The sequence below is a fragment of the Neolamprologus multifasciatus genome, chromosome 7 (assembly GCF_963576455.1).
Source record: "Neolamprologus multifasciatus chromosome 7, fNeoMul1.2, whole genome shotgun sequence".
Classification (NCBI taxonomy): Eukaryota; Metazoa; Chordata; class Actinopteri; order Cichliformes; family Cichlidae; genus Neolamprologus; species Neolamprologus multifasciatus.
The window spans coordinates 16,128,135-16,272,313 of NC_140445.1; the positions used below are offsets into that span (position 1 = coordinate 16,128,135).

A 144,179-nucleotide genomic window follows, 5' to 3' on the forward strand; every position below is an offset into this window, starting at 1 on the left:
TGGCAGGAGGAGCAAAGAATCACTCTATGAAAAAGAGGCCATAAAAGGGGGCATATCAATCAGGACAGAAAAGAAAAATGAAAGCAAGTCTTACAGAATAACAGTATTATTTGACACCTTTTCTGCAAAACAGGGCAAGATGAAGAGATCTTCTTGTGGCTGATCTAACAAATAGTGGTCTTTTTGTTGAAAACACACCAATTCAAATCAGTTCAGCTTTATTTATATAGCACCACATCACAACAACAATTGCCATACATTGTAATGTCAAGACCGTATAATAATTGAGAGAATTATTAGATAACCCCCTGTGAGCAAGCACTTAGCAACAGTGGCAATTAAAAAGTCTCTTTTAACAGGAAGAGGCAAGTAACTGCAACAACAAGTTGGGGGTGATGGAAAAAGAAGAGATCAGAGGATAAACAAATGAATAAAATAAATAAACAAATGTAGACAATACTCTACAGGCCTATGCCCTGTTTCAGAAATTAAATAAAGCGGTTCCCAGATCTCATTTCTAAAGCACGACAGTGTAACCTTTTTCTTTACAGAGATTTTTTTTTTTAAATGACAACCTAATTAACTTATTTCAGTAGAATAGTGTACCAAATGTGTTTTTCAGTGGACAAATACCAGAATATGCCATATTTTAGGAAGTGATTTTTAAGGAACCATATGGAAGTTTGCAAATTTTTCATGAATTTTTTTGGGAGATCTCACAGAGTAAAAAGAGTCGATAAGAAGGACTAACACTCAATCAATATTTTCCTGAAACTTGTTAGAACTAAATAAGACAAATTTTTCATGAGATATTTTATAGTTTTGTTGGGTCTGTAAGAGTTCACAATCAGTCTCAAACTATAGTATGATATAGTCTGGCTCCGGAACAGAGGAAGCACTGAGACCACCAACATGAAGTCATTAACACGATGGTTTTGGAGGATTGCATGCTTTGGCTTTGGGGGTGACAGGGGAGTGATGGTACTAGTGGCAGGACTTGGACAACAGGATGTCCTGCTTGGCTGCTCAGCATGGAAATCAGAGCAGAGACACTGGCTGCACCTCTAGTCTTGTTCATCAGAATGAATCAGCAGGGCTTTGGCAAAATCAAATACTTCGCAACTCCTCTGTAAATTCCAAGGTTATATTAATACGGAGATTGGAAATAGAGAAACTATGTGAAACTACTGCATCTACATACTGTCATACTGACTATTTAACAGTAAAACCTAAAACACAATCAGTCACTACTTTGGCGTCACTTTTCTAAAATGTTAGATCTCATCCTAAAAGTGGCTTTTATGTTGATTATGTTGCTCCACTGGCACACAACACTGATTAAAGATGACGCAAACTTAAAAAAAAACTTGAAGTAAAACTTGAATTTAACACTTGGTAGGAAAAAGAATCGTCTCCACACTTACGTTTTCTCTAAAAGGTCTGCATGTTTTTGCGAATGGCCTAACAGACTATTAGGCTTGCTGGGAGCAACAACTCGCTGCTCTTTTAATAATTTAGATTTTCCTTGACTCCCTTTTTAAGAAGTATCTGATGTGCACGTATTAGCCCTGTATTCTTGGAAAGGTTTGCCCATTACTCCCATTCTCTGCATTCATACTAACGCAGCTTTCTCCTCAGCACTGATTTGGAATCTGTGTTTTCAAAATGCAAGTAATAAGTTATTGAGTTAAATGAGTTATTGTCGGGGAACAGCTGCCCTCTTGTTCATGCCCCATCCAGGGTCACTGCTACTGCCCTTTAGTAAATCTGTCAGGCCTTCTTTGACGCAGATCCGTTTCCTGTCAAAGTGAGATTTTTATTGTTCCAAGGGAGCAGGCTCCAGAATCTCACTCCCCCAGCCTTTTCCTGTTTCCTTTTGAAGAGGAAGTGCTGCTTTGCTTCTTTTTTTCATCTCTCCCCCCCCCCCCCCCCCCCCACATCTTCTCTGGGACAAATCTGGAACAGTAGCTACATGATTTTGCTTTTGTCAGCCAAGTCTTGATTTCAAAGAATGAAAGTTCCTTAAAAAAAAGAAAGGAAAAAAGAGGCACCCTCCCACTTTGTTACACAAGCCTTAATATACAAACACACACAGGCTAATGCGCTGACAAACAAGCCCACGCTGATTTTTGCATCTTATTCTAACGCGCCCCCTCTGAGCAATCAGCGCTGAAGGTGCATGCTCACCTGCGACCCCAAAGTCAAAGGTTCCCATGGTGCCTCAGCACGTAGGCTCTTTGTTATCGGAGAAAATAGTTCTTTGTATGCAGGGAGGGTCTGATTTAGTCAATATAAGCTCTTGAACAAACACTTAAAAAAGGGCCAAACATCCCCCACAGCAGCATCATTGCATAACAAAGCGAAACAAGCCAGAACACAAATACATATTTTTCAAAAATCAAGGCATTTATCATTAGTGCAGAAGGAAAGTTCCGGTTTCTGCCACTTAAAGCTCACCCTAAATGCACACACTGAAGTTGTCTGAGTGTGCACGCACACATCAATGCATGTGCAGCAGAGCAGCTCTGCACACTAAATCCTTCTCATCGGATTTGTCAAAGTTAAATTCAGTTTAAATGAGAAGGTTGAGGAGCCTGTTGCTGATACAATGTCAGCTGCAGCCACAGAAATGCACTTTGGTTCAAATCAGATTCCTATGAACACAGGCAGGAACACATCCAACATGCTCCAGGAGCCTTACAAGACTGAGCGCGGCGATTTAACCCAACAAATGAATGAGTTGTCACACGTCAGGCAAACAAACAAGGATTCAAAAAGTGAATCACAAGGAAGGAATTCTAAAGATGGGAATTCTAAAGTGAATTCATGCATCTGGAAAATGTCAGGAGAAGTTTGGGGTTTGCAGTTTATCAAACTGTTGGTCATTACTGTGGAGGTGGGAGTGAGACATATGTATAAGGGAGGTGATCAGAAAAGTCTTTTTTTTTCTTCTTAATATAATAATAGTGGTCTGACAGTGAGTTACAGGCTACCATTTGTCCCGCTGCACCGCACTGATCTACAATGAATGCATGCAAGCAGGGAAAAGAATCTACTTCCTTATCATGTAACAAGCTGCAATTTCACAGATTTGATCTGGCAGTGACCTTAAACAGTTGTAAACTTGACTCTACCCTCTAATGGAATAGTAGTAAGTGCTGTTGCACTGGGCCTAGTGCGAGCTTCACTTTTCTCTATATTTGCATAGGCAGCAGGAGGCCGTGAGGTGAGAAGACTGGAGGCACTTGCCTTAAAAAAAAACTAAAAATGTCACAATGGACGTGGTGGTGGGGGAGAAAAAAATGCTTCAAAATCAGATTCGCCAAGCGGTTTGAGCAGGATGGAGAGTGTTTGTGCAGGAGAGGGGGTTTTATCAGCGGCAAACACTCACAGGAATTCCGGTTTGGGATTGTCCATCCAATTCCTGCGTTCCACAGGAAGCTTTGCATAAAAAGCAAGTGAAATACGCCCAAAGACATTTCATTTGCCGCCAGTCGACTCAGAGGGAGCACCTCGAATCAAGCGCGAGGGTTTTTTAATTCGATGCACCAACGCTAGAAGCTCTTAAAAGAAACTGGCACCATGGAAATGTCTCGTTACCCGCCGCTCCAGCGGCGCGTGCTCATGGCCGCCGCTCAGCCTGCGCGCGCACACGCACCTGACGACCTCATACTGCAAGGGTAAGATTTGTGCCTATTTCAAAGGTCACATTCCGGCAGGTAGGACACTGCACTAACCCGTGTTTCAAAGTTAATGATAGTTTTCACATACTACAAACAGTGGGCTCGTTACTTTTCAGCTCACTCACAGGAGCACTTCAAAGAAGGGAAATTTGCAAGGCTAGCTAGATAAAACATTCAAATTCAGCATAGGCTAGCTGTACTGATAAGAGTTGCTTAGCAAAATTATCCATGTTGTTGATAAAAATCTATACAGGGTTAAAAGTGCCGTAAATCACAAGAGAGTGGTGTATTGATAACACAGAAGTCGTTTTGCGGATCTGTAGGATCACATAATTATATGTGTTATTGCACCGTGTGTGCTTAACTATCGTATAGAGTAAAACTTCAAATTGGTGGGTTTTGTTTTTCGTTTAAAATCACCAGAGTACATGCAAATACCGAATCACAGGCCTGTACAACTTACATACATTAAAAGAGTAATCTGGTAGATAGACCAGGTCCAACACCTTCTGACCTGGATGAAAAAATACGCTGTGTTTCATCAGTTTGGTGACTTTCTGAGCTCATTTCCATTAGTTGGGGGGGGGGGGGGGGTAGCCATTTGTTTTCATATAACAGGGTTGTAATGTTTAAAGTCTCAATAATAGGTTACATGATTTATAAGTATTGTTGATATAGATTTCCTTGGACTATTTTATTTTTTCAGCTTTAGCAGTTAATTAAAGGATGGGATTATTTTGTCCCTGCAACGAGCTGTTTGCGGAATGGGAAACAGCGTGATTCTTGCTTTGTGCAAAACAAAGAAAAAAATCTTTATTCCAACAAATGTATCGTTTCACAAAAGCAGTGGACGTATGTATGTGTGAGACAGAGCAGGAGGAGTGATCCCAGCACCCAAAATCTGCCTCCTTGTGATGGGTAAATTGCTTGAAGGGAGGGGCAGCGTGCCTCTCTCGGGTCTCTTTACCAACCAGTCGGCAGTCGATAGTTTATGAATGAAAAAGCTGAGTAGTCTACCTACTGACGTCACACACGAGTGAACCCCCCCCCCCCCCCCCCCCCCCCCCAGTGAAGGCAAGAGTGAGCTGCGGGACACCCAGCTGGAGGAGTGGGAGGAGGTCCTACCATCGCCCCCCATGCTCTCTGACAGTCCGAGCTCTAGGACAAACCTGAGTAGTGGCGGAGTTTTATCACTGGACTCTCCCCTCACTTGGCGGAATATAAGGAAACTAACTTTTATCAGACCTCCGGCTGTTTCTCTACTACCAGCAGTGTACGAGTGTGTGTGTGTGCTTTTTAATTTTTTTAAATTTTTTTGCGGGAGTCATCTTAGAGGAGCTGATTGTTTATTGCACGGTTTGTCATTATTCTTATGTATCCATGCGGGCGCCCGGGAGTTTGGCTCGTGTTTAATGGTGTGTCCGGCAGCCCGCTTGTTCTTTGATGTAGGACTCTTTGGTTTTTCTTTGTATTTATTTCCGATTCTCTCGTGAAACCATGCGTTTATCGTGACTCTGTGTGCGTGAGAATAGCGCGGAGGAGAGAGGGTCTCTTAGATTTTATGTACAGTGCCTGTAAAACAGCGCCCTCTCGCGGTGAATCTAAAAATGGTCCGATTGCTTTTTAATGTGTCAGTAGGCCAGGATTGATTATGTTTTGAAACACTTGCATGTGCATATACAAACATGGATTAAGTCTCTGGTGTTCCTGATGTACTTCCTGACACCCAAAAGACTTTAAAATAAAGCTGATAAAACTCCCATGTCCTAACCGACACTAACTTTTTGGACAAGTGTTTCCCCCTGTGGCGATCTTTCCCTGCCAGTGTAATGATGTTGAATCGTTAACACTTATCATCTTGAAAGTGGCTATCTACTGCACAGTGTCCTGCTCTCTGAAGTGATTTGTGAATGAATGCAGGGCTTTAGAAGTGCATGTCACATCTTCAGGCACAAAGCCAGCCAGAGATCAGAGAGACATGCAAACTGTCATCTGTGGCTTAGCGTCACCTCCAGGATAACTGAGGACTCTCCAGCAGGCTACGGTCCTGAAAACTGGTGATACCGCCTGGATGGATTTAATATGCTCTGAGAGATTTCCCAGGGGTTTAGTATCGGCTGTGTTAAAACATGCCTGTAGGCTTACATTAGGGCAGGAGCGGGTCCAAGCTGACTGTCATGCACTCTGACAGTCCTACTTGGGAAATGAGTGGCTCAGGCTTTCTTTTAATCCTCTACAGTATGTTATAATCTAATATGGTGTGAGGGTGGATGAACATATCTGTGAAATGAGAGTGCTCTGGCTTTTTTGTCTTTTACCCAGTGACCTCAGAGGCAGGGCAGGTGCAGGTCATCGATGCCTCTCTGTGTTCTTATTGGATGCATTCAAACATCTGCCCAGCAGCGAGATCTCCAATATCTTTCCAGAAGGCTTTTCTGTGTCATTGGGAATGTCAACTGGACATTTAGGGTTAGCGCAGAAATCCAAATGTACAGTGGGAGCAAATGATCTCTTTAGATGCATGTTAGGTCTTTATTGCTGTTTTCTCATTGCACCCTGTTTAATAACTTTTAGAAACATTCACTGAGGAAAAAACCCAACAGCAACAACTTTATTTGTGATATAAAATACAAATCAGGGATGTTAAAAGTTGAAAGTAAAAACTGAAAAGAGCTTTAAACGATCCATTTTGTAATTGAGATGTTTCCAGATGTAAAGTCTCTCATTTTTATTTGACACAATCGTGTGTCTCTGTTGCCCAGACCCATACTGCTCAGCTCAAGCTGCTCCCTGCCGTACAAATGTGACCACTTTCCAGTTTCAGCTAGTTTTTTTATTTGCTACTTAATGACTTCCGGGTTCAGTAATCTGCTGTTTCTCAGGCTTCCCCTTTACCTGTCCTCAGCGACCCCACTAATCATAAGTGACAGAGCTTCTCCAGACCCATTAACATTTTCTACACAGATTTAATGGGTGCTAATCCTTTTTTGAAAAGGAGTGTAGAGGCTCTGGTGTGGTCGCTTGTAGAAATCTGCTAATGCAGACATGACACAGCTGACACTGACACCAGAGTCCTTCCCTCTAGTGGTCCATGGCTTCAAAGGAAGTAGGATTTGCTCTGTGGCTGCAAAAGAATGAAATGTATTCCATTTAAGTTCCTTTATTTATCCCCTTGTTCGCATAATTATTTGTTCCGTTTTTTTGCTTTAACACATCCTCTCCCCATGCCCTCTCCTTATAGGTAGCTGGAGTGGTCCTCCTTGAAGGAAACGCATAGATATTCAGCGTGAGGAGACTTTGGATTCAATCCACATCCTTCCCCCCGTCACCCCTTCTTCATCCTCCTCTCCTCTTCCCTCCGACTGGCACAGAGAAGAGTCCAAGAGACCAGGCGAGGGAACGTGGGAAAGAGGAAGACGATGTACCAAATACTGCTGCTTTCCTCCTCCCTCTTCATCCTTCATGTGATGGCCACTCCCCAGTTCTTCGCTCACCACGGGTAATAGCTCACTTGATACTCTTCCTGTGTTTGTAATGGCCTGTCATTTAGTCAGTTGCTCTGTCCTGATTTCAGCTGCAGATCTCCCCTTTAGCTGTCATTCATACTGTGACATTCTCAGCCAATGTGAATGTATACAGATTGGTCAAATGACCTCAGTCTCTGTTCCAACTCTTAGATGCACATCAGTATGGGCAGGCTCATTTTGTCCTTTTCAGTTGATTTGTACACAGGCCAAAATTAACTGGAAGGTGAATGAAAGGTCAAGTGGCAACTTGGAGGTCGAAGATCAGCTCTTAACTCGGACACATTCAGGAGTGATTACATAGGTCATTCGGGAGCAGTTAGACTCCAATCTGGAGTTTTTCATGTGAATTGGGGACCACTTAGGGCTTAAATATCTCAAACTGTTTGAACTTGGGTCTGGAATGACTTAAAAGCTGTAAAAATGTCTCCATTTAAAAACCAGCTCAGATCTGGTGCAGCTGGAGCGCCTACAAATGTGCACTTCAGGTCAGTTTTTAACATCAAATCTCACGTCTGCCTTTCACAGGAGAAGGGTGTGCGGCAGAGACCTCGGTCACAGTGTTGTCACTACGACAGAGTCGTTCGTCCAGCCAGTGCACAAGCCCTACCTCACCCTGTGTCAGGGGCATCGCCTCTGCAGCACATACAAGTGAGACAAACTCTCTCAGCCCTCCATACACTGAATCAGCACAAAGACACAACAACTAAATCAGACATCTACAGCTTTTTGGGGGAGAAAAACCAGCCGAACTGCACGGTCAGTTTACATCGAGAGTCAGCCTTTATCTGAAGATGTTTAGTTTATTAAGGAGTAAACAGTGCTTGACATGTTTAGGAAGGGAAAGGGTTAGGAATACAATCATAAATAGATCTTGACTTCACACAAACACACACATATACACATACACGTGCATTTTTCACAGAACTGGGTCATGGTGGCACATATTTGGGTAGAATCTAAATATCGAATACTTTGTGTAACGACGGGAAATGAACTGCTTGCCCACAGAGACTGGTCGTGTTTATTTTGGACTCTATCTCCCTCCATACTTCTCTCTTTCCCTTTTTCTAGCTCTGACCCCCCCCCCCCCCCCCAACCCACCCCTACATTCTCCCCATTTTTTTCTCTTTAACTCCTCTTGCCACCAAAATGCAGCTTCACTTTAAAGTATTTGTAACTTGTGTGCTCATTATGTAGATGATTACAGCCCTAGAAAATAGTTCCTTGTTTTGTTTTAAGAAAGCACATCCCAAACTGGTTCCTTTAGCTTTCGGTTCATCACCCCCTGCAAGCTAAACATACCAAGCTCTCAGCAGGCTGCGGCAAAAGTTCTGATTTTCGATACGATCTCCAGCCCCTCTCTCATGTCTGACACACTCTTGGAAGTCAGTGGTCCGTGGTTCAGTATTCCACCAAATTACCATCCTCTCATCAGCATTCCTGCTGTGTGACAGATCATGGAAAAGGCCTCACAGGCTGAACCCCACACGCACACGCACAGACACACACACTTACAGATGAGAGTGATGACAGCATGAATAATTAGAAATGCCTAAATGCTGTGGGTGTCTGTACTTCGTCTCCGCAGGACTACGTACTTGGTGGCATACCGACAGGTGAACAGAGCAGCTTCTCCTTTGCATTTCTACCCAGATTGCTGCCCGGGCTGGAAGAGATTTTACTCTCACAACTGCAACCAAGGTATTTCAGTGGGATGTGATGAGTTTCAGGGTTGTTTACCTCATTTTCGTTCCCTGTGTAGCATCAAGCCTTAATAGAGAGTTTAGAAAAATGCCAATTTGTTTTCTTGTTGAGAGTTAGATAAAGAGCTCGATGCCACCTTTATATGTTTAAATGTAATATGAAGCTGTAGGCTACAGCTAGCTTAATGTAGCATAATAATTAGAATAATGAGGAAAGAGCTATATTAGCCCAGTTTAAAAAAAAATACTGGATCAGCAGAAATTCCAGGAAGTCAAAGGCCCTGTCCAAGCTCCAGTCTTGGAGGCAGTTAATATAAACAATGCAAATGACAAAACTGCAGTTCCTCAAATGTCCACTTTAGGCTTGCTTTTAAAACTCCACATAGATTCCCAAATTTAAATGTTCACATTTAGAGCAGAAATAAGCGTATTTACATCCCGCTACACTATTTATAACTGATTTCTTACTCTATTAGAAGTGTAAGGTTGGTAAGGCTTAAAGTTTGCATTATTTGGGGTGTGGCAACTTTTAGAGACAACTGTCATGGCTGCCTGCTAGGCTTCATCTCTGCATTTAAGCTCTTTAACTGCACAGCTCTGTGTTTATGCTGTTTTTGCCTTTTAGAGCATTTTATTGGATTTAAATAATAGCAAATAATATGGGAAGTCATTCTGTATGTTAAAAAGTCGCAGTTACCAACACAAATATAGAGTCGAGCAGATAGCTTGCTAGCAAGCTCTCTGCAGATGGAATGCAGCTACATTATTTTTGTACAATATTAACTGTGTTTTTTCTGAAGTTCTGAGGGGGTGTATTTTTTATTGTTTGTATTAATTTGCTTTGATTTATTATTTTGATTGCGATCTTTTTGTCTCTGTCTCAGCAAGAACATCTGTTTCATCTCAGTGAGAAAGTGAAACTGCATATTTCCTAGAACTTAGGTCACTTGTACAGATTAAAACAAACTACATTAAATGTGACAACAATTAAAATGTTAGAAAGCCAGGCTAGCATAAACCAACCCTTGCTAACTGTAATACCATGGATCCATATACAAGAGTGATCTCTTAACCAAATGATCGCTTCATAAATGTCTTTCACAGCTGTGTGCGGACAACCCTGTTTGAATGGCGGTACCTGTTTAAGACCCAACCAGTGTGCTTGTCCGTTAGGCTGGACGGGACACCAGTGCCAAACAGGTACATGTGCTCATACCATTTACCTGCAAAGCCACTCTCGGGTGTCTGCGTGTATATTCACAGTGGTCTTTCTTGCCTGTCAGATGTGGATGAGTGCAGTGAGCGGCAGCGGTGCACCCAGCAGTGCGTGAACACAGCTGGCAGCTATCGATGTGCATGCAGAGAGGGCTTCGCCCTTGCTGGAGACGGCCGTTCCTGTCAAAGCCTTCCTCCTCCATCTCCTCCTCCTGCCACTCCTACCTCCTCATCACAGAGCAGCCAGGCAACAGTGGGTGTGGGTCATCACACTGATGCAGGTAAATGAACAGGATTGGAGTGTGTCTAATTTTGTGTTACGCAGCAGCAAAGTGTCTGGACAGAAGAGAGGAACATGGCCAGCTTCGCGGTCCATTATTACTTTTGGTACGCGCTATGCCACTCTCAACTCGTACCGTGAGTAATAATGCACTGCGACTGGTGCCGACTCCAGACAGATGTCTTGCGGTCTGGCCCCGTGCGGCGAGACTGGGACCGATTGGGCTTTGATAATGACTCCTATGAGTCCTGTGAGCAAAGCAAACATCTGCCTCTAATAGAGCTCCCGTGCTAATACAGACATATTTTTATCCCACACACTCCATTAGCTCTCTTAAAAAAAGTTTAAATGTTATCTCCTACCAAGAAAAAGTCATTTTTTTCCCCGTGTGTGCTTACTGTATCTTAGCAACAACAGAAAAATACAACACCCCCCCTCCCTCTCCATGTCTAGAAATGTGGTCGTTGACCCGAGGATGTTCCTTTTAACTCCAATTCTGTGTCAACATTATTTGCTCTCTCAGAAATTTATGTAACATGAAAGTTTAAAGAAGACGTACCTCATCCTGATCTTTCAAACTTGGGGGATTTTTTTGTGAGTCACCACATTGTTAAAATCCAAAAGGAGAGAGCGTCTCCTGTACTTGCAGAAAAAGAAATATTTCTCTGTAAAGTGTGTGAGATTGCCAAATTTCTCAGGCTCTGCTCCAGACTCCCTTCTGTTTATCGAGTTTCACACTGAGCGAGTTTTCTCTGTTCAAAGGAAAGTGCTCGTCTCCGTGACTCGGCGTGATAGATCAGTGGAAGCATTGCTGAGTCTGTGAAAAGGACAGAAAAACACTCAGAGGAAAGGGAAATAAAAAGCCAATATGACAAATTTTTGTACTTTAAGAAAGCAATGTGTTCTGTGTCAGAGGCAAAAATAATTATTGCAATGTTTTTGTAAGACGTCTTTCCTCAGACAGTTTTCTGTTATTTGTGTTCATATGCACATATCAGAGTGATATTGCCAGGGGTGTTGGACTACATTTCTATGCTGCATTCTTTTCACCCTGTTCTTGGCCAACACTTGTGTTCTCATTCCAGCCACATCAACCCCGTCTGCTGGGGGCCATCGCCAGCTCCCCTCCCCTTTCTTCTCCTGAACCTCCACCTCTTCCTCACCCTGTTTCTCAACTTATTCTTGTCTCACTAATGGGCCACATCTGGCAGAGACTGAAGGCCTGCAGCAGACACATTCCCCTTCGAGTGGAGACAACCAGGCTTTTCCTCACAGTCAAATCACAGGAGGAATGAATGTTTGCCTGTATGTTTCTCATGATCTGTCTTTGAGCTTATGTACTGGCTTTTTGGGCCATTCCCCCCTCTGTGCCCTGCATTCCCCCTCTCTCTCAGCAGCCCTGCCGTCTTCTTCCTGGTTTATACTTTGGAGACATTGCAGTGCTCATGAATCATTCAAGGAGGGACTGAAGGGGGCTTCCTAGATGCTCCAAGGAATCCAATGCAATATATAGTCTGCATCATTCTCACGCATCATCACATCCATGCCCTTACCCCTCTCTCTGTTCTGCTCCTCATCAGTTTGTTTCTACAGATTCAGACTGAAGTCACCACGCTCTGATGAGTATGTCTGCATTTGTGTGGTTTTCTATAGATGGAAAGTTTGGCTTGGTGGAGAATGTGACAGAGGAGGTACAGAGCCTGAGGAACCGAGTTGAGCTCCTGGAAAAGGTACACAGAAAAACTCATGAACACGTGTTCAAACATATAAAAGCCACCTACTCTGATACCTCCCAGTCTGGCTCACCAGGAAAACCTCTGAGCCTTGTGTGTGATCTGACGTCTTAGCTGCTCTTTAATCCCCCAACCAAAGATTTTTAGATATGCCAGACCTGCACAGTGGCTTTTTAAAACTTTCACGAGTTTACTAAAATCCTTCTCATGTTAAACAATTATAAAGAGCAAATGGATGCATATAAAATAACCATGTGTAATGGTCCTCTTGTGGAGCATTTTTCTCTTTTCCCTAACTTCCTCTCATCTCTCTGTTAAGAAGCTGCAGTTGGTGCTGACGCCCTTCAGCAGCTTATTCCCACTGTCATTGGATGAGGGCCTGTCGGAGAAAACCACCTTGCTATCCCACTCTTTCCAGCAGCTAGATCGCATCGACTCCCTCAGCGAGCAGATCGGCTTTCTGGAGGAGCGCCTTGGCACATGTGAGTGACCACAGACTGACACTTTTTATTGTTCAAAAGTTAAAAGCCAGTATTTTGTTGAACTCCATGGGAACTTGGTTTCCTGGGAAAGTAGGATCTGTAACAAAAAAAAGTCAAATTAAAGACAAGAGGCCACACAAAATCTCAAATGTAATAGAATTCACAATCCAATCCATCAATATAATACAATCTTGTGCCTCTAATGTAATAACCTTTGATTATGATGTAATACAGTAAACTGTACAAGCTAAAAATGACACATTTGCTCTTAAAGTTTAACCTAATTTAGCACAGCTGAAGCTCATGGACAGCCATGTTAGACAAACTACGTTGCAGAAATGTTACTATAATTAATCACAAGTTGTGTATTGGTTATGCAGCAAATGCAGTTTATCCAACTATCATAAAAAAATACAAACAGTGGCTCTAAAGGAGTAACCAGGGGTTAAATTCAGTTTTAGTATATATCACCAAATCACAACAACAGTCACCAAAAGGTAAAAACGTAACAATGATACAGAGAAAATCTGCTGTGAGCAAGCACATGGAAAAAGTGGGAAGGAAAACCTCGCTTTTAACAGGAAGAAACCTCCAACAGAACCAGGAGCAGCAAGGAGCAGCTGTTTGCCACAGCTGGTTGGGAGGGAGACGGGATATAAAAGACAATAAGGAATTTTTGGAGAATGGTGTTCTGTTGAAGAGCTGCTGAAACAGCGTTAGCCGTGCGGCAGACATGCCGCTTTTTATTTAAACACTCCAGTCTCTGCTGTGCTCACTAAGAAACACTTTCTTGCTACTGTGCAGCCACACGAGCCCACATCCCATTCGGCTTAACAACCTGCGCCGTCATGCTGGTATTTTAAAGTAGATGAAGAATAAATAGCATACAAGATGAAGACAACCAAGTCTTCTATCGAATTTAACTTGTTTTTAACCAGAATACGTTCATCAACAGTGTAAATGTTGAATCATATAAACAAACTTTGATTGCATTTTAATAATAGCTACTTTGGGAATCCAAACACTTAAATAAAAGCATTTGAAACCAACCTATTTTCTATTCTTTGAAAAGGTCTTTTTTTAAGTATTGTTCTTTTAATGGAAATCCTGACGGATAGCGCCCAGTGCTTTCAATCATATTTCAAAATCCACAGTTATAAACATACCTGTGGTAAGTCTTTTCATCTTCTTCCCTGCAGGTTCATGTCAGGAGAATTAGCCTCTGAACAGGGCCACCATTGTTCCAGTAAAGTTACCGTCCACGCAAACCTGCCAGACTGGACGTGCCAAGACTGCTGGCATTTGCAGCAAAGAGATGGCAGACGTCAGAAAGCGCCTTGGTCCTCGTTATGCCGTGACGTAATCGCCTCGGAAATCATTTGAGATTTTTACTATTCCTGATAGATTCATTTACTTTTCTCATTGAATCACTGTCACGTTGTTGATTTTCTAACAGTACCTGTGGTAGGAGGCAGTTTCACTATTACACCACCCCAGGAACGTCTAAATTAAACTCCCCTGTTAGGGTCAGAGGTCAAACTTGCTACTTAGTTTCCATTTGTTTTTCACCAGTGCAGCTTTGTCCCAAAGTGACCTGGGGCATCTGTATTTATGTATTTAAATTATGATTACTTGTAGGTCTGTCTCAGTGCTCCAATAGACATTTATAACTAGTTTTGTAACATTTTGTAATAAAACTTCCTAATCAAAAACACGACTTACTGATTAATGTGTGCAGATATGCGAGCTTGTCTACAATGCTGATGGAAGAGTGCAATTACAAACCTGCTGACCTCATGTGTGTACAGGAAATACTGCAGTGGTAAAAGTATTCAGATACCAATCAAAGCACACCAAGAAAAATGGGATTTTGAAAAAATATATATCTACAGTCCACATTATGAGAAATGATGCTTTACAGTTTTGTACAATGATTGTTTTCTGTAGATAAATGGGATCATTGCTTTAGAATCAGAAAATCATTCTAGAAAAGTCATAATTCCCTAAAAGTACATCAATGCAATGTCTTTTCCCCCCTTTTTGCTCCATGAAATTAAAATGTTTTCGGTCTCAGAACACTTTTTGTGCATCACAGTGCAGCATGTCTGCAAACATGCAGTCAAATGTCGCAGAGTTAATGTGGAATATTAATATGAAGTAGCAGAAAGTGAAAATAGAAACAAAGTACCTCCAGGTCGTTATGCCCCAACTTTAAGGCGGAGCGTAGTTTGCTGCAACTGTACGAAGCTTATGTATGGATCTGGTCTGATGGTGTGCGGTGAACTTTGAGAACTTCTAGAAACAGCTGGAACAAACTAAGTTCTGTCGTGCCTCAGATTAAAGCCATTACTGCCGAGTCTCATACAGTAAGTACCTTTTCCACTGTTGATTTTAAAATGAGTCCCAGAGGAGGGCAAGACAGGCATTTCAGTACACGACCAATTAAGAAAAAACAAAAAGAATTTATTTGCTTAATGTTATGCAAGGCATTCACATTTACCCAGAATATGTGAAATCAAGAACACTACATTAAATATTAACCAGATACTTGTAATGGGCATCTATACCATGTGTGCATATGTACACACATACAATAAAGGGCCACACGTGCACGCACACACACACACACACACACACACACACACGGCTCTGCAGGATGTCAGCTCTGTTTCTCATATCCATCTAAATTACACTTTAATAGCTTTGGTGAGAACAAACTTTTTTTCGCCCACAAGAACTCAGCATGAAAAGTGCTTTAAGAATACTTTGAATATTTTCCAATATCTTACATATTAGTTTGTAAACAACGGCCCTATGGGGGGACAAAAGATTTAAAAAAAAAAAAAAAAAAAAAAAAAGGGAAGAAATTAAACAGGCAGGACTGTTGCAGAGCCTGTTAGCCAAAGCTAACAAATCACAATCTGTTGTACAAAACACCCCCAACACACACAATGAACGGAATAAATGGATAGCACGCTCCATTAAATAAATGTATATGGTATAGATCGTTTTTGGAAAGAAACCGATTTGGTAGAGTGCTTTTTGAACATTCAAAACACCTGCTGCAAAGGTAAAAACTGGTCTTAGACAGCCCCCACCCCCCCAAAAACAAAACGAATTTAATTTTTTTTTTTTTTAAGTCATAAAATAATAGGAATAATAATAATAATAATAATAGAGAACAGGTTGGTGAGTTATTCATAGTGATTAATAGTAAGGGCTAATGATCCAAACTGGCTTTGGAACTTGTCTGAAATCCGACTCTCACATGTCACCAAAGCAGGGCTCACTAAAAGTAAGTGCACTCAACTACGAACAGCAACGCACGTAGCAGGGCATACTACCAAAGTATCCATAAATCCATTCACATGAGCTCCTCAGGAGGTCAGTGCGCACAACAAGGTTAGACTAAGCCTAATGCCTTGTGCTCAGCCCAATAAATCACCTACATTTGATGCCAAGTACATGCAAGGCAACGTCACACTTTTATTAAAGAAAGCAAAAGTCATTTTTTTCAAAAATTGTAATTAGTAACAAACAACTGTCCTGAATGCTGTGGTACATTCTCAGATTGTGTTTGATGGGCAGAATTAAGGATTTTTGTGGCTGTACTCTGAGCGAAGAGAAACTAAGACCTGGGTGTAAACGAAAGCGGTTCAGTCAGTGGTCCGAAGACATTTTCAGTACAAATCATACAACAAATCCATATCGAGCAAAACTCACCCAACGATGCCAACAATCAAAATTCAGGCCACTTTTTCCTGTTTAAATAATCTAATAGTTTCCAGTGAGGTTAAATAATCAGAACATCATAACTAAATATAATAACTTATTCTCATAGGGTTAAAAAAACAAAAAAAAACAAAAACAGGGCTTCCCATCACACCCAATCAACATAACATATCTTCAGTCATTAGATCCTTGAGTTTGTTAGTACTTTGGGATTCCTTGATTTAATCCTAATAGATGAACAATACTAGAGATCTAAATCATCTCATAGGTTTCCTCCTCTTGTTTATGGCAAGAACTGCCTTAAATAATTTCAGTGGGTCACCAGTTAAGTAAACCATAAGGAGATAGTAATAAAACAAAACAAAAAAAACCCAACCAACCAAACAAAAATAAACCACCCCATGCACATTGGAAACCTCCCAAAACATCTTTGTCATGGCACAGCAGGTAGCTCGCACTTTGGAACAGTAGTAACGTTGAAACAGTTGGACATTGCACTTAAAGAATTCACTTCTTTTGACACTTTGTATATGAGTAGGAGCATAAAGGTGATCCTGAAAAAAACAAAACAACGACAACAAAGCAAGAGTGTGAAATTAGAGTTTGAGTTTAGAGCACTGCTGGAGGACACTTGCTGCTCAATGCTGCAGACCGGTTGCTTCAATTCATTTTTGGAGAGAGAGACAAACTGGAAGAATGTACAGGTATACACCAACATACGACACTGAGAACTGATCAGTTCACTTAAGTCCATAAATCCAGTACAGATGGGTGCTGTTGTTATACACGGTATCTTGCATTCCTTGCCTTCTGACATCATGAAACGTGTCATGGAGCTATTGGTCATTGGGTTGATGAGCCAATGTGGATACAGAGTTCAATCTAGAGCGACAGAGCTATAGAAAGTCGTGGGTGTCCTTTCCTTCCACACGCTCCACACTTTGTGGAGACCCGCACTCATTTTTGTCTTTGGGCAAAAGACTGGAATGCATATAGGGGAGAAACAGAAAAGAACTAAAAGCGAAGAAAGGAGATGGGGTACTTTGATTTTGTGTATGTCTGTTTAAGCATCCGAAGAGAACTAAAACCAAGGCAGCATGAGAGGAAAACATAAATATCTACTGACATTTATGATCAGAAACCCCCCCGCAAAGTTTATCTGCTGAACAGAAGGCAAAACGAACAAAAGCAGGTGAAGATAAAAGGCCAAAGAAAAGTAGAAAACAGCAATAAAGTAAGACAATAAGAAAGCTGAGATTTCCAAAGCAAGGATGAAAGGTGGACAGAGCCATCCAAAAGGCATGCATGAACAACACACACCCAGACCGTTCGGCTCGCCGTCCGTCACTCCGCTCACAAAGTGCAGAGCAGCTGCTGCTGCTGGGACAGTGAGGGTCAGGACTGACTGTGCTGTGTGCTCAGGCCAGAGGTGGACCGGACCAGGCGTCAACTAGACATGAAGAGCTTTCGTCACAAAAAGACTTGTGTCACATTGTTTCCTGGCCAGGCGGTGGGACAACCTGGGGCGGAGAGTGGGGGGGTCTCAGGGAGGGGTGGATCTCAGACATGGGGCTGAAAAAACAGGGGGCGGGTGGAAGATCAATGTTCAGTGCCTTACGGGCCCGTTGCTCCGGGTTATGGAGTCAGAGATGTCCAGGAAGGCAGTGCGCATCAGGTCAAAGGATTTGTCAGACAGGGATGACACATCGTCTGAAGTCATCCCCTTTGTCTCAATCTTTGGAAGGATCTTCAATCTGATGATTCCTGCAGGGGCAAAAAAAACCCAAAAACTTTAGAGTCAGGAGTCTCGGGGAACATCAAGCTGTTGTTTTCATGTTATTGTCATTTGACCCAACACAAAGTAAAAAGTTGAGGACAGTTACCTGATTTGAACTGCTTTTCTTTCCGTAGGTAGAAGTTGCTGTAGGAGGAGAAAACGACAGGTATGATGGGTACCTGGAAGAAGAAAAAAACAAAGGAAAAAATAAGAAAAGAGACAGAAAAGAAGCCCTAAAAGGAAATGCTTTCCAAACCAATCAAAAAAAGGCCAAAATGCCCGATTAAACCAGCAGCACATTTCTTCAAACACACACAAACTCAGCATGACACAAGCATTCTCCATCTCCTCCACTCCTGCTAATAGAGGCCGAGTTGCTGTCTCAAGGCCCCGAATGGCCCATCTGCAGGGCTGACTGAGCCAAACGCGGCTCCCCCTGGGGGCTGTCCTGTTTCCACTCAATCTGGCCGGCCGGGTACGAATGAAAAGGCTGGCCTAACTCAGCAGAAGCAAATGCAGAGAGAGAAACAGTCTCAAGTGTGTAAAAAAGAAGAAGAAAAAAGCCATCAGGGAAAGGTGAAACAGACTGTATTCAACACATTTCAAATGGAGTTACTCCAGCACTTCAAATGCAAACAACGTGCTTTTGTTAACATCCACTAAACACTGTCTGGAAAATGCGTTAGCAAGCGCTCTAAAGTGTAAGAACCTCTTACCAAAATATTAATGTGTTTTCTAACGAGGAGCAGCAGGACTTTATTTTTGCAGACTCTGGTGCACATCTGAACCCGACTGATATTGATCTTCAGCTGCAAGTTACAAAATCTGGGTTCACACATGCACACACCGTTGTAGCTTCATGGCTAGGTCTCATTCGAGAGTGTTTTTCTTTTTGCGTATGTGTAATTTATCCCACCTGTCTGACCCCGAGTGTTGCTATGAAAATATGAATTAACTGGAGAACAGAGACCTCCCACCTGCATGCACGCAGAGATAAAGCCCATAAATTTGCACAGCTGAGCTGCAGCCATTCTGAACTGGAGGTCATGTTCAATTATGATTTCATAATTTAGTCTTGCCCCACATAAGTCTGCTAGCTCCCCCACGTGTCTGGAATCAGCCCCCTCACTATTGGGAACCCTAAGCTGGCAGAAGCTTCCTGAAATACCAACAGAATCATCACAGCCTGTCAGGGTTAAGAGAATAAACAGGATGTTTACATGTATGGATGAAGCAAAAAGCTAGGAGAGCTCTAACACTCCCTCCCTCTACGTACAAGGTAAAATTTAAGACCTTTAAAGCAAATAAACAAACCTACTTGTGCCTGCACTGCCAGATGGAAAGCACCCTTTTTGAAGGGCAGCAGGTCGCCATTTTGGTTACGGGTTCCCTCTGGAAATACCCACAGACGAATCTGTGAAAGTCATAAGACAAGGTTGATTTAATCAGCTCACATTCTCCAACAAAGACTACAACAGAACCTTAAGATCAAGATGTTTCTTGTCTTAACTGGAGGCAGGTTACCTGGTCGTCCAACATGGTTTTGGCGGCATCAGCCATCACGCTTTTGGCATCGCTCGTCTTCTTGCGGTTGATGAAGACGATCCCGCCCAGCCAGCAAATGAGGCCCACTGTACCGGCATAGATCAGCTCCTTCTTAGCAATTGTGGTGCAGCGGTCTGGTAGGATCTCCATCAAGCCTGAGAGATAAAACAGGAGACTTAACCTTCAGGATCATGAAACTTTTAGAACCATCACAGCTACTGTATGTACGTAGTGGGGTTATTTTGGTTTTGGCAAAGAAACAACAGCTCATTTCCAAGATGTCTTTGTGCAGTGTATGAGAGACAACTCTAGTACAAACAGGGCTTGGCTGTACTTCCATGTAATACCACTTTGAACCACAAGATGGTGCAGTAAGTCCAATCTGCTGTGTCCAAAATGAGATATACCAGATGTTAGCTCAATACTTGTTCATGAGTTCATGATTCTATCACACTCACCTGACTTATTTTGGCAGCTAGAAGAACACAGAGACGGCAGTTTTTCAAAATTAAACATATTTCAAACATCCATAAAAAAATAAAAATGTAATGCTATACTACAACCTAGTGAAACGGTGACACCTTGTGGTGACAGTTTTTACAAAAACTACTTTTAAAATTAAAATATAAAAATAATAAATTAAAATAAAAAGTTAAAGACATTGCAGTTAAGCGCACAGCTTTCTACTAGCAACTGCTTTGTAGCTTCAAAGTCTGCTAATATGACAAGTTACAGAGAGTCAATAAGAACTTGTACTATAATAAATTGTCTTCCTTTCAGTCATTAAATAATACCCCAAATGCAATGCACTTATACCATAGAGACTTTAAAAATATGCCCTCTCAAAGCAGAGAGAATCCACCTCCACGAAGAGCTGGATATGAACCCTGATAAGTGGTCAGAATGGGATATTTGTAGCACTGCTACATGTCTGAAGTGGCGCTTTCTTAGAAGGGGATAACACCCAAACTGAAATCACATGTTTCTGCCTTTTGACTGGAGCTCATTCAGAGAAGGATCAGTGACCAGATGAACACATCCATGCTTTGGCCTATTTGTCTTATCTCTATAAGATGTTACTCTGAAAACAGCAGGTGAGCAGATGCGTTTAAACCGAGCTGAAAAAGCAGCTCAGAAAGGTGAAGACACTAATATAACATCTGCTCTAGGATCAGCATCTCCTAATGGCTGGGGTGAAGCAGTCGGCATGGCAACTTGGACGCCAAACAAACCGCATGCTGAGTTTTGTCAGTGCTAATTAGACGCCTAGCTCTCCTCCTGCTATCACTACCCTGGCCTTGAGCCTACCCTCATCACTCACCGGTGCTGAAAAACCCTCTCCCCCACACACTGATGGAGAGAAATCGTCCCTCAACACTCAGATTTAGAACAGGGAAGAATGAGATACTGTTAAAAGACATCTCAACTATCAACAATACAAGCTGAAGAAAATAAATAAAAGAGGAATCGAACCCTTTCTACAACATGCTTTTGTTTCCGACCAGTGTGTAGCTCAGACAGGGTTCTGTGAGGCCAACATTTTATTGATACAGTAAGTGATCAGTATGTAAAGAATGTTTAAAAACCCATACCAATGTAACAGGTTCTTTCTGTGGCTGTGCTTTGTATTATTCAGCTTGCTGAGAAGCAAACAGCACGTGATCCTGTATCAACAGAGGTTGTGAAAACTGTTCTGTTCTGACAAGCACTGTGTACCAACACATAGCTGGAATGCAGTAATCTAACAATTAGCCTAGTTTTAACATGCCTACTGGCTGTCTGACAAACCAGAAAAGGTGCCCGTTGCTTAAGTAGGTGGGAGTGTAAAGTGAGATAAACCTGGAAGGCCATAACATTTGGTTCCAGTAAGTTGTGAGTAGCCTGTGCAGACTTTCCCTTAATGAACTGAGCTATAAAGCTGTAGATGGTGGCACAGCTAAAGTCTTGCTCCACTGTTTGCTGGCTGATAAGAACTAAACGGTGACAGGATGAGACCAGATCACAGTCTGGCTCCATCACGGCTGCCGCAGACAATCCTGCAGTCTGATCACAAAGTGTTTTCGCATGGCATAACCCACAATGTAGCTGTTATTATTTACATATTCCCCAGTTCCTGTTTGCATACAAAGGAACAAGCGTTAAAATTGGAGTACGGCTCAGAAATAGTAGCTACTTAGATCCAGAAAAAAGGAATTGTTATGTATAACACAACACAGATGGCACAACACAGAAGAGCGACCTCCACAGGATAAGATTCAGCTGTCCATCTGCATCTTAAGGATAAAGGACACTCTTTCGAGGATGCCAATGTTCACATTTTGGACAGAGAGGACAGATGGTTTGAAAGAGGAGTGAAAGAAGCCATCTATGTCCACTGTGAGCGACCATCTTTGAACAGAGGCGGTGGTTTACGACACCAACTCTCTGCCATCTATAATCCAGTTTTGAGATCCCTTCCCAGACGCCTTAACGCCCACTCACACCCTGGGCCATCTGACCTCAGGAATTCGCATGATAAGGTGGGGCCAGGTTTCACAATGAAATCACCCGAAACTCTGGCTGATTGGGACCCACACCCAGTTCCACACCTTGGCTCAGGCGATTAGAGGATCATCAGGGGGTCCTTTTGTCCCTCTGTGGGGGGACACTCCCACTAGGGTTATATCTGGGACTCTCCACCATTTGACCTTAGAACTGAAGAAGCCTCTTGGATGAGAGGTGAAACGTCTTCAAGTAACTTAAAGAAGTCCAGACGCTTTTCTTTGCAAGCTCCTTTGACTACGATGACCTGGATGACTGAGAACCTTCACAGACATGTTATGTATAACCATCGTGACACAGAATAATGATAGTAGTATATGACTTTCAAAAGGAGAGACCAAGGATAAAGGTTGACACAAAAACAAGTTGCATCTGGTACTACATCTGCAGGAACTGAGCCAACTGCAAACATCTGTACCAGTTAGCTGGTTGCTTTTGTGCTTTCACACAGGCTTGAGTTTAGCTATCACTACATGCTGACCAGAATACAGGTGACATGAACTCTTCTGATATTCAAGATTCGTTCTTGTATTATTTAATATGTATATTTTGTGGTTTTGCCAGCGGTTTGCATGAAGATGCCAACTTGTCTGTAGATACCGGGGAATAGGGGTGGGTTTTTATTATCGATTTATCGATTAAAATCAATTCTGGCTTGGATAACGTAAAATCGATTCATTAAAATCCTGAATCGATTTTTTAATATAAATTTATTTTGCCCGAAATGCCAGAATCTCTGGTGAAATCTCACAAAATTTCAACAACCACCAAACAGCTAAGACAGTAAATGAGAGCAGGAACACGGATTCTGCACAAAGACTTAAACACACAGCGCGACCCGCAGATCAGAATCAGTTAGATGTTGCCTTTCTCACAGTCGGGCTGAAAGCCGACAGCTCGCTGATTCTGATCTGTCGGCGGTCCGCGCTTTGTGTTCACGCCCTTTATGCGCCGATTCTAAAGCTGTTAGTTTGATGTCTCTCCAAACAATATTGACCGAACCAGCAGCAAAAGAAGATCCAAACTACGCTTCACATAAACAACGTCATGAATTCACTCTTTTGCTTCTACCACGATGCACAGCTCTCTCCCTCTCTCTCTCTGTACTGTTTTCTGCATTATTCGCTTGCTTGTTACGCACAAGTCTACCGTTGTTTACAGCGCTGTCGGCCGACGTTTTTTTTTTCCGTTTTATATACTTCTGAATAGAAAACCTAATTTCTGCCGTTCAATACTGAACAAATTTAAACTTTTTAAAATTATACAAAACGCTTAGCCGTGTCTCTAATAAAACCGCTGTAACTTCAGAGGTAATGTTCATATGTTGATTAATGGTTTTCTTTCGTTTTTGATGTACTGCAGAATATTTTTATAAAATCCCAGGCCAGGAAAATCACCTTCATGTTTTTCTGTGTTTTATCCTCAGCTACTTTGACACAAAGGCATCTGCTGTGATGCTCACACCTTTGATAAAGTCTTGCGTGTGTCAGCTTCCTTTTTATAGATACAAAAATATGTAAATGTACTGATCTGAATTATAATATTTCTGACTGTCAAAATTTCCCAGATTCAAATCGGAGTGAATCGAATCGAATCGAATCGAATTAAATCGAATCGTGGATCGAATCGATTCGGGACCTTGTGAATCGGAATTGAATCGATTCTAGAAATCAGTGACGATACCCAGCCCTACCGGGGAACTAACCACAGACAGGTAGTAAAACTTGAAGAAGAGCGATAAACTGGAGCTGCAAAATGCCTCCAAAGTAAAAGTTGGGCCACTGAACACATTTCCAAAAGCACAACATTTTCCTATTTTCAGTTTGTGTTTACAATTCAAATTTTCTTAACTGCTTGGTGATTAGTTGGCAACTGTTTGCAGACAAGTTGGCATCTTCCATCTTACAAAATGTACAGGTGACGAGAGTAATCTGCTAGTGACCAGCGCAATCACAGTAATCCTATACCTCTTTGTGTTCAATTTCACCAAGACACAAAAGTGCCCTCCTTAAGCCAGTAGGCAAATACATTTTTAGCCCTATTGGGTCCCTGATTGGTCTCTCGGCCTGTGTGATTGGAGCAGACATTAAATTAGCCATCAGCCGATGAGGCTCGATATCAGCTTTTCCTTTCCTACTTTAGGTCATGAGGTAGAGATTTGTCACATGTATATTAAGGTGGGATTTAAAAATTCCCATGGTTGGAGCTTAACGGTACAATTCTTCCATCTGGGACTCATGCATCTACTGCAGAGGAATGCTGCTCCTCCAACTAAAATGTTCAGGACCGCATGCATCATATCTGGTATCAAGTTGCTCAGGATGAACTGGACTCACTGTAAAACAACTCTTCCCTGGTGAGGATTCTCTCTTTTTCCTACTCTTGGTTTGTTTTCTTGAGTCTGTAGGGCTTAAAAGCACAAAAACTACAGCTGAGACAAATCTGCCGTCCGCATGACTGCCTTGCTTTACTCCTCCTCTCAGATTAAAAGTCGGTGTATAGTGAGAAACAGACGAGACAGGCTGTCACTGCTAAACTTTCAACGCATGTTTCAATCTGATGTTTATAAATATTTATAAGTAGAGAGTTGAATGTGTTTCAAATAACCTTTAAGTGTGTCATCAAACAGGCCTACCTGATGACAGAGCAGTAAAGACATCCTGCATGGGTGCAAATGCCCCAAGCAGGATCCTAGCAATTCCCAGCAAGCTGGACCTTTACTGCACACCCTTCTCTTTATCCACATGTCTTTCTATCTGCTTCACCAATTATATTTTTTGCTAAAATGCCAAAAGAAATTGATTGTATGACTGTATTTGAAGGCATTTAAATCAATATCAAAAATGTCTGTCTTCAGAGAAGCACTAAAAGACTCACCCAAAACATCCAGGGAGCTCTGGTGGTTCGAGATGACGACATAGGGACCCTCGGTCTGCAGATGCTCCCAACCGCTCACTTCAAATCGAAGACCCAGCAAATACTTGACGTGTCGAACCATGAAACGGATGATCCTGAGAGAGGGAATGGTTAAATACAGTGAGTATGTACTGGTTACTTATGATGCCAGTGTATTGCATATTACTAACGAAAGCACTGTGAAAGGTAGAAACTAGGGCTGCACGATTTTGCATAAAATGAGAATCACGATTTTTTGGCTTAGAATTGAGATCACGATTCTCTCACGATTTTCTTTTCCAATATAAATATTTATTGCACTTATTAACTGCACATCAACTTCGTAACAGTTGAGACTGAACATAAAAACAATAAATAAACATAAAAACAACAAATGTCTCATGTTTTGTGGTTGCCGCAAAATGTTGTACTGCTTGAAATTCCGTCTCCACCGTTGCTCGACACTGCGTGTATAGAGCAGGTAGAGCAACAATAGAAAAATAGTTGCGGGTTTGTCTAGGGTGTTGATCATTTTCCTAAATCCCTCGTTTTGCACAATGTTGATGGGGGCCATATTTTTGGTCAGGTGATAAGTAATAGCCTCCGTAATTTCTTTGTGCCTGCGGAAGTTTGACGTGTATAGGGAAGCGCTTTATAAGGTTCCCGTTATTGATGTTTGGGTGGTTGACCGGGACGGATTTTCTCCTGTCACTTTCTGGTCATCCCTGACGTGCTCTCCGTTGTTTTTTCCCTGCCGATTTTAGCATCACACGGCACAGCTTCTGTATCACGTGGTATAAGGCTCCGCCCTTGTCATTTGTTGAGCAGGAAGAGTGAGCGCTTGTTTTCATGCAGATTACGTCCCGGATCAAAATGCGGTACAGTCGTGGTCGTCGTCTTTTAATTAATTAATTTTTTTAAAATCGTCATTTGGAAATGAGATCGCACATGAATATGAATCGAGATCGCGATTTTCTAACGATTAATCGTGCAGCCCTAGTAGAAACAAAAGCGGAATGTGTCAGGCAATATAATCACAACTATCTTTAAACACATAGGCTAAATTAATCATGTTCAACACCCCTTTAAGCATTGTTTCTTTTCCTGGTTGGGGAAATAATTACTTTCACCAAGTATAACGCTCCAGTAACCATTGAGAAAGAAATGTTCATCCACCTGCCTCATGACAAACATTACATAAAAGAACACACAGGCTTTGATTAGTCAAAGTAAATGCACATTTTTATTTATCTGAACATTTAATTTTTTTATCTCGTTGCAAGATAGTCACTATCTGTCTTACTCTGATAGGCAGGTAGTGAACAGTTCGTTTATCAGAGCTAGTCTGCTGACAACAACAAAAACAGCCGTCTTTTGACCTTACAATAACTTACAAAACTATAACTCAAAACTAAAACTCCAAGTATCAAAAAAAGTAATCTGTTTGCAGTTAGGGTTAAAAGAAAAAAAATGTTACAAGGAAATTTTACTAGAAACTGTCAGGGCATTCATGACCTGAGGTTTGCTGATGCAATGAGGCAATGGACAAGGAAAAAAGGGAAGAAGAAGAAAAAAATTAAACAGAAACAAGGGTTTTGTGGGCTGCACTGTGCATGATTACTCAAGTTCAATAATGGCGTGATTACTGTAGCTGTTTGTTAGTCAGCATGTGCTTGTTTATAAATGTGATTTGATGATCTAACAAAACCATTTTTTAAAAAGCTTTTCTTTCCCCCTTGCAACTATTAAAAGCCTGAAACTGTCTGATCCACCAGATGAGATCTATTGGGACTTGTGAAGCTTAACCTTTGTAGACACAAACATGATAACAGCTCTGACCTCTGTTAAGACAAATCCAAGGTGCCTGCTGGCTTGGCTTGGAAAACTTTCAGTGTGATTCTTAACAACCATGATGAGCTCAGGCAGAGTTCACACATCATGCAAATGCTACTTTACATTTGCAGCTAAACAATCATACTCTCATAACATTCTCCATGCTAAACTGTACCACTAATTTTGGATAGCAAACTAGCTGCGTGACACACTAAAACTGGCTTCTGTCAATAATCTGAAGGAAATTTCTCCGAAAAAGAGCAGAGGCACTACCAATCCAGCCTCAGGAAGAGGCTATACATAATACTATACATAATACTTACAGAAGAGACCTTGCTCATCCCTGAATCATATTCCCTCTGTTTGCTGTCACAAAAACTATCCTCCTTGTAACATGGGGTAGTTTTCTTGCTAAACCAGCTATTACAGGAACCGAACTCATCTTCAACTCTGCTTTCATTCAAGCTCAGTTTCATGACTGTACACAAAATGTGTCAATGGACTAAAACATCTACCCAACTACTTAAAACCATCTTTGAGCAAGTTTCAGCCATAACGTGCATCTGATGCCACACATACTCATTAAAACTACACCACTAATACTAATAATGTGCCATGAAGGAGCAGCTTTAAGGATTTAGGCACATCCCAACTCAATACTGCCAACTCGAAAGCAGGAGTGTCAAACATAAGGCTCAGGGCCTAGAATTGGTCCGGCAAAGACTGCAGTTCGGTTTGCTAGAGGGCTTTGGAAAATATGAAGGGCCAAAATTTTTGAACTTTTAACTGTATTATTTATTTTTTTATATATAAATTTCACACCCTTTTCTGCTGACAAAGGCCTCACATGCATAGTCTTTTAAGAATTTTATAGTGATTCTACTCTACTACAAGTAATACCTAACAGACAAGCAAAACACTTTAAAAATTAAATAAAATAATTTATAATGGGAACTACCAGACTATTCTTTTTTTGAATATACACTGGACCTAGTTTCTTACTAAAATACAGCAAAAAAGTGTCTTGAACCACACTTCATGTCTTTATATTTTGGTAGGAAATATAGGACATAAGTACTGTATTTACTGAAATGTGCAAGCATGCATGCAACTACAACATAAGAGGAAAAAAACTGAGTTTGCTCAATTCTAACAAGCTGCAAAGTTAATATTTGGTATGACCAGCTTTATTCTTCAACACAGCCTAAACTCTCTTAGACAATCTTTCTTTACCATTTCAACAATTTAAAATTGGTTCTTGGATAAGTTATAATGTCTGGACATAACAGGTGCCCTTTTTTATGTTTTAAGCGACCTTCAGGCAGAACCATTACTCAACCACTTCTTAATAAAAATGCAACACAGTCCGGCTCCATATAAGCAAAATATAAAGTAGTAAGTGGTGGTACGCTATTTCTCAGAACTATCTTCTGATGACTGTAGTAGACTTTGTTTCCACTTGTGCTTGACTGGTAATGGACAGGAAAAATCTTGTTAACCTTTAAACTAGAGTAGTCTTTTGGTTATCTTACAACATAGTGGTGCAGTGATAACACATTCGGTCTGAAGTAAAAGCCACAGGTTATGCAACGATATAGTGTTGCAGCAACTCTATGTTCAAGGGTAATGAGTGACCGCTGTTGAATTATATTTTATGATCAGTCCACTAAGCATTTACTTTGGTTCACTTCATTATCTGCAACCCTGAGAGTGCAATCAAATTTGAACAAGAGGATAAATCACATGCAATGTGGCCACTCCAAAGGTCAGCCTGACCTGTTTTGCCAAAATGTAAAACTGCCAATCTTGTTGAGTTTACTCATAAGTTTAAGGTCAGTAGGTTGTACAAAGGACAGGCATCTAATCACAGTCTCAGGGTGACAGAGCTAACAATTACTTCCATCAGAAATACTATGGCAAAAAAACTGGTTGTTTTCAATACAGTATGTTAAGTGGCAATATTACTCCTTTACCAAAAAGACAGGGCCACCATTACACAGCACAGAACATGAGCTCATGCAATTGTGAGTGAGAAAACTAAACCCCTGTCCTTTATCTGTTGTCATGAGATCCTACCTAATAACTAACCCATACCCAGAAGTAGCCATTCACATAAGTGACGGATAAAACAGTTTCAATTAAACGTAAATTAATGGATGTGTTTCAAGAAATGAAAGCACAACACAACAGCTGTAACTTGATGCTTTACAGATGTTATTGACTGAGCGAACTCATGGATACCTGCTGTGGCCTACAGGTTTAATTCAGAGGTAAAGTGACTGGAAAGCAAGTCTTCAGGCTTTGGTGTAACAGTAAATTTAGGTGACAGAACCCGCTGAATTACAGTGCTCTCTCTTCCAGTCCTGTCTGCCATGTAAAATATCCATCCAAAAAGTCTATTCATTCATCTAAGGTCTGACCTCAGTTCGGTCACTTTGTCACAGACAATCGGTCCAGATAACCTCTGCACTGATAGAACGGTACACTGGTGCAACATGACACCACTGGCACAGCTAACATGACTGTGACACTGTTATTCCTGGAGCACTGAGGCAGTAAGGTCTGCTGTTGTAACCGACATTGCTGCTGTCAGCAGTTCAGGGCCAAGTGAGGTTGCATTGAGGATGGGTCTCATAACTATTCAGTAACCCAGCTCCAATCAGGGGAAAGTGCCATCTGGCATCCGTCTCTTCAGGGTAATTACTGAAATGCAGTCATTTGTGTGCAGCAAGCCATCACCACTGACTAGATTTAACCAACCACACAACAACACCCCCTACAACGTGAACACCAACACTGAAGATGTGTTACATTCCTACAGTAAGGATCAGTTTTGGTGACTGATTTTGGTGTCAGGTGTAAAATAACGCCTTTGTAAAATGTTTAACATTCTGCCCCCAACACAGATGTAAACTGAGGCAGATAGGACAGAGATATAAAGTTAAATCAGCACTACTAGTAACTATGGATTCAATAAATGAGTCACTCCTTTATACACACACACACACACACACAGATTTAAAAAGACAGGACAAATTGAGCGGATACAGTGCTAGGTTACACGTTCAGAGGGCACAAGTTAGTGGACACTTGTATGGGTTGGGATTCTAAGAAAGTGCCTGCAGAAAATACATTGAAAATATCCGTCATCTAAAGATATTATTGCTTTTCTTGCGTTAAGATTTACCAAACATTAACCCAGCATGAACGCAACGTCACATTAGCGCCCTGATTTTTAGCTAATGTCCACACGCCGCTACTGCCAATGTGTCAAGCGAGCTAATAGTAGCATATGAATGATAAAGAAAAATGCAATAGGGATTTCTTCATTTTCTGCTTATTTCTTTCTTTCAAATTTCACAGTTTGGTAGGAAACACCTCCTGCGCCACATTGCTGTAACGCCAACTTAACTCCTCGCAACAATGAGGCCGTTATTGTTTCTGCTGAGATTAAAAACCCAAATGCTTCAATATAAACAACCACGGTTGCTAGCCAGCTAACGAGCTAGCGAGGGCTAGCTGTCAGACGGCGCCGCGAGCGACATTTCTGCAAAACTCACCTCATGTTTTCAATGTCTCTGCCTCCGCTCTTTAGTATGCACAGAGGTATACCGATGAGGGCCAAGACCATCATCCAGGCCACGTAAAAGAACTTTTTGAAATAAAAAACAAACGTGCTGCTGGTGCACATCAGGAGCGGAATAATCATGAGCAGCAGCAGCGGTATCATCCACAGCACATCCATAGCGAAACCGCCGCAGAAACTAGCAGCAGCACTGACTCACGCGGTGTGTTTCTGGATGAGGAAGCCGCTAACGGTCTCAGCCAGCTACGGTGCAAGGGACGGAGGGACGGACCGCAACCCCGACAAACATTTACACAGTGAAGTATTCCCTCAGGAAACCACGGCAGCGGCTGCGCTTCACTCTGGCCCGACAAAATGAACATGAAGCGCTGCTCATCTGTTGCTAAATGGTATCATGAGGTGGAGTCAAATCGTCATCGGTTGTGAGTTTTTCTATTTCCGGTTGCTTGACCACTAAATGGTCCGATGTCACTAGAGATAGTCAAGTATCGACAGAGATTTGGGCGTTACAAACCACACATTAATTATTATGCCAGTAGGTGTTTAGACTTGGAAATAATTTCTAGGTACAGCCACAGCTTTCCTATTTATTTATTTGGTACGAGTGCATGTTCAAAATTTTTAATTCAGTCTCCAAATGGTCATCTTTACTTACAGTAGTTTCACAGCCGATTACAGCACACCATGTGTAATTGGATTAGCAGTGATAATCCAGTCCTCAGCTATAATCTCACACTGTCCGTAGCCGTGATCGTGAAGTTTCAGCGACGTCCAAGAGCTCTGCTTGACATGATTTGGAAGATTAGGATCAATCGGTCATTAATCCTAATTTAATATCCTAATCAAGGACTTTAAACTTGGCACTAGAGGCAGTAGAAAGGCTGTCTAATTTGCACTTTGTGTAAGCAGTGAATAAAATGTAATGTGTAGGCTTATGAAAACAAAACTGTGATAAAAACATTAATGGAATATTTTGATCAGCATGTTTTTTTTTGTTGTTGTTGTTTTTTAATAGTTTTTTTATGTCGACTTTATATCACCCACAAATTAAATGACTTAACTGTGTTTACAAGTTGGTAATGTTTGCTTTTTCACTGGTAGGGTGTGATGGTGTTTAAACTGGAGTTTAAGCAAACACACTGGTCATGGGTGAAATATTCAAACAGAAACCACAGGCTCACTCTTTCACTGTAAAAGATGCATGTATAGACATCTGCACACTTATATCTATATAATGGCTCACATGTTCACAGTTGAATTTTTTAACAGTACAATTTATTGTCAGAAATACAATATATGACTTTCCAAGTTAAAGAGAGATCTGGAAGGGTAAACAGTGAAGAGATTAAAGGTCTTTTAGTGATATCTTTAGTACGGTACCATACTAAATGTGTACGGTATAACTCCACTTGATAATGTAGCAGTGGTTATGAGTTCATCCATTTGGACGGGTAAAGCAAGGTGGACACGGTGGAAACTGGCAGTCTGAATGTGCAGTGGAACCACTGCTTAGGAAAGGTGGCATGATTTTGCAATTTGCAATAGAGCTGGAGGTTATCCAAGCTCTCTGTTGCGCTAAATACACAGTGAGGTTCAAAGCACAGGGGAGATCTGGTGATTCTAAATTGGTATAGATGTGAGGTAGATAAAATGCCCCAGATAGTAAGATGACATTAAACCGATGCAGAGTTTTCATCCACATTATCATTATAGTCAAGATTGAAATCTCAGTGCTATATAAATGTTGGATCAATGTTAAAATACTGATGAAATCTGACAGTGTATGTGTATGACAGTATGATTTATAGTTGAAAAGTTGTGGCTTTCTAGTTAACCGGGAAATAAAAGCTATTATCAGTTAGACTGTTCCATCGCACCCCTCTCCCAGTGGTACACCCCATCTGTACATATATTGCTGAACATGCAATACATTGACACATATTGTAGATGTATGACTGTCACCATGGTCATTATTAGACACATCAAAAATGTCATTAACTGAAGTTAGATTGCTAACGTAACTGATACTTCAGGCGGATTATATTAGCTAGGATGAGTTAGTGAAACAGAGAGACATGTCTTAGGTGGAAAATTTCAAATCTGACCGAATTATGCCCTTGCATATTAGTACTGTCAATAGATTAAAAAATTAACTAATTAATTGCACAATGTTCTGTAATTAATCGTGATTAATCGCAATTACTTGTTCAGTAGCCCGGTTGCAATTACATTTTTTCAACTTTATATTTAAGCATGTAACTGAAATGTATGCAATATAATGAAGTAAATGCAGAATAAACACAAAGAATGTATGCTTAAATTCAAAGAGAATTTGAATAGATTTCTTCAGTCTTTTAGCATAGGTTATCTCCTGTGAAGTACAACTTTATAAAAAACCTATATACTAACAGGTAAGTATATACTAATATATTATATATACTAGTGCTGTCAAACAATTAAAACTTTTAATCAGATTCATCACAGGGTTACTGTGGATTAATTTTGATTAATCACAATTAGATATCATTCATTTTTATTCTATATTAATCACATTTCATTTTGCATGAGCAAACAGAATCGAGAAAAAAGGGAAAATTTACGCACTTAATATGTTTATTGAACATCTTGAACATTCATGTTAACAAAACACTCTGTAAACATTTATCCGTTCTCTCTGTCACTCTTTGGGGAGGAACTTCAAGTCCTTGAAAGGAGGAACCAAAGCTATGTAAAGAGTGTGTTCTCAACCAGTGTTGGGAAGGTTACTTTTAAAATGTATTCCACTGCAGATTACAGAATACATGCCCCAAAATGTATTTTGTAACGTATTCCGTTACGTTACTCAATGAGAGTAGCGTATTCTGAATACTTTGGATTACTTAATATATTATCATGCTGTTTACAACTGCATGAATATGATTTATTACTATTACTGAAGGTCCGCGGCTCCGAACCGTAGTAAAGGGACCTCTGGCTAATACGTCGGGTTCGTGTCGGGCTCGTAGCTGAAAACTAGCTTTACTTTGTTGTCTGGGTCAACTTTGCTAGCGAGAGACAGAGAGAGGCGTTGAAAGGCTGCTCCAACGGAACTTATTGTTTCGGAGGAAAACACGAACATGGTGTACAGTCGAGTCTTAATTAGTGATGGGATTTCCGGCTCTTTTTAGAGAACCGGCTCTTTCGGCTCCCAACCGGCTCTTCAGGTTGTTTTGTTGCTTTAATTAATTTACTATTAACAACAATATAAAATTAAGAACAAAAGGAATTACTAATGTAAAAAAAACAAGGTGGTTTTATTTATAAATGTTTATATATAAATATATACGGTGGCCCCTACAGACAAAGCACGTACAAACTCCAAAACACATTTCTAGCATGAACTGAACTTCCAAAACAGAGCTACCTAGATCACTTAAATTACACAATTGAAAGCATATTTGTATTGTTTGTGTATTTATACACAAGCACTCATATATATTCAAATAATTAAAAAAAAAATTCATTTACCTGTTATTACCACACACCAAATCTGGTCGTTGGTACTTGCTGGCTTGTGTAGCCACTAGGTTTTGGAGTTTGTATGTGCTTTGTCTCTAGGGGCCACCGTAAATATACTTTTATTCATTCACTCCACATAAAAAGTCATAAATAAATCATATAATACAAAGACCAACTATTTACATTTCAACTTTTAACTATTTAAATTTTCAGCTTTTTCCTTTTAAACAAATTTAAAGTGAAACAACACAAAACACTGCAAACCACAACACAATTAAATATAAATAAAAATATGAAAACAAAAAGAAGATGCACATTCTCTGTCATATAGGCCTGCATGAATAAACTTTCTGAATCCTTTATCATCCGCAACTGAAAATAGTTGTGGATGGTTACTATACCTTTCTAATGTGACATTGTTGTCCCTGGCTCTCTTTCTCTCTCTCTTCCTCCTGCTCTGTTTTGTGGATCACAAGGTTTAAAAGTACTTATAAACACACACACACAATGTAACTCCACCAGAGTGCCTATTTCGGGTCACTTTTGCCGGTCCAAGCCCGGGTAAAGGAGCAGGGTTGGAATTGTGACATTAAAAAAACAATAATTGCTAAAATAAATTTAATTTGTAGTTCTAAATAAATTCTAAATGCATTTAGGATGTTTTTTACTCACTTTATGTCTCTTCCACGATGTTATTTCTCTCTCCAACAACATAGATTACAATTACATTAGCATGACAATTATGCAAATTAGGTGATGACGTCATTTAGCGACTTCTAGCGACTTTTAGGACAGCCAATTGACTATGTGCACGTTAGCATATGCTACTTCCTGTGCGGAAACTCCTGTGGGGAGCTTTGTTTCCGGTGTCCTATTCGCGCCTGGTTTACGGTCCAAAACAAGTTAAGCAAATGAATGAATCAAGCGGCGATTTACATTTCTATAGATGTCTTGGGCATTTACCCAATATATCTGTAAATGATGTTCATCGACTTGTTGATATTTTCCCCCCGTGCCTCAGGGCAAAAGAGAAAATGGATTCAAATGTTATATTTCTCAGCTGTCTTTGTCTTTTATGTTCTAAAAATAACCAGTGATAGGTGAAATCAAGTAGCCAATTTTATTTTTTGACGGTGCAAAACGTGTCGTGGACATTGTGGACATACAGCACTTCAGAGTCACACTGCTAGCAATCGATGCAGAGATTCTGTATTGTACAGGAGAGACGTCACGTCTGCAGCGATCAGGACGCAGGACAATGTGATGTAAAAAAATAAGCATGCAAACTTGCACGAAAAAATTTCACAGCCAGGTGAAAGGTGAACCGCGTTATTAGCGAGGGACCGCTGTAATTTTTAAGGTAAGTCACAACATACCCTTCGTAAATACAAATGTGTAGAAACCCTTACAGGCAAACATTCATTTTTTGTGTGGCTTTTTTTCACGGTTTGTTAACATGCTGTGTAGGTGTGTACTTGACTAGCTGATATCGACATAATGGGGGAAACACCTGGTTTGACTATTGTTCACCTGTAGTGTGAATGCTGAACATTTGCCTGTTTAAATCATAAGACCAGTCACTATACAGAGATGTGCTTCTGAATGTGGACGATGTGTCTTCTGCATGCAGTAATGCAGTTCTGCTTGTGTTGAGTGATGTAAACAACTGATCGATCTAAACTCTTTAAACGTCAAAATTGATCATTAGATTTTTTATGACACAACAGTGGTGAGTGTTCCCACCTTCTGCTCTCTGTGACTTAACGCGATCTTTCCGTTTTCGAGTTTTGGACATGATTTTGGAGTATATCTTTGCAGTAGCGATTGACCGCAAAGTAAAGCTACCGGAAATGTACAACCCCACATCCGGTCTCAAACCAGGAAGTTAGCATTTTCTCGTGCACAGGGTCAATAGCGATTTTCCTTACTGAGGAGTTGGCAACACTGCTCGTGCGAGTGAAGTGAAAAAAAAGTGCAAGAGAGAAAGGGGAAAAAACCCATGGCTCGTGTCATTCACTTCAAAGATCTGGTTCTAAGAGCCATTTTGTTCGTGACTGACACATCACTAGTCTTAATAGCTTACTTACAACTGGGCTCGTCAGGCACTCTTCTTGGCTGCAGTGGTTATTATTATATTTACATGCTTCCACCTCCCGTTTCTGCTCGATGACAACTCATAGTTTTCCACTCTCCTTTTTCTCCCTCCTCCCGCTCACAGACACATAACGGGTATGGCAGTCATTCTCCCTGCAGCATGGACTACACTGCCCATGAGGCTACATTCTTTAGGGTGATGCCTGTAGCATTCTGTAGCATTTAGCTTAGCACAACAACAACAACAACAACAACAACAAAAAGGCTCTCTCTCACCCAGGAAACACACAGTCACAGAGAGAGCGCGTCACCCTGTAACCATGGCAACCGTAACGCTGCCGCCTGGAACAACAGAACATAGCAGTCAAACAAAACCCAAACAGTCCTGACCCGCCACAATATGAAACAGGAAAATACCTCCATCCAAAGGGCATTAGATGAAAGTAGACAGGAAAACCAAAATCTAGACAGCATGATTAAACAAACCCAAGCAGAGAAAATTCAGCTTGTAGAGAAGTGCAGACACATGGAGGCCCTAAATAACCAGTTGGAAGAAAGGCATAATGAATTTGTCAAGAACCAACGAGAAAAAGAAAATGAAAATAATCTAAGGCAGCCCAATGTGGATAATATAAATGAGGGCTGGAAAATAATGTTTAATCGAGCACAGGAGCAGATTTTAAACCTGATGACAAAAAACAAACACAACTGTGCTGAATTAAGACAAATGTCCCACCTGCTTGAAGAAAAAGAAGATATTAATCAGGAGCTCTATGGGAATCTCCAAGACACTGAGAAAAAGAACCAGGAGATGGAAGTAAAACTTGATGAAGCCCAGGAAAAAAATGAAGAGTTGCTTCAAGAGAAGAAACAACAGGAAAGAAAGGAGAAAAAATGGAATGTAAACTTCAGAACATGAAGAAACAAAATAAAGTCTTGCAAGTAAAGCTTAATGAAGCACTGCACAGAAATGCAGAAATGTTTCACAATGAAAGTCTCATAAACCAGCAAGACGAAGAAAATAAAAATACGCAAAACCTGCAGAATATAGATATTGTAAATAAGGGCTGGAAAATAATATTTATTGAAGATCCGCAGCATATTGTAAGCCCGATGACAACAAACAACCAGAACTGCGAACAGTTAAGAAAAATGTCCTACCAGCTTCAACAAACAGAAGCTATTAATCAGGAGCTCTATGGGAATCAAAAAGACACTGAGAACAAGAATCTGCAGCTTCAAGTAAAACTTGATGAAGCCCTGGAGAAAAACAAAGAGTTTCTTCAGGAGAAACAGCAACAGGAAAAAATGCACAAAAAGACACAACTTATTCTCCAAGACTTAGAAAGGAAAAATCTACAACTACATGCATGTTATAATGAAATGAAGGAGAAAATCATGGAACTAGAAGGAGAAAGGGAAAAACTGATAAAACAATGCTCAGGCATGCAGTACATTTTCAATGAAATGCTAAGAAAGAACACAGGGCTTGAGGAACTTAATAACAACTTAAAATACAAAAATGATGAAATCCTGAGAAAGAACACAGTGCTCGAGGGACAGAATAAGAACTTAAACTACAAATACAGTGAAATCCTAAAAAAGAGCACAGTGCTCGAGGAATTTAATAACATCTTAAAATACAAAAACAAGAAAATGCTCAGGAAAAACACAGAACTCGAGGAAATTAATAAGAACTTAAAATACAAAAACAATGAAATGCTGAGAAAGAGCACAGTGCTCGAGGAAGAAAATGCTCAAGGAAAACACAGAGCTTGAGGAAATTAATAAGAACTTAAAATACAAAAACAAGAAAATGCTCAAGGAAAACACAGAGCTCAAGGAACTTCATAACAACTTAAAATACAAAAACAAGAAAATGCTCAAGGAAAACACAGAACTCGAGGAAATTAATAAGAATTTAAAGTGCAAAAACAACGAAATGCTTAGGAAAAACACTGAGCTTAAGAAACTTAATCAGAACCTAAAATACAAAAACAATGAAATGCCCAGGAAAAACACAGAGCTCGAGAAACTTAATTACAACTTAAAATGCAGAAACAATGAAATGCTGAAAAAGAACACAGAGCTCGAGACACTTAATAAGAACTTAAAATGCAGAAACAAGGAAATGCTCCGGAAAAACACAGAGCTTGAGAAACTTAATAACAACTTAAGATGCAAAAACAATGACATGCTCAGGAAAAACACAGAGCTTGAGAAACTTAATAACAACTTAAAATGCAAAAAAAAAATGAAATGCTCAGGAAAAACAGAACTTAACCCTTGTGTACCCTAAAAAATTTACACCCTCCTATGTCCCTCGTTACCCAAAATGGTCCCCATCCAAAAGGTGATATAGCAATATCATTTATGATTTTTTTTTTTCATTTTTTTTTACATCAGATCTTTTAAACAACTTCAGACCTAACCACACACATAAAGGTTTTCATCATTTTTTTAATATTTTTTAGGTTTTTATGGCTTTATTGTCATAGAAAACCCTGTTTTTTTGGGGGGAAAAAACCATAATATGCAATATTTTCAAAAAATTAGTTGCAAATGGAAATATTTGGCATGAGGTTATTACAGCCTTGAATGGGTAAATAATTCATAACAGCATTGATTTGGATGCATTATTATTTTTGGAGCAATAAGAGTTTTTACAATTTACACCCTCCTATGTCCCTCGTTACCCAAAATGGTCCCCATCCAAAAGGTGATATAGCAGTATCATTTATGAATTTTTTTTTCATTTTTTTTTACATCAGATCTTTTAAACAACTTCAGACCTAACCACACACATAAAGGTTTTCATAATTTTTTTAATATTTTTTAGGTTTTTATGGCTTTATTGTCATAGAAAACCCTGTTTTTTTGGGGGGAAAAAACCATAATATGCAATATTTTCAAAAAATTAGTTGCAAATGGAAATATTTGGCATGAGGTTATTACAGCCTTGAATGGGTAAATAATTCATAACAGCATTGATTTGGATGCATTATTATTTTTGGAGCAATAAGAGTTTTTACAATTTACACCCTCCTATGTCCCTCGGGACCCAAAATGGTCCCCATCCAAAAGGTGATATAGCAATATCATTTATGAATTTTTTTTTCATTTTTTTTTACATCAGATCTTTTAAACAACTTCAGACCTAACCACACACATAAAGGTTTTCATCATTTTTTTAATATTTTTTAGGTTTTTATGGCTTTATTGTCATAGAAAACCCTGTTTTTTGGGGTTGAAAAAACCATAATATGCAATATTTTCAAAAAATTAGTTGCAAATGGAAATATTTGGCATGAGGTTATTACAGCCTTGAATGGGTAAATAATTCATAACAGCATTGATTTGGATGCATTATTATTTTTGGAGCAATAAGAGTTTTTACAATTTACACCCTCCTATGTCCCTCGGGACCCAAAATGGTCCCCATCCAAAAGGTGATATAGCAATATCATTTATGATTTTTTTTTTCATTTTTTTTCACATCAGATCTTTTAAACAACTTCAGACCTAACCACAGATATAAAGTTTTTCATAATTTTTTTAATATTTTTTAGGTTTTTATGGCTTTATTGACATAAAAAACCCTGTTTTTTTGGGGTTGAAAAAACCATAATATGCAATATTTTCAAAAAATTAGTTGCAAATGGAAATATTTGGCATGAGGTTATTACCGTCTTGAATAGGTAAATAATTCATAACAACATTGATTTGGATGCATTATTATTTTTGGAGCAATAAGAGTTTTTACAATTTACACCCTCCTATGTCCCTCGGGACCCAAAATGGTCCCCATCCAAAAGGTGATATAGCAATATCATTTATGAAATTTTTTTTCATTTTTTTTCACATCAGATCTTTTAAACAACTTCAGACCTAACCACAGATATAAAGTTTTTCATATTTTTTTTCATATTTTTTTAGGTTTTTATGGCTTTATTGTCATAAAAAACCCTGTTTTTTGGGGTTGAAAAAACCATAATATGCAATATTTTCAAAAAATTAGTTGCAAATGGAAATATTTGGCATGAGGTTATTACAGCCTTGAATGGGTAAATAATTCATAACAACATTGATTTGGATGCATTATTATTTTTGGAGCAATAAGAGTTTTTACAATTTACACCCTTCTAGGTTCCCATCCAAAAGGTGATATAGCAATATCATTTATGAAATTTTTTTTCATTTTTTTTCACATCAGATCTTTTAAACAACTTCAGACCTAACCACAGATATAAAGTTTTTCATATTTTTTTTCATATTTTTTAGGTTTTTATGGCTTTATTGTCATAAAAAACCCTGTTTTTTGGGGTTGAAAAAACCATAATATGCAATATTTTCAAAAAATTAGTTGCAAATGGAAATATTTGGCATGAGGTTATTACAGCCTTGAATGGGTAAATAATTCATAACAACATTGATTTGGATGCATTATTATTTTTGGAGCAATAAGAGTTTTTGCAATTTACATCCATTGGTATCCCTCGGGACCCAAACGGGTCCCCATCCAAAAGGTGATATAGCAATATCATATATGAATTTTCTTTTCATTTTTTTTCACATCAGATCTTTTAAACAACTTCAGACCTAACCACAGATATAAAGTTTTTCATAATTTTTGAAATAATTTTTAGGTTTCTATGGCTTTATTGTCATAAAAAACCCTGTTGTTTTTTTTTGGGGAAAAAAACCATAATATGCAATATTTTCAAAAAATTAGTTGCAAATGGAAATATTTGGCATGAGGTTATTACAGCCTTGAATGGGTAAATAATTCATAACAACATTGATTTGGATGCATTATTGTTTTTGGAACAATAACACTTTATTGCAAAAAAAAAACCTGAACTGACCTGAACAAACTCAACAACAAACTAAACAAAGATGTAATTTACATTATCATACATAGCATGAACCACAAGATGGTTAGATTTTGCAGACAGGACATATCTTATATATATCTTTGCAGCACTTACGATAATAATGTGCTGTTTGCACGATGAGCACTGCTTCCGCTTTTTGGAACGCTGCTCTTTCTCAGCAAAAGCCTCCCCTAAATTGACTGTGCGCTTTGTGTTGTGCGTACGCCCGTCTGTGCATTTCGTGGCGTCTGTGCAGAAATCACTAGTAAGACAAGGCTGCAAACTATTCTCACAGACTTCAAAGATGCACCTAAATTTTAAAAAAAAAGATCATCCTCTATCTTATTGTACAGACGATTATCTTTTTCTGTCTCTCCCTGTTCTGTGTTCCTGTGCCACTAAGGAAACTGAACTGACCTGAACAAACTCAACAACAAACTGAACAAAGATGTAATTTACATTTTATAGCACGAACCTCTAGATGGGTGGATTTTGCAGACAGAACATATCCTACCATTTGCAGCAGTTACGATAATAACGCGCTGTTTGCACATGAGCACAGCTTCCAAGCCTCCCCTAAATTGACCGTGCGCTTCGTGTTGTGCATGCGCGTCTCAGTGCATTTCGTGTCGTCTGTGCAAACTATTCTCACAGACTTCAAATGTGCACTTATCCAATAATATGTGAAAGGATCTCTCTCTGTCTCTCCCCTCCCTCTCCTCTCCCCCCTCCTCCCGGCTCTGTTGTGTCACTGGCACAAAGACTGCCCTTCCCCGTCTGCCCTTTCCCAGCCAGGTGGCTGTTTTCACACCCCTCCCCCCTCTGCTCAACAAAGACTGCCTGCTCTTGCACCCCATCCCCCCCTCACTGCTCAGAGCAAACAAGGCTCATTCAGAGTGAAGAGATTCACACATTTAGAGAGATTTAGAGGAAGAGAAGAAAGTTGCAGGCTGCCGTTGTTCACTTCAAGGAGGCGGCTCTATGGGCTGTTTTGTTTGCGACCGACACACACACACACACACACAGTATATATATATTCTCAATCACATTCACACCACTCTCTTATATCAGTTCCACCACATCAAGACTATTTTATGGTGGTCAGCTGTTTTATTGCCATGTAATTTGCATAATAAGATAACCATGACCTGCATTCAAAACCACTGAAAATGTCTATGGGAGTGCTGTACCTAATATTGTGCTCATTGGATCCAAAACCTATTTTTCCTTTATTTTGAAGGCTGAGGCTTAGATCCATTAGGTATTCACGGGAAAATAATTATCACATGTCAGAATTACAGTATATCGAAAATATGTGATTATAATGGGAGTCAATGGTACCCAAAATGGAAATTAGAACCTAGGAGTTAAGCCTTATATTTATCTCCTTTACTATACACCACACAATAGAGGGGATCATTGAATTTTAAAAATAATGCTAAAATGCACATCCTGGCCAAGTTTCATGCAACTAGTCTTTAAAATGCCTGATATATTGAGAATCAAAAATCCAAAGTTACCCAAAAGGGTAACTTTTTTCACCTAGAGTACAGGAGGGTTAATAACAACTTGACATCCAAAGACAATGAAATGCAGGTGCAAGACAAAGAACTGGAGAAAACACGCAATGACCTGCACTTTACGCTTGAGGAAATCCAGAGCAGAAATCGACAAAGTATAACACCGGAATACAGATATTTGCGCTAATACAGGAGGCAAAATCTAAAGATCTGAAAGAAAAGAGTGAAGAAGAACAAGCAAAATTACAAGAACAAGAGGAAAAATGCAAGAAACTTGAGGAGGAAAATGCAGTGACAATAGAAGAACTGAAAACCACCATCCTACAGAAAAAAGAGCTCCAGGAAAAGTGCCTGAAAAAGAAGGAAAAACACTTCCGCTTTTTCAGGAGGAGGAGGGGCCCGTCTGCTTCCTCACTTGATTACGTGAAGGCATAGCCTCTTCTTCATCCACCTCTTTTCTACCTCCCTTCTCTCCCTTTCTCCCCTACCAACTCTCCATCACTCCCCGTTTTTTCTTTCTCCCCTCTCCTCTTCATCCTTTTTCTTTTCTTTTCTTTTTTCCCCCCTACCCCCAACTAGTCATGGCAGATGACCCTTACTGAGCCTGGTTCTGCAATAGGTTTCTTCCTTTTAAAAGGAAGTTTTTCACAGTCACCTAGTGCAGGGGTGTCCAAACTTTTTTCACTGAGGGCCACATACATAAAAATATAGGAGGGGCTGGGCCACTTACTAGGAATTAGGTATATAACCTTAACTTTAGTGTATTAAACTTAGAAAAATCACTTACAAGTGGTCGAATATATTATATTGTTGAATATAATTAAAGACAAAACTGCCTTCATCACAGCTTTCCATAAATGGATCTTTATTGATTTATTCAGAAAAAGCTTTGGTAGCTCATTCTCAGAACAGCAGCCTCAGATTTCTTCTTAGACAGAAGATTTACAGCACAGAGAAAAAACAATAAAGGGGAAAATGGGACGGGCACATTTCAAGTTTGTTATTTAAGTTATTAGGCTTAGCAACACACCTATTAACGTTCGTTTGAAACCGTTATCAACATTAACAGATTGAACTGAACTTAATAACAGGAGTGCATATAATTTTAGTAAATTATTCTGGTGAGTATCAGCTGCGCTGGGTATGTAAATCGGGACATCCAGCCGCGGTGCTGATCGCCACTCGTGCCAAAAATCCAGACAAATGTCACTTGATCAAGGAGCAAATCTGCATCAGATGAGATCAGCTGACTTTGCGTGTACGTGGGCAGTGCACAGCGGTGTGTACTCTGTGTGTTAAAAAGAAAAGCGCATATAAGAAAGTGGTGTGCAAAAGCAGGGTAGTGACAGAATTGATGCGCATTATTGATATTTGAAGCATGTGTACCTGCACATTAACACACGGGTACTGTGGAATATATTTTTTACTCACCTAAAGTGCTCGTCCACTCCCCGCAAAAAAATAGCAGCTGTGCGGTGTCTGTGGCATCAGTGCTCTCATCGCATGCGATGGAGTAAAGATCAAAAGCACAGCTTTATCAGACAGTTGCAGTTTAATGTTGGCTGACAAGTCTTCAGCAACTGGATTTCTGGACATGCTGACGTTGTTGACGGGCGCATTATTTTGGTGACTTTAACGAGGCCGTGTTTTATGAGGTCTCCATCTGAAAAAGGCTTGCCATGTCTTGCGATGAGTTGGGCGACCTCATAGCTGGCTATTGTAGCCTTTTCCTGGACCTTTTGAGCACGAAAAAATTACTGTTGCTGACCCCGCAGGAGAGATACCCTTTGCTTTAATTTCTGCTCTCGCTCAGCACCAGTGTAGGATGCATAGGCCTGATGTTTGGTTTCATAATGACGTCGTACATTATACTCTTTCATAACTGCCATAATTTCAGTGCAGATCAAACAGACACACTTCCCCTTGAATTCTTTGAAGAAATATTCACTCTCCCACCATGTCTGAAATTTTCTGCATTCACTTTCTACCTTTCGCTTCTTTGGTTCTGCCATGTTTAGTAACTAACTTGGGCTAAATTTCTTCTGTGATTGTCCTTTTTGGTGGAGCAACTGCCTCGATCGACAGTAGCTCCCCCTGGTGTTAAAACGAAGAAGTGCAATACACTCAAGCAAAAGTTGACGTGCGGGCCATATTCGATTCTATTTATAAAATTACTTGCGGGCCAATTAAAAATGGATCGCGGGCCGCAGTTGGCCCGCGGGCCGGAGTTTGGACACCCCTGGCCTAGTGCATGCTCAGAGGGGATTGTTGGGGTTTTCTCTCCTCTGTCTCTTTCCTCCTTTATATCCCTTTATTTTCATCTCTTCTCCCTTTCTCTCCTACCACCTCTCCATTTTTTTTCTTTCTCCCCTGCCTTCTTCATCCTTTTTCTTTTCTTTTTTTACCCTGTGGAGGTAAGCATCGACGACACAGAGCTCTCAGTTCTCACTCCTTCTTTATTCGTCTCCAACATCAACTGCACATATCGCGCCACAAAACACAGGAACACACTTCCTCAACACTGGGTGTGAGTGGAGCCCTCTAGTGGTCCACCACACATGCCCCCCCCCAAACACCCAGCAGAACTAGTCCAGGACCCGGGGCTTAAGCAAACGGCCGGAACGGCTGAACCGGGTTGGTGGGGAACTGACAGAGGGCAACCCAGCCCGGGAGCGAGGCTGGCACTGGCGGTCAGAAAAAGCTGCAGACAACTCGGACTCCGTTGATTGTGGGTCGCTCCTGGGGGAAAAAACAGAATCCATCAGCCTGGTGGCAGGTGGGCGGCCGCGGCGAGGGGCCTAGGCCGGGACCACCTGATCCTCTTGCATTACATGTGCAGGCTTAAGTCTGTCCACAGAGACAACCTCCTGCCGACCCCCAAAGTCCAAAAGGAAATGTTTGTTGCCTGGTTTAAGAACCCTGTATGGCCCGTCATATGGTGGACGCAGCGGAGTCCTATGGGCATCGTGCCTGACGAAAACAAAACGAGCAGAGTCCAATGAACTCGGAACAAAAGTGTCAGGCACTGAAGTGGTGCACAGGACCAGGAACAGGAAATGAGTTTCTTGGGGGGCGAAAAGGCAACAAAGAGGTATCGAAACATGGGGGAGGGCTCTTGGGTAAGAATTCCCTGGGGACCCGGAGGGGCTGGCCGAGGACCAGTTCAGCCGGGGAAACCCTGAGGTCTTCTTTAACCGCACTACGCAATCCCAGCAAAACCCACGGAAGACGGTCGACCCAGTCGCCACCTGTTAAGGAAGCCCGGAGTGCGGCCTTAAGTGACCGGTGAAACCGTTCGTACATCCCGTTAGCTTGCGGGTGGTATGCTGTGGTGCGGTGGACCTTGACCCCCAGGCCGTCAGCCATAGCAGACCAAAGCTCAGAAACAAACTGGGGGCCCCTGTCCGAGGTAATGTCAGCAGGGGGACCGAAACGTGAAACCCACGTTGACAAAAATGCTCTGGCCACCGTCACTGCTGTCGTGGACGCCAAGGGTACCGCCTCCGGCCACCTGGTCGTGCAGTCCACCACAGTCAAAAGGTGCGTGAAACCCTGTGACTGCGGCAAGGGACCAACCAGGTCCACATGAACGTGATCGAAACGCCTACCCGGGACATGGAAAGGTTCGAGGGGTGCCTGTGTGTGCCGGTGGATTTTCGAGCATTGGCATGGGATACAAACCGCCGCCCATTCTTTCACCGTCTTGCGAAGGCCCGGCCAAACGAACCTGGCGCTGACCAGCTTGACCGAGGCCCGGATGCTGGGATGAGAGAGGGCATGCACTGAGTCAAAAACACGACGACGCCACGAAAGGGGAACCACCGGGCGGGGGCGGCCAGTGGAAACGTCGCAAAGAAGGTGCGGACCACCGTCCCACACCGGGGTGTCCTCCAGCACAAGGCCCGTTTTTGTTGACTGAAGGGCAAGGACGTCCGGGTCAGCACGTTGCTCGGCGGCCATGGCAGCGTAGTCGACGCCGACATACACTGGAGAAACCAACACACGCGAGAGACAGTCAGCGACGTGATTGGACTTACCAGCCACATGCTGAATGTTTGTGGTAAACTCTGAAATGGCCGCCAACTGGCGCTGCTGGTGTGCGCTCCATGGGTCAGAGACCTTGGACATCGCAAACGTCAAAGGTTTGTGGTTAACGTACGCAGTAAAGTTGCGACCCTCGAGGAAAAAACGAAAATGTCGTGTCGCGAGGTGCAGGGCCAGCAACTCCCTGTCAAAAACACTGTACTTGCGTTCAGCATCCCGGAGCGTACGACTGAAAAAGGCGAGCGGTTGCCAGAGACCTGAAACCCGCTGTTCCAACACCCCACCCACTGCCACGTCGGATGCGTCGGTAGTCAACGCGATCTCCGCCGACGGAAGCGGGTGTGCCAGCAGGGCGGCGTCAGCCAGCGCAGACTTGGCTGCGGAAAACGCATGGACGCGTTCCGGCAGCCAGTCAACCGGATCTTTGGCTGTTTTACCTTTTAAGGCAGCATAGAGTGGCTGTAGCAGGTGGGCAGCTCTGGGGAGAAAGCGGTTGTAAAAATTTATCATCCCCAAGAACTCCTTCAACGTTTTAACCGACGTGGGACGCGGAAAAGCCGAAACGGCCTAGAATCTGTCGGGCAACGGAACCACACCTTCAGCGGAAATGCGGTGCCCGAGGAAATCCAGAACCGGCAACCCAAACTAGCACTTGGAAGGGTTGATGATCAGGCCGTGCACTGCCAAACGCTGGAAAACCTGGCGCAGATGGGACTCGTGCTGGCTCACTGAGCAGCTGGCCACCAATATATCGTCCAGATAAACAAAAACAAACGGCAGCCCATGCAAAACGGAGTCCATCAGCCGCTGAAAGGTCTGGCCGGCACCTTTCAGGCCAAACGGCATGCGCAAAAACTCGAACAAGCCGAAGGGGGTAATGACAGCGGTTTTAGGAACGTCTTCGGTGCGCACGGGAACTTGGTGATACCCCCGCACCAAGTCAATTTTAGAAAAAAATCGACGTTCCGGCGAGATTGGCAGAAAAATCCTGAATGTGGGGGATGGGGTAACGGTCATTCTCGGTGGCATTATTTAAACGGCGGAAATCTCCGCATGGCCGCCACCGACCGTCCGATTTGGGCACCATGTGAAGCGGAGAGGCCCATGCACTGTTCGAACGCTGTACAATGCCAAGCCGCTCCATTGCTGCGAACTCTTCCCGAGCGATGGACAGTATCACGGGGTCGAGGTGGCGCGCGCGCGCGAACACTGGGGGCCCAACCGTGGGAATATAATGCTCAACCCCATGCTTCGTTACCGTGCTAGAAATTAGGGACAGACAGCGATGGAAACTCTAAAAGCAAACGCTGAAAAGCATCCCCGGAGGTCACTACATTAGCCCGAATCAGGGGCTCGGCGGCCCGAGTAAAACAGGGTAGCGAAGAAAACGAGAGAGCATCAATTAAACGTCTGTTAGCAACATTGACAAGCAGTCCATGAGCACACAGAAAATCAGCACCTAAAATAGGTACAGAGCTAGCGGCAACAACAAAGTTCCACTGGAAATCCCGGCCATGAAAACAAACAGTCACCAACCTTTCCCTAAATGTTTTGATGGGAGAGCCATTAGCTGCAATGAGCTGCAGCCCACAGTTCGCTGTTAGTCTGTCGGCAGCACTAGGGGGAAGGAGGCTCTTCTGGGAGCTGGAGTCCACGAGAAAACGTCTCCCGGAGCGCGAGTCCTCTATGAAGAGCAGCCTTTCTGTATTGCCAGCGGTCGCGGCTGCTACGGCGCGCTGGCGGGTCCGTTTCCCTGGGCCGTGAAAGCGCAAGGCGGCAGGCAGCGACGCGCTCTGTCGCCAAAATGGTGATGGTAGAAACAGATGCTCTTTCAGCGGTCCCGGCGTGTAGCAATCCCTGCCGTCAGCAAGGGGGCGGATGCTCCGGGGGAGGCAGGTGGAGGCGTGGAAGGTGCCACCAGCGAGTCCGTAGCCAGGGCGTGAACGTCGAAAGTGCGGCTAGCCAGGAGAATGCGATCCGCTTCTTTAGCCAGGGAGCGATAATCCGTCGCAGGCAGAAGCGGGGAGTTTGCGAGGACAGCTCTCACTGCGACCGGTAGTTGGCGGAGGAAGAGGTGGGTGAAGAGGAATCCCCCGTCATCCGGCCCGAGCAACGATAGCATGTTCTCCATGAGCTCGAGCGCGGTACCGCCACCCAAGCCTGACAGGTTGAGGAGCTTTTCGGCTCGTCAGAGAGGGCATAGCGCCGATGAAGCAGCTCTTTAAGGGCGGCGTATTTCCCTTGGGCGGGTGGGTCCCGGAGGAGTGTCATCGCGCGACGGGTGGCCAGCGGGTCGAGCGAGGCCACCACATGGTGATACTTCGTGTCGTCAGCCGAAATGCCGCGAAGGGCGAACTGAGCCTCCACGTGTACGAACCATGACGGGGGGTCATGGAGCCAAAAGTCCGGCAGTTTCAGCGCCACAGCGAACGTAGCTGCAACAGGAGGCGGAGGTCCGGCGGCCGCTGATGCATCCATAGCGGAGTCTGCGTTATCTGCGGCCCGTTGCATGCTCAAGTCAGGGGTCACCAATGTGGAGGAAAGCATCGACGACACAGAGCTCTCAGTTCTCACTCCTTCTTTATTCGTCTCCAACATCAACTGCACATATCGCGCCACAAAACACAGAAACACACTTCCTCAACACTGGGTGTGAGTGGAGCCCTCTAGTGGTCCACCACAACCCTCACTTAACTTTTCTTAACTAACAATAAAGGAAAAATTGGACGGTGGGACGGTCCATACCAAGTGCTTCTGACCACTCCAACTGCCTGCAAAATAGCGGAGAGACCCTCCTGGATACATCAGAGCCACTGCAAAAAAGTTGAGGTCCCCGAGGATTCCACTTCCTTCACAGAAATCAGCTAGTAAAGGAAAGTCTCACCCTCACTTGGTTGCTTCAGTGGTGAGGGGGAAGTGCTGATTGGGCGCCCGTAGGGAATTGCTCGCACTTCAACCTCCAGCCGCTGATCAACTCTAGGGCCGCCAAGTGACACGGTGTGACAGACCTGTGTGCAACCATGGGAAGGTGGACCCTCTTGGTTACCTTGACTGCGACGCTCACCCTTACAGGACCCCAGCTGACGCCAACAACAGCCGAACCACGAGGCAGACAGAAAAGATGGACGCATGACAACTCCCACCTAAGAGACATGATGCAAGACCACATACACCCTTGGATGAACAATGCCTGGTACCGTTATATCCACGACAAGACCAAGGCGGATTCGGCAAATACAGACTGTTATGTCTGTTCTCATATGCCCAGCACATCGACACGCCCCACACTATATGGTGAATATATGAACAACACTCAAGCAAAGTGTGCAGCCAGCTTCGCTGGCATTGGATTCCAACACAGCCGAATCATCACCAACGACACAATCCCACACGCTGTTGGACTTAGTAATGGAACATGTGATCGACTCTTCTGGATCGATTTCAGCGTGACAAACTGGAATACATCCATCCACTTCCCAGTGTTTCTGGACCAACTCCCAGGGAAGAACCACTCCATGTGTTATCAACAAGAGAAAGGTAACACACCCGTTGGAAACACGACAAACTGTGTCCAAACTGCAGGCCACGGAGAGGGCGCCCCTGTGAATATGAGTGGACCTTCTAACGGCACGTACTGGGTGCAAGGAATGGCCTGGCTATGTGGACAACGGGCATATTTCATACTGCCCCCAGGCTGGACAGGAACATGTGCTCCTATATTCCTGTCAGACCACACTTTCAGGATGACCGCAGTAAACACCACTTCTACAGCACGCCGGAAAAGAAGATCAACGTTCCCTAAACTTCAACCACATGACCCGATATGGGGAAGCAACATACCCAAGGAATTCAAACTGTGGACTACCGGACGGAAAGTACTCCACGCATTGTTCCCCTGGGTGGGAACCGGAAAAAACATCCTGAGGATCGAAACTCTGGACTACCGCTTTGGACTCTTCTTGAACGCTTCGTGCAAGATCAACGATCTGTCATGGTCTGGGTGAGCAGCTGGGATTTTCCATCAGTGCCAGAGCACCCTTGGCTCCGCCCGTGGGCAGGACTTCCTCAGCTTCACACATCTGGAGCTAATTGGGGCAATCAGGCCAAAGAGGGATTTAAGCTCTGCGCTGTCATCTTCTCCCTGCCAGTTCGTCAACTACCTAATGTTGGTAACCGGCTCCCACGTTCATGCTGCTAATCTCAAGTTGTTTGACTCACGCTGTTTCTTGTGCTTCAGGACCTATTCTCCAGTGTCGACTGCTGCTCACCACTTGGATCTCAGCTCCTTTCCACCTCACTGGGAAATATCTCCAAACCTCACCTGCCTGCCCTCCTGCTCACTCACCACTTTGGATCCAACGAACCCCAGGTCAGCCGTTTCACCTCCCCCTCAATACCACACCTCCACCTCCTGCAAGTAAGCTGAAAAGACTCATACTTACCCTCTCTGGTAATCCACTTCAACCCAGCTCTAACTCCGCTCTCCTCTCTCCCCAGTGTGACCAATACTTACCTGCCTAGATCCAGTTGTCCTCACGTTCATGCCACGCTAATAGTTCCACGGCTACGTTTCCACACCACAGTTTGCCACATTATTGTGTTTTCACCCATATTATATATTCACCAATAAATTGTGTTAAAACGCCCTCTTGCCTCCGCTCTGTGTGTCTGCGCTTGGGTTCTGTTCAAGTTGCTGGCCTCCGTCCAGCGTGACACGATCAGCAGAATCAGGAAATTAATGCATTACAGATCGCAGTGATGCAACATCGAGTAGCTTTGGACATGATACTAGCAGAGAATGCTCACGTATCAACATTCCACTGAACAAATGTTTTCATTTTCCTTCTGTATATATAAAAGACAAGTGCAAGAACAGGGCGCAGATCACAGGGCCCCGCTCTCTGATGTCAGCAGATGTTTAATACAAGAGAAACACATGCATAATATGCATTATTTAGACTGATGAAAAGCAGAGATTTTATAAAAAAAAAAAATATATAAAAACGTGTAAACAAAGTCAACAAACACCAAAACAAAACAAAACAAAAATCTCTCTCTCCTCCCACTTCCGGTTTGGTTTTAAATCCTGACTTATGTCAAATACCAGTTAACCCTCATCAGTTCCTTTCAGGTTAATCTAAGTTTCTTTTAGTTGTTCTAACTCTCTGATCACTATGTCCGTTCTAATAGTTCAATTTAATTCAACCTTATTCAGTTCATCCATCCCTTTCACTCACTGTCTGCTGATAAAATTGAGGAGCTGAGTTCCATTTAGTACCTTCTGTGTACTAAATGGAACATCTTCTTTCACAATGCAGATATTAACACTGCTACAGAATCAATTACATCTTGTATTTCTTTTTTCATTAATTCAAAGAACACTAAGAAATATCCAAACAATAAGCCTTACATTATACAGGAAATATAGGACTGCATCTACAGTAAGAGACGGGCCTTCATGTCAAGGGAACACTGAAGGAGTCAAGGCTAATTCTATTAGAAGCAGGACCAATATGGACACAAAAAAAGAAAGTTGTGCCTGCCATTTTTTTTTTTGGTGTGTGTCCTGTCTGGCACTGTAGCAATCAGAATTATTGTCTGAAGGCCAAGAAAAATGCCCAACAGATTTACTTTCCCAAGTGGGCCTTTTGCTATACTGGTCCACTTGATTGTCATAGTTTATTTGATCTTTATTAGTTATTTTTATTATTATTACTATATATTAAATTAGTTATTGTAATCAGGCCAGACTGATCCAAGTCTGGGGACGGGAAAGTAAAACAAGAAGAAAAGTTCAGAAGAAAGTTAACAGAAGGAGAGGGAAAGAAAAAGGAGAAAAGAGATAGAGAGAAAAGACAATGAAAATCTGCTTCACCACCTTTGTCTTTCTTTTCTTTTTCCTCTTTTTCTTTTCTTGGATCACCTGTTGAGAAAAAAAGAAAGCAAGCAGAAGAAGACTAGAGCAATAGAATAAACAACATCATGATGATTTATGGGAATATAACAGTAAATACTAAATGTTAAACATTATTGTGCAGCACGTAAGATCGACAGCGCACAGTGTGCTTTAAGGTAGGAGCCAAAAAGGGTGTAGTTTGTGTGTGTGATCACCCGTGTGTACACCTGTGAGCATGAACGCGCTTGTTTTTAAAAGGTTCCTACATCTTGTGTCTGCCATTAACAATATCACCAGAGCTAATAAGCTAAATCATTTTTAACTTGGTTTTGAAAAGGACAATCAAGAATGCAGTCAAATCATGGAGGGGGTTAATTGTAATCTGCAGAAAGAGAGAATTTTAATTGATCCAGACTCTGTCAACTGGATTTTTAAATCATTGCACACAAATAACGCCACAGGACCGGATCGTATGTCACCTTTCATTTTAAATTGTTTTTCTGAGGAGCATATAGCAGTTTGGCCTCAGCTTTTCCAGCTCTCTGTTTACATTCATTCTGTTCCCAAGTTTTAGAAAAAGTCTATTGTTAATTTGCGTTCCTAATAAAGCCTGCCCCCAGGTAAACAATGATTTTAGACCAGTCTGTCTCACACCTAAAAACATAGCTCAAATTTTAACTTTAAGACAGCAGGGAGGATTATGGGCACAACAGCTCCTCTAAATCATCAAGAATTACTAGAACAGACCATCCTCAGACAGACACATGGCATTTTAACAGATCCCTCTTATGTTCTGTCTTCTGAGTATGTTTTACTAAACTTGGGGCAAAGGTCCAGAGTTTTTCTAGGTAAGCATAACTGGTGCAAGCATTCATTTCTTCCCTTATCAGTTAAGATTATTATTGAAAACAGAGCATGAGATGAACAGGTCCAAAAACTCTTTAGAACTACCTAGATAACAAATTTGGCAATTAAGTTCCTTAATAATTTTATCTTGTGGTTACAGATGTATGTGTTGGATTCTATTGTGTTTTTGGGCAATAAACTCATTCTAAACCATTGTTTAAAGTTTTTATTAACCTAAGTATTTATTTTTTATTTTTATGATGGTATGGAAGAGTGCAACAAGAGGGCTTGTGTGGTGTAACCCATCTGTCCAGATGGGTTGTATTTCTTTGTCAAATACAACTGAAAAGTTCTTACCTTTAAATACAATCTCTCTTCTTCAGGGCTGGATCGAGAGAAATTTTCTTAGGGTGGCATGAGTGTAGCAAATGGGGTGGCAAAATCAAAGCCATTTCTTTACACATATGCAGGTTTTAAATTTCTGTAATATAAAATATATACATATATGTTAAAATGAACGATACACATTTCATGTAAACATAGTAACTTTAAAAATTTTCTTTAGCCCACATTATCAAACGTGAATTTTTCATTTTATCTACTGTATAACCTATATAATAAATAAGTATGTAGCCCATAAATAGTACATCCAGAAAGCTATATAACATGAGGTGGTTCAATTAGAAATACAAATCTTAAAACTTAAGTTTAACTCTTTTTTTTTGTGGAAATAATAAAATTGTTAAACAACACAAATCAACACAAAATCACAGAGATCTGCACTGTCATGAACAAATGTTTTACAAAAAGTGTAAGCCTAATTTTTCGCGCTTTATCAGGTTAACCCTCAGGGGTTCACGGCTCAATGCACTATTTTTGACTACTTTTAATTTTACCTTTATATTTCACCTTTAAAACTATTTGCCTTGTTCGGTATCATTCTTTTCTCATGTCTAATTTTACAATTATTTTTTCATTGGCATACTGTATTAATACAACTGAACTACAATCACACGAAATTCAAGTAGCAAAAAGTTATATTTTGTTACTTTGAAAACCACAAACATGTTTAGCAAATTATTTTGATAATTTGAAATGACACTTAAGCACAAAATTTGCAAACAAAGTTATTATTAGTTACAATTATTTACATCAAAGTGTTTGGTGATATAAATGTACAGTACATTAGGGTATTTCAGTTCCACTTAAAGTTTTTTCTCTATTGCTATGGAGCAATTATTTAATTTGATGGTTTTTCGTGTGTCTGTTACTAAGTGTTTTACCAAGAGGAGTCAGAACGGTCCCATCAAATCAATAGATTCATGACTTAATATCTCACTGATATTTATTTTTCATCCTTAGAAATGACCTACAGAAAACCTCCCCTCTTTCTGTCTACCACACAACATATTACCGCATCATTATCAACAGGTAGGTCTGAAGTTTTCTCTCCTACAGTGTCAGTGAATTGAGCCAACACAGCCAGCAGATGGCAGTGCAGACACTCATATCATCATAAGCTGCACTTAAAAAAATGTTTAATAAACTTAATAAAAGTCTTAATAATTGCAATTTTCAAAACAATTCAAGTTGTTTAAGTCCGATAAATAGTGTGAAATGGTGGAAAAATTAAGTGGTGAACTGCCAGAGGTTAAAAAGAGTGAGGTTACCCAAAACTGAAAAATAATCTACATTTCAGAATTATACAAAAAGGCCTTTTTCAGCTAACACAAAATGGGTTAATCGTTTAAAGCTGTTAAAGCAATAGAGGTTGATCAAGCTTTGAAAGCTGGTGCTTTTCTGGATTACTTACAACCCCCTCTGTCTGCATTGTTGGAACACACTGTGGTACCATACCCTCGTACAAAAATGGCAAAAAAAAAAAACCCAAAACAATTAAGAGAATTGAAGAGAGACATACCATCATAACACTTAAAAATGTAGGTCTTTCCTACAGAGAAATGGCAAAGAAAGTGAAGGTGTCAGCGAGTAGTTTCCTTCACCATCAAAAGGCACTCAGAAACTGGGGCGAACTGTGACAGGAAGAGGTTTGGCAGACCCAAAGCCATAACTGAATCAGAGGACAAGTTTCTGAGAGTTAACAGCTTGCTTGAAAGGCGTCTCACAGAATCTGCTTTTTATCTCATATAGGAGAGATGCATTGGAGTGTCACAGGTTTGGTCGTCTCAGAGGCTGAAGAGCTAATGGCCTGAGGCTAACATCTATTGTCACACAAGGACAAAGGACAGAATTTAACTGGATGATTAACTGAATATGTCAAAACAGTCAAATCTGTGTGAAAGGGACCTTTTAGCACAGTTATTTCACACAACAATTTTACAGAATAAAAAAAATTATTTATGTTATCAGACTTGCAAGCAAGTTGAGCATCAACTACAAAGGGACAAAGTGAAGTCGGACATAGAAACAAAAAAGGAAATTTACAATAAAATAAGTTGATGTGATTGTGTTTAAAACATTTCTAAACATATGAAAAACAGATTGTTTCCCCTAAATGACATTTAAAGATACTTGTAGACTTGATAACATTTTTATGATTATGTTCAGATTAGGACGTTTGCACAGCAGGTGGGCTCTCTAAAGCTGAGAACCTGCTGGCTGAGTATTTTATAATATTGATTTAGACTGATATATTCAATTACTTTCTTTAAAGATAAATAAAAACATGCAACACTTTATGGTTCTATAAGTCTCTGCAAGTATTTACATTTTCAAATGATCACATGTACAACATTGTCACTTGCCACTAACAATTTTTTAACAAATCATGTACCATGTTTGCACAGATGATCACTTATGTAACAAAGAAAAATCAAGTTTCTGATTTTACTGAACTTGTCACCAAATCTGCAGCATTTTTTTTAAATGATCATATAGTACATTTAACGAACACATCTGTTTTTCAATATTTAAATCCAACTTTACCATGACATTGTTATGTTGCCACTGAGAACATCTGGTATTGCTTTCTTTGTATGTTAGTGGGGACCCTGGCATTGCGTGCTGTTCAAAGTGCAGCACCTTTTTTTCTCTATAAATGCACAGAGAAAATGTTCGTCTGGACTTGTTGCATCATGTCAGCAACAATCTTATCTTTGTTTTGGAGCTCACCGTTCAAATAGTCCAGTTTTCCAGTAATGTCCGTTAAAAATGCAAGATCAAGTGTCGACTCAGTTTCCTCCATCAGCGACGCGTCTTCGCCTTTGGATTGCACGATGTTTTCATCATCTCCTCCTCTTTGCTGACAGCTAGCTTGTCTCCACGGCAACCGTTGCTGTGAAGACCAGTAGTCCTGATCTAAAATGAAACACTTGTTGTTGTTGTTTAAATTAAAATAAATAAATAAATAAATAAATCTAATTTAGACCAATGCAAGTGTGATTTTTTTTTTTTTTTAAAAAAGAATAGCAACAAAAATCTTAGATGCTGCTCACTGCTAAGTGGCGCTATGGTGAGCTATTTTTAGAACAGGCCACTGGTGACGTGGTCCTTGTGGCCGTGGGCACCATGTTGGTGACCCCTGATCTAAAATAATAAAATGTTTTGATTGAAATTACTTTGCGTTGTGCTCTGGAGAACCTTTATCTTATGTTGATGTACAGTGATATAGTCCAAGAATATAAATATGGAGCTTGACATGAGGTAACATTTCCACTTTAACAAGCACAAAGGTAACAAATAAGACACGGCCAGTTTCATTCAAAGTCCCCAAAAACCGTGCACAATTCAAAACTACTTCAAAATCATTTGATCCTTATTAGTATTTTAATCCAGGCATCACAAACACGATCCCTGTCCTCTTTTTGTAGTGCTTTTGTTTTCTTTTATCTGTACTGATACGCACAGTGGCTGGACTGGTGTGTCTCTGTTTTCTGCCAACAGATGGCGGTGTTGCTATAGTAACGGAGGAAAGCATAGTGCGTGACTGAAATGTTTTCTAATAAAGACGATCGACATAAATCATCACAATAAATGTGATGGCCATTACAGGTGCCTGATTAGATCAATGTTTACGCCTGGATGATATGTTGAATATGAAAATAATTCCCTATTTGTAACATATAGTTATATTTATACTTAATTAGCGTATATTGTAGGGAACATAAAAATATCATTTGGAACAAGAGGGAGCAAGTATAAGATACTTTTTATTTGAGAACTAAACTAGTTTAGCTACCCTAAGTAGTTTTATGTATAATTGCGCTAGATGACGCAAACAACGGCCACCTGTCGCTATGCAAAGTTTTAAGTAGATAGAAAATATACATCAAACCTATAAGTATGAAACATATTGTGGATCTTGTGAGGTACATGTTACATTAAAGGCGTTGTCGGCGTCATGCGTGATCGCCATGGCTCATCAGACAAGGGCTGGGGGGGGGGAGAGACCCTGACAAAAGACGAGAGAAAGTAGGGTTTGTTGGCCAGGAGTTACTCCGAAACCCTCTGGGACTATTCAATGCAACATCTGCCAAGGGTGGCGACCCTTTTCACACCACCCCCCTGCGTTCATATAGCATTTCTAAACGGGCTTTTCACTAGTGCAATGACACAGCGAAGAGAGTGAGCGAGCAGAGATATCGGTAAAGGCTTTATTGGACAACCCCGCAGTGACACCCCCCACCAGGCTTTTTTTTCTTCTCGGCTGTGCGCGCGCAGAAGCAGCTGTCATTGGCGCTTGTGCCCGCGCGCTGCATTTAGCGAGACTATCCTGTTTGAAGATTATGCTGCAGCTCTTGGCCATCTTGTGTCAGACAGGATGAGAGTGTGAAAAAAAAAACACCTACAAGGAGAGGAGCGTTTTTTTCCCTTCTCAGCGTTGACAGGCGAATACCACAGAGGCAAAAATCACGTCTGCTATCGGCGCTGTGTGTGTTGGAAAGACCTCGTACGAGCTGTGGATTATTCCTAGGACATCACACTGAAACCATGAGCTGGGGGACAGAGCTATGGGTGAGTCCTGGTGCACTTGTAACGTTTGCTCTCGCTTTATCATTGAGTCCGTGTGCGTGCGTATAACGGTTCTCAGAATAAACACGCGTGTGACAATGCGCAGTACCCCGCTTTTTTCCGCTAAAAACGATGTCCAGCGAGCACGTCTTTATGCGTGTTCGATGACATAAGCTAAAGGGGGGCTAATTTGTAGCAGTTATTGCTTGAGATTGTGTGTTTTATTACTACGAGGTGGTATGGTGTTGTTAGCAAGAAGGGAATGGTGCATAAATATGGGCAGCTAGCGTTAGCTCGCCATCCATTTTAGTTTACATTTGAGCCTTTCAAACCACGCTTTTGCACACACCCCCTCGCAATATAGCACGGCAATTCCCGTTTCCCAGCGCAGACAAATCGTTGTGGCTGTTTGTTCTCTTTGCGGCGACGGTTGCCTTTTTTTCTCTTTGCTTGTTACCGTGTAATGCGTGGCTAACCCGCAGATAAATGCGCACATCTCACAGGCTGCATTATCAAAGCAAACAGAGGAAGTAGATAAGGTTAAGTTCCCCTAGTTGTGCATCTCTGATCGTGAGGTTACTAAAACCAGAGGCAAATGTTGAACTCGTTCTTCCACTAAGTAGCAGGTTACACTCATTTCACTACTTATGGATTTATTACAGTCGCTACTTTTAAGCCCCCAAGCTGTGTAGTTATTTGCATTCTCTAAAAAGTATTTGCATCTACAGAGAGATTTCAGATAGATTTTGAAGTAAAAAGTTTTGCCATAGTTATTTCGAAAGGATCAGAGGTGTAATTAATGTGATTAGTAACACCTGCGTTTATCTCTTATTTCATGTCAAGAAAAAAAAGAAACCGCATACTACATCGGCCTGGCTGAAAAGACAATAATATGGTTCCTGGAGTCACCAAGACCTTTATGAGCAGCAGCAGAAGACAAAGTAGAAGCCCAGTGACCCGACTACAATAAATTCCTCTACCATGATGTCACTTTTAAGCCTATTCCTCTTTGAAATTGACTTTCAGGCAGTGTTGAACTTCTTACAACCTGGAAGTAGCCCTCATCAAGCTAGCTGGCATTTCCTAATTTGTATTCAGACACATGCTCACACTTGTAAGGCAACCCTGTAAAGAAAAAGCAAAAAGCAAAGCAGTAAGGAAGATTACAGCACCCTGTCGGATTCTTTTTTTTATGACTCGATAATAGGTAGTTGTTGCAAGTGTGAAAGAGTGATTCTTCTCCTCCCGGAGGTGCTTGCTTGTTGGCTGTTTCACAATTAATTGCACGTTTTAAATATAGCACACGTGCTAGTTTGTGCTTTGGCACAGACATGCATGAAGCCAAGCACGGAGTATAGATTTGAACCCGCCAGGAGGGTCAGAGTGTATTTACATAAACTCACGTTGCACGCAAATATTTATTGCAAACACAGCTTCTGTTAATATGAGGTGTTCAGCTTGAGAAATTTATTTGCTTGGTTTTTACCTGTGTGCAATACATCACATTACAGTCTCTTTAGGATTGCAGCTTGGAGCCTTTTTGCCCTGACACAAACAGCACTCTAAAGTCAATGTTATAAGTTTGATTTTTTTTCTTCTAGTAGACATCAAGGGGGCTGGAGATAGTTAACGTAGGGATGTTTTTTCATTTCAGAAAAAAAGGAGGGGGAGCCACTCACTGAATTCTCCAGTAATTTACCTGGTCCAACGTTCACAAAGAAAACCAATGGCACTCCACATTTTTTTTGCAGTTTTTCTGTGCTCTCTGTGTATTTTCACTTTTGTACCACAATGCTTGGCTGACAAATGCTATTGCCTAGGTAGTCATGCATAGCCAACATACCCTTGAGGTACTTTACAGACTTTCATGTGTACCTTTTGGTCTGGAAAGCATTTACAAGTTTTTAAACGTAGTCTGGCTTTTTGCAGAGAATAATGTATTACAACCAGATGCTTGCTTTTTTTCTTAGCAGGCTGAATAGAGTCCAGACACTTGATTCTTCAACATGCCATAGGGATGCAGGCTGATTTGAGCAGTGCTCTGCAGGTGGACAATGCACACAGCTAATTGGGCTGTCGTCCCAACCCAGCAACCTCAGCTATGCTATTGGGGCAGCACCCACACTTTTAAGTAGAACAAGGATGTAACTAACCAGTATGTTGTTGGTTAGATTGCATGTACATTTAGTTGTGCCCTGCAGCTATGCACGATCTTTATTATGTACAATCCAGTTACTTTGATGTTTATTAAACAAATATAAGTAGACATCCCTCACATTTGAAGAGCTATAGGCAGAAAAGTTTTCACAATAAAATGGTTATCATAATAACTGTTTTAAGATGAGTGCACGGTTTCTGCCAGTGTAATATGAGCATTAGCTGTCACAAGGCTCGAGTGTAATGTTGCACTCACTTAATGCAACGCTATCCATTTGCTATAAATCTAGAGAGAACAGCATAGCTGAACATGAATGGATGAATATCAAAAATTCTGCTTGCGTAAACCATCCATTGCTTAATCATTGCAGCTGTAGTTATTAGCCTGGCACAACACAAAGTACTGGACATTAGCCTTAAAAGGAGCATGCAGCGTGACAGATGAAGGTTGAGTCACGACATGCACTGAACTTTTTCAACAAGCTCATCCTGTTGTTTCTCGCTTTGAACAGGAAAGTGTATGATATTTCAGGAAGTGAAGTAAAAGTAGAGCACAGTTTCTAAACTCTTAGCCACATGGTGAGGTAGTGCAAACAGATCTTATGGCGATATTTCTCCCTTTGCTGCTTTGTGGAGACAGTAGAGTATAACTGAAACTTTATCACAATAGAGAATAAAGTGTTAGCAGAACTGTATCAAATTACTTTTGTGGCTTGCAAATGTGAGCGTTAGACAGATTAACAGGGTAAATAAATGAACTTGACTTGTGGTGGGTCTTTATTGTTTGAACTGCATTACTCACAATGAGTAAAGCACCAACCAGTCAACTCCAAAATGTTGAATACCTTTGGTGCAACATCACAGCACTGATAATAGCATTCACTGTGTTCTTAAAGAAAGGTTTTGAGAATGTTTACTGGCATGCCATCACACTCATGTCCTTGTCACAGTACCAGTTAGTGTTACAGAAACAGTGTGTCAGAAGAGCCTTGCTGTGGTTTGCAACATTATTTCTAAACAGCATTTGCCACTGACAATACAACCTAACCAGGATATTAAACGTCATTACATTCTGACAAAATGCTATAAAAAGTAAGTTGGCATCAAAGTCTTTGCAAGATTGTTAGGAAATAACTGGCTTTCTTTTTGTGAAAGCAGAGAATTGAGTAAAACAATTAGAATCACATGCATGCACAAAAGGGAATAAACATTATGTACAAATGTGACCGAATGGAATGAAACAAGAAGGAAGTCAAATGTGGTCTAACTTGTGACTGTTTCAATGTGGACGTGGTGTCAGAAAAAAATTAAAATTTTGTTCCTAACTATAGAGGTCTTGTCACCTTTAATAAAAAAAAAAAATCTAAATCAAGTCAGATTGAAGTATTGAAGAAAGCAAGACCGCAGCATTTCCTCTGAGATGTTGCTCAGATGCACAGTGTAGAGCTGGTGCTTTAAGCTGCAGAGGTGCTACTATATGAAGATCATATCAAAGAAGAAGATGCACATAATATTCTCAAAAACCAAAGTTGCATAGCTGTGAAAACTGAAAAAAGAACTTAACCTCACCTGGTGGCTTTACAATGTGACTATAGAGCTTTCCATTATGACACACCTTGAATGTTTCACTTCTCTCATGTGGATAATTTGGGAACTGGACAGAAGCTGCTTTTCTCACATTTATGTTGGAGTCCACTAAGTCTGCACTGCCTGTAGAATGTAAAAGTGTCTTTTCCTGTGACATAACTAATTGATGAGGCAACATGGACAAGGCTGAAACTCTACTCAAAGAGCAGCAGCTTAAGGTGAGTTGAGCTTTACAGAAGCATCACTGGATTTATGAATGAGGACACAATATCCCACAGAAGTGAAGTGCACTTTCCCAGTTTCTTTGATTGTGCATTGTATTGTATTGCCAGTTTCACCCAAGACATGGATCTGTGTATTGGCCATCAAAAGGGAAAGTTGTACAGTTTGGAGAGGATTTGTAAACTTGTTTGCTTTCTCTTATATTTTTAATTGGAAATTTTAAGTCAACACCTGACGGTTTTAGTCTTGCATTTGCAGCAGTGAAGTATTCAGGGCTCTTCCTGGTGGTGTTTTTGGAGTCTAGTGTTAGGCAGATATTTCCCCAGTGTCTTCTGCTGTTCCATTTCATCTTGATTCAAGCTCCCCTGGGGTCTAGCCTCATCCCTCCTGGTGTTCTTTTGATATTCAGGGCACTTCCAGGACTGAAACCTGAGCTAGCTTGTTTCTTTCTATCAATGTGTTGGAGTCAGTGGGGGTCAGAGCCTGAAACCCTTGGCAGACTACAACCACCATTGCTCTCACCATTAAATCTTGTACCCATCACCACCCACCTGCTGACTCAGCGATACCACTTCCAGTCCATTTTCTCTTCTCCTCCTCCTTTAAGCTCTTGTGATGCTAAAACAAAGATGAATGAATCTGGATTTGTTCTAAAGGCTCTTAAGGAGTGAAGAGCAGAAGAAAGCGGTATTCATACAGAATTGGCTCACAGCATTTTTTAAAATTAGCTAGACCGTTTAAAGTAGAATTTGATTTGATTCCCATTTGCTGGTTTTTTAAATGTGAAAATTTGGTGCTTTTCAGATGACACGTGACTTCCTCCACAATGGGAGCGGTTTAGGCTGTTTTGTCATGTTGTCCATGGAAATGTGACTCATTTCCTCCCACCACAGAGTGTAACTGTAACCTCTAATCTTTAGTCACCACCTCTTTTGTTATTTGTAAAGTCAGACTCTAATCATTGCTGTGACAGTGGCAAATATACAGCTGTTGAACTGCAGTCACTCCAAGTTGACATGTTGTCACCTGAACCTTGTAGCTGTCTGTATTATCCTAATTGCTATTATATTGTACCACATACTGTAAGTGTGACTTGTAGTGTTGGTAGTGTATTTATTGTCTGTTATTTTTGCGGCTTTTACATTTTGGTTATCCCCAAAGACAAATTGTATGTGATAGCACAGATGTGGTGTGTGTGTGTGTGTGTGTGTGTGTGTGTGTGTGAGAACGTGCTGAAAACTTGAGTTTAGTGGTTGTTGTGAATGCACTTCCTGATACTTTGCCTTCTGGAAATCTGTTCATTTTTATTCAAGATGTGGTCAGACCATATTATCAGTTACTTCAAGACTTTATTCATGTCAAATGATTTAGTGGTAATAAAAACTGGACCATGCAGACATTTAGTTACTACACGTTTGTCTCCCACTTTTTTAACTGTGGGACTCCATTTCTACCAATTACTCTAGCCCACTCATACCTTTCTTTAATATTGCTCAGTAGCTCTTGTCTCTTACGCTCTTTTCATGTTCACTTGTTTGGAAACAGCTTTAAAATACTGTTTGTTTGCTTTGACCATGTCAATACAGCATTTATGTGTTGTAGTTTTTTGGGGGTGATGCACCAACTTCTTAAACAGGCATTGGTTCATCAGCCTCAGTCCCTTCAGTTTTGATTATATCTGTGATATTCCTTCCTTTTACAGTTAGAAGAAGAAGAACTGACTTCATATTTTATGGTTAATACGTGACTGTGTGAGCTTTTTTGAGGCTTCCTTGGAAAACTACAGTGTTGTAATGGATTCTGCTGTTGCAGGATTCTGCATTAAACCTATTTTGTCTCAGCTAGACTGGTATTTTGAATAAGGTAGAAGGTAAATTGTGTGCACTTACATTAATAATTAATAGTTAATGATGCCAGACGGAGAGGACAGAGAGCACTGATTGTAGTGTAAAATAGCTTTAACAGTAAAAGCCATTTAAATCTTTAACCCTGATTCCCATTCAGTAACAGCTATGTCCCTCACATTTCTCCCTGAATAGGTGTTGCCCTCCATATACTGTACATTAAAATAGAAAACACTGCATAGAACTTAGAATTGTCAATGTGTTTTTTGTGTGTAAGTGCCTCCATGATGAGTAATCTGCCTGTCTTGTCAGGCAGCCCCTAAAAAGAGGCATATTTACTCATATCCTGAGATTAGGCATGTTAGGGTGGAGCGAAACGACTGCCACGTAATTTAGAGATTGCCTGGGAAACTGTAGCACATATCTCAGCTCATTTAGATAAGTGAAAGTACTCCATGTTCCCTAAGGCCTTTACCTTGTGGAGAAGTAGTACACATATATTAACATGAGCGTAAAAGAGAGAGAAATGAATGGATTTATAAAATCCAGTTATGGTCCCACAGTTTGTGTGGCCTGTTAGCAGATTACTGGCTTTTGTTTAGCTGTGTTAGTTTAACAAGCACACTAGTGAAAAACAGCGCTCTCTGTTGTATTTGCAACACTCATCCCTGACTGCGCTAGCAGTAGTTGTATGACTTCACTTTTAAATTGTGTTACGCCACTCAAGTATAAATGACTTCTTGCTGATGTGCGCCTTCACCTTAAAGAAAGTGGTTTGACCCTTGTTATCTGAAGCTAAGCTGGAGTGAGTTGGAAGCATTTGCAATAAATGTTCCATGTCACTTCTGAAGATAGTCTCTAGCAAGACAGTTGGGTCAAAGTGTAAAATACATAAGATGCAAACATGTTTAATCTAGTCTCTCATTTACAACCACAATGTTTGCCAGCAGACGTAATTATAAGGTAGTGCAGTTTGTTTGTGTGTGTGTGTGTGTTTTTTTTTTTTTTAATTACATAAGTCCCATGGCAGTCATAATTTGATTTTAAGACTGACACTTGTTGACAAAGATGTGCAGTAATCTCAGACATTATAGTCTGAGCCACTGCAAAGGAACATGTTGTTAGTATGTTATTCAGTGGAAAGTATTTAAATCGGGCATGTCAGGTCAACATGTAGCATGACTGCCTTGAAACCCGGCATCTATACTATTAGGGACAGCTGAGCAGGGGTGTCATTTAGAACCTGAAGTCAGTATTAACTCACTGCTTTGGCATGTGTCTGTATTTATTTACCAACAGCAACCTCTGGGCCTGTAAAAATGAAGCCAATGTCCAAGTGCCAAAGGTGCATTTCCTTAAATGGCCAATTGAGGCTGGTTCCAAAGATGAGCAATCTGCCGCTGTGCAGTTACCACTCTCATTTAAAGTGTCTTCACACTTAAAAGTTATTTATGTTTCAGACATGGTTGCTTTTAATGCAAGGTGGGTGCTGAGACTGTTTTGGTGCATGTTGGAGCTTTTTTAAGCTCATTATTTTACATTATCTGACACTAGACTGACAGACACTGCAAGAAGTCTTTTCATAGCTTATTTATTTATAGGGGATGAAATTCTAGTTGTATTTTTTCTATTTTAGCAATGACAAGAGGGATTGTGTTTTTGTAATACACCCTTAGCTATGGATGCCTTGAGCTGGTCAAACTGGTGATAACTTAGCACTGCCATTAGCACTTAGCACTCCTCTCATAATTTAGCTGCTAAAAAATAAAACAAAAAGTAGCAATAGTAATTATGGCTGAAATCTTTAAAACAGTAGTTCAGGTAACGAGTTCACAGAGGATCTTTCCTATGTGCTATAATAGCATATATCTGCAATAAGATAATATCAGAAAATGCTGGTATAGGTTGATTCAATTGCAAGTTGTTTGCAAATTAGAGTGCCAGATTTAGGTAAAGTATAGATCAGCCTATATGTAATGGACAGTCAGTACACCTCTTGCTTTAGTGATCCATTTCTATAATCTTATGAAGCTTATGGACAGGGACTCTATCATAGTTAAATGTAGATAACATTCAGCTTGAAGAAATGAGAGATGATTATCAACTGACAGACTAAAATATAAATTCATTACAGTTCATTCAAATTGGGCATTTTCCAAAGTTCAAAGTTTCCTTCATTCCACAGACCGTGTTATATAAAGAATTAAAGAGCTTTATCCTCCAAAAAGAAGAAAAACAGCTCAGCAGGAACAATGGCTAATGTGTGTTTGCAGGATTAGCCACAAAGCAGCCTATTGGGTAGTAAAGGTAGAAGGGGGTGTAGTAATCAGATTAATGACTTCATGGTTTAATCAAGTTCTGTGCTAGTTCCTTCTCATTATGCTTCTTATTCTTGGTGCATTCTCGGAGTTTACACTGGCCCCTGTGAAATGAAAATGTTTGCGTATTAGGTATTATCAGGAGTCTTTGCACCACTGTATTCTGGATCTTCAAACTATCAGCACTCAATTATTATTCCAGGACAGGTTTTTCTTTTCTATTTTATCCCAGTGAGACGGATTAATTTGCGACTTATTTTCCTATCCTGTTGCTTCATGAAAACAGTGACCATGTTGCGGAGAAGAAGTGAGTTTTTTGTTTTTCTGGACAGTGCTCTTTCTGTGATTACACAAAAAGAGGAACAGAAAGAAGAGCCACCGCTGAGCCCTAGTGATGAGTATCTACAGGTGCTACTGCAGATGAAAACGACCAGTGCTGTAAGTCAAGTATTTCTGACTTCAGTCATATTTGCACAGTGATTCGTTTCGTTCAGACAAACAGCAGGATTAGTCAAAGGTATGGGTAACAGTCATAAAGGGTTCTGATATACTGTCGGAGTGAAAGAAGAGACGCCGAGCTGCAGCAGAACTTTTCATTTGATGTCCAAACTTTCCTTCTTGAGTTGGCTATGACTAACAACTGACATGCAGAAATGACCTGTTACATAAATGCCACAAGAAGCTCTTCTTATTAAAGGAGCAAACCTATGACAGCTCATACGTCTTACCAGTGTTACAAGACAGAAGTAAATAACAAGCTAGCACAGTAAAAAAAAACACTATAGCTTAAAGCAAGAGTGCATTATGCACATGTGCATGAATCAACTTCCATTCGTAAATTTTCAGACCATCAGAGGAGTTATTTCTATAAATACCTGCAGTGCATGCAAACAAGAGTTGTTTTACGTAAGGTCATCCACCGCCTCAAACAGCTGTTCATATTTTACAGGAAGTTTTGCGTGTATGGTTGCTGCACATGTGTGCATTTGCCCTGGACACGTGTGCCTTGTACTTTCACAGTTATTTTCATATTAGCTAACATGAGACAGTTGATAGCTGATCCTAAAAAGTGATAATAAAAATTGTTTTCATATCATCATCAGTTTTGTTGTTGTTGGTAAGGCTGAGGCAGGGGGGCACTGTATTTGAAGAGTGTTCTACCTGCTAGTCTTTTTTGGCTTTAATTCATTATGAGGACATAGGTAAATTTAGTGTGTGCACCATAATAAGTCCTTTTAACCCAAGTTATGATGCCACTGAGTGTACTTTCTTTCTTTAAAGTTGCCATTGCCCATAAGTTTGCAGGTAGGCTACTTATTGACTTTTGTAACTCACTGAATTTTGTGCTATTTAAATATGAACATATGTTCATTCTTTTGAATGAACATATGTTGCTACTCCACGCTGCAGCTGGTGGAGCTGTGATTGAATACGTGTACCATTTACAAAACTATTATTAGACCAAACCTACTTTGAAGTAATCATCATAATTTCACACTCAAAGTCTTAAACATTTAACATTAAAGTTAGTGTAACATCCTAACACAGACCTGCTTTTAGATGGTGTTTGATAATGATTTTGTTCATAGTTGGAGACGAGTGACGAGTAACTACAGCTCGTGCTGCAGATGAAAATAATTTTGTTTTGAGCGGTAGTATGCAAACTAATGCAAAATTTACACTCGACTGCTTATTTTAACAAAATGAACCAAAACACATCTGTGACCTGGTGTCAGGTAGTTTTCAGCTGACGTAAAGTGAACTTTCAGTAATTTTACTAATTAAGCCATTTGGTTTAGGGGAATTTGTCTACCACAGTTGTGAAAACACCGTGGATTTAAAGATGTCGCTCTTTAGTTTAAATCAATCGTGACCAATTTCTCCTCCTGGACTAGGGGGTCATACCGAGCTATGGAGGCATTGTTCCACCCCACTTTATTGGACAAAGCCTGATGTGTGTCAGAGAGAGGGTTTGGCATCTCCACCAAATATTTGTTCTTGCAGCTGAACGCCCACTGTCGTGAGGAGGCACAAGAAAACGCTGCATTGACCCACTCAGGGGGACATCAGTTTTCACTCCATCTCTGAGGGTGGTGCTTTTGTCTCGTCAGTAAAAATCTGTATGTAACGTTCTGAATAATCACTTAATAAACCAGACCAGGACATTTTGTGCAACTTTGTTTTTTTAAAGTTGAGGCTACATTTGGTAGAACAATAGTGCTATTTGTTTTTTTTCTTTCTTTCTTTGGTGTGACCCTCACAGCTTAATGACCAGTTATCAGTGAAAGTAGATTCTTCCTCACTCTTCTCATTCGGGACAGGGTTTGTCAGCTAATGAGACTCAAAATAGCTCACTCATATTTCCCGTGATTAGAGTTTAAAGCTGTTCTGATACCCATAACACTAGTTTGGTGTGAAACAAAACAAAAACCTCTGCAACTCAGACAGTCAGTGGTCTGTGTAGGAATCTCCGTCATTATATACCTTGCATGATTCGCTTCCACCAGCAAAAGTCTAGACAAGTCGAAAAGAAAGAGCTCCTCCTTTGACAGCACAGGCCTGCTGTTCTTGCTCTTCAGTCAACGCATTGACCCTTCAAAATAAAGGCAAAAGCATCCATGGACCTTTGCACTGCTCCCTCTCTAGGTGAGCATCTGTCTCCTCGACCTCTCCTGGTTACCCTCTGTGCTCGTGTGACCTCATCACTTTCTGTTCTTTCTTTTCATTCAAAGCCTTTCAGTGGGTGGTTGGACTTCTTATGTTTAAAGTTTTATATCCAATTAAAGGCTTAATTGGAATTTTGTAATTGCATAAATAAAAAAAATAAAAAGCGATGCATCAAAATAATTTCAGTAAAACGTTTCCCAGTGGGGATTTATTGTTATTTTTAATTCATTTTTCATTTACTGTAGAATTGACTATGTTGCAGAGAGAAATAAATGAAGCACATTACTCTTTACTAACAAAACAAAGCCAAACATAATTCATACTTTCATTTTTTAAAGTTATTAGTCTGTTATTCCTTTTCATGTTCTTTCCTCTGAGTTGACGAGTGAAATAGCCCCCCCTCGCCCCTTTTTCTTTATTTCTGTGCTTTAATGGCATATTGATTTTTACTGTGATCAGCAGAGCAGCAAACTGACCTCTTCAGAGTTGGTATGAGTCCAGTAATATAAGAAGTGTGCCCAGAAGTTTGCTGATGTAACACAGGGCCTGTTTCAGGTGCTTTTTCCATGATCTCATTATCCTGGCTGTACAAAAGGAGAGATAACTATGCTAAATGGTTCCCTTTTGGTGCTCCCTGCATTCCTTCATGAAGTGAAAAGTCTAGGGCTGTCCTAAATACTCACATTTAGCTTAGAAGCTTTGGTAGTAATCAAAAGCAAATATCTCAATCTTTAACAAAACCTGGGGAGCAGGGTGCTAAAGATGATTGATCTGATGGCTTGTTCTTTAAACATAATTTTTATTTTAGGCTAATTATTTTAATTGTTGATTCTAAGCCTACTAAATATCTGAATGTAAGTGTGCTGATACTCTCTACTGTCTGCTGTTGAAGAAAGGAGAACAGACAGTAGGCCAGAAAATAATTTTTCTGCTTCAATACTATTTGTATATGACTTTACTACATTTCTTTTGACAGTTAAAGAAATATATACTGCTCAAAAGGTGCATTTGTTATTCAAAATCATTCAGTGGTTAGGAACTGATTATTAGGATAAGATAAAACTATTTTATTGTTTCCCATAGGATAGATAATAAAATCTTCATAGATTAGGCCACTGTTGCATCCAAAAACGCGTAACATCAAAGATAACAAAACCCCCTGAGTGAATTACTCCAAATCCCTTCAAATAGCTCTTATTGCTAATGTTGTTATGATAAGAAAAGAAGCCCCTTCTTTCAGTTGAAGGAAGAAGTGTAAGGCATACAGCATGGAAGCAATGAAATGACCTGGAAAATTTTTATTTTAAAGCTACTGAGACCCAGATTGGTTAAAAGATTAGTTTTGACTTTGAATACCACTAAATTCATAGCAATTGTGAAATTTAGCCTGAGGTCTTCGTGAGGTTTGATTAAATTACACTGGTTTTCAAAAGCTCTGCTATGATCAGAGAGGTTGGAGTGATATTTTAAGGGCCTGAATGTTGGTGTTTGAATTTTTTTTTTTTTATATATACTGGTCACTGTTCACATATAACTTGTGCCCTTTTTTTCATTAGATTTTGCATAGAGGGAGAAGTTCCAACCACATAATATCATATATTGCTTACAAAGTGAAATATTTCTGTGAATTTAATCCAACAGGAATTTGTAACCATTCCAGTGAAACTGGCTCATCTTTGCCTCAGATGCAGGGCTCGCAAAATCACTAGCCCGACGTCTCGGGACTAGCGATTTTTCCAGTCGGGCTACCAAAATCTATCTCTGCCCTGCCCGTCGGGCTATCATAGGAAGGAAAAATATATATCAATGCTTTTGCATTATTTCGGAAATGTAGCTGGGTAATTATGTCATTGGCATCGGTGAGCCAGAATTTGCGCTTGTTTTTTGCTTTCACTTTGCAATCGCGCAAACTGTGTATAGAGAGCGACAGCACTGATTGGTGAGTGACGATCATTTGCGCACCAATTCCTCTGACATCGTCTTATCAATCGTTAGCTTACTATGCAAACATGACAAGTGAAATCTCCTGCAGCAAGCTTAAACATGTGAGAGGTTGATCGCGCAGAGAATCGCTGAGCGTTATGTGAGTGCCTGTGTAAAAGCAGCAGGATATATATTTTAGTTCTGCTGAGCCAAATAAGACAGGTCAGGGTGAAGAAGTGACAGCCAAAGAAAAGCTTATCACAAAACGGAAAAGTTATGGCAAATCTATAAGGAAAAAGAAAGTGCAGCTTTATGGTTTCATGGACAAAAGAATTTCTGTGGCTGCAAAATGACGAGCTAAATAACCAGGGGTGCACATAAGTGGTCCGCAGGTGCGCGTTCGCTGTCAAAATAAAAAATGCGCACAAGATAAGAAGTTGCAACGCGTGTTTGCGTACATAAGATTTTCTGGAGGAGGACAGACATTTGTTTAGAACTCTTAAAGATGTCGAAGAAGCAAGCTCCTTTAAGCAATTACTTTGGTGTTCCTCCACCTCCAAAGAAATGTCAGAAGGAGTCCGAACCACAAAAGAAGCACGTATTCTCGGAAAAGTGGTTGCAGGAGGTGAGCTGGCTTCAAACAAATGATGAACGCACAGAGATGTGGTGTAGAATGTGCCGTGAAAATCCCAGCCGACAAAAACAGAGCCTTTTATATGGACGCAAACACGCGTTGCAACTTCTTATCTGGTGCGCGTCTTTTATTTTGCGCGAATGCGCACATGTGGACCACTTATGTGCACCCGTGTAAATAACATAATGTTCTGCCGGGTGTGTTGTTGGTTTTCTCTCGATTTCTGAGGTGCCTTTGTTACTGGGACCAGTCATTTTAAGAAAGGCCCCCATTAGAACCCATGAGAAATGCAAGAAATGCATTATTGCTCAGTCTGAAATATCTTTCCCAGAACAAACACCAATTGCAAATAACATACTAAAAATAAACCTGAAAAATCTGTTTAGAACAGCGTACTATGTTGCAAAGAGTGAACTACCACTGGCAAAATTTTGCAGTCTTTGCAAACTTCAAAAAGCAAATGGCCTCGATCTTGGTTCCACTTGCCTCTTACCCGTGACTTCAGTGGAAATTTCAAATTCAGGATCTGACACAGACTGATTCATGTCTACACAGTTCTTACAAGTTCATAGAAATTTCTGTTCAATTAGAACCAAGTATTTGAGTTGATGATTGTAATTTTTATACAATGTTGTAAAGGAAACAAAACAGGAAACAAAACATCAATCAAAAAATTGCTCTCTTTTTTATTCGGGCTACTTAAATTTATTTTGGGCTACCAAAAACTGAAGAGTCCCTGCCCGAAGGGCTACCAGGGATTTTGAAATTTTGCGAGCCCTGAGATGAGTTGATGTGTTGAGAAAGCCTGTCTTTAAATGAGGAGCAAGGCAATGACTTGGGCCTTTATTATTTGTGGGATTTCAAAAGTTGTTGTTCAATAATATGTATTAGTTCAGATTATGTGGCAGTCTGATACCTGCACTGTAATCTTCCTAAAATGCTCAAGAATAACTAGAGTTTATGAGGCTGACCCTTATACAGATATGCATTAGTTTTCTTACAGCCCATGGACCACCTACATAAATTTAGTAACTGCTAATGTTCCCTTTGTTCTCAGTTTGAATCTGTTTTCCATTTCCTGAATAATAAAAAACATTTAGTCACAGTTATATTTATTTTCTTTTACATACGACCACACTAGTACATGTGGCTCACTAACTGGGACGGTATCCTGAAAAAATAAGTGCAGTGGACCTGGGTCATCTCCTGAAGGGATTCCAGCATATTGGCTTTGATAGCAATAAAGTCAGGTGTCCGAGGCAGCAGATGAAAGGATGGTTGTCATAAGTTATTAGTACAAGGGGCAGTAGGAGGATTAATGGAATGGATTGTTTCAAATTGAATGTCTGTAGAGGTTTTGTTTGTATTCAAACCACTTTTGTTATCATATTCCGTATTTCTACTTGAATTTTTCTTGTGTTTTTTAGGGCTACGACTAATCACACTTGATTGAATTTTGGCAGTCATTCATTTAGTGTTTCCGTGTCAAAAACTAGTTACGTTTTCACAATTCTGCAGAGCAAATGTATGTATTATATTGGCTAATATTGGCTTAGTTGACTGGTGTCGGTTTTTTGGCAAGTATCATGACATTTAATCAGAGACGGTGAGCAATTTTAATCTGTTGGGTCACATCTATTTTGTGATTCCTAAATCGGACATGGGGAGACCTTGCCCAAAAAGAGTCAGCAGCAAGATACATAAGTCAGTCATGTTGAGGTTCAGCTTCAGCTGTGCAGTGACAGGCCTATTTCTTGTTATTGTAATAAACAGTGTTGTGAAAAAGTCTTTGCTCCATACTGGTTTACTATTTTTTTTGTATGTTTGTCACAATTAAATGTTTTAGATCATCAAACAAATTAAATAAGATAACACAAATGTAAACAAAAGGTCTAATGTCACACTTTTTCACACAGGGCTATATAGGTTTGATTTTTTTTCTCCCTTAATAATAAACACGTTCATAATGTAGCATAAGCGTATGCTTTAAAAACTTTTTTGTGGCTGCTTACTAGTTCTTTAAATTGAATCAGCGTCTTCAGTGGTCTCATGGGATTAGCATCTCTGCTCATCACGCTGACACTGTGGTTTGAGACATCATCTTGTGAATCTGTGCACATGCATAGTGGAAGTTTTAAAGTTTTTAATTGAGCAGTTCTATATATGCACGTTTTATGTTCCTCTAACCACTGAAATGAAAGTTATGTCTGAGTATAAATAGAGCCTTCAAAATACCTGACCTTTTATTTGATGCCTGTCAAGTAGAGGTACTTACTTTGAAATATGTGGGGTCAAAACCTCCCAGCAGAAAGGTCAAGTCTGCCCCACCTGATACCTTTGGGAAGTCAGTAACTCCAGTTTATCAATAAAATCAGCTTGAGATGCTCCTGTTGTTGAGATCATGGCAATACAATACAGGATTGAAAATGTGGTGTGACCTAATGATAAATTATGAGTATATGCTTGTGTCTTACTTTCACATAATGCATTTCTTTCTTTGATCGCACTCTCTTCTAATTCATAATTTATTAATATACTGCAAATTGCTTGGTTGATGGCTTTTCCATTTTACTTCAGGAAGTGTCTCTTGATTCTGATCTCAGAATGACTCATCATTATCATGGATCCATTTTTTATTTTTTTATTTTTTATTTTTTTAAATTAGATAAATGGTAAAGTGAACAAGGTGACAATGTTTACAAGACCCCAGCAACGTGGGCTAGTCCCTCTTGTAATTTTAATCCCCTCGCATATAATCCCGCCTCTTCTGCCATTTCCATTCTTTTCATGACCCCTCCCTCTGTTTTCCGCTCTCTCTCACTGTCCTCTCTCATCCCACTTATTCCACCTTACGGCTGATGGAGCATTAAGCCTGAATGCTGTGGGCAGCCATAGCTTCAGATTCAGAGCGTGCACTTGAGTGAGCCACTGCTGCGCGAGTTCCTCCCCTGGTCTTTCACATTCTTGCTGTTTCTGGATAATCAGGAATTACTTGCTTGAACTGGCCAGTTTCTGTTGTTATTGTGTAGAAGTGGGGGTTCATTGTTCCCCATGATGTTACCCCTTTAACTGTGGATATCTAGAGCATGGTCTTGTGGATGCCCTCTCCAAATTAACCACAGCTTTTTGGTGCTCTAATTTGGAGGACATCGGATGGACATTTTCTGGATTTGGATATTTTTGAATGATTCCACGACGAGACACAGTGGATAAGATGGTGCCCCTACAAAAAAGGGTAGTTATGTGTGCAGAGGAGGAGAGGAGGGTTTTGTGTGCATGATGTGGGTGCAGCTACGTGTGCTTATTGTTTTCTGTTTTGTGGCCTGAATGCTGGATGTCTGTAATAATTTTCATAATGAAGTAAATATTGTTAATTGCTTTAATTGGAACATGGCGTCTCAGAGTGAGCATGTGCTTGGGCGATAACAACAAGCAGTGGATGGGTGTCTGAAAGTATAGACTTTAGGATTGATGAGGCAGAGTTTAATTTCAGTAAAAATGTGTAAATCTGTTGATTTCATCTTCTGCTGAGTGGCTCGTTGATGAGGAGTGATTGCTCATTGAAACTGACTAACAATGCAGAGTGCACCGCTACCCCTCACCCCCACCCTTCTCACTCCATTGTTTTTGCTTGAGTAGCAGTTAATTGTGTGAAGGCTTGTTCAAAGGTGTGCAAGAAATTTTGATCACACTCTAGACAACATTTTGTGGCTTCAGTAAAGCTAGAAATATATTTTCCTGAAGTGTTTGAATATTTTGCACTTCTAACAAATAAGCCAGTTTAACACACCTTCTCATAGACTACAATACACCTCTTAAACTTTTCATCACCACAACCACTTCCTGTGTCTAGGGTAAGAAAGCGCACTTTGTGGAGGATGTTCTAAAGTGCCCTGCATGGTTTGCGTTGAGAATTAGAAAGAACTTTTTGCACTGTGCTTAAGAGCAATTATCTGCACTCAGGAAGACTACCGACATGTTAGAAGAGAGGATGGGAGAATGTTGGAGCCGCACTAAGGTTGTCCGTGTCTTTTTTGTTTTTCACCTTTGGAATTATTTTGTAATTCTCTTGGAATTAAGCACACGATTGTTAGTGAAACTTTGCACGTATGTAAATCGATATTCCAGATGAAGGCTTTTCTTTTTTGAAGTGATAAATTTCAAGACGTGACCTCAGCCAACTAAAGGCTCATTTTTTCCTCACAAGTCATGAACGAATCATGAAGAATGAGTTCAGTCTGAACAGCTGTGTTTGGTTATCAGTAGTGAGGATTGCTGCTGCTGCTGCTGCCTGTTTTTACTATGAGCTCTACTTTTTCTCTGTGACAGACCACAATTTGAAATTAAATTAAGAGTAGCAAGGGGAAACTTGCTGGAAAATGACTCGGTGTCAGGAGGACAGTTGCAGGCTTATTCCAGGAAATACGTCCTTTAAAGAGCTTAAATCACAATTTAGGTTGTTTGAGTTCAATTACTGAGAATGAACCAATGCGTGGCCTGTGGGAAGCCAGATGAGCAGTAGTCTATAAACAGAAGTTAAATTTTAATAAACTTAATGATTAGTATGAGCAGTGCTCAACTGCAAAGGTCTTTGGTGAAAATGCAAGTGGGCCAGAGTAAGTGAGCAAAAGATCGACAGTAGGTCCCTTGCACTGCCGTCATTGAACTGATTGAATCGTTTGTAATGCTTAACTTTCTTATTACAGTGTAAATGGCATTACAAGGTGCTTTATTTTCCTTCTTGAATGATGTAATCACCGTCTTCTTCTTTTCTGCAGGATCAGTTTGACAACTTGGAAAAGCATACACAGTGGGGGATCGAGTTTGTGGAAAAGTACACCAAATTTGTCAAGGAGAGATCAGAAATTGAAACCAACTATGCAAAACAGATTAGGTGAGTATTTAAGTTTACTCAGAATCACATTGTGGGTTGCAGGAGCAGTTGTAATAATGGTGAATGTTTTCCTCTTGATGACATAGATAAAAAAGACACACACAGAAACAGACACTACAGCAGGATTTGACCTACCGAAGTGCCCTTGAGACTGAATCTTAAACACCACATTTTGAAGCCGACCTTGACCTCTGGCCTCCCATAGGAAGAGGAGACTAAATGAACAATTCCATGTGGGAAACCGTGCATTGGAATACAAGTTATCAAGAAATTCTCTTATTTTCACAGCAGTGTTGTTGTTTGCCTGCAAGGAAGCAGAATTACCTTATGTAACTGCAGAACCAAACATGCAAGCGGAAGAGGTTGTCTATTCCCCTCCATCCTTTTTGTCTGTGAAGAGACTGTCTGCTGCTTTGCACTCTCTCCTGCGTGCTGTCTGATTGTGTTGCTAGCTTCAGTTTCAGGCAAGAGGAAGTCAGGTTGTGGGGGAAGGGGGTGAAGCTTGTGTTTCCATAGAGATTACTAGGTATCAGCATTATCAACCCCAGGTCTGACCCAGATTTTTTTCCCCCTCCAATCACAAGTGTTAGTCCCGCCCCCTCCACTGTGTTTTGCTGCAGTCACTTATTTTTTTCAGGGGAAGTAGTGGGAGTGTATTCGGTCCTGCATTGACAGGATGCGCTTCACAAGACCTCTTGCATCCATGCACAGTGGGAGATACCCCCCAAATCCACAATCCTCCTATTTAAAGAGGCCAGGCAATATGGCTAATGCTTTAAGTATTGACCCCCAACCCCCAGTTTCACAGAATCTAGCCACTACCATTCCAGTATTCACAATGAAGGCCTCTGTAACACGCCCTGTGATCCTGTATGCAGACCTTGCCATGCATGTTTCTTGATAATTAAGTCAGCTTGAGATAATAGGACTATCTGTCTGTTTATATGCATGCATTACCTACATATCTCTGTATTCATTAACTTTTCAGACCTAAATACGGACACATGCAAACAGAGGTGTTTTTTTTTAATTAGTGCATATAGTTTTCCTAACTATTAATTTTGTTCTGTTCTTTTCTTTCTGCAAATCTGCTAAGTAATAATGTTGAACTTTAAGTATTTAAGGTCCTCTTTTTTTGTCTGGATCATTTTAATGGCATGTAAAATACATTGCCTCAGTTAAATAAAATTAGTTAAATTAAAGCACCGCATTAGTAAAATAAGGTGGACCTAAGGTGGGCTTCTATGTAAACAAATATAGATATCCAATAATTCTGTTAGTTACTAGCATCTGTTACTGTGTGTTCCGCTCATCTAGCTATAGTAGGTTTATTCACCTGGAGGCTCTCCAGATGTTCCGAATGTTTTCAGGGCTTACTGTTATCTAGCATACAGATACACACACAGATATATGTGCATATCGACATGCTTGACAGAAAAGCTAAAATGAGATAGTTAGGACATTAAGACAGAGGTTTTGCGACTCATTGAGTTTTCTATTGTTTTCAACACACTGGTTCTTTGTTGTGGTGCTACTTGGCCATACCTCAGGACTAATTACCCTCTATAATCGACGTGATTTGTGACATCAGGTATAATCTATTGGGCACACTCATGCTAAAAAAAATGCAGAGCTCTTAAATCTAATAAACTAATGGAACTAATCCTTTGATCTAGTCCTCCTTTCTCTCAGCTGTGTTGTTGGGCAGATTTTTAAGGCTCAGAGGTAACGTCTTTCATCACAGTAGACAACTTGACAAGTCACAACAGGAAATGCACAGGTGTATTTAAAGACATTGCTTAACCTTGTGCAAGTTAATAGTTATGGTTTAACTTGCTGGGTTGCATATGAATCAGTTTTTTAATTAAAAAAACGAATTCAAATGTTATATCTGGGTGAACAAAGACTCACATTTTATATTCCTCTAGGCCAAAGGATTAAGAGAGAAAATGTTTGTCAGATCAATAAGCCTGCAGAAATGGGCCAATTATGGGGAGGAATCATCAATAAGTGAGGCCACAGTTTTAATACAGTTGCAACAAATGCAATGTGAAACATATGAAACACTTTGCTTTTCTAAAGAACTGAATGCCATGTATGGCTATAAGTCTACTTTACACCATTTCATCACCATACCAACCACACTGCACTAATCCACGAATAATCCTCTTTCCCTGAATTGGTGTAAACATGCACAATGCTTCAGTGTAGTCATTGCAGGGGCAGTGCATTAATGCCCCACCCTCCTCTCCCCTAGAGTCCAGTCTGGAGTAATCCAAATCAAAGTGGGAATAAAGTCTTGCTGAAAACACACTGGTAGAGGGAGAAAATGTTATCAACTGCTTCAGAGATTTTGCCTCAGTAACTGTACAGTAAAATATGGAGACATATCCTCTTAAGTTGCCCCCAACCCCATTTAACCATCCTCATTTAAAGCTAGTTGTTACCCTAGTTTCAACACATTTGCTAAATATGTTGCTGAGTTGAGTGGGACACATACAGTCTGACACGTGGCTTCTGGCTGTGAGTGAATGAATGAGTGAGTGGGAGCTAGGGCTATAATTAGAGGTTGGGTGAAAAGGAGAGAGAGATAGGCACATAGATCTGCCTAGCAACAGTGCAAACACCACTGGAAAGTCGTGTGGGGGATGTGGGTGTGAGAGAGCTGGATGGAGTTCATGCAGACCCACATTATATCTTTCTTAATACATTTATTATTTATTTCGGCATGAATTAAGCAAGCTCTTGTACAAGCTGAGGCATTTAGGTCCTATCACTGAATAATCTGCTGGAATCCCAGATCAAACACAGTCACCAATGACTGTAATCAGCTCTTTGCATCAGTTTACATTGACATGGTGTAATAATTTGGACAATAATGCCACCAAAGGTTCATGACATTAGACTGGAAAATTTCACTTTTTCAGTTAACAAATTTGTGGCTTTTTCCTTTTGGTATGTCTTTTTTTGTTAGTCCACAGCTTGGATATTCATTTTTAATTCGACAACAGTTCCTCTAAATTAGACAAAGGATCCTAAAGGTGCAAGCACACAGTGTGCTCAAATCTTTCAGAACATTGAGTATGTTATTATGATTTGGTGACAGAGTCCCAGTTGGCTGATAATGAGTCTGCCACAGTGTCTTTATGAAACGAGTGACATGATGTACTGTAGCCTGCAATGCATCAGGTTGCTGGGCTGCATGAAAGACAGTGATAAATGCTGCTGTAATGACATTAAAGGTTGTTATTTGTGTTCCACATACAAAACTAACCATGCATCTATAGTTACAACCATGTTTTATTTCTTCTTTACGCATCCCTGTTCACTATATGTTTCATTTTCCCTCCCCCTCTCGGCCCTGCTCTAGTCACATACTGCTAACATACAGCCAGAGTCAAAACAAGGGTAATGGCTGCTTTAGAACAGCTTTATTCTGGTGACTGGCTCTGCATGCATGCTCCTTAAGGGCAATGATTTATGACATGAAGAGAGAGACCGTAGCAGCAGGAGCAGAAAGCACTCTGCTGGATTGAATGGTGTACTTGAATGATCCTTTGGCAGGTCCATAAGGGCAGTGTCAGGGAAATATAATGGCAGGGGTGCACTACTGGTCTGAAGATAGGGCTCTTTGTAAGAGTTCCAGTAAGGAATATCTGACTGGAATCTTTTTCTTTACAGGAATCTATCAAAGAAATATCAGCCCAAGAAGAACTCCAAAGAAGAAGAAGAGAGCAAGTAAGTTAAATGATGCTGCATACGAGGTAAAAGGAATGCTGTGAAATTTTGAGGTGGAGAGAAGAGCCAGCAATTTTTTAATGAGTAGAAATCACTGGAAACATTTAATAGAAACATATAAAAACATAAAGCATCATTTAAATGGGGATTTGTTATGTTTTTTGCTGTAGTCTTGTATATAATTGGCAGATATGAGAGTGGTATCCTCTCATTATCTCTGTATTTAAAAACATTTAACTATTCCTTTTACTTGTTCTCACAGAGGTCGTTTTCTTTCAAAAATGAGCCATGTTTTTGGTAGCCATGTCTTTCCTCTGACTTCATTTCCTGTGCCCCACTAGGTACACCTTCTGTCGAGCCTTCCTAACAACACTGAACGAGTTAAATGATTACGCAGGTCAACACGAAGTTATTTCTGAGAACCTGACATCTCTTATCATCACCGAACTTACGCGCTACCTACAAGAACTCAAGGCTGAGAGAAAATCGGTGAGAACTTTTGATATCGGATCTTTGGTTATTTTCTTTTTCTCGATATTTGATTTCTGTTTCTTCTATCCCTCTGTTCCCATGCCATAAAAAACAAACTTTGACTTCAGACAATAGGATATGTTTAAGGAAAACAGACACAATGGGCTTTTTAGCAGTGCTTCCCCTTTGCATGTTCTGTTCTCCATGAACCGAGGTCATCACAGAGTAAATATAGATACACCCAAAGGCTCACCAGAAGAGCAAAACGTGACTGAGTGAGTCCTTTTTATGGAACACAGTCTTCGTCTCTCTGTCATTACACACTTATTCCTTCTTTTAAACCAACTAAATATGGGTACACCACATGCTATTCTTAAACATTTAAATCACTTTTATCATTACCATTATAAAGTGATTAGAAAGAGTGGTGCACTTGCATTGTGTGATGCATAGAAATAAAATCCATACAGGTGGTGGAAGAGCAGAAAGGAGAGAGAGGATGAGACCTAGCCACCTGGGAAAGTGTTCTGAAAATCTTTCATGAGCTCTTTTGTCTTGGAAGTCCTGCTGGGGGAACTGGAGTGGAAACCCAAAACCAGAGTGCTGCTAAAAGGCTCAGTGACCTTTTTTTAGATTGCGTTTTCATTCGCACAGGCACAGACATCAAGGCTCCTACATTTATGTGGACCACATCATTAGTGATCATAATGAATTTTAAGCTAAGTTTTAGATGGAGATGCTACAGAAAAAAACGGGAATTTCCCATATTTGCAAAGAGAAATCACACACCCCCAATTCATTTTTTACTTTGGTTTAGCCTGCTTCACACAGCAAAGATCACATACAGACTTCAGATTTGTCTCTTGTTGTAAAGGTTGATTAGAGAGACTCCTGCTGCTCGCAGGCTGCAGAATGTCACTTTGACCCCACTGTTCCTTCTCATTTCTCTGCACAGTTCTTCTTTTTCTACTCTATTTAATTCTTAAATATATCTGTTTGTCCCTTTTTGATCCTTTCTCATCCTTTTTACCCATTCTTTTCTTTAGTCATGTGTCTTAACTAAAGAAGCCTAAAGCAGTATTTCTTCAGTTAGCTAGTACTGGGGGTTCCCCTTCATAGCATAGCCATAAAACAAGTTTTATGGCTATGCTATATCCCCTGTCCAGATCAGATAGCTTGTTCTGTACAGAGGATCATTTCATCTAAATTTATTGGGTTTCTCATGTTTTGTACAGTGTCCTTGTAGAGTAAATTTAACCTGTTAAGCTTCCATTCATTTAAATGATTTTGCATTGAGATTCAAAAGCACATTCATACAACTCCTGAGTACTGGGGTGTGACTTTGGCTTATTTTAAGTGTTGAAAAGCCTGCTGACAAAAGCAAATTTCCAGCTACAGAAAAACAAACATTTCACTACCAGAGAAAGTGATATATTGGGTGTTGTTTGTAAACCCCCCAGCTTCCTATCATCCACTTTTTTTCCCCTTATTTCTAAGCACTACTCAGTGTCCCCTCTGCAGCATTTTGTTTGTGTTAGACAAAGCTTTGTAGGCAGACCCAGACAGTGGGATTAGAGGCTGAAGCTGGCCCCTCCAGGGTTTATAGGAAGCTTATTGCGCAGGTAAAAGCCATATTACAAACCCGGAAATGAAAAAAAAAAAAATCCTCATTAAGTTCTCATATGGACTTGTTTTGTAACTTTCTACACTTCCCCTTTGCTGTCTTCTTGAGTGAATCGCTTGCTAAACTCAGCTCGGGGTGGCATAAGAGGTGGCCAGCAATGTTCTCCTAAAAGGTTTAACATAGCAAATCTAGGTGTTTTTACAAAGGTAGAATCACATTTTATATGCTGGAGTAAAGCTGTTGTAAGCACAGTAAGAAATATTTTAAATATTTCACAGTTATGACAACCTACTTTCTTGTTTTTGCATTGCTTAATGTCTTAAAGTGTAATATGAAATGTTGAAGAGGGGGCAGGGTTAATATGGGATGAAGACTCTTTAAGTCTCACTGGACTGTTTGTGCTGAGGAATCATAATAAGGTGTTCAGTCAGCATACTGCTGTCCTTACCGGGTCTCTGACCACAAGGCTTAACTGGCCTCTCTAATGAAGACTGCCGAAGACCCTTAGACTGTGCAAGACTTCCTATAACTCATCATAGGTTCCCTTTTTTATATAAGTATGTGACATATTCAGCCAGGTAGAAAATTAAAAAAAAGAAAGACACTAGCTCATTTAGCTGCAAAGACCAGAAAAAATTGCATTGCATTTAGTGGAAAAGCAATAGATATTAGGTGCTTTTGTGCCAGAAAATATCATCCTTGTTGTTCTCGTTGAGGCAGGCAAGAAAGAGAAATCATGGTAAAAACAGTGCATCACTCTGGGCTGTCCTCAAATGCCTTCTTGTGTTGAGTGGAAAAGCAAATAGGAAGGTGAGAGGGAGAATTGATCGTTGGATCTTCCAGTAGTCTCTGCATGCATATATCAATCCAGAATGACTTCAGTATAAACAAACGCTGCAGTACCACTAGGTTTGAACTGTTGCCTAATGGATTCGACATGAGGAGAAACGTCCCAGTGGAGCTTTCATAGGGTTTAATCATCTCTGTCGTCTCTAGAACTCCACACAACTTGTGGCTATTTCCAGTACCTAATGATTATATGCATGCTGACAGCTGTATGAGGCTGCAGGTTCACATTCCTATGACCCAAGTCAAGTCAATGAATGAGTAATATATCATATGCACAGATGTGCATGTGCACATCTTGACTCAAGTGAGCTTAAAGATGCACATGCTAAGCAGTAAAGAGGTTTTCTCTTTTACGTGTCAGAGAATACAGATTTTTACAGTGGATAAGGCAGCTTGTGAGTGCACAACACACTCAGATCAGCCTGGAAAAGGATGCCAGTAAAAAGAGGCATGTAAGGATCATGGTTGTGAAAACCCAAATCTCTCTCCTTAGATATCTCGTATCTTTGTCAAGTGCTATGGTACCTGGATGGCATTAGATAGTCTGTGTCGCAGCATGAGGAATTCCTTTATTTATGAAGGATGTGTCACAGTCATGAAAAAGCATGTCTACTTTCCATTATTAAGTGAATATTCAACTTTGATCTTTGATCTCACATTATCTAATCCCACTTTTATTAAACTTTAACCTCCTAAGACCCGAACTCTTTCATGTCATGCATTTTTAATTTCTCTTTGTTATTTGCTATTATTTTTTACCAGATTTTTGTTTCTGAGAGAAATGAGATCCACATATGAGGACGTTCATTTTAAAATGTGATAGAACAGTGGCAGTATAATGTTCTTGTAAGTGGATATCAGGCCCTTGTAGAGCAAAATTTAGTATTTTGGTCTAGACAACGCAAAATTTGATGTTCACATATGTGGACTCCAGGTCCTAGGAGGTTAAATATGAATGCAGCAAAAGGATGAATTCTGGGTCAAGAATTTTTTAGGCCTTTTTCTCTCACTTGTTCTGGTAATGGAAATGGCTTGAGGTCACTGAACTGCTCTCAAATGTTCATGCAGTCACATGCTGTTATTGATTAGCATGAATGGAAAAAAGATGACGTGCTCATTGAGTTCTGAATGGTCTACGAGGGATATTTGTATCACTAGGGTCTGTTAATTTAAACACTGAGAAACCAGTACGGCAGAGCATCTGCTCTGATCGCTGCATATGTGCCGTCCCAGGTGGCTGATGGCTCTTTTTATTGTGTTTGAAAGTAAAACTGCCCCATTTGTCCCTGTAGTCAGTAAATCTTCATCCTCCAGCAGATCTTGTAAACCTGATGGAGCTGTTTATCGCAGTTTGTTTATCTCCATAGATATTTATGTTTTTTTTTAAAACCAGATGATGTGCATATTTCTTTTTTATAAATGTGGTTATAGAGGTAAATATTTGGTTGAACGAATTCTCCATAGTAACAGTGATGTCATACGGTCTGTGAGCTTGTGTTGTGTGGAGAGGCTTCACATTCACTTACCAATTACCAAGAATTACTTTCAGAGTACATCATTGAAAAGTTGGTGTTATTAAACAGTTACCTGCAGGTCCTGGTTAGCAGATTTAAAAAAAAAAAAAAAAAAAAAGGCTAGTTAAATGTTGCATTGTTGGGAGCTGACTTTAGCAGTTCCACAGTGTCCTGTTTTTTTTTTTTTTTGTAACGCTCAAATACTTCCTCTGAAACACTGGAACACTTCCTTATTTTACTCAGCTTCCCTCGAAACTTTGGGAAATGGGAAGTGTGAATGCCTGAGGTACACCAGGTTGCATTCTCACTTACTACTCTCATGTCATTCAAGTAAGATGAACTTTTAAGCCTCCTGCATCAGTTGTAATTTCACATCTCTTGCTTATTTAATCAGAATACCAACTTCCTTGTGATTCCCAAGCACTGAAATACCAGCAGCGTACAAACAGCAGCTTTCTGTTCTTTATAATAGCCTGGGTCCGTTATTGAATAGCAGCATCGATATTCAACTCAGCTACTGGTCCCAGCTTCCGCAGTCTGCGTTACTATGGGATACCGCATTAATAGTCAAGTCCCTGTGCCATTTTCATTTTCATTTGATTCTTTTTGAAATCCTGTGCAGATTAATCTTTCTGTCAGCAGTTAAAGAAGTATTTGCATGCTTTATAGCTAATCGCAATCTATTAAAAAAAGATAAGTTTAGATTGTACCCTTGTGTTTGCAGTTCCAGGGGATTTGGCTGTGATCCACACAGAGAGCTGTAGAGGGATGTGCTCTGTCGTCGGGCCAAGTTCACGTTAGTAGGCTAAGCGAGGCCATGTACAAAAAGCACAGCGTATTTGCTGTACAAGTTTAGACTAGCAGCTGCCACCTAGTCCTCTCCAATATGCTACAGTTGACATTGCCAAAATCCTTCATTGTGTGTTTGCCTCTAAATAGTTTCTATCATTTAATTCATGCCTTGTTCTCTGTAAATTTCTATTTTATGTTGCTTCAGCTGCTATTTTAGAACTTCATCAGTTAGCCTTTATCTGTTTCTTATTCTGCCCACTTTGCTCTGGCTGTTACTATCATGTTTATTAATACTGTTTTGTTTTTTTGGGGGGAAAGTACAAACTTTACCTGGTAATGGCTCTAAAACAGTTAGGGGAATACCAACATGATTACTGCTTTATCAGACATCAGAGCTGTCACACAGAGAAAAGGGGGATCATCAGACTAATCATTAATATTGTTTGTAGGTCACAGTATTGCACTGTTTGACCAACAGAATTTCCCTCATCCAACAGTAGATTCATGCTTTTAGTAGTTTCTTTCAACACGCTTTCTAATAAGCTGTTTAAACTTCTTCTTGGTCTTATGGATATATTTTTTAACCATTTCTGGTAAGAAAAAAGTAGGATTTAGTAAGTTTTATCAAATAATATGCATTCTGTATTTGCATGACCCTCAACAGAGAGCAGAGAGGACTGCTTTTTAAAAACAGAAACCTTTGGTGCACAGCTCTGCTATGAGCATGGTGTGACTTTAGTGCTTTGTGAAAACAACTCTGTGTACAGTATCTTTGACTGGTTTTATTTTAATGATTTTACTGTTAACCTGTTTTTGTCACTGTTACACACTTTCTCTGGAGCTGTGTTGGCACACCTGTGGTGAGCCTGTGGTTAACCTTTCATCAAACAGACTTTTAGCCTCCTGCTCAAGCTTGAATATATCTCTGAGCGCTAAGCTCGTGGGTTCTATGGTCGTAATTTTTAGAGTATGTACAATACAGTGTCTATTTGAATTTGCACTGCTTCCTCAGTTGACACTAATACTTCACTGTCACAGTGTAGGAACTATTCATAGTGGTTAAGGATTACCTCATCTAATTTGTAAACCTGACTATATCAAAGACATGTTCATCTGATTTTAAATCCCTTGAGCTCATAAATAATATGAGAGAAATTAACAATTCTGTACTTTGTCTGTTTTCTCTTGCAGCACTTCCATGATGGGCGTAAGGCACAGCAGCACATTGAAAGCTCGTGGAAACAGCTGGAAGCGGTAAGTGAACCTATTTACGTGCAGTTCCACAGTTGTGCACTAGTTGCAACAAATACATACTGAGCTTGCATCATTTGCAACTATAACATTATGAAATTATAAATGACTAAAATAAACCATTTTTTCTGGATCGCTTGTCAGTTTCTCTTGGCTAGGGAGCCAGAGGCACTTTAGATTTTAGTGGCAGCCTAACCCAACCTAAAAATGAGTGTAACACAAGATGAAAAAAACAAACAAAAAAAAAAGCAATACTTCTTTGAACAAACAAATATCTGTTTCTTTATGAACGATTTGCTCCAGGCATTGTAGATCATTCCAGTTATTTCCCAGGCGAAGAGTTGCTACCAGTCAGCAGTAATAAAGTAAAATATATAAAGCACATCATTATCAAAAACTGCCAGACATGAGGTGTTAGTGGGAAAAATGTAAATCAGCAGAGGTCCTTGTACAGAAGAACCTCCTGTTATGTCCTAAAATCTCAGTGTACATTTTCTTTTACATGAGGTGAGGGGGACAGAAGTCACACACTGTAAATAATAATAATGACATCAGATGAATTGATTGATACACACACTGCCTGAGGTGCACCTAGTACTGAAGACTGAAACACTGAAGTATAATGTAAATATCAGCTGCTGGCAAGATTTTAAGTACATTGTTTCTCGTGTTGAAAAAGTGCAGGTCCAGGATTTCTGTTTGTATTTGTTTAAGTAAAGAAGCTCGAAGAGAAATTGTACAGAACACTACTTCTTATCTCTGGCTGGCCCCTTTGACGGGGGAGAGAAAGCGTGTGAGAGAGATGCCTTGTCCTCCTCAAACTTCTCTGTGCACTCAATGGATACCATTGTATGTGAGGCAGATAGGCATAGTTCAGAGTGCACACTAGCCCAACAAACACTGATTGTTCAGTTAGAGGGGTCGAAAGAGGGTTGGATGAATGCTTGTTTTTCTGTACACAAATGACCACTATGAACATTTGTTTAATCTGCAGACTGCAGACTTTAACAAACCCTGTTCCTGTGTCAGTTGACATAAACTGGCCTCTGCTGCACACAACGCCAGGCCTTAAATGTATTTGACGTACATGTACACATTATGACGTCCATTACTGTGCTTATTTAAAAGTCAAGTAATATAGCGTTCTGCTTTAGCTCGTGGCAGGAATTGACTGATGTAATGTGTGTGATCTCATTAAATCATTAAACCCTCTTATTTCAGAGTAAAAAACGGTTTGAGAGGGAGTGTAAAGAGGCAGAAAGAGCACAGCAGTACTTTGAGAAGATGGATGCTGACATTAACGTGACTAAGGCTGACGTGGAAAAGGTATGTGTTGTGTCACCTCATATCCAATGAGCTTGCCCTGTACCCTTCATGCTTAACACGACTGCCTGGGCTTCTCACCCTCCCACCTAGCAACCTTTTTGTCACGATTTTCTTTTCCACGTATTCCCCCTTTTATGCCCCAATCCTGAGTCCTCGTTCCAATGAGCCCAAAAGATAGCAAAGACTGACTGATGACGTTCTTGATGCCAGGAACTGTGCGAAGAAGCTGGCATTGTCCCAGCAGCACAGTGATCTGCTGCTAAACAAAGCTGATAGCAGCAACAAGTCTGTATTATCTATGTAGAACAGCCACCAAACATCTTTGTTTAGTATAAAAAGGTTTGGTTCTCTTATGTGTCTTTCGGTTTATACATGTAGGTTTGTTTTTGCTTTTTGACTGTGAAAAACTAAATAAGTAGTGTGCTGCTTTAGAGATTATATGTCCTGTTCAATAAATCATCACAAGGAGCAATCATCCGATTCTCAGAACTTGCAGCCCACAGTCTCCTGGGCCCGTAGCTGATGTCATTTCCTGTTGTCATGACCAATTAAAAGAGCCCTCAAAATCTCAGACCCACACAGCTCCCACGCCCGCAAGGCATCATGGGTCAGCAGCGCATGTTCTTGCTGCTTCATCAGCTGTTGGAGCAGAGCTGAGGCTCACAGTTGACATAGTTCAGACCTGATTATTATGCAAATATAGGCTGGAATAAAGAGCCTTTCTACACTCTGGACATGTAGCCAGAAAACTACAGTCATCTTAAGACTGCTGGAAAGACCCGGCACAGCAGCTCAAGAATCTATTGTTGAAGCAGGAGTTTCTGTACTCATATTAGAGTTATGTTTATTATCACACAAAATTCATAAATTACACACGATATTAGCAAATGAAAGGATCATTTGATTTTCACTTTATTTGAGTTTAGCCTGTTTGTAAAGTGGGGACATAAACTGTGTCATAGTATACCAGATTCTTCACAAAATACTCTTAATCTTAGATTATAGGTACATATGCAAGCAATGTTCATGAACGGTGTATGAACCGTAGTTAACTGGACAAACCCATTAAAACCACTGATATTGCCCCTTTATTTAAATACATCTCTTACATTACACATCATTTAATTGTGCTTTAGTCCTCTCCTAGTCCTTCTCCTTTGGATCATTTGGGTGAACTTGGCTTGCTTTTTTACTTACTCGTGTTTCAGTTGTACAGAAATGAAGAATTCGGAATAGGAAAACCTGAAAGATGATCTTGTCAGCGTCTTTCTAGAAACAGGTACTTTTCTTCCAAAAAGTACAAAAAAGCAGAGCTTAGTGTTCTTAGTAAGATATAGAGTATAGCCACTTAGACACTTGCGTTATTACATTTGCTGCAAAATACATGCACAGTTTAATAGGTACCCAGATGAAATGTCACAACCACAGCTTAGTTTGCATTTTAGTCATAGTGAAAATTGTTGCTCCGTGAGGAGGTTTGGGGTGAACAGATAGGTGGTGGCATGGTGGTAGGAAAAGCAGAGGAAGAGAAGTCATGTGTATTTTGACCTGTCCAAATCAGTATTTTCCAGCTAAGTTGGCTAAATATTTAACAGATATGTATTTTGAAAGTTCACTTCAACTAGATGCTTTTGTCGGTCATGCAATGCCCTTAATGCAAAAGAGCTGCTGTTTGTCGAGCTGGAGTTTTGTGGTTTTAAGCACAGCTGGAGCAAACCTCTAAGTGTTCTCTCTCCACCTCTGGCAAACAAATCCCTGAATTGGGGGTTTGGATTTGCAGCCCAGATATCCACAAACACAGTTACGGTTCTTTGAGGGACCCCCGGCCCTCACACACACTGACAGACTTCCCTGTTGTGGATTTCCCGTCATAAAGTATAGGGATATAACATATTGCCTTCCTCTCAACTGTTCAGCCTCTACCAGTAGCGGAGAACAGCAGCTTAAAATCCCACTACTTTAGTGGTGATCGTGTTTGTTTATTCTGATACCAGCTTCCTTTTTTAAGCGATGATTCTCGAGGTGGTGCAGGAAGTGCATCTATAGCAACTTCTTGTTTAGCTGGAAACAGCTAACAATTCTTTTGTGTGTATGTGTGTGTTTGTAAATTTATTTTATGCCATGCCTTGAAGCGAAGTTTCCATAAGGTAGGTCCAGCGAGCAGAGAACCCGTATCTGTCGGAACACACACTGTCTCGACTTGTGTCTCGATATACACACGGTCTCCTGTAGAGTGTGACACATAGCCTCAACCAGGTCTGTTACCACGCCCTGTCCTGTCTGACTGTGGCTTATCGCGTTGTCTGCTGCTGTACACTTTCCCACTCTTGATTTTTATGTGTAAGAAATATGAGAGAAAGGCTGATTATGCTAAGGCAAACCTTTATAAACACTCATGCAGTTTCTTTGTGTTCCACATCCTCATTATTTCATCAAACTCTTCTTTAAAATCCACATTTGACAGCTAGATAAATAACTTGAAATGTGTAAATATGTATTTATACACATTTTAGTGACTGCTAGCAAAATGGGTAATTTCCAGAAAATGACAACAGGATGTGATGTGGCTGCAGGCACAGCAACTCGTTTTGAAGCACTGGCAAAGTTACCATGGTGATAGCGCGTACCCTCATTATTTCTAAACACATTCAATACACTTTGCATGCACCTACACTTGCAAAGCACATACGCTAAATGCATGCTCACATGCTGGCGTTTAGAATTTAAACAGCTGGACTTCTCCATGTGCTTTTTAGCTTTTCTCTAGATTTCACGTTCCTTGTCTTTCGTAGGCTGTGTGACTCACAGCCAATCATTTTCCACTGAGGTATCATTTGTCATCCCTCATGTGCTGGAAATAATGTACCTTTGTATCTGACGTGTGTCTCGACTCTGATGTACTGTGTGTGTGTGTGTGTGTGTGTGTGTGTGAATGTGAGTAAATGAGTTAGAGATACTCTGCTCTTGCTCTTAGATCGGTGTGTAGGTGAAAACTGGATGAAGTCCTTTAAATGTTTCCTCTTCACTATGAGAGATCAGGGTTATGTTTCCTTGGCTGGCTCATACAGTTATACAGCTGCTCTTTTTTCTGTGTAGCCTTCAGCAGATTAAATGCTGATCACAATCACAGGTTCATGAGGTAACTCTTTGTTACAGATGACCCATTGAAATCAGTATTTATGTGAAGACGGCCTTAGGTCTGATGGAAAGAGGAAACAGATAGGAGTACTTAGCTGCATGCAACACTAACGCACATACACACAACCCGCACAGGCTGTCTAGCTGAGATAATCTCATCTCCATCTGCTTAGATTCGTAATAGGCCTCTCCTGCAGCATTTCTGACTGCCTTCCTTCCTTCCCTTAGACTAGCTTAAAATAATCAACATTATCGACAGCAGAGGCAGGCCAGACGGGGCGGACAGAGAAAATCCAAATCCCTCCATTCTGCAGCCTGTGCAGGCTGTCGTCGTCTTCTTTATTTGTTTGTTCTGCCCTACATATAATCTAATGCCAAAGGCTGTTGCTGCTTCACAACTCTGAATTGCACCTTTAGATATGCATTCACAAGCTCTCTGTGAATATGTGTGTACATGTGCATGCATGAGTGCTCACATACACAAATAGTTGACTCATTTAGGTTTTTATGCTCTGGCTGTGTCTGTGGTCTGTTTTCATCAGGGGACACGAGGTTAGTGAAGAGAATGTGGTTGTGATATATGTGCTTGTGTGTGTGTTTTTTCTTCAGGCACGACAGCAAGCTCAGATGAGGCACCAGATGGCTAGTGACAGTAAGAGCGAATACGCCGCCTACCTGGAGAAGTTCAACAAGGAACAGAATGAACATTACTATACAATTATTCCCAACATTTTCCAGGTACATACAACAGCTCTACAGTGTATGATTTACCTCAGCTGATTTGTCATAAAGCTGGTTTTGGTTCATCAGTGTCACCATTAAATAGAAATGATTTACTCTTCCCACATGAGAATATTAACACCTCATTTTTCATTTTTTTCTGTTTTTTCTCACGTAACCAATGATTGCACAGTAATGCACGATCTTATCTTGTGAATTCAAAGTTGTTTGCAACTCGCTACACTCAACCCCCCCTGCAGGTCTGTTGCTAAAATTACATTTTTTGTCATGCAGGAAACACTGACAGAAGCAAGCAGTCCTTATTTAAAGTGCAGTTATTTTTGTCTTATTTTCATCTTACAGTTACAAAGTTTGTGACTTTGAATTCACTGTTTTGTAAAGTTCATGATTTTTGAGCACTCCCATTTCCAGTGTTGTTTGGTCTGACCAGCCTTTGTTGCTCAGCATCAAAAGACAGCACTTTGAGATAGATTAAAGGGTTTTTGTTTTTTCAGTCAAACTCTACCCACACTTTTGTTTATGTATAAATATGCTTGTATCGAACTGTAGAAACTTCAAGACATGGAGGAGAAAAGAATTGAGAGGATATCAGTGTGCATGAAGACATTTGCAGATGTGGATCGCCAGGTGCTGCCCATTGTGGGAAAATGTTTAGATGGCATGACAAATGCTGCCGAGTCCATTGAGCCCAAGGCTGTGAGTATCTGTCTATTTATCCATCTAGTCAATTATTTCCTTGTGGTAACAATACTAATTGGCAATAAATCCTATAACCTTGAAAAGCCCGTGTATTTCCCTTTAAATGGTGCCACAATAGTAAGGAAAATGCATTTGTGGGTTGAGTATCAGAAAATGTGGGTTTTGCTAATGAAAAACTTGGAAGATCTTTTGGATGACTGAAGTCTAAAGAAACAAAACATACTGGCAATTAAACAATTTCTTCATTTAACAAACAGGGCCTCGGTAGCATGTGGAAGAAGCATATACAGCTGCTCTACAGCCTCTCTCTGTATATATTATAATATCTGGGTGGTCGTTATCCTTCAAACTTGGGTCCAGCTTGGGGGTTACTGCTCCATTACCATGGAGACCACTCTTACCTTCATCCTGCACATCTTCTCTAGCTCCTCTCTCAACCTTTGTTACTTCTTGAGCTTGCTGTGTTCCTTCTTCCAGATGTTGCTATCACTCGGTATGGCTGTATCTGTCACTACAGTTGTCTTCTCTGCTTGTCCACCACTGCTATGTCCAGTTGGTTAGCCATCACCAGTTTGTCTGTCTGTATCTGGAAGTCCCACAGAGTTTTAGCGTACTCATTCTCAGCCACCCTGGGGGCCTGGGGGGGTTATCCCATTTTCATCTTGAGACTTCCAGGCTATACTCAGCAGAGATGTTCCTGTATACTATGCCAGAAAATTGGTTATGGCATTCCATATACGCCGTGCCTGTTAGCATCTTGAACCCCTACTATTATATGTTGGATTGTCTCAGGAGCACCTCTGCACAGTCTGCACCCAGTGTCTGGCCAGCTATATATGTATACTATATACCTCTTAACCAGGTTTTGGTTAACCCATCACTGTATGGGGGTTATTACTCAATCAGCCAGTCTATCTCTGACAACCCACACAATCCCAATTATGCTTTTCACTGTAGTCCTCCTTAAAGGGGTATTACACTGATATTAGACAGAAAATTCCATTAATCCCTCAACAGATGTACTTCACACCTGGTGAAAGCAATTGTGTAATATGTGTGGTTTTGGAAGGAAATTTATAAAGACTGAAATAGTAAGAGTGATTGTGTCATTAGGATTATATCCATTTTGGCTTTAGGATTACCATTTCTGACAGAGCTGCACACTGGGGATGTGAAATCTGAAAGACGCATGTATTTAGGAGCATTTATCAAGTGAAGGCGTTTTTGAGAATATATTAGGAAAAGTTACAGAGAATTAGGCCTTTAGTCCTTCCTTTTTGGCTACTCTTTTTTTATTCAAATATGTTTAAAGTGGATCTGAATAAAATTCAAACTTCAACACCGTTATTTTTTACCTTAAAGATGATGAATGTCGGTTAACAGACATGGTTTTTAGTTGAACAGAGTAACACAGAGTTAGGTAGCCTAACTCTGGTAAATGGTAACAAAGGCTAGCTATGAGTAGCTGTAAAGCGCACACATTAATGTGTTAAATCTTGCCCCGTTTCTAGTCTTTATGCTAAGTTTAGAAATCTGGCCAGCTGCTGCGGCTTCATATTTCATAGGCAGATGTGAGAGGTTTATCAGTCTTGTCATTTATCTCTCCTGGAAAGAGAACAAGGTAGTTTCTAATATGTCAGACAATTCCTTGAAGAAAACGTAAACCACAGATTAAGGTTGTGTCTCATTGCGTATAGTTATTTATTATTTAAATAGATAAAAGGAGAGCAGCATTTGCCTGTGTTTAAAAGTGTGATATATTGAGCTGTCACATGTTGGCTGCCTGCTGTATGACAAAAAACCCAAAACCAGGGATCACATAGTTTGTGTATGTGTAGCTGTGTATGTGTGTGTCCTTGGCTAGGCTCCAGGAAGATGACTCTGTGCTGGAGTAAACAACGGCAGGGAATAACACATCACATGCTACTTTTCCTCTGGCAGATACTCTTCCTCTTTTCTTCTTCTCTCACATATGGAGGACACAAGAGCAGATCTCTGACCCCCTGATCCTAACTCCAACCAGACCCTTTGCTATTATCAGTTCAGATAGCCTGGTGTGCACTGCAACTGATGAATGTGCTTCTTCCTGTGTCTGAGAAGCCTGGCTGTATCCCCGACCTCAGTGTTTGCTCATAACTCCTGCCTGACAGATTTAGGCCTTTTCCTCTTTCTTCTGTAGGCCACAAACTGAGTAATTCCAGCTTCTCTTCTTTCTTGACACACTCTTGAATTGTTATCAGAGAGAAAGTGATATAAACAACTGAGTCACCGGGCCACATTTGTGTTGCATATAATCACCAGACCTATGATGCTCGAGACATTCTCAAACAACAAAGACCCTCCCTTTAGTTATTGTTTGGTATCTGAAAAGCTACTTTGAAAAAGTCGTTGACGCAATTAAAGAGGTTCCAGGATTAAGGGTTCTGCTAACTGCTGCAACTGTCGTCTCTCACTAGGACTCTAAGCAGGTGGTGGAGTCCTTCAAGTCCGGTTTCGAGCCCCCAGGAGATGTAGAGTTTGAGGACTATGGCCAGGCCATGAAGAGGACAGTATCGGAAACCAGCCTGTCCAACACCAAAGAGGGCAAAGAGAAGCCTGGTGTCAAGGCCAAAAGCAAACTGTGGCCTTTCATTAAGAACAAGAACAAGGTAACACATGAATGAACACCTTACTCAAAAATCACTGCTACACCCAAACGTATCGCAAAACATCACTAGTTGTGGTGCAGTTTCCTCGCCTGGAGCTCACTTTGCACTTTCGGGAGATTTATATGGGCTGGGATGGAGGGATATTACAGGTCCCATTATGTTTGTTCTTATGACTTTTTATTTAGTGGCTGTAGAAATATATGTGTTCAGTGTTTGTAGTGTGTGTTACAGTCTTGGCGCTGATTCTGTATTAAATTTATATATTTTTAATAGATTTTTTTGACTTTTGTTCACTATGTTAACTTCAGAAATTTATTGCTAGTTCTCTGTTGTTATTGCCATTTTTGTTGTTATTATTTGCCACCCGTTTCCTCCCCTGGCAATCACCCTCACCGATTTTGGAGCCTCCCTTTCATAACACACACTAATATATTTCTACTTTTCACTCTATGAACGGACTCAAGTGGCAGATATTAACTTCCTCTTGGATCTGATGTAACAGTCTTCCCTCAGTACTTTTCCACTGACTGATCATCCTTGAGTAGCTTCCTTTAGCTTCCTGTGTCTAAACATCAAGACTGATCTCTGGCTGTCTTATGGGCTGGTGGCACTGTTGGTTTTGAATTAGAACAGAGTGTGATTGAGCAATCGTTTGTGACTGTGTGCGTGTGTGTGTGTGCACGTCTGTGTGGGTGAGGGAGAAAGAGAGTTTGTGCAATGCTACATGAGAAACCCTGGTGTGCAGAAAATGATGCAACCTCCCAAAATTAAGGCAAACTTGTAAAGGCAGAATTTGGGAGCACAGTGTACAGAGAGGTATTTACACTGTACATGCACACAAGGACACATGCATGCCAACAAAAACACAAAAACACTATTGGTTTACAGAATGAAAAAAAAAAATCTCTTAATCGCGCACCAGTGCATGTGCAATGTGCATCATGTGGTATCCTAAAACTCATCACTGCTTCACTCTCTCTCCTTAACTGCTGGTTGATGAATTATGCAGTCAGATGTTTTAGAGCCGCAATAAGCAATTAGATTAGGCTGATGATGGCCTCAAATTCAGCAGCTGTTATCCTCGGGGATGTGGTGAATTACTCGTCTTAGCTGGCATGTTGACGAGGTTGGGAAAGTAAAAAAACAAAACTCAAACGGAGGTTTCTAAAAGCTGGCATGCGCTTTGACCGAAACTCTTCGCTGTTTGCTTTGTGCATCTGCTTGCTTTAACACGTTTGTGCGCTTTCTACTCACTCTGGTCATTTTGTTCTTTTTAATTCTTTAATTTTTTTTATGTTTTATATGTTGAACAGTTAATTTTTTCCCACAACATAACTGCTACTCTGGGTTTGACATCCCTTTGGTTGTCTTTTATGTTCCTTTGGGTTTTCTGTTGCGTGTTTTTAATATTTGTAGGAGGCTTATTTATTTTGTTTTGTGTTCCCTCCTCCTTTTCCTCCTTTGTCTTTTTTTGTTGGATTCTCGACCCCTTCTTCTTCTTCTTCTTCTTCTTCCACGTTTTTCCTCTTCCTCTCCGTCACGGCTCCCTCTCTTATTGGTAGCTTATGTCCCTGTTAACGTCCCCCCACCAGCCCCCACCTGCCCCCCCAGCCTCATCCCCACCCTCACCCTCTGCTGTTCCCAACGACCCCCAGTCTCCCAAGCAGCACAAGGAGCCCCTCTCCCACCGCCTCAACGACTTCATGGCCTCCAAACCCAAAATGCACTGCCTCCGGAGCCTGAGGCGAGGGGTAAGTGTGTGTGTCCAAGCCAGCTTTGTGCCTGTGTTTGTGTGTCCGTACACCTGTACCTGAGCTCTGTGGCTGCTACACTGTATGAGTGAATAATCCAAAGACGTGCTGAGCTTTCTTGGATGGTCATGATGGCTACAGCATCATTATTACTTCTGTTGCCAGTAACCGATCAAGTGTAAGCAACGCGACCTCCAACAAGTGTCCCACCTTCACTCATACAGTGCTCAGCTTTTGTGCTTCTCTAGCATGCTTCTGTAGAGCATTACCATCACGTATTGACTCCATGGTATGTGTCCTACTCACCAACAGTCTCTTCATCTTGTCCCTTCATTCTTCAGATTAACTGTGCTCACAATGACAGTCCCTCTCTACCACCTTCCCCTTCTGACAGAAACTAAGGAGCCTAAGCAGTGTTGGCAGTCGCATGAAGACTGCATTTGCTCCCTGTGCTCTTCTCTGCAGTCTATGCTGGAGGCAGATTGTTTTGGGTTTTGCACGTGCTAGGAACCAAGAAGGTTAAACCTTCAAGTATGAATCAAGCGATTGGTATGGTGGGAGAGTAAGTTTAGACAACTTCCTGAAGGATGGTTTTATCAGCACCTCTCCAGTGCCCTTGTGTGTGTCATCACAATTTCTGCTCTAAAGTCCAGTGCGTGTTTTGTAGAGATACAGGCGACAGTTGCTGGGGAAGGTCACAGCATGCTTTCCTGTCCTTTCTTACTTCACTCTCCAGTTGTCCGTGACCTCAGGAATGGGCCGTTACTCCCAATGTTCCTTCCGGACTCCACAAATATCGTTTTTTTGTTTATGCTCATAATTTGAAATGGGAGCAGTTCAGAGTAAAAACATTGGTTTGAATTGGTGCTAACATGACGTCTGAAAAGGCAAAAGAACAATGTGTTGCAGTAGTGCAGTGTGTGAGTATCGAAGAGGAAATGATTAAAATGAGGCAGTGCAGAGGGAAGTGCGTATTTTTTTCGAGCAGGTCTATCAGGAAGTGCACGTTTCTAAAAGCGGATGTGTTGCAACAGCTCATGAGAAGACTGATAAAAAGAGTTAAATCAGATGCATTGTTTTCAACTATGCACAGATTAAACAGTGAAGTTTGACATTTCATGGTATAAGAAAGGCTGAATAAAGGTTTAAAGGTTAAAAGCTTTATCAGACCAGAAAGCCTTGTGGAGATCTTTAAATTCATCAGTACTGCTTTTCATTCCTCACGAGGGTGCATTGAATTGATCTGTAGGTGTTTGTACATCTAGTGGAAGTTTATTTTCTGTGTTTAGATGCTGGTTGATGTAGTTTACCCTGTTAAAATATTGCTTTCTTTTTGGAATAAATCTAATAAAACATCAAAAATGTAGGTAACCATGGTAACAAGCACTTTATCGCCATCTTTTACTGTGTTTTCAAACTAGGGTCATCATCATAAGTCTGTAGGAAGTCTAAATATATTGGACTAATGTATGTGGTAATGTTAAGATGTGGTTTTGTACGTGCCTGTGACCTCTCAACGATGTTACTCACTGAATCAAAAAGTGGTATCGTGACAGAAGACGTGTGTAAAAGGCTTCGGAGAGCTAGAGTAGGGAGCTCACCGTGTCATAATGGGAAAAGGTAATTTGCCTAAAGCCCTACATAATAAAAACCATTTATCATTGCTTAATCCATCCATCCTTTTTGTGTTGCGTATATGGGTACACAGCATTTAATTTGATTCAGAAAATGTTTAACCTAAAAAGTAATATAATATACTAAATAATTACTTTCCCTTGGTTATTGTCAAATGTAACTCCAGCATAATCCCTGTTTGAAAATCTACCAATAAAATCTCTTACAGTCACATTCTGTCATTACAGCTGTAGGAAAACAAATAAAATACACAAGTGTTGCTGTGACACCTCCCACAAGGAGAACACATTTAGGATTAGTGTAGTTGTGTCTGTGGAGGTGGGGTGTTGTGTCTCCGCGCAATGGCAGGATGTCTACCCCTGCAGGAGAGCTTGTGTGCACTGCATATAAGATGTCTAATCCATCCCCAGTCACTGTATGTGTGCGTGCACGTGTGTTGCTTCTGAGAAAAAAGAAAACGCGTCTGTGTCTTGAGAGTCAAATTAAGGCAGTATACAGTATAAGAGTTCAAGTTTCCCAAGTTCTTATTGACAAAGCTTTATTCTCTCTGATGACCACACAGCAACAATCTCCGCGCTCTCTCATTTATCACAAAGAGCTAATGAAGAGGACTCTGGGCAGACCCACGTATGCTTTTGAAGCAAGGCAATATGTTGTAAGTGTGTGTGTGTGTGTGTGTGTGTGTGTGTTGGGCTTCAGTGAGCACCACACCAGATATGTGTGTGTGTGTATGAGAGACAGCAGGTGTGTATTTGGTGAAAAGCGTGTATAAACATTGAATAGTTGTGGATGTGTGTGATTAGTAAAAGCCATGTATAACACAGGCAGTAGCCTCATTAATAATTGTCTGAGGAAATTTTCACCATTAATGAGGCAAAACATGCTCACAAAGGAGGCTAGTGTCTGTGTTTGGCTCAGTATTGATCACATGGTTGTGACATGTGCAGAGTCGGAAGAATGATTTTAGAAAATGATGACTTCATCCCTCATCACATGTGCCAGCTTGGGGTCTGCTGTGTCTCGCAGCTGTTTCAGGGCTTCCCCACTGAGCATCTACAAGGGGTCAATTCACAAAGTGTCACAAGCACCTGAGGATGTGAGAGTTATAAGGACGCTATTTATGATACTGAGGAATTACCCCTCCTTACTTATTAAACCTCATGTGGCTGTATGACACGAGGTGCTGGTTACACTTTGGGTCTGGGTCCAGCTTACAGTACCCAGAATTTACCCCTCTGGGGCTTTCTTTGTGCTGGTGTGCCATAGTGCAGCAGTGTTATCTGTCTGTAATATAACTGTTGATCTGTGTCTGTCTCAACAACAAATCTAAAACGCTCTTTACGGAAAGCTGCAGCTTTAAGTGGTCCCATGATAAATCACACATAAACTTAGTAATAAAACAAATAGTTAGAGACATAAATGTAAAAATGAACAGCAGTTATTGACTCAAGCTGCTAATTTATAGGAAACCCACTGTAAACAAAACCGAAAGCAGCCGACAGCAGAGAAGAAGTTATGCTGCTCGTCAGGTAGCGCTGAGAAATCCTGACAGCCAGGCTGATGAGTGCAAACAGTTTTGTTCAAAGGAAAACAAGTCCTCAATGCAATGATGAATGCAAAAGTCAAAGCTAGCTTAAAAGGCTAATTTGGCCTGCTGTTAGAAAGGGAGCCTACAATTGGAGTATAATGTGTCGTACAGAAGTAGACCAGCTTAGACTTTTTAGCTAATTATTCTATAAACATTTTAATTTCACAAAAACATCAAACATAGCTTTTATTTAGATTGTGAGAAAGAATATGAAAGGATATTTTGGACCAGCTTTACTTGATTCTTTCACTTCAGTTTTTATCAACTTTCAGTCAAAAATGTCTGTTTTTCATTTCCGGATACAAAGTCCATACATGACCCACCGGTGACAGAAGCAAAGGCCCGTGTTTTTGCCTGCACTTCTACAAAAGCAGTTTTTATACATGTGAAGGTGTGTGTGTGTGTGTGTGTGGGGGGGGGGGGGTGGCGGTAGATCACATAGCAATGACCATAAAAGGCCATTCACAGGTGGATGACTTGATTAGTGGATCTAAGTGAGTAGAGCTCCTTGGTGCACCAGCATGTGACCTTTTAACAGGATTACAAGTCATCTGCTCTGGCTCTACCAACCAGTTGTTGTTAACCTGCTCTGTTCTTTGTATTCAGAACCATATCCTCTCAAAAGTCCCTCGCCAAATTCTATCGCTGTTTTAATTTTTGGCTTTCACTGATCCACTTGAGTTTGCAAAATTTAGAGACCCGTCTATTTCTAAGCTGTTCTTCACGAGTATGAATATTTGGTTTCTGAAAGCATCTCTCCAGTTTGTCTGTGTACAGTATCTGCCTCCATGTCAACATATGGACCTGCTAATGTGGTAACATGCTTTTGGCGCCCTCTGCTGTGCCCTGTGTGTCATTGTGTTGGCAGCAGAGCGGGATCAAGAAGTAAAGGGTACATTGTCCTCTGTCGTCGTTGTCACTCTCCCTCTACTTCTTAATTTGCATCTGTCTTCCCTTAATTTTTCTCAGTGACTTCATGCTTTTGCAGTAGGTTGGCCTGTTAGCCAACTTTTTTTTCCATTTCTCATAAATTCATTATGTTAGAAATGTTAAACTTCACCACATAAAAAAAAAAGAGCGGGGTCTTAGTAGCTAAAATCGTTTCTGATAGAGCTTTTTTTTAGTAATTACACAGCTAGTATATAAATCAGATTCTTGAAGTTTTAACTACTTTACCCTCTTTTCCTTTTATGGTGAAGTCTGGCAGAGTAAAACATTATTATAAAAATCACGGAAACGATTTTTGTTGAAAGGAAAATAAAACAAATGGCCGTAATATCCTCCTCATGTTGACTTGTATCTGTTGTCTGTTTCTCTCTCCTGCTCTTCGCCATTTTTCTCTCTTCTCCCCCCATGAAGCTTTCTCTCAAGCTGGTAAGCATGACCGTATAACTGCACGACCGTAGCGGCATGACCATAGCACGCATGTCACATCGTCCCAGTAACACAGTCTTAATAACGTTCTGTACGCTGATATGTTTTTGGTGTGCTTTTTTTTCCCTCATTTTATTTGTTTTGGATCTAATTTAATTATTAATTAAGTTTTGCTGTAACACAACAATGGACCTGAGACTCACGTCGCTGTCTCATTTTTGTGTTATGTTTGTTTGTTTGTTTTTATGTTGTGATTGTGTTCCCATTTTGTCTCTCCCAAAATGTGTCTGTGGTCTCTGTGATGCAGATCACACTCAATTCCCACGTCCGGAATCTCATTGAGGTGATCAGATTTACTCTGTGTTTTATTCGTCTGTCTCTTAGTCTGTCTCGTAGTCCTTCTTGTCTCAGCTGATTGTATGTCCCTGTAACAGATACTAATTGCCGATCTGTAGAAAGCGAGCTCCTGTCCTTACACTGCATGCCACTTCGGTTCCATTTATTGATTTATTGATATTTTTGTGTGTGGTTTGTAAATCTAACACTAGCAAGGATTTCCTCAAAACATAAGGATTAGTGAAATTGTTTAATGCTTTTGGGAATCCTTTTCATATTTTGAAACATTTACTTTATGGTGTGTTAAGGGATAATAGTGATACACACTGGAAGTACTGGGAAACAGCTGTCCTAGCTTTATGCGGAAAAACCTAAAGGTTCTCTAATAGTACTTTATCTGTTTTACCTGTTTAAATATGTAAAAAAAAACCAAAATGGACTAATTAGGTATTGGCAATAAGACGAGAAACTCACATCTGTTTTTAGGGCTAACTGGTATATCCCAGTTGGAGAAATGGCCTGCCTGCTTTGCCTGCGACTCGCCTTTAGTATCAGAGAGAATCTCTTTGTGTTTCCGGCAAACAAAACTAAAAAGCTTTAAGTGGATAATTAAGCAAAATTCATTTTCAAAAATCCACATGAGTCTGAGTCGTGTCTCTCCATGTTGCTTTGTAAGTTAGGTCCAGATGCACAGGGGGAGTGTTGATGGGATGGTGCACAGCTTCAAAGAAGAAATAGTTGATGTAACATAACATCAGAGTATTGCCCTTCATGCAAGGCAGAGAGGAAGAGATCTTCCCCCCTGGACAGCCGTTTCCCTGTCCTTCCAGTCTTTATGTTAAGCATATTTGTACAGACATGAGTTTCTTTTCTGAAAAGAAAGTCAACAAGTGCATTTTCACAAATTTTAAACAGTTTAAATTTTTTTTTACATTTTGACATTTTTCAGCATATGCTTGGTTTGTCTTTGTACGTCAGTGCCTGAATCAAATAAGACTGATCAGTTTGAACCTTTTCTAACAGTCCAACTTTATTGACTACAACATCAAGTAACTAAATGCCTGCATATAGTTTTAGCTTGTTTATTGATTAAATTTAATCACGTAGAATAAATCTACATTTAGATCGTAGTGCCTCACTAGTCTGAGGATACGTGGATACGTAAACACTAATAAGTCATTTCTGTACTGTGATGTTTCACTGATACGAGAGCATGACATGCCTGCATGCTGACTGACAGATCTTTGTTGTGTTGCATGCCTTTAAGTGTTGCATGCTGATACGGGGAGAAGGGGTAAGGTTGCCGTGGTAACTATCTGGCTCATGTGATGTGAATCCTGACCTCCAGGCTGTAGATCCAGCATTTATTTCCTGTGGTGCCACTGTGACCCATCTCAATGAGATCCAATCACAGGCCTTGACCTCTTCAGTCCACACAGTTCAAAGATTTTCTGCCGATATGTCACTATTTTCGTTCTTTTTTTCCAGCTAATCATAAACTCACTGAGCCACAATGCTGCCCCAAATGGAGTAACAATATAAAACAAAGGCCTCATTGCATCTTATTGCGAAATCCTATCATTAAAACCTATGGATAGTCAATTGTTTTTAAACAACAACAGTAGCTTGAATGCTGTATATATATATATATATATATATATATATATATATATATATATATATATATATATATATATATATATATATATATATAGGGTCCAGAAATTGAAACCATGTATCAAGTAAGCTGTACTGCAGTACCAGGATTTCTGAGTTATTCCAAGACTTACAGAAGCAGCTAGTTAATTACCTTATCCTTACTGATCAATTTATTTATTAGTTTTGATGCTTTGTTTACAGATGTTTACAGAAAGACTGAGAGGCAGCGGAGCAGCATGACTGATTCTATTCAGTGTTACAGTCTCAGCAGGAAACATGACTCCTGTCAAGCCAACCTCTCGCAGCTCATATAACCTTCATTTTAAGAAAGAGCCGTTCCTGTCAGAGAACAGATCCATTAGCTAGCTGACCCTGAAACACTATATGAGCAATGAAAGGATGTGGCTAAAACTTTATTACATTTCTGTTGCATTTACAGAGCTCTCTAAATTAGGTGTGGCGACTGAATAGGTGAAAGGCCTCAAGTCTACACAGAGCCAAACATCCTAAATATAGAGTGTGTTAGAGAGCGGCTGCAGTATCTCCTTCAATGATTCAGTTAAAGCCTAACAGGAGCTCCATTTATTTACCCTGATACCCATTTATCCCTGAGTCTTGTTTCACAGGGTTAAAAAAAAAAAAGAAAAAAACCCAAAAACAGAGAGAGATACTGCACCTATCAAAAACTGATTCCTGCTAAGGCACAAAAAGGATTATTGAAGTTGGTTATTTTCTTTGAGTTTTAAAAAAGTTTCCATGGTGTGATTTTTTTTTTTTCAGGGTTCTGTACCGGAGGACTTCAGTCACCTGCCGCCAGAGCAGAGGAGGAAGAAGCTGCAGGGCAAGATCGATGAGCTGAGTAAAGACATACAAAAAGAAATGGACCAGAGGTATTCAGAGGGGTTTTTAATTTAGCGTTATAAATCTTTCCATTCTGTTCTGAAGCCTCAAAGACTTAAAAATACTTGCTCTTCCAGAGATGCTTTGACTAAGATGAAAGACGTGTATATAAAGAACCCTCAGATGGGAGACCCGACCAGTGTGGACCCCCGGCTAACAGAAATAGGTCAAAACATTGAGAAGCTCCAGTCTGAAGTACAGAAATTTGAGGTAAGTTCAGTGTCTGTCTCAGCCCCTATTCCTTTTTGAGTGTTAATGTTGGCAAGGCTGTGTTGTTTGGTTTATCTGAAACAGTAAATAATGAGGAGCTCAGACACACATCTCCAGCTGGGGTAATTCCAAAGAAGACTGTCGCTTATCCATATTAGGAGAAGATGCAAGGCAGCTGCAGGGATTGGCTGCATGTTCCATGTTCTCTGTGCAGAGAGAGAAGTCCCAGAACAATGGCCTGGTTTAACCGTGTAAATAAATGGGGGAATGCAAGGATGAGGTGTTCGTTCTGTGCTAGGTCCTTGCCGAATGTAAAGTTATCACAGATAAAAAGAATTCCTCAAGTTGTCATTCGTCCAAGTTGTCATGTAATAAAAATGAAAAGCTAGAGCCAAATAATGATTGCGTGTGTTTCAGGGCTGGTTAGCAGAGGTGGAGGAGAGGATGCCGTCTAAGAGTGATTCACACCGGAAAAGTGGACTCTATGAGACCCAGAATAGCACAACAGTGAGCAACAACTGTGCACAGGACAGAGAGAGGTATGGTATACTTTGGCAAAAAGCGGCCACAGAACCCAGAGTTTGTAACACACATGACTTTTTGGGAAGAAATTGATGTGTGTTTTCACAGTATATTTACTGTGTGTGTGTTGGCCCCTGAGCAGCCCGGATGGCAGCTACACAGAGGAGCAGAATTCAGAGGTTCAGGTCAAAGCCCAACCCATCCCCACCGCAACCACCACGACGGAGTTCGATGATGAGTTTGATGATGAGGAGGTCCTGCCTACCATTGGCACCTGCAAAGCCTTGTATCCCTTCGAAGGTAACTGCAGCCACATTGGTTTAAAATAAAAAGGGTCAATGTAAGTATGCAGCCTGCTCGTTGGCTGGTGGCTGCTGCTGAGGTCCCGTTATTTCTGGAAATAAGCTGAACCTGAGTCTGATGGAAAACGGGTGGAGGAGTTTGATTCCTCTGAATGAGGAGGAGGAGTAGGGATGTGACCTTTGTGTTCAAATGTGTGGAGGAGTATGTATAAAAATACACTCATTTCTCAGTTGCACTATTTCAAAATCAAATTTGGAAAATTATTCAAAGCTGCTAAACATAAAGCTCAGTGCATATAAAGAGGCGGTAAAGGTCTATCTGGTGTATTCTATTGGCATATGCTTACTTTAGCTGTAGCGATTGCTGGGTTAACGGTGAAATTGTGGTTCATTGTATAGGTTAAACTAGTTTTTCAGTTGTGTAAGACCTTTTGATGAGTCATAATCATGAATATTAGAATAGCAGTAATAAAGTAATTCTGTAATACTGCAGTCATTCAGTCATTCTGGAGGGTTTTTCTTTCAGCAAGGCTACATAACCAAATGCTACCCACCCTACTGGCAACAAGAAATGAGAGAAAAGTCCCAGGAATAACCCCAGTCCCTACTGTTGCGGATTACAGTCACGTAAATGAATTACAGCTACACATATTTCCAGAGAGCTCACCACCCTGTATACCTTGTGTTTTGGCATAAAACCTTCATACTCAAACATTTGTTCAAAAGTAAAAAAGGAGTGTACACTCAAAAAAGCAATTTGATTACAGATAAGGTTTCCACGTAATTGTGTTACACAAGTGAAGCGTAAAAGATTAAACTTACTGGAATCTGGTCTATTGAAATCTACTTGAGCAAAGCACAACATTTAACAAAGCAGCAAAGTTCAACCACATAACGACATCACAAAAAACAAAAACTGTAACACAATAACGTTCATCTTGGAGTTGTATTCCCTTAATTATCTGTTTATGGTTTTTTGTAGGGTCTCAAACATCTTGGTTCCCCAACCCCAGCCCCCCAGCTCCAAAACTGAATAAGAGGGGCTTACACTGAGTAACACTTTTCTAACTAATGTATCCATAAATGTTTACTTTTCAGAAATAGATTAAATTTAGAATTTCTGTTAAAATGGGTGGATCACATGAAGCACTAGTAATTGTTAAAACTACCTGTGCTTATTCATATATGTTGACTCAGGACATGTTAAAGTGCCTGTGCAGTTTCTACAAGTAGTCTCTGACTATATCCCTGCTGTGCAGCATCTGGTTTTGCTTCCTCTTTTCTTGCATCTCTGATTTTCAAAGTGCGCTACTAATCAACATGGTTCCTGTTAATATACAAAGCCAGCGTTCTTATCTTCTGTTGGTTTGCGGCTGTTCTCTCCTGCAGGTCATAACGAGGGCACCATCTCCGTGGCTGAGGGTGAGCTGTTGTACGTCATAGAAGAAGACAAAGGAGATGGCTGGACACGCGTGCGGAGGAACGAGGATGAGGAGGGATACGTGCCCACATCCTACGTTGAAGTGTTTTTGGAAACAAATGCCAAAGGTGCTATGACATACATTTAACTCAGCAAGTTCTTGCTATGACAGTTTTTGTTACTCTGTATTCCATTCACGTGCTGAACGAGTGGGGCAAGTTACAGAGATTATAGATGCTAGTTCAGACACACAGACACATCACGCCGCTCCACAAAGAAGGAGCAATCGGATTTGTCCATTGTGCCTCATAACAGTTGGAAAAGTTGTTTCTAGTAGCGTGAGCTGTGCCAATCAGATATCATGTCTAAGAAGTGTTTGAGGTGAAGCCTGTTGTTATCTCATCTCTTATTCACGGCAGTGCCACCTAGTGGTCATTGAAAATAAAACATGGCACACTCAAAGCTCATGATGGCGCAAATCAGCACCTAACAGTGATCACCTGTACATTTGAGACATTCAGTATTTGATTTTCTTTTAGGTTTTAAAATGTTGAATAACAATATTCTACTCAAATAAAAACACTGTTAATTAAGACTTTGAGCCGGAACTGTGGCCAAAGCTGAATCTGTGTGGTGATAAATCAGCTGAGTGAATGTAAGCACCATGTGAAGAGGCAGTGACCATCAACTCAAAGTTACATTTTTAGAAGTTATTGTGTTTTGGTCACTTGACGTACCTAAAAAGAAAGAATGCTCAATGTGCAATCAAGCAAATGTAATTTAAATCAGCTGTACAGTATGAAGACATATCAAGAGATATTTTTGTAGGTTAAACTAGATTAAAAATCATGCTGCTGCCTCTCAAGTGTTGCATGCTCTAGATAAATTACAGTGTTGTTACAACAAGAACAAGTTATTTTCCCTGTAAGGGGTCATTTTTTTAAAAATATTGTCCAGTTTAATAACATTAATAGCCGCCTTATAATGTTTCCTTTTTCTAAATTCACCTTTTGATAATGACAGTGTTGGGCTGTTCTGGTCCTTTTTTGCAGGCCAGTGGTAAAAGAATAAAGGACTGAGAATTAGCTGAAGTAAACTATGTTTGGTGAGGCTGAGCTGGGATATGGAGCTGGTCATGACTCTAAAGCTTTGTGGTTTGTTTGCATCGGTCTCTGAAGTGTTTACTCTAAAAGCATGCCGTGTGTAGCCTCTGGGTCGTTTCACTGCTCTGTTACTCTTTTCCAAGATCAGGGCTCTCTCAAAAATCATCTCACTCTTTTAAAGACGCAACTCACCTCAAAATAGAATTGACACATTTTTCCTCTGGCCTCTAGTGCTATTTTCTTACTGTGCAACTACATCCACTAACTGTAAAAACCATGCAGCTAGCTAACATTAGCAGAGGGGGATCATTGATGTAAATGGTAAATGGCCTGTATTTGTATAGCGCTTTACTTAGTCCCCAAGGACCCCAAAATGCTTTACACTACATTCAGTCATCCACCCATTCACACACTGGTGATGGCAAGCTACATTGTAGCCACAGTCACACTGACAGAGACGAGGCTGCCAGTCACTGGCACCACCGTGCCCAGTAGGGTGAAGTGTCTTGCCTAAGAACACAACAACCGAGACTGTCCAAGCCGGGGCTCGAACCGGCAACCTTCCAATTACAAGACGAACTACTAACTCCTGAGCTACGATCATACATGCTGTCACTCTGCTATGAATGCCCAGTGAGACAGTTTAGGTAAACAGGTTTTACATAAATCTGCTCGCACCAAAACAGTCTAGATCAGGGATGACAAAAGCATTTCACACTGTGGACCACATATAGCCGCCTACCCGTTCTACTCCCCTTTCTGTAAGTGTAAAAAACAAAAGTCAAATTACACATTTAAACTTTGAGATATCTTAATATAATTTTTTAAAATAAGGTGCAATTTCAACGGGACATCTCAGTTTTTTGTACATAATAAAGAAAAGCTGCTGTAGTAAATGACAGAAATCTGTCTGTTTGGGCTTAAATGGTAAGAAACAAATTACAGAAAAAGTTTTAGGTGTAGCACATTGGCTGCCCTGTAATTAATAGCATTTTTCTTTTGTTAATTCATAGAAAATACCTTTTTTTTTCTTACTGTATACACATTGTAAAAAACAAAACAAAAAACGTTTCTGTCATTTCATTTTTTTTTTCTATAACCTAATTACTTTAGTGTAGTGTGAATAGTTATAGGCTGTTTTTTATCATTAAAGATAAAGCTGGAAAACTTATAAAAATATGATCTTTCATGTTTTCCAAAGCTGTCCAGTGGGCCTGGTTAGGAGTCTTTGCCAGGCCAATTCTGGACCCTGGGTCTTATGTTTGACACCACAGATCTAAAAATAGTACTACAGGCCAGATATCGTATGATTTTGGGAGTTGAAGGGTCCCTTGTATCAGTTTTGAAGATTTGTTACAGCCATAGCATGGCCGTGTGTGCGAGGTGTAACTCTACATCAGGTTTAACACACAGAAATTGTTAAATTTGGTGTGTGCTGTGGTGTTTGTGGGAGTTTTATCGTAACAGGATTACAGCGTGTTGTGATAGTACAGCCATTTCATTCTAACATGCATTCAAGCCCCGTGGTTTTAGTTAAACAGATGCATGTTTGTGTTAATTCAGGTCATATAACACACGTCTTTCTTGGAGATACAGTAGTAGTACCAGTTCAATGTAGTCTCATATTTAATGCAATGACCTCCTCTCCATATCTGAATATATGGGTTGGTCTTCACTTCTTTTTAAAGCTAACTCTTCTTTTTGTTATTTTTTGTTGTTTGTATTTTCCTTTTTGAATTACAGATTCCTAAAAGTGTGAGGCTGGCTGAGGAATGGCAGGGCAAGCAGCCTCGGAGAAACCACCACGTTCCTCACATGCTCACAGAGTCAGAGAGAAAGATGACCTGAGTCTAAAAGAAAGAGAGAGACGGCCGATTAGAACGCATCTGAATTTTCCAAACAAACAAACAAAAAGAAAAAGTTTAGACAGAACGCATCGAAAATTTAGTGCTCATAACTTCTCCATTTTTAACCCCCATTCAGCAGTCACAGCCCCAGTACACAAACGGCTTTATGTTGTTTTCAGCAACGCTTTGCTTTTTAATGTAACTAACTGCTCGCACCATGTGCGGTCATGACTGAGGCTGCTGGCTTCCCTGGCTCTGCCACTTCTCTTATTTCCTTCCCTTTGCCCTGTGACACACAAACACACACACATACATGGAGGAGGGTGTGGTCAGAGACAGGACGGAGACCGACAGGAGCGGACGGACAGAAGAACCAGGTGGATGAAACACTCGCTCGCTCACTGACTCGAGACAGAATCATCCCAGGTTCATCTGACGCCACAAGATGCTCATATTCACGCCTTCCACTTAAATCAGCTCTATATTTGCAGGTTTCACTTAACTGGAATCAGAAGAACTGAAGGTGCTAATCATCTGTCTTTGTGTCCTGTGCTTCTCATGTACGTTCGTTTGAGCTCAGTGGTCGTTGGTCTTTTGTGTCACAGTTTCCACTTTCCTCCTCACCAAGATCACTTCCACATATCCAGGACCAGCTGAAGGGGCAGAACTCTAGATGATGGTGTCATCCACCATCCATACCATCCAGCCATTTCTTGTTCTGTCACTGGTGCCTGTTCCTCTCTCTGACCACACCCCACCCCCTTCCTTACCTTCACAGCCCTTGCTCCCTCCCTCAGGCTATGGCAGCTCAGGCTAGCTCCCTTGGCTGCTTTAAGCCTTTTTTTGTTGTGTTTTTTCTTTTGCAACAGCTCGGGGGGCGGGGGTCCCTCAGCATTGTGGTGTGCTGCATGCTTGCCCTGTCTTCCTCCTCGCCCCTGTGCTGGCGGGTTGGAGGAGGTGGTGGGGGTGTTAAGCCTGCTTACGCCCCTTCCCTCCAGCCTTTAAGTTCAGTTAACCCTCATTGCCTAGTCATACTGTTTGAATTAACCTGAATGCTACTGTTTGGGTTTGGTGCCTGTGGGTCTTTTTGTTTTTTTCTTTTTTTTTTAAATTACGTACATGTTTTTTCAGTCATCTGTTCAGAAAGCATGTTTCCCTGTTTTTAACAGAAAGTAAGTGATCTCAAATTTGTGTAGTTTAATCACAAAAAAGGACGATAGGAACCCGAACTATCATTTTGTTTTTTGTTTTTTTCTTTTCTTTTTTCCTGAATGATCTCATGCATAGATAGGTCAAGGTTGTTTTGTTTTTTTGTAAGTACAGTACGTATGAAAAGTGTTAGTTTGCTATGTTTTGATCAGAGCGTCTAATGCAAGTTGTTAGTTTAAAGTTAATCACCTTGTGGAAGTGGCTCCACTTGGTCCAAGCAGCACCCAAAAATGAAACCTATGAAGATATGAGTTACACCCGATGTTTGTAACAAGCTCCACCTACTGTCTACTGTATATGAAAATATACTGTGATCGTTTTCCTGTGAGTTTTTGACTGAAATGTGACAACACGCCGATCATCACCCGTTTTGGGCCTTAACCAGGTTTCACTGAGAGGAGGAACGATGCTGACATTCGCTGTGGTATGGTGAGGAGACGAAGATGTGATTATCTCGAGGGGGCAAATTTCTAATCATGAAACTGTCAGGGTAGAGAAATGATGTCCACTGATTCCCCCTGCTCAATGGCACATAATGCACGTGATTTTTAACATTTTTGTTTTATATATGACGAGTGAAGATTCTCTCTTTTTCTTCCTTTTTTTCTCTCTCTTCTTTTTTTAAAGCTGGAATGATATGTTGTTGCTTATTGTACCTGAATGGGACTAAAATCCCTTAACTGCAAACCTGAGTAACCGTTACATTGTTTTTATGTTTTGGATGAAGCCATCGTATATTTGTCTAATGCAGAATTTTATGAACACTCCCCATGTGGAGGAATGATGGACGTACTGATCATTTGGACTGCCGATGTAAGGAATGATCAAATCCCTGCTGAATCAAATACCACGTTTGCTTTCGCCCCTCTCATCGCTTCACACATCACGGTGATCAAACAATGTCTGGCAAATGATATGATTAAATCTGATGAGGCAGCAGTAGCTTTAGGGCAGGCTTTTGCCTGCCAGTGCTCTGACACGAGACCACCACAAACCTTTTCTGTCGATGCCCCAGAATAACCCGCGTGTACAGTGGAAATGGCGTGATGGAATTAGAGAAAATATATATGAGTATATAAATAAAGTTTAAAAAGGAAAACATCTATTTTAACTATGGAGAGTCTTACCATTACTTTATCTGCTTTGCAAAGTAAGACTTCTTTTCCTTTGTAAGGTCTACCAGATGGTGTGTTTTTGCACTTTTTTGTTTGTGTTCCATTCGGTAGGCCATGCTTGTTTTGGAGCACTGAATACTTTGTATTGTGTTTACTGTGCCAATTAAATATGCCTGGAGAGTAAACGGTGTATTGTCTGCTTGTTTTTCTTCTCTCGATGAGCCACAAAAGTCACATCAATCACCACTAACTGCATCAGCAACTTAAACCATAAAACACAATGTGAATGGAGACAGATAAAGTGTGATGGCAGGGCTTTATGATTTAATTACTCTTAACACAGACCACTTGTAACACTTTGTTTTATAACTAAAGATTCTTTTTGTCATTTTTATACTCGTGTTAATAATTAAGCCCATTAAAATTATGCAAGTATAAAAAATGACAAAAGCATTACGAGTTGTGAGGGCGCAGAATGACTTGCTCATATTTCTTCTTTGTTGGAACAACAATCCAAATGTGAAACCAGTTAACTGACTTTTTCTTACTCTGCTTTTCACCATACAAATGTGGATAATTTATTATATTAATTTTGAGTCATTTTAATGAATACATCAATCATTCCTATGATTAAAGGCACAACATTTGGATTTAGTCATCTACTATCAGAAAAGGCACCACACTACCTTTTACAAGTCTCTTACAGCAGTGGTGTACCCAAAGCTACTCAGGCCCCCCAGAGGTCTGTCAGCTTTAAACCCTTTCATCCACTCCTCCTCTCATGTTCACATGTGTTCAACAAACGCTGAACTCATTTTTCAGTCTGGTCTCTGGACTGCTTTCAGTTTATCATTTACTACAGTCAGACATTGCTGGTTAGCAAGCTGCCATTAATTTGTGACTTCAGTTGCGCTCAAACAGTTCTTTATGTTTATTGACGACAGCTGTTTACCCGTGATTACTGATGGTAATCCACACTTCACATAAAGCTAATATTTCAAGACGGCTATAGCCATGTCATTCACGTCTTTAGTAAAATATTCCATACTTTTATTCGTAATTTCAACAATTTTTGCTGCTTATTTGTTTAGCTTTGCAAGCAATTTTAATGCTAACACAGATTTGCTTACCTGTACTGGTAGCAGCAGTTTTTACACCTCATACACGGCTTTAACATTCAGCATTTGGCCCTATATCCGACCCCACTGGGCAACGTGTAGCCCGGTTTGGAATCTGTGTGCTAATATGTACAACTGCAACATAGCCTGAGCACACTTGCATTGTTAAACCCTCCGCCCCCATGCCACACTGCACTGTGGTTACACAAAGCTTTGTATATCAAAAACTTTCCTTTTAGCTCCAGATGCAGTCCCCCATCTCGTCCAGCAGAGGGTAGTCGTGCTCCATTCTCAGCTATGGTAACGTCACTTGAATGGTTGGGAGTGTTACACTTTTTATTGCCTTATTTTTCAGCAACAGTGCTGGAAAAAAAGGAAGTATTTTTCAGGGATGGAGCTGAAAAATAAAACGCAGATGGTTCTTGAATTATGTTTAGTGCTCACTGGATAGACCTCAGTTTGGATCATGTTGTGTTTACATAACTCTCTCTCTCTCTGTCTCGTAGCATTTTATGTCCAGTGTACTTTTTAAAAAAGGTGTTCTTACTAACTGTACTGTTATTGGATTGCATCTGGCAGTCAGACACTGGCAGTAGTCACATATATTGATTCTGGACCACTAAGCTGCAGCCTGATAAATCCCAGCTGCCCCACAGTATGCAGGTGCATGCTGTGTAGCAGATGCAGCACTCACTTCCTCCACCACACTTCACCACACTTTCAAAAAGCCTCATTGGCTTTTGCTCCCTAGAACTCCCCAGTAGCCTGAAAGGGCTAAAGAAAATTAATTGCTTCAATGGATCCTACAGGGCAAGGAAGTTTGTGTCGCCAACACGATTCAGAGCTTCTTCCACTTTGCTTTTTTAAATTGGTTTATTCAGGAGCGAGTTTATATCACATGCAGGAGTTGCCCTGCAATAGCAACATTTTCATCTGTAGTCACGTGCAGGAAGGAAGGCATGTTGCAGCCATGTGTGTCATCCTCAAAGTGCAACATCACACAGTACATGTGAAACAGATGACAAGAGAACAGACGAGAATTGAATTACAAGACATAACTGTAACCAGCTAAGCTCACATAATTCATTCAAAAACAGCTAGCTTTTGAATTCTTACATTAAAGGTGAAAATAAGTAGATGGCAGCAAAGCGTTACATGTTCATTTCTTTCATTCGCCTGGTTGGCATGTTTACTTCATTTGCTTTCTGTGGAGATGATCACACCATTAAAATAGGGCCACTGCTTCTAGCTTTAAGGATTGATGATTAAAGCTGCCTCAGACTAATCTTCCATCTGTCTTGGAGCCCAAATAAGTCAGGGAACAATCTTTACAGAATTATGGGCTAGTATCGCTCACTCGCTGATGGATCGTCACACCTTTGTAGGAAGTCATGTACGTTTTATTGTAACCAACAACAAGTGAAAATGGTTTGCTGTTAGCTACACACAAACTGATATGTTGCTTTTGCTTTGATGGCTCTGGGTATCCATTTACCATTTATAACATATGTGTTTACTCTATAAGGCTGGTTCTAAAGAGGTATTTTTATTGTTGTTATTTACGTTACACATTGTTTCTAGTTCCCACTAGGGGGCGATACCCATGGTAACAAAAATACTTTGAATTCTTTAGATTGTCAATGGTAAAACAACCCTTGGCTCTGACCTCAGTAAACACTTTCTTGGTGAGTTTTATTGAATAAAACGAATAAAGTCAGTTTTATGAATTTTCAGTGTCGAAAAGAAGGATTATTCAGGCTATGCTCACTTGTGATTGACCAAGGATGTTAGATAATGAGCATGTGGCATTTTGAGATTTATACTGTCTATGCTGTGCTCTCCTGTAATACTCCATAGCTTTGTTCATACAGTACAACTGTTAGTTGTTTCAGTGTTCCAACACCCTCTAATAAGAAACACAGCAGTGCAGCAGGATGAAAGTAAGGCAGGAGAAGATTCTGTTCTGCACAATCAACTGACTATTCAGTCCTAAAAATTGGACTGAATGTGGATGCTGATGCTATGGCTCTAGGGTCAGTCAGACCACTAGTTTGTTCCAGGCTTTACAACACTGTACAAATACAAATGGGGCACAGAAGCTGGGAATAATACTTTTACTGTAATGGCACAAAGAAGTTGGCATTTGCTTTCTTTAGTTAGTAATTGCCATGAAATCTGCTAGAGGTCATATCCAAGTTAATACGCATTGTAACAAGTTGGAGCATTAACTAAGAGTATTCCCGTCAACTTTCAGATCTATTTTGTTTGCAAAAAATAACGCCTGCTGAACATCAGCATGTTATCTCTTTCTTTTATCTTTGTGGGCTTGTTAGCATGCTGACATTAGCATTTAGCAAAAAGCATAGCATGCTTACAGCAGCTAGTTTTTATTTTCTGAAAGGTGTAGATTTAGATTTAGTATAATCTTACATCTAAATGACCCTGTTATTCTTTACTCAGACTTCCTCTGTAATTTTACTTAGCCAGAAGTATGAACTTAAGTAAAACCATATATTTGATGATTTTAGAGTGATCTACACAAAACCCCGCCAGAAAAAGATGGTCTCATGACTTGGACTTTGGCATGGTGACTTCAAAGATTCAAAATCCTTGAAAATCCCAAACTGGCCAACTCTTCATACGTCACAAATTTAAAAAGGGTGTCGACTTGAACACTCTATGCTACTGTTGCACTGTCAGGCTTTTTCAGCGAATCAATAAACCTGGTGTATAAATTCAGCAGCTTGTTTGAAGGTTTGTAAGAGACTTTTTGCCACTTACCACAGTCTGCTTTACCTGCTGCTTTCGCTCTGTTCCATTACTGCTATGTTCCTGTCTGGCCTGGAGTGAGAGCAGGCCACCTGATGGGGAAAACACACCTCTGGAGATCAGCCCAGTCTGCCCCATCATTAACAGCCGGTGGGGGCTGGCGTCCATCTGTGAAATGAATCAAGGCTGTCACCTCATAAGCTACATTTGCAGCTTGTTTCATTCATTTATTCATGTATTTTTTACTTTGAATTTGGCATTGTAGTTCAAAAGGTCCTTTCATTTTAGTGCTGTTTGAGCATTTTTCATGTGTTAAGTCACCACAACCTATTTCAACTTCCTGAACAATTATGATTGCTACATATGATCAAAAAATATTTAATGTTACTACATGTTCTTCATGTCCTTTAAGCGATGGCAGCCAAAAGGCCCTGCGGGCCTCATGGACTTCTTTCTCCTGTCCTTCTAATGACGCTGAGCGTTAATACAGCGCAGGTCCACACAACGAGGAAGGCTGTTCACAGGTTTTGCAATAGCAACGTCAAATTAATCCTGAAACGAGTAAACACCTTTCATTTGTGAACAGCGCTCAGCTCCTGGCCTGCCGCCGCTCCGTCTTCTTCACTGGGACCATCTTCAGCTTTGGCAAATTTCTCAAAGCCAAAATATGCTGAATCCTTCCCAAAGGTATGACAAATGTGGGAAAGGAAGACACAAGCCACCAGTCAACAAAAGAAGCTTGGCTACCTCACACCGCTTGGCGGATATCAAGCTTTGCAGACACAAAGACCATTAATAGCCAGTGCTTCAAAATTTAAAAACAAACAAAATGACGTCAGTAGTGGCATTTCTCAAAATTAAAGTGCAGATGTTTCTCCAGTGTAACAAACCGAGTCAAAGAGGAAAGCTAGTTCCTCCATCTGGAATAGCTATGCTGTCAGCAGACCGGGTCCTGAGCTGAGCTAATACTTGGAGTGTGGCGCTTGGTTTCTGTATTTTTAATATCTTGCACATTACAGCCAGGACTGTCAAGTCAGCATTGTACAATACAACCTCTTGCCACTGCCATTTGGCAATAAGCACTCAACATGGCTAACAAACATCTAACTACGGAGCAAAGATCTCTGATTTATGCTTGTCCGTCATTTGGACTCAAGTGCAGTCATTTGGCTGAGCTGTCCTCTTTTGGCCAGAAGCCGTTTCCTGTTAGGTAAGACAGGCAACTGGGGGCACTCAAGGAGCTGACTGAGTGTGGGAGCTGCTGTGGCTACAACATTCACGCTGCGGATGAATGCAATGACATTCCAGTTGGAAACCTCCCTGAAGGGGCCCTCCTCCTATCCACCTGGCAGGTGTATTGCTGTTTGATGGAGCGGTCCAGCGTCAGTGCCTGCATGGCGTTATCTCCAGGTACTCATGATTCCAACTACAGGACAAGGAATGCTTGTTTGTGAGTGACAAACTCCCCAGAGCAATGCAATGGGCTGTGTTGTGTGTTTATATGTGTGTGTGTGTGCGCTAATAGGCACATTTACCGACTGCTCCTTCTAAATTCAAACTATGCAGAAACTTGAGTTGTATGTTTTAGATGCACTCTGTTTCATCCCCGCAGTGGCCATGTCAAAGCAAGCAACCAATAAAAGTCATGTTTCTGCTTGACTGTTTAGCAGTGGCTGCCTCAGTTAGCATCCTTTGTTTATCGGCAGCTTCCCAGCAAGTATTTCAGCGTTGAATAGTCGGTGGCCGTCTTTTCAGGACATCTAGTCAAGGTTGAAAGATAGTTCCGAAATCAAAGTCGTGTCGACGTAGAGGCACAACTTCACCGTGGAAATCTCCTGGACTTTCTTTTTTTACTTCCCAGCAAAAGAAAGTTAGTCTTTAAAAATTCTTTCATATCAGTAAGTACATTTTTTGCTATAGCACATTTAAACTAAAGTGCTTCACACCAAAAGTTTTTTTTTTAGTTTTTTTTTATCGCCAAACAGTACAACTAGCTTCCATGCTTACTGTTTCTTATGAAAACATGACAAACTCTCTGAGACCCTTTTTTTGTTCAACTGAACTACCTATGACTACACATTCACAATGTGTAACCTGTGTTTTGATCACAGGTTTACAATGGTGTCAACGGGGGCAGCAAGGCAACGACTGGAACGGTTTGGCGCGTTAAACTCATCATAAGTGACTGTGGAGACAATTTGAGCTTCCTGATCTCATTGTCAGGTTCAGGAAACCAGTCTGAGATGATCTGAGCATTGTGCAATGGATGTAATTGGTAAACTGATGACCATAAAATGACGGACGTAAACAGTAATAACACTCAGCTGTAGCGTTTCAATAATGATCAGTTGGTACTAAGATGCCCAATGTGTGCCAATTAAATATCCTCACATCATTACACCACCACCATCAGCCTGAACCTTTGATACGAGGTAGGATGGATCCATGTTGTTTTTTAAATGTTCAATCCTAAACCTACTCACCAAATTTCACAGCAGACCAGGAAATGTTTTTCTGTTTTAGTGAGCTTGTGTTAATTAAAAACCAGCCACACCTTTCCCGTTTCATCTGACAGTAATGGCAGGTGGTGTGGTCTTCTGCTGCTGTAGTGCATCAGCTTCAAGAGCTCAGAGATGCTCTTCTGCATACCTTGGTTGTAATAATTAGTTATCTGGATTACCGTTCCCTTTGTATCATCTTGAAGGAGTCGTGGTCATAATTTCCCTTTCTCTGACCATTCTCTGTAAAAACCTAGAGATGGTTTTGTGGGGAAATCCTGGTAGATCATCAGTTTCTGTAACACTCAGACCAGCCTGGCACCAACAACCACACTGCAATCACAGTCATTTAATTAGTGTTTCATCACTTTTCTCCATCATCCTGATACTGACGTTAAACTTCATCAGGCCAGCTTGACTATGTCTACATGCTTAAATGCAATGAGTTGCTACCATGTGATTGGCTGATTAGATATTTGCATTAACGATCGGTTGAACAGGTACTTATAATGAAGTGGCTGGTTAGTGTATTTCTGTGTATTTCTTAAATCAGCTATTTACAAATAAATAAATAAATATTAGCCTATATTATATAACGTTCATATTGGTATTATTGATCTCAATTGTCCAAAACCAAAGTTGCTGAATCACTGGAGCTGAATCTTGGCTCAAGGTGGCTCAACTTTGTGCTGGAAGCCACGGGCACTCTACTGGTCTGTCTTGAAAAGCATAAAACCTTAAATGGCATTCGGAGAGTGAATCGCCTGCCAACACACAGGCCTTAATACTGCTCTCCATGAATGTTGATGAAACTGGTAGATTATGTATAATCCTGCTGACAAATGGACAAACAGACAAACATCACCGAGCACATCTTACAGAGAGAGTGTTCAGAGCTGCAGGCTGGGTGCGAACGTCCTCTTCAACTGATTCACAGCATGCACTACTTTCCCCAATCACAGCCAGACTTGTAAAAGCAGATGTGAGCTATATGTTTACATTGAGCCTGGGGGGGTGCGGGTGGGGTTGGAGGTTGTCAGCAAATACTTTTCACTTTCTGCAGCGAGCCTGACTGCTACTACCCACTCATCTCTGCTCTTCAATTACCTGCTGCTAATTAGAGACGAAGGCGTGCAAGCGTGGGTCAAACACTATAAAACACCTCGCAATCGAGCAGAAAATCTCTTGCTATGGGAGCCTTCTCCTCATTTAATTTCTTTTTTCCCTCCTTCTTCTTTTTGCTCCAGGCACTGGCAAAATTACAACAGATCCCGTTTATTCTTTGGTGCAGTGGTGGAAAATATGCTGCCACTAAGTGGGAAAACTTGAGCAAAAACGGCCCAGATGAGCAAGCTCAGGACTGCTGCATTTGCTTTGACTTGAAATTTTAAGTGTTTTGCTAAAATGCACTGTGCTAACAGAAGCTTGTTCTTTGGAAGGTATGGCAAGCATCATACTAGCAGAAGGGAAACTAAAAGAGACACCAAGACTTTGATGTTGGCATTAAAAACAGGCTCATGTGCTGTGATTTTTCTGGTTTTGGTCGACTGTAGAAAAGCTTATTTTCCCTGTGAGGTCAGTATTTCCACTCATTGCTAAAAGTGTTTTTTTTTGTGTGGATTTGCTTCGGAGACAACAGCAGCCTTTAAAGACATCCCCTCCACCTGTAAGAAAAAAAAAGAAGAAACATCAAAACAAAAAAACTGGTCAACAACAAAATTCCTCCGCTGACCTCCTCACCTTGACTTGTAATTTGGTCTCAACAGTGGCTCGGAGCCACTCACGGCTGGACTGCAGGGTGACATTTTTACTGTAGGGAATGTTACTGTGGAGCTTCTCCCAGTGTCATCGTCCTCTTTTAGATCCCACATTAAATCACACACATACACACACTCATAATCATGCACACACACCGCTATGGAAAATGACATTTGGAAACAAACTTTAGTGAGCATGCACAATGAATACCGCGGTGCATGAGTGTAAGGAATGCCTTCACTGCAGGACAAAGGAACGTCTGTTGCTCCAGCCACTCTTTGTAATCTTTGGACAATTTCATAAGGTCTTTCTCTCCCCACCATGACTGCAGCTGTGGCAACCATCCAGACCATTTGGCCATCTCTGACTCCACGCAGCAGTACCACAGAAAACTCATCTCCCAAATGTAGATGGTAAAAGCACTCATGTGGAGCCAGCAGTGAACCAACAGATCCCTGCTGACTCCCCACACTGGTAGTCAGAGCTCACTGGAGATGAGGGCTTGTATGTATCTCTCGCTTAGAAATTCAAAGATAAAATGACTATATAGTTTTGTTTCAGTTATAGTTTATTCTGTTTCCTTTTACAAAATAATAAATAAAAGCTGTTGGGTGGACATTGTCTTTAATTTGGACTCTTCTGAGAAAACTGTGTTTGTGAAATGAAATACCAGAGAAGTTGACCAAGTAAGTGGGTTTAGAGATGACTCATGGCTGCTGTTATGAATCATAGATGGAGCAAACCCCAGCTTCTGGGGGGAATAAATATACTTAGAGGTGGAATGACCCACAAAATATGCAATAATTATTAAGCTTTGTTTCCAGTGAAATCCTAAGCTACCTGTAGGACAGAAGATCAAATTTCTTCTGGATTTAATTCATGAGATGACTCTGACTGCGACTCTTACTTGTCTCATGCCTGAGCTGATTACCAATTACAGGATTTGTGCCTGAGGCAGTAATAACATGATAAAAATCAGTAGTGCTGTGCGATACTGCAAAGTTTGGGATATATATCTGAGGTACATTTTTTTATTTACAAAAAAATAATGAATTTAACACAATTCAGGTGACTACATACAGAACTTAGAGGATAGAAACAAAGTATCCTATCACGCTAATATCGATCCAATACCAAAATCCTTGATTGTATAGATACAAATTTTGGATCGATCCCCTGTCTTTTGACAGTCAAAGGCAAGAAAGGTTAATTAACCTTGGATTTTAAATATGTCTGAACAATATTCATATGTCCAATGCCAGCTCCTTCTCATCTTTCTACACAACACCAACTTTTAGTATGTTTTTGTGTTTATTCGCTCAGTTTTCTTCTGCTAATGGCCACCTCATCACCACCCTGCCGTTTGACTTTTGGCTGAATCTTGAAAGTGAATCATCAGCAATCAGTTTGTTTCTAGTGTGTGATCTGGTGTTTACTTAGAACATAAATAAAACTGACTTACACTTGACTTGCAACATCTGACAGGGAATAAAAAAATACCCCATGCTTGCAGATTTCTCAGTTTTATGCAGAATTTGAAATTCCTGCAATTAGTGCAGGATAATTGAACATATTATTTCTTTGGATTATTATTAAACATGTTTGTTAAAAATATATTCATTGTTGATGTCAGATGTAGAGGTAGAGTGTTTCCAGATGATGTACATGAAACAGATCATTCATGAGCATTACTATTTGAGCTTTGCTTTTTCTTGTATGATATGCCACAAATGCCATTCCACAGATAGATGAGGGGGAAAAAAAGCTTCACATCCATTTCCAGTTTAAAGCATTGCTTTAAATTGAATAATGAGTAATACTTTTTTTTCTCCTTGTTGGTTCCTGATTTGTTTATTTCATTCGTATGCAGATGATATACGAGTTTACAAACCGACAAAGTGACAGCTCAACACTCCACTCCTCAGATTTGGAAAACTAACAGGAGACATTATGCTTCTTATTCTTAAAGCAGGTGAGTTTTTACAGCTTGAATCACATTTCTTTAAAGATAATAACATAAAGGCAAAATCAAAAACAAGCATATTTTTTTTCCATCTGGGAAGCATCTCTGCAATTACACGCTCCCCCTTCTTCACTTTCTTCCAAGACCAAGAAAAACTGAGTCATGTTTTAGTTTCCCCAGAATCTTCTGGTGCACTGTCTCGGGCTAAGCTGTCTTCAATGTCAGAAATGTCAAACTAGTCAATATTTACTGGTGTAATAATATTAAAAGAGCAGGAAACATGGATCTATTCCTTTTATGTCTCAGGACAAGGAAGTACAGTATTTCATTGAAGCAAAAAGCAAAGCTTTTCTGCACCTATCCTTTTTAGAAGTATTGAGTCCTGTATTCTTTTTCTCTGTTGCAGTGGAATCAACCTCTGGCTATGCAGACTAACTTTCAGTAATCTCTCACTTTTTTCAAAAACACCCTGTAGATGTTTTTGGTGAACACATTAAGCTTTATTTAGATTTTCTCACCATTACAAATAGTGGGCGTGCTTGTGCTATAACAGACATGACACATTTTTCCCACATAAAACATTAGCAAAGCTAATCCTGTGCCTATTCTAATTCTAATATAGTTTATACCCAAAATTAGCCCATTGCTGGCATATTCAAACTGACAACTGCCAGTCCCAGGTGAAGCATAAAAACAGTGGAAGAAGCTTTCACAGTAGCTATATTTTATGCTTTTGAGCTCCATCTGAGCTGAAAAGGTTAACCTAATTAAAAAAATATTCCTTCATTAATCGTTCTGTCATTGTAAAACTATTAGAATTTATAGTGAATTTGATTAAATTTGAAATTTAAAAACACTGTAACTGAATAGAGTTTAATGTAAGTAATTTCAATTGTTGCTGGTGGTCTATGTCTTAAAACTGCTTTAATATCTTTTGTGTTGTAAATACACTGCTCACGATATTGAATGCAAAACTGTGTTTGAAAAAGTTAAAATAAAATTGAATTGAATTCATTTGACCTGCTTCGGTGTAAATCAGCTGCATTGCATTGTTCTCTCCTTATCCTTGCTTCCTGATTTTTCTCTAGTTTTGAATTTCACAAGTGTCCTCGTCTCTAATGGTGGCATTAGACAGTCATTACAATCAGGGTCCACAGGTAGTCCAGCGCCTCCAGAATGGAGACGAGCAGGATTGCTCTGTATCCCAGCAGAGTGTGGACATTGTGGAGGAGATACAAGAAGGTGGGACATTACACAAAGAGCTGGAGAAGGGCATCAGCCCAGCAAGAGGAGCAGTATGTTCTGTGTTGGGAGTAGATAAAATGTCCTCAAGCGGACTACTCGTGTGCAGCTTGATTATAACTTGCCAGAGAACACCAGAATTGCAGGTCCAACACTTGTTCTCTTCACACATGAGAGTAAGTTCTCAGTGATCACACATGAGACACTTCACTGCCTGCAAATTCATCAAGGATGGCCGACTTTAGCAATGTGTTAGTGATCACTGTGGAAACATGTCCCTGGAGCATCAGTCAGACCTACAGGTGCTGCCTAATGGTATCCTAAGTGCTGTTAGGTACCAGGATGAAGACTCAGTGTTAGACTTTGTGCTGATGCCCTAGATATTGTCTCAGGGTTGAAATAGTGACAAGGACACTAGAAAAATGCGAAACCAGAGAAAAATCAGTCAGGAGGGATGAGGAGATAACAACGGTCTTTGGTCAACAAAGATTTTTGGGGGTGTTGGCTTGTTGTAGACCTTCAACACAACTATTGTCACTTTTATTTGCACCGAAGTAGGTGGATTCAAATGGTGAATGATTCCTAACTGGAAAGACTGATATCCCTGAAGTTTAACTGACTTTGTAATACTGTGATGATTGAATGTTTCCTTAACTGTTTTGAGCAGTGTAGTTATTTTTTCCTCTCTTCCCTCTAAAATTAAAGAGCAGTGTTATTAAATAGAGATGGTTTGGAGAGATTTGAAATGGTCTCTCAGTAATTGGACACTTCACTGAAGCTTTTTGTGATGGTATGTTTTTAAAGGAACCATGGTAAAAGTACCGCAGTGGTTCTCGGTGTCATTCTTGTAACTGCTAGTAATGATTTTCTCAGCCTGACTTAACGGAGTCAGACTTTTTTTTTTTTGGCCATTTCTTGAATTCACAATTCACCATCTCGGCAAAATAAAACAAGACATTTGATTCTCCCCCGACCAAAGCATCAGTTGGCTCGGAGGTGTAACCGAGAGTAACAGAGGGCCCGGAGGTGCAACACAGATTGGGACAGATTAGCCTCAGCTGGGAGATTCGTCACACTGCCTTTGTAGTGAAACCGCTCAGCTAAAAAAGACTGAGAGGGGATTTGGATTTAGAGTTAGAGGATAAAAGAAAGTTTTAGTCTTATTTTTAATCACAACAGACAATCAAAAGCAATTATTTGTAGGCTGGTGGGATTACTTGCTTTGAGTTTCGTGTCCTCAAAAGATCTTTTTACAGTCCAAATAGGAGGGACGTTTTGTGCAGGCACGCACCACAACAGCTTTGCACGTGGGTGGGCTGGGGATTTAAACTACACAACTAAAGTGATATAATCTCATTAAAGTCTGCAACTGCTAAACTGATCTCCTACACAGGTTTAAACACATTGGGCTGATGGAGAAGAGTTATCTGCCAGTGCTACACTCAATTGTTCACACTGTAAGCTGAACGTGATACGGAATTTATTTTTCTTGAGAAATTAGAAGATATGATCAAAACTTAAGAGATCCAAGGCTCTGGAGAGAACTGTGAACTTTTCCAGACAGTTGTAGTGGATGTGGGAGAAGCACAGGTGGAACTAATGACTTTAATGATCCCTCTGTTCCATTAAGTGTCCCAGTAATTCATACCAAGTGAGTCATCACCCAGAATGCCAGACGCCTGGAACTGGAGCACCTAAATGGGCCATAGCCATTGTTAATGGTGTTAGCTACACCTGTGGCTGGAAAGTCAGAATATCCAGGTTGTAATTCCATACAGCATGCTCACCGTTTATGGTTTCAATTATGTGGTAATTCTCACAGTTTTTGCTCTTTGTACTAACAGAGGACACTAAATGCTCACTGTATTGTAAATTAAGCCGCGACTTCCGAAAGACACTGCTCATTAAATTCCCATCGAGCAAACAAAATGTGTTTTCACAAACTTTGTTTTCTGAGCTGTCTCTGGTGCTTTGTCGCCGACATTCACAATCATTTTTTAATGTTTTTCAGCTGTGCACAGTCCTTTCTCTTCCATTGTGCATGGCATCAGCAGAGACACTCTTAAATCTCCTTTAATTGGCTTTTTGTTACCATTTGGGACCATCTACAAAATTTCCCCATGCTGTATTGAAAGAGATTTGAAAAAGGATATTTTAAACTAGCTGTTGAGACCATTCATTTGTTATGAAAAAGTTTACTGAGCTATAAAATCAAGTCGGGATGCAGGATCATTTTCTCATTTGGTAACCTAAGTAGTCCCCCACAGCTGGAAGGATGCAGGTTTAAAGGTGTAACTTTTCAGATCAGAAACGATGTATATCTTTTATATACAGTGTTTAAGTGGAGCTAAGTCCAAGATTGATTTGTACATTACCCCCTTAATTTCTCTTCCTGAGCGATTATGCATACAGTCATGTGAAAACAAAAGTTTTCACAGGACCAAATGCACTTGATTACCTGATCTTCATCAAAAACGAGCACCTTGCAGAAGTGTTGTCAGTTTACTGAAGCATTCAGGCATGTGTGAAACCAGTGCCACAATCTTACATGGAGTGGACATCTCAGCAAACTCACCCCAGGGTCAGATCATGCAATGCTCTGAGAGGTACATCTCAGACAGATCTAATTTAGCATGCTAAATGTTAGCGTTCATGACAGTACAATCAGAAGAAGACCGAACAAATATGGCTTGTTTGGATTGGTTGCCAGGCAAAAGCCTCGTCTGTCCGAATAGAACACGCCAGCGCGCATTAGCTTTGCAAATTTACATCTGAACAGCTCACAAAACTTCTGCAACAAGTTTTTGGACTGATGAGACCAAAGTGCTATTTTAGCAGTGGACAGTGGATAGTATTAGCTGTGCTAACCCCCAAAAAGTTTGAGTTTTTTTTCCCTGGGGGTGTTAGTTGGGTTTCTCCCTTACAGCTGGTGTCTGAGGCCTGAATTCCAGCCCAGCTGTGGTGTGTAACAAGGCTAGGGACAGCTCATGTTATCCCTCGCTAGTCATTCGCCTTTTTCATGATCCCCAAGAGATCTCAGACAGGCCTCGTGCTGTGGACCAGTGCCGTTTTTTTTACTCTGCAATTTATTTACTCTGCAGTTGTCTAGCAACTGAAACAACACTCACTAACTCCTGCCCCTCTTGTTCTCCATGTGTCAGTGGTAGTTAACCCACTTTTGTACAAAGCAACAGCTGCAGCAGCCTACACATGTTTTAGGATGTTCAGGTACCGCTGGTAGTCAGGGGTGTAATGTAAGTCAAAATGAAAGAACATTTTTTTCAGGCTCTGAGATCTGGTGGTGGACAGCCCCAGTGGGAGTTTATGACAAACAGCCTGTGAGTCAGAAAATCCTACTCTGTGAACTAATCAGAGGTAGATGGCCTTATTTTAAGAGCTGTTCTCTCACGTTGTTGTCTGGGAACTTATCAACGCTTTGCTCTTCCGCCTCGTGCGCCTTCGTCTGTGATGAATGTTTTCTGGAGAGAAAGAGAAGGATAAGAGGCCAATGCCTCCGGTCTGCCATGACATCATCTCTGCACACATCTGGAAACGGTAGAGCCAGTGTGTGTGTGTGTGTGTGTGTGTGAGAAGGGGGAACTACAGAGGAAAGGGGGGGGGGGGGGTTGTGACACATCAGCAGTATGGAGAGAAAGAGAAGAAGAGAGGAGAGAAAAAAAATACTGTTTATCTGATGCACACAGACAAAAAAAAGGGATGTATAACTAGTGTAAACACATCATCCCAACCCCCCAGCTCTAATGAATCACAAACTAAGGCCTACACAAACTCTGGTCCATGCCTCTGTTGGAGAGAAAAAAAGAAGGAAATGCTTTGAGGGTTTATAAAAATCTATTTTTTTTTTTTCTTTCAAGCTGATGCAGTATTTTCAAACCTCAGGGATGATGTAACCAGAGGTTGAGTACCACCTAACAACATACTGAAAGATTTAGATCTTTTTGTTTTTTTGCTTTTTTTTTAATGTGTCAAACTTCAAACTTTTTTAAAATTTGTTTAAATGTCCGGAGATGTTTGAAAAGTTGTGCGATAAGGTGAGAAAACTGGAGAGGCTCTAGAGGTTTATTTCTTATTCTCACCACTAGAGGGGGACACACTTCTCCCACCCCATGCTCCATTGAGTAATTTGAAATCGTGTAAGTGACTGCCTGTCAAATAATGAGAAATTTTTATGACAGCTGTAAAACATCTGAAGGAGAGAGAGGCGATATTAATCCGGTTTTGTTATCTGTTGCTGTGTTTGATGAAAGAACATTTATTAGCTTGTTCAAATCCACATGATTTATCTCTGTCCCTTATATTGGCAAACACAAAGGGGGGAGCCCATAGAATAGTGCACATACAGTTGGCAACACAGAGTTTCAGATTGATACAAAGATGTAAACATATACAATACACACACACGGAGAGTGGGGAATACAAGAAAGAGGAGAGACAAGTCAGTGGTTGAAGGGATCGGCACAAAGCTGTCTGCCAGATGTTTGTTCCAATCCTGCAACATGCCTTGGCAAACAAAATCTTAGCCTAACCCTTGATTTAGTGTTTTATAATCAGCTTTCATACTCCCCAGATCACTCAATATAGCTCAAAACGTCCCAGTTATCTTCTATTATTCCTTATTTATTGTCTAACTTTCATCTGTGTTACGTTCGTCTTTGCTTTATGACTGTCAGGAGACAGAACACGTTAAGTCGAGCTGAAGGGGAAAGTGTGGAAAGGAGCAAGTTGCAGGGATGTCCAAATGTATTATGCAAAGAGAAAGAACGCAGGGGAGGAAGGATATATATCCAGAACCTATGTGTGTTGTACTACAGAGACCTAAACTGATTGCACCATGACCCACTAATCCTCCACAGCAGCTTGTAATTCTGTTGTCTCCAGCAGGGCCCGTGGAGCACAGCGGACCACGGCAGAGCAGTGCTCTCCAGAACCTTGATCCTGAACTCTGAGCCGAGTTAGGATGCATTACCACCAGAGCCACAGACACTGCCCTGCCACATAACCAGTCTATCTGTCTGTCATTCTCTTCGGCTCCCTCCCTCCTCTTCTTCTTTTTCTTTCCCCTCCTCCTTCCTGTCCTTGTTTGGAGCACTATTTCAACTGATCACTGTTTAACTGACCATCATGAGAAACCTGTCTGCACTGATCATACAGAACAACAGAGGCAATGCATTCATTTTTTTCCATGACCATCATCTCTTCCACTTGGTAATGAATCCCTCCTGGGGAAAGTTGAGGCAAGAGGCTTAGGGGGGTGGGGGGGTGTAACTGTGGTGAATCACCCAACTCCCACCCCCTCATCAGTTGAACAGAGCTTCCACCCCCATAGGGTTATCCTTTCTTTAGTCTGGAAAACTGGAAAAAGATCTGACTCAGGGTGATAAATTCCTTTCCTATGTTGAAGGATTCCCCAAGGAAACCGGCATTAAATTTCCACAAGCTGCCAAAATCAGTGACTAAAGAAGGAGGAAAGAAACACACTAAAAACCCAACTAATATATATGTTGTGTGCATTTAGAGCATTGGAGAACACGGATTGATCTGGTGCTAAAACATGAGGAATTTTTCTTGCTTCTTTTGATATCACTTGTTAGAATTTTTTTATTGCCTCACATTTTCCATGTTATTGAATTTTATTTCTGATTTATTATTCTTGAGTCACTATTGCAGGCTTTAAAACACTTGTGTCAGAGTTTGGCTTCTGCAGAGGCTTTACACAGTCCTGTCATGCTACGGTCTTCATGTTACGTGGCTTAAACTTTCACTTGTTGATGACAGCTGCCTTTGCTGATAGCTGGGATTTTATTTATTTATGTCGCTGCTTTTTTCTTAGAGTCCTTTTTTTTGGGTTTTTTCTTTTCTTTTTTTTTTACTTATTGTGTTGAACATGACAGTGCCCTGTCCATCCAAAAAGAAACATGTCCAGTGGTGAGCGCGTTATACACACAGCTGTGAGTTTATAAATCATCTCTGAGAATATCAGCAAACACTGAGGAACAAAATAATTCCCAGCTGCAGTCTTGAGTCAGCCTTGCCTTCATCTATTCTCAAAACATCATGGTAATGATGACCAGAAAGCTGTTTTCAATCAAACAACACGGTCCGTACTTTGCCTCCGCCTTTCTGCCATTTCCTGCTTTTTTCCACTCTTCGACTCATATAGCGGACTCGCGAGTGTTAAAAACTAGACAAAATGTGCAGAGTCTCTGTGGATATGTTGGTTGATTAATGCATGGATTTAACAGGAGAAGTGGGGGACTTGTGACACTCTTGAGGTCATGCAATAAAGTTTAGAAGAAGAGAAGGTCCATAATCACCAGAGAAGATTTAAGACAATGCAGCTGTTGTGTATCTTTACTTAAATGAAAAATATATAGCAGCATAACATTTACATGAATGAGATAAAATCATGCAAGCTGGTTGAGTGATTTGGACTTTCCCTGAGATATATGGTGTCCTCCCACAGTAAAAACTAAATATTCCACTTTAATTAATTAAACTAATTGAGACAGCTGCTGCTTGAGATAAACACGACTTTTAGTTCTCTCTAGCTTTAGTTTAAGAACCTCCTACAAACTGAGCCAATAACCAGTTAGTTTCCACAACCAGCAGAGAGAGATACTCAAAATGAATGTGTTTCAGTCGTGATGCTCACAAAACGGACAGCAGCCATATGATTTTCCCACATTAGGACCTGATGTGCTCTTTGATATTCTAACTACAAGGAGAAAAAGGATGAGAAAGCAACAGTGACCTTGTTTTTAGAATAACTGACAAAATTAAAATTTCTCTAGATTTTCTCACAAGATCAGAGAAATTACGCTTTGAGGAGAATATTCAAAATTCTGTCACGGCCCAGTGGATCACGGACCCGAAGAAGAGCCAGTGTTTTCCCCTGTCCTCCCCACCTTGGATTCCCTGGAGCCCGGACCCCTGTCACACTAGTATACAGCACAATTCCCTCCACTGTCTGTACACCTGGTGAATGTGAAATAAACCCCACTCCTCAAACTGAAGAGTCCTGTGTGTAAGTCCTCAGTGAACCGTGTCAAACTTATGACTGCAAACAAAGTTTAGTACAGGGTGTGCCATTTATATGGATACACCGTAATAAAATGGGAATGGTTGGTGATATTAAAGTCCTGTTTGTGGCACATTAGTAGATGTGAGGGGGCAAACTCCTCAAGATGGGTGGTGACCATGGTGGCCATTTAGAAGTCGGCCATCTTGGATACAACTTTTGTTTTTTTCAATAGGAAGAGAGCTGGCCCACAACTGGCCCACGACGACCAATCCACTTTCCAGGAAACTGTTCATCTAGGAATGCTCGGACCTGGCACCCATAATGTGGTGGTGCACCATCTTGCTGGAAAAACTCAGGGAACGTGCCAGCTTCAGTGCATAAAGAGGGAAACGCATCATCATGTAGCAATTTCAAATATCCAGTGGCCTTGAGGTTTCCGTTGATGAAGAATGGACCCAATATTGTTGTACCCCATATACCACACCAAACCATCACTTTGGTTGTTCCAACAGTCTTGGAGGGATCCATCCAATGTGGGTTAGTGTCAGACCAATAGCGGTGGTTTTGTTTGTTAACTTCACCATTCACATAAAAGTTTGCCTCATCACTGAACAAAATCTTCTGCGTGAACTGAGCGTCCTGTTCCAATTTTTGTTTTGTCCATTCTGCAAATTCTGTGCGGCAATCTGGGTCATCCTCGTTGAGATGCTGCAGTAGCTGGAGTTTGTAAGGGTGCCATTTGTGAGTAGCTAATATCCGCCGAAGGGATGTTCGACTAATGCCACTCTCCAGTGACATGCGGCGAGTTCCACGCTGTGGGCTCTTGCTGAATGAAGCTAGGACAGCTACTGATGTTTCTTTATTAGTGACAGTTTTCTTGCGTCCACATTTTGGCAAATCCAACACTGAACCAGTTTCACAAAACTTAGCAAGCAGTTTGCTAACTGTAGCATGAGAGATGGGTGGTCTCGTAGGGTGTCTTGCATTGAAACCTGCTGCAATGACCCGGTTACTGCGTTCACCAGATATCAACACAATGTCGATCCGCTCCTCACGTGTTAACCTCTTCGACATGTCAATGGCTGTGAACAAAGAGAAACTTGTAAATAACTCATGAAAGAACAAAGTTACGTTGAAACCAAGCACACCATTGTTTTTCTTGTGACATTACCAATAAGTGTGATGTGTCACATGGCCCTCTTCCTATTGAAAAAAACAAAAGTTGTATCCAAGATGGCCGACTTCTAAATGGCCACCATGGTCACCACCCATCTTGAGGAGTTTGCCCCCTCACATCTACTAATGTGCCACAAACAGGACTTTAATATCACCAACCATTTCCATGTTATTACGGTGTATCCATATAAATGGCCCACCCTGTAGTGTAACAGGCTGATAAATGTAGGTGTCATCAGCAAACAAGTGACACTGATTGCATAGCTTTAAAGAATGGTGTCAACTTTGTGTTAATTTGATGAAAGTTTAGCCTGGCAGTTTCATGGCTGATTAAGTTATTTTTATGTATAAACTAAAAAACAACTATATAAAAGTCAAAACATTTTTAATTTTCCTCTTAGTATGATAAATACTGATATTCTGTCACATACTGTTGATATCACAGAGTTACGGACAAGGCTTCCTGATATAATGGTAATTGGACTGGCACTTTCTACAGTATCCCACATTTACCCATTCATACAGGCACTTTTTCTATGCTTAAGAGCTTTCTAACTAGAAAAGATTGATGGATGCATTGGAGAGCAACTTAGGGTTAGTATCTTGCCCAAGGATATTTGGCATGCAGACTGGAGCAGTCTGGAGATGACCTGCTCTATCTACAGCTTTAGAGCAGGGGCTCTAAAGCCCCTGCCACAGAGGCATCAGTGGCAGCAAATCTTATGAGTTTATTTATATAACACTTTTCTAGTCTTTGCTGTTTACTCTTGCTTTCGTTTGCTGGTTAGGGTTTAGGGACCAAAAACTACCTCTGTATGCTGGAAAATTATATCTCATGTTATAGCAAAACGTGTTTTACTAGTGGCTTTCACGGCACCATTACCAAAGGACACTTTGTGAGTATAAATAAGATTACTATGGTTTTGGCCAATTGGCCACATGCCACAGACATTTTAAAAAATGGCAAGTCTTAATCAAAACAAGTTATGAAAGCTGCAAAAATACAAAGTTACACTGTAGCTGATATTAGATGTGATTCACCTTAACAGGATCATTATGTCATCATTTTTCGTGCACAAAGAAAATGAAATTAGTTTATTAAATCAGGAAACACCGCAAGTCAACCATTTTTATAGTGAGAAGATTATTTCCTTTATAATATAATTTAATCAGTTTTCCCCTTATGGTGTAATGTTCAAAACTAACTATTGGATATAAAGTAGTAATCAGACCAGTAGTCTACAGTGCCCGCCATTATTATTTCAGTTTTCATCCAAGAAACTAATAAAAACAGTCATAAATTAAAGCTTCAATGTCAGAATTTGAAAATACTCTCAAATTGTGTTAGAGCGCTACACAATAAGCCTTCCCTACCTATTGTTGAGATTGTTCATGCTTCTTCTCTTCTAGATGAAAATAACTTCCAAATTTTCACATGGTCACAATTAGCTGTGTAGATTTAGTTATCATCAGCATAGGCACAAGATGTCATCCATACGTTACTTGAGAGTTTGCCATACTGGTAACAATGTAACCAATGGTTGCTAGGGAAAAGAGTGTTTTTCCCAAATGGTTCCTGCAGATTGTTCTCACTGCATGAAATCAGTTGCAAAGAAGGTCCTTCCCCAAAAACCTGCTATTAATTGGTTTGGATGTTAGCAGAATGTTAAACACTAACTAGCAACTAGCTGAATTGTAGCACAACTGGAATAAGTGTGAACCAAACAGAAATGGTGGCAGACCAGTCTCTAGACTTTGCACAACTTACCTTATTCACACAATCCTACTTTGACATGGTGATTGTCACATGTCTAAAACAGTGGTCAAGTTAACATCCCATGGTTAGTAGTCATGTGTGTATAAAACCTTAATAATATAAATTCCAGATTTTTTAACAAATTGACTTTAAAGCCCCCATAGTTAAAGCTGGCTAGCTAGCTAGGTTAGCAAGGTGCATCTGTGATTTAAAATGATATCAAACGCTATGCTAATAACTAGAGCCCGTTTGAATAGGCTTAAAACAAATGAACCTGTTGGAGAACTGCTTACAGTGTCTATAATACAATTAAATACTGTGCTTACATTAAAAAGTAAGAGAAGGACATGTGAAAGGTTTTGGGGTTGTTGATTATGTATTTGAATAAAGTTAAAAACTTGAGTATAGCAGAAGAAAGATGATGGTTTGAATCAAGATTACCTTGGATACGTTTCTGTCTGGTATATGTTCAGATGGCAGTAATTATCAACCAACAAATGTGTGGGTGGGGGGCAAAATACTGTAGGCAGCCAAAGTTCTCTCCTGTTTCAGGCACCTTTGTTTTTCTTTTCTATGCTCACTTTCACACTCTCTGCGGGACCTCTCTTCTCTGGACATCCGATCCAATGTTTTGGGCCTGTCAAGCTGCACTTATGTTGAGCCTTTTCTGTTGGATTTGATTTCTTTTGAAAATAAACTCCGGCACAATATACCTATTCTTAAAGGGGGAACTACCATTTTAGCTTTTTCATGGTCCTAAAATCACAGGTCCCTTGTGTAACTTTAAACATTTTTGGTCAGCAGTTAGCTGCATTTCAGACAACTTGTATGTGTTATTACACCAAATGATGCACTGTGTGTTTGACTGGGTTTATGTCTGAGTGTAGATTATAAAGACATAAATACAGGAGAGGATGTAGAAAGATGCACGCCAGGTTTACTGAGATAAAAAGCCAAGAAAGGAACTCAGCACTTTCTCATTACCTGCAGATCACTCCCATCCATTCTTTACTCTCCGCCATCCACGTTTGACATTTGACTTGACAGCTCAGACCCCTGACCCATTACCATCGAGGACCCCAGGCAAAAACAAATGAGCTCACCCTCTCTCTTCATCGCCATTCCTTTTGTCAAACAGGCCACATGTGTTTAAATTACCTCAATATCAGCCAAAAGATCTGAACTGCACTGCACCTCAAATCCCTGACTCTTTGACCCACGAAACATATAATTTCTGTCCCCTTTATACATTTATGCCCTGCAGCTTTTCCTCAGGTCCTCAAAGTCTTTCTTGCTCTTGATTGAAGTGTGTGCAAGCTTTTGTTCTTGACAAGCATATCTAGGCATGATAAACTCTTCCAGGTTGATAAAACTTCTTGAAATGTTGCGTCATGACTTTGCCATGTTGCCACATTGCCGATTTATGACCGCCCCCTTCCAGTCCAAAAATTTATCTCAACCATTTCCTAAAAATGTAGAACTGACTGCAGGACATGAGGCTGTTCCGCACATTTTTCCACATCATTAATGGACAAATTTGCTCTGATTGGTTCTCCGTGTTGGCTGTCAGATCACCTTTTATCAGGATTAGTCAGTGTCTGTGTTTCAGTCTATGGTGGTCATTTCTGGGGAGTACAAAACCACAATGAGGGAAATGTCTAAGTGCACCATGACTCACTCCTGTAACACTTCGCTTCAGTCATGCTGTACGGTATGTCTCAGCTGCTTTTCTGTCTTTTCCAGTTGTGGAGTGAACTGAAGGCAAAGAAATAACCTACTTGAATAAAGTAAACAAACTGACAACACAGACTTTACAAATTTTGATGGATGTTTAAAACACTCTTCCTTAAGAGTCATTCAGCTGTTGCGAGGATCCGTCGGTTCATGTGCAAGTGTGCAAATGACAAAAAAGACGTGTTTCGGCAAAGCCCGCAATTATCGGAGCCTAGCAGGCTCTCATCTCACTCTCCATCCACAGTCTTTCCATGCTGACCACATCTATCTCTCCCACCCCCTCCTCTTTATCCTGTGTCTTGCGTTTTAGCTGCCAGACATAAATCAAGCGTCTGGAATGGAAACACTCACGTTACTGGTGTGCCACACATGTTTATATTTAAAGCCTTTTCCTCCTTTTTTTCTGCCCTTTTGCAGAGACAGCACCTGAATAACACAAGAGAGGGAAACTGCTGGAAAGTGTGATTCAGCTGACAACCCCCCCCCAATCGAGTCCTGGAGCTCCCACTCCAACAGTTTAACTAAGTTACTTCAGTGCATTAACCAGAGGAAAGGGAGGAGCGAGACAGAAAGAGGGAGCGAGGGGGAGAAAGAAGAGGAGGTATGGTTTTGCTTGACCCGTGAGGCCGACAGAGGTGGAAAGAATGTGCTGTCCAGCCGGTGAACACATTAACATTGAGGGGAAAAAAACTTCCTACAAGCAGCTTTCCCACCATCTTAACCCCCCTCCCCTCACCCAGAGTTTACATGGAGGCAAGGAGGAAGGGGGAGAAGAGGAGTAAACAGGAATGGGAGGAGGGGAAAAGCAATGCAAATTGCAGATATGGAAAAGATACTCAGTGGCATCAGCTCCATAGTATATATAATGACCAAAAAAATGCTAAAGATCAATTCATGCAGTTGAAGGTGTCTATGCACACGTTCCTGAGTCAGCTCTTTGCGGAGCCAAGCATCTGCCTGCTGCAGTCTTCCTTTGGCATGGCACTCTTCTAGGCATGATCTGATATCGTCTTGTTGGTGTTGTTCCCAGATCATCATACTAAATTTTGTTCCAGGATCAACATTGCAAGTGACCAATCAGAATGTTGTGATGTCACACTTTTGCGACTTCGGGAAAAAACGGCGTAAAACAAAAAACTGTACTTAAGCTGCGAGAAACCGCCTTTGTCCGCCGATCAACGGACCCTGACCCTAACCCTAACCCTAACCGTAACCCTTTAATAAACGGTAAGCAGAATTGATATTGTCCTTGCAACATTGTTATTTCATAAATGCACGAATGGGTTGGCGCGCAAAAGAATAACGTCACAACAATGTGATTGGTCACTTGCAATGTTGAACCTGGAACAACATTTTCATGATGATCTGGGAACAACACCAACACGATGATATCAGATCATCCCTCTTCTAGCATGCAATTCTGCTTCTCCTTAATTTCTGAGCTGCCAAAGAGGCAGTAACAACAAATAGTGAGGTATTTGTGTAAACTCACACAAGAGGCCGTGCACTTAGATTTGGGAACTCACGAGAACCACTGGTTTATGAATCATAAAGAAACAATATACTACATATCTGCTTTAATTCATTTTATAAGTTAATGAGATCATATTGATCCTGCTTTAAGACTGCTAAATGCAGTCACACAGGCCTAGAGACTGGTTGGTAACCACCTGAGAACCTGTGGTTGCTAGGGAAAAAATGTTGGCTGGAGGTTCCTGGCTGTCATTGTGTGAAATCAGAGGCAAAAGAGGGCACTGCACCGTTTTGGTTGCTACCAAAAGAATCCTCTGAAATTTGCATGGAAGACAGTGAGGTATCTGAAGACACTTGCTAACCACCAAAAAAGTGCAGCACAAACTGCAAATGGACAATTGCCTTTGAAATTGTGAAATTCTGTGTTGGTTTCAGTGGAACAACTTTTACTTACAAGGTGAATTTTCTCTATTTCTACTGCTTAGCAAGTACCTGGTGAGTGCTTGCACACAGGTCAGCAACTTCTATACAAGTTTCACCCAGAAACAGGCAGCAACCTCCCACAACCGCAAGCTAACCAGTTAGGGAAAGTCCATTTTTTCCTAGTGACCCGTTTTTACCAGAGGTTCAGTGACTAGTCTCTAGACATACGTGACTGAGGGTTTACGTTTTTCACAGTGATGGCCACCAATGTGCATCAACTACTGACAAGTAGTCGGGAAATACTTATTTTTATTTAGCAACCGGTGGTTGCTAAGCATGTGAAGGATCAGAAACCATGTCAGTTTTTACCAGACCAGTTGTTAAAATTATTAAGTGACATATAGACATTTGATTCATATAAATAAAAATTGCTGACCACAGCTGGCCAGCTCTTGGCTCCTCGAGTTACAACACTGAGTTAATGCACATGGAACTAAAAAATGGATGAGAAAATCTGGGGCCTCAAGGAGATTTAAAACCGTTTTCCTGCCAATACCTTATGTGACAGGAACACCGTTTATGGAAAGACAAGGATTTTATTTTATTTCTTTCCCATTTTTAATGGTTTGTGAAGCACAAACTTTGAAAAATCTTTTGATCTCTGGGGTATTTAGGTGTGTCAAGATTTCAGCACATACTGTAAGCCTGACAATTGAGAAAAATGCTTTCCATAATTTGATCTAACACCTTTAAAAGTGTGTCTAATGCAAAAAACAAACAAACAAACCGACAGACCAGAAAACTGTTCAACCTAAAAGCAAACAATCAGAATCCTGAAATGTTGACAGCTGTGATGTTTCCTGTTGTCTCAGCAAATAGCAGGCCCACCCACCCAGCATTACGTGTCTGCGTGAGTTATGTGTCTTTCCCAGGACTTACACACACGTGTCTAGGTGTCAGGCCTCCTTTGGGGGTCTCTGGCCCTGGTAAATGGCAGCTTATGGGTAACAGACTCACACCTGTTTGCCTGTCTGCTGTTTCCAGGAGTTGGAAGTTGACCTGAAATGGTCTTCTTGTCATGACCTCCCAGGAGTGGTGGCATTCATTGTATCAGCTAAGAGTCCCTTTGGAGACATAGCATGAATTGGAGGCAGAGAGGAAGATTGCAGGAGGAGAATCAGGGAGGGGTCAGAGGGGTGCAGTCTGCCTAGGATATGGCTCCCTAAGCTGAGGATGACTCAGCTGCAAAACATCTCCTTCCAGGCAAAACATCCACGTCAGCACTCTCCCACAATCCCATTGGGTATTTTACAGGCTTTCCATATTTACAGGACTCGTTAATTCTAAGCAATTTAGAGGATCTGTATATTTGTTACTATACCTGTTCATATTTGTGAAACAGATACTTGAACTGTTAACACTGCTTTTTCTTGTCTTTGAGCATGCATAAGTACATTGATGTGAGTTGGCATAGCTGAGAGTATCTGTAAATTTTCCTGGAAGTGTTGATAGCTGAGGGGAGAGGGGTCTAATGCCTTAAGCAGACTGTGGCTTCTGTAAACAGAGTCTTTCAGCTCCCTGATCTGCTCAGCCTTGCACCCCACAAGCAGCTTCCTGTCCTCCTGCTGGACCTTCTGTGTAACCCTCCAACCCACCCCAAAACCTTATCACACACACACACACACACACACACACACAGAGGCACTTTTATAATCCTTCTTAGTTCTGATCCCCATCTTCATTCCTTTGATACAAACTCTAAACTTCAAATTATGAGTGCATGCTGTAGGGTCGCTAAAGGGGTTCAGTCTTTTCCACCAAGCAATTTTATCATCCCACAAACATGTAAAGAGGCCTTTTTGACAAACAGTTCAAGTGTGGAAACATTTGTAGCATAGAGTACTGCCTCACTCGGATCATTTTTTAATCCATAGAAGTGATCAGCATCATGTTCATGCTATGAGAGTACTAACAAATTAACAAACTTTGCCTAGCAGACAAGAAAATCAAATACCTTCTGATGCGTTCAGTCGAGTATGAATGATGATACATAGAAAGCACTTGTGCTTGTATAGGTGTGTGTGTGTGTGTGTGTGTGTGTGTGTGTGTGTGTGTGTGTGTATTGGTAAAGGAGACATTTTGGAAAAAGTGCTCAAGTGACGTAGAAAAGCACTATAAAAGAGTCCATTTACCAAAGTTGTGAGGTAAATGGTAGGAATACAGGATTAATATGCTATAATGAATAAAAGCTTCTGTATGAGAGCTGTATATTCCTCACTGCTTGTCTCCTTGGCTCAGCCATTAGAAGTGAGTTACCATATGAGTAAGCACGATGCAAACAGTAGCTAGCTAGCAGGCTACACATGTGTTCCGACTTTGTTTAGTGTATACGTATATGTTACTTTGTCATCCTCAATGCAGAACTTATTTTTGTTTTGTGTAGAGTGAGAGAAGACGAGTTGAAAAACAGATGGAGACAAACATTGCAAATGTCATTTCCTTTGCACAGCAAAAGCATTTTCATGCTGTAAGCTAAATGTCTCCCCACGCTCGTTTAAAACCAGGTGTTGCCAATTTATTTTTGTTGTTTTTTCCAACCTAAAATAGGCAGAGGAAGTGACGGTTGCTGTCCACAATACTCACAGAGCTGCAGCTCTCCCGCTGCCCGCTCAACATTATCACAACAACAACGCCAACAGGACCCAGTACAATATTTAATTCGGCGGGGCGTGATTGCGGATGCCGTGCAGGTGCGCCCGCCTCCTCTGCACAGCACCGCAGGCCACGCCCCGCCACAGGACGAAAATAGCTTAATTATGATTAGTGGACTGTAAACATACACGGCAGACCCAGTGGCATTTTGATGCTTTTTATTAAAGCTTTGACGGTTGCTGTCCACAATACTCACAGAGCTGCAGCTCTCCCGCTGCCCGCTCAACATTACCACAACAACGCCAACCACAGGACCCAGTACAATATTTAATTCGGCGGGGCATGATTGCGGATGCCGTGCAGGTGCGCCCGCCTCCTCTGCACGGCACCGCAGGCCACGCCCCACCACATGGACTTTACACAAAACTTTTTTGTGGAGGAAATATTGTTCGACAGGATCTCCCTGACATATTTTTGTGGACATGTGACATGCAAACTTTCTTTCTCCAGTTATATAAAAAAGTGTTTCATGAGAACGGACACTAATGATGTTGTATTGTCTGGCTTTATGGCTAGCTGTAAAAGAGGCAGCTGAAGTTGAGGCTCATTAAGTGCTGCTAAATACCATGTCCTGAAGCTGGGGAGAACTTGGGAAAGCTAGGGTAAAACATGTCTGCAATAGCCCACATCACACAATACAACTATGCAACCACAAAATGCCTATCGCTTTATGTCAGAGGTTGTAAGTGGGGTAAATTGGAAACAACACTGTTGCACAGATTTTGCAAGTTTGAGGCAATTTCAGGCAATTACAGTAAAAGGTTTGCTTTCGACCAACAAGCATATCTTTCAGTGGCCTCAGTCAGTTTATTAAAACATTACATGGAACTGCCACAGCTTTCCAATGGAAAGGTTTAAACGCAATTTTCAGGTACTTGTATCCAAATGGGAAGTTAAGAAAGGAAAGTTTTCTGTATCAGAGTCATTCCTATGCATTTCTCTCTGCAAATGCAGGAGGGTTGGTGCAGGGAGTGAAGGAAGTTTGGGACAACAAGACAAAGCCAATTTGGAAAGCTGACCGGTGCAGACTTGCTGTGACCTGCCTCGACCTGAGGCTTTACTGGGGCAGAATGAGCTAGAGCATGAGCACCCTCTGGAATCCAAACATCCACCTCAGCTCAGACAGAAAAGGAGTAATTTGAGAGACTATAATGAAATCCATTCTTTCACACCTTTTGCAGAGAAGTGCGAGAAGAAACTTTTTCACATGATTTTCTAAGGTTGTGGTTTGTCCCACCTAAAAACGTTCTTTTTGGCAGCCCCATGTTTCCATAAGTCAAATTTAATTTGATATCACCTGACACCTAAATTGAGCGTCACCAACCAAAGTCCGCCGCGCAAAACAAAACAGGCAGCGCCCTGGCCACATCCATCCACTGACAACATAGCTTCGGAACAGTGTTAGAGATGAGCATCCACAAGAGCATAATTTAGAGCCTCATTCGATTCCAGGAGCTAAAAGTAGCAGTAATGAAGTCTCAACCTCACACAGTTGTGGTCTTTCCCTGTTATTTGCTAAATTTGAAAAGCACATAAAATACATGTTTTTCTTCCAGATTTTTCACAAGAAGGCTAGACTGAAATATACTGAAGTATTACATATTATAACAATTGGAGCTGTCTAATTTGCTCAAATCAAACTTTAGGCAATGGTTCATCTAATTTGTCTGATAATGTGTGCAAATAAAGGCAAACAACGCAACCTGTTCTCCCCCCCAACTGTCATCTATAGTGATGGTTGGTCAGGACCTCAGTGTATACAACATTAGATGTGCTTAAACCTGGACGGTAGTCAATGCACACTGAATCATTTCATTAGTGACCAAGGATTAAAAAAATGTTTTTAAAGTTGAGAGTTGTCCGGTTTATAATGTGTGGACAACAAAGGGAAGTTCTTTAACTGAAGCATAACCAAATGTGTGCTGGTTTTGGAGCCTAAACCTAACCAAAAAGCAAGGCAAAAATGAAAAGTGAAGTAAAAATAGCCATACGGGATGGAACTCGAACTCGAAGTATATTATAATCACAGGACTCCATAAAGTCTTGTGTAAAACTAAGTACATTCTGATTCACTGATTCAGTAACTTGAACTAATGATTTTCCGGCATTCACTCAAGCACAGATTCTTTAAGGTCCAAGTACATCATTTCAATCAGGTTGAGGTCGGAACTTTGACTGGGTCATTGCAGCACCTTAATCCTTTTTCCCAGCCACTCTGTTGTAGATTTGCTGCTTTGGGATCATTGCCCTGTTGCATGAAGTTTTGGCTGTCAGACAGAAGGCCTCACATTTGTCTCTAGAGTACTTTAGTGTACAGAGGAGTTCATGGTCCGCTCAATGGGTGCAAAGTGCCTAAGACCTGTGGCTCTAAAACAAACCCAAATCATCACCCCTCCACCACCGTGCTTGACAGTTGACTTAAGGTCATTATCCTGATATGTTGTGTTTGGTTTTTTGCTAAATATGGCACTGTGAATTATGGCAAGACATCTTTATTTTGCTTCTGTCTATCCAAAGGACATTGTTCCAGGAGTTTTCTGGCTTTCTCCTGGGAATGCTTTCAAACAAGCCAAATCAAGCCAAACAAGGCTTTTTCTAATAACATTTAACATATGAACCTGAACAGTATATAACATTTAACAGCCTGTATAGTCTGAGCAGTAGCATTTGACCTTGGGGTGAATTTGCTGGGATGTCCACTCTTGGGAAGATTATTTGTTAACACACATCTGAATGCTCCAGACAAGCAAATTACTAAAACAAAAATGTGTTTGCTGATATTCAGCTAATCACATGCTTTTGAACTAGTTGCACTAGTACTAGTTTTGTACTAGTTGTGCTAGGTTACTATTAGCATATTAATAGGATGAGAAGCTAACTGTAATCTAAACTCTAACAACCACTGTGTTATGTTTACTGTATTAAACAATTGCTTCTCCTTTATAAGGCTGCAATCCCTTAAAACCAACTTTAGTCTGATTGGCTGCCCCTCTCCAACAAAAGGTTTGAACCTCAGGTGGGTGGGGCAGAGCTGTGTGCTTATGATGGTCACATTAAGGATATCTCCTGTCTTTGACATCACAAGGAACCAAGAGTAGAAAAAAACAGTACAAAACAAAGTGTTTCCAGCAGTCTGAAAGCCTGAGCTCTTGGCTCACAGGAATTATTTATGTGAACTATGGTCATGTTTAGTGTAACCATCCACCTATGTAACAGTGTAACCCTGACCTGACCCTCATTCCCAAGTAATAAAGAGCTCAGCGCTTCCATCATCCAGGATATCACAGCAACTACTCTGACATTCCTGTCATTCATCATTTATGTATTTGTGATGTGGGAATTTCTGTTATTATCACTGCACTTCTTACTGTGAGGAGTTATTGAGAAAATAACTCTGTTAAAATAAAGCTGTTTACATTTTTCCCTAGAACGACTCGAGGGCATGTCTGTTTCTTATCCCAGAGACCGGAGTCATTCTCCCTTTTATAGCGAACACCCACCCGCTCAAACTACACACTTGTGAGATGAACCTCTGAGAAAATGAGTCTCCATCAAGCTGTGTCAGACATACTTAACTCTGCTTGGTGGAGGCTCTTTTGGTCTGTCTGTCTGTCTGCAAGGATGTCTGTCTGTTCCTTCTCTGTTTTTCCATGGAGTCACAGTCACACCACCACTTCACTCTGATTGGACAGAATCATGCTGACAGAAGGATATTGGATCATGGTCACAGTAAATGACAAATCTGTCGTCCAAGACAGAAATGGAAGCAAAAACCAAGCTTAGGGATGGGTTACACAGACACGAGAGGGAAGAAAAATAAGAGCAGGAACATTACAAATGATAGGTGAGAGAAGTGGAGAAGAGGGATCTAGAGGAGAGGGGTTGTAAAAATCAGGGAAAGGAAAAAGAAGTGAGCGAGGGAAGGAGGGAGGGAGCATAGGGGGAAAAAAAGTGACGGAAAGTTAAAACGTGGGAGCTGTGAGAACGTGAGGCAGGCGGAGCAGAGAGTGATGCAAATGGGTGGGATGGAATTTGCTCAAAAGCAGGGGCCAAGGCAAATGTGCAGCTGTCAAGGACTTTTGTTCTCTTTAAAAACATCTTTTGCTCTTTGTGCTTGTTTCAAAACACCAACGGTGAAAAAGCCAGTGGTGAAAAATGTAAAAGAAAGAGGAAAAGGGGTAAAACAAGGAAGGGAGAGCAATAGAAAGAGAGGTAGATCCCTTAATGCTGAC

The 144,179-nt window shown here is 40.7% G+C and overlaps 4 protein-coding genes across 34 annotated transcripts; 3 read left to right on the plus strand and 1 right to left on the minus strand.

Moving 5' to 3' along the window:
• The first annotated feature begins 3,458 nt into the window (after positions 1-3,458).
• On the plus strand, positions 3,459-15,741 carry egfl7 (EGF-like-domain, multiple 7). Of its 3 annotated transcripts, none has more exons than XM_085167121.1 (9): positions 3,459-5,039; positions 6,925-7,182; positions 7,736-7,858; positions 8,799-8,911; positions 10,018-10,113; positions 10,197-10,409; positions 12,062-12,138; positions 12,461-12,623; positions 13,823-15,741. In XM_085167121.1, the coding sequence occupies exons 2-9, from the start codon at positions 7,103-7,105 to the stop codon at positions 13,840-13,842; spliced, it is 885 nt and encodes a 294-aa protein (XP_085023247.1). In that variant the 5' UTR covers positions 3,459-5,039; positions 6,925-7,102; the 3' UTR covers positions 13,843-15,741. The 3 variants fall into 3 exon arrangements, with proteins under 3 accessions (XP_085023247.1, XP_085023246.1, XP_085023248.1); XM_085167120.1 differs by having other exon boundaries at positions 3,459-3,680; XM_085167122.1 differs by lacking the exon at positions 7,736-7,858 and having other exon boundaries at positions 3,459-3,680.
• agpat2 (1-acylglycerol-3-phosphate O-acyltransferase 2 (lysophosphatidic acid acyltransferase, beta)) lies at positions 13,699-30,968 on the minus strand. The gene is made up of 6 exons (XM_085167123.1): positions 30,507-30,968; positions 25,096-25,229; positions 19,657-19,832; positions 19,451-19,546; positions 18,239-18,311; positions 13,699-18,119 (listed from the first exon to the last, which is right to left on the minus strand). The coding sequence occupies exons 1-6, from the start codon at positions 30,689-30,691 to the stop codon at positions 17,962-17,964; spliced, it is 822 nt and encodes a 273-aa protein (XP_085023249.1). The 5' UTR covers positions 30,692-30,968; the 3' UTR covers positions 13,699-17,961.
• Positions 30,969-48,385: 17,417 nt separating this feature from the next.
• LOC146514011 (uncharacterized) lies at positions 48,386-51,355 on the plus strand. Of its 2 annotated transcripts, none has more exons than XM_085165765.1 (2): positions 48,386-50,979; positions 51,060-51,355. In XM_085165765.1, exon 1 carries the CDS (start codon positions 49,583-49,585, stop codon positions 50,564-50,566), a length of 984 nt encoding a protein of 327 aa, XP_085021891.1. In that variant the 5' UTR covers positions 48,386-49,582; the 3' UTR covers positions 50,567-50,979; positions 51,060-51,355. The 2 variants fall into 2 exon arrangements, with proteins under 2 accessions (XP_085021891.1, XP_085021893.1); XM_085165767.1 differs by having other exon boundaries at positions 48,386-50,931.
• A 6,655-nt stretch (positions 51,356-58,010) lies between these two features.
• Positions 58,011-112,468, plus strand: fnbp1b (formin binding protein 1b). 28 transcript variants are annotated; one of them, XM_085165738.1, is made up of 20 exons: positions 62,244-66,841; positions 76,406-76,521; positions 80,203-80,259; positions 80,601-80,748; positions 86,701-86,763; positions 87,982-88,086; positions 90,219-90,233; positions 91,834-91,962; positions 92,515-92,661; positions 95,121-95,312; positions 96,875-97,063; positions 101,646-101,660; positions 101,968-102,003; positions 103,264-103,290; positions 104,436-104,545; positions 104,633-104,765; positions 105,183-105,304; positions 105,430-105,587; positions 106,979-107,137; positions 109,856-112,468. In XM_085165738.1, the coding sequence occupies exons 1-20, from the start codon at positions 66,680-66,682 to the stop codon at positions 109,861-109,863; spliced, it is 2,091 nt and encodes a 696-aa protein (XP_085021864.1). In that variant the 5' UTR covers positions 62,244-66,679; the 3' UTR covers positions 109,864-112,468. The 28 variants fall into 28 exon arrangements, with proteins under 28 accessions (XP_085021878.1, XP_085021877.1, XP_085021864.1 ...); XM_085165752.1 differs by lacking the exon at positions 62,244-66,841 and adding an exon at positions 58,011-58,278 and having other exon boundaries at positions 106,979-112,468; XM_085165751.1 differs by lacking the exon at positions 62,244-66,841 and adding an exon at positions 59,040-62,237 and having other exon boundaries at positions 106,979-112,468.
• The last annotated feature ends 31,711 nt before the right edge of the window (positions 112,469-144,179 follow it).

Coding starts and splice junctions, on each gene's coding strand:
- egfl7 (XM_085167121.1), top strand. CDS start 7,103: ATGTACCAAATACTGCTGCTTTCCTCCTCCCTCTTCATCCTTCATGTG. Junction 7,859..8,798: donor CGCCTCTGCAGCACATACAA/GTGAGACAAACT, acceptor TCGTCTCCGCAG/GACTACGTACTTGGTGGCAT. Junction 10,114..10,196: donor GGGACACCAGTGCCAAACAG/GTACATGTGCTC, acceptor CTTGCCTGTCAG/ATGTGGATGAGTGCAGTGAG.
- agpat2 (XM_085167123.1), bottom strand. CDS start 30,691: ATGGATGTGCTGTGGATGATACCGCTGCTGCTGCTCATGATTATTCCG. Junction 19,833..25,095: donor GAGCTCCCTGGATGTTTTGG/GTGAGTCTTTTA, acceptor TTTATCTCTCAG/GCTTGATGGAGATCCTACCA. Junction 19,547..19,656: donor AAACCATGTTGGACGACCAG/GTAACCTGCCTC, acceptor TGACTTTCACAG/ATTCGTCTGTGGGTATTTCC.
- LOC146514011 (XM_085165765.1), top strand. CDS start 49,583: ATGGGAAGGTGGACCCTCTTGGTTACCTTGACTGCGACGCTCACCCTT.
- fnbp1b (XM_085165737.1), top strand. CDS start 66,680: ATGAAAACAGTGACCATGTTGCGGAGAAGAAGTGAGTTTTTTGTTTTT. Junction 66,842..76,405: donor AGATGAAAACGACCAGTGCT/GTAAGTCAAGTA, acceptor TCTTTTCTGCAG/GATCAGTTTGACAACTTGGA. Junction 92,662..95,120: donor AGTCCATTGAGCCCAAGGCT/GTGAGTATCTGT, acceptor GTCTCTCACTAG/GACTCTAAGCAGGTGGTGGA.